The 141,022-nt window shown below is 32.9% G+C and overlaps 17 protein-coding genes across 53 annotated transcripts in view; 10 read left to right on the plus strand and 7 right to left on the minus strand.

The window, feature by feature from the left end:
- Window positions 1–18,674: 18,674 nt before the first annotated feature.
- Window positions 18,675–19,872, minus strand: LOC102612696 (uncharacterized). Its single transcript, XM_006486453.4, has one exon. It carries the CDS (start codon window positions 19,681–19,683, stop codon window positions 18,988–18,990), a length of 696 nt encoding a protein of 231 aa, XP_006486516.1. The 5' UTR covers window positions 19,684–19,872; the 3' UTR covers window positions 18,675–18,987.
- A 6,805-nt stretch (window positions 19,873–26,677) lies between these two features.
- On the plus strand, window positions 26,678–29,296 carry LOC102625195 (WEB family protein At2g40480). Its single transcript, XM_006486149.4, has 2 exons — window positions 26,678–27,046; window positions 27,694–29,296. The coding sequence occupies exons 1-2, from the start codon at window positions 26,795–26,797 to the stop codon at window positions 29,122–29,124; spliced, it is 1,683 nt and encodes a 560-aa protein (XP_006486212.1). The 5' UTR covers window positions 26,678–26,794; the 3' UTR covers window positions 29,125–29,296.
- Window positions 29,297–32,400: 3,104 nt separating this feature from the next.
- LOC102612396 (high mobility group B protein 7) lies at window positions 32,401–34,728 on the plus strand. 2 transcript variants are annotated; one of them, XM_025101383.2, is made up of 7 exons: window positions 32,401–32,571; window positions 32,685–32,849; window positions 33,234–33,321; window positions 33,414–33,500; window positions 33,988–34,035; window positions 34,148–34,202; window positions 34,292–34,385. In XM_025101383.2, exons 1-6 carry the CDS (start codon window positions 32,495–32,497, stop codon window positions 34,154–34,156), a joined length of 474 nt encoding a protein of 157 aa, XP_024957151.1. In that variant the 5' UTR covers window positions 32,401–32,494; the 3' UTR covers window positions 34,157–34,202; window positions 34,292–34,385. The 2 variants fall into 2 exon arrangements, with proteins under 2 accessions (XP_024957151.1, XP_006486515.2); XM_006486452.4 differs by having other exon boundaries at window positions 32,402–32,571; window positions 34,123–34,202; window positions 34,292–34,728.
- A 1,937-nt stretch (window positions 34,729–36,665) lies between these two features.
- Window positions 36,666–40,409, plus strand: LOC102624916 (uncharacterized). Its single transcript, XM_006486148.4, has 11 exons — window positions 36,666–36,854; window positions 36,947–37,045; window positions 37,224–37,292; window positions 37,416–37,517; window positions 37,656–37,710; window positions 38,111–38,184; window positions 38,900–38,983; window positions 39,074–39,214; window positions 39,595–39,660; window positions 39,832–39,941; window positions 40,033–40,409. The coding sequence occupies exons 1-11, from the start codon at window positions 36,687–36,689 to the stop codon at window positions 40,199–40,201; spliced, it is 1,137 nt and encodes a 378-aa protein (XP_006486211.1). The 5' UTR covers window positions 36,666–36,686; the 3' UTR covers window positions 40,202–40,409.
- A 14,315-nt stretch (window positions 40,410–54,724) lies between these two features.
- LOC102624636 (uroporphyrinogen decarboxylase) lies at window positions 54,725–57,819 on the plus strand. The gene is made up of 6 exons (XM_006486147.3): window positions 54,725–54,911; window positions 55,261–55,382; window positions 55,871–55,981; window positions 56,189–56,377; window positions 56,963–57,088; window positions 57,232–57,819. Exons 1-6 carry the CDS (start codon window positions 54,815–54,817, stop codon window positions 57,745–57,747), a joined length of 1,161 nt encoding a protein of 386 aa, XP_006486210.1. The 5' UTR covers window positions 54,725–54,814; the 3' UTR covers window positions 57,748–57,819.
- Window positions 57,820–60,113: 2,294 nt separating this feature from the next.
- On the plus strand, window positions 60,114–62,851 carry LOC102624151 (CBL-interacting protein kinase 2). 2 transcript variants are annotated; one of them, XM_006486145.4, is made up of 2 exons: window positions 60,114–60,278; window positions 60,989–62,851. In XM_006486145.4, the coding sequence occupies exon 2, from the start codon at window positions 61,305–61,307 to the stop codon at window positions 62,655–62,657; it is 1,353 nt and encodes a 450-aa protein (XP_006486208.1). In that variant the 5' UTR covers window positions 60,114–60,278; window positions 60,989–61,304; the 3' UTR covers window positions 62,658–62,851. The 2 variants fall into 2 exon arrangements, with proteins under 2 accessions (XP_006486208.1, XP_006486209.1); XM_006486146.4 differs by having other exon boundaries at window positions 60,126–60,278; window positions 60,986–62,851.
- A 7,427-nt stretch (window positions 62,852–70,278) lies between these two features.
- LOC102623866 (adenine/guanine permease AZG1) lies at window positions 70,279–72,734 on the plus strand. The gene has a single exon (XM_006486144.4). The coding sequence runs from the start codon at window positions 70,857–70,859 to the stop codon at window positions 72,600–72,602; it is 1,746 nt and encodes a 581-aa protein (XP_006486207.1). The 5' UTR covers window positions 70,279–70,856; the 3' UTR covers window positions 72,603–72,734.
- Window positions 72,735–76,789: 4,055 nt separating this feature from the next.
- On the plus strand, window positions 76,790–79,666 carry LOC102622989 (phosphoglucan phosphatase LSF2, chloroplastic). 3 transcript variants are annotated; one of them, XM_006486143.4, is made up of 5 exons: window positions 76,790–77,162; window positions 77,950–78,155; window positions 78,319–78,489; window positions 78,653–78,864; window positions 79,537–79,666. In XM_006486143.4, the coding sequence occupies exons 1-4, from the start codon at window positions 76,871–76,873 to the stop codon at window positions 78,854–78,856; spliced, it is 873 nt and encodes a 290-aa protein (XP_006486206.1). In that variant the 5' UTR covers window positions 76,790–76,870; the 3' UTR covers window positions 78,857–78,864; window positions 79,537–79,666. The 3 variants fall into 3 exon arrangements, with proteins under 3 accessions (XP_006486206.1, XP_006486205.1, XP_006486203.1); XM_006486142.4 differs by lacking the exon at window positions 79,537–79,666 and adding an exon at window positions 79,153–79,445; XM_006486140.4 differs by lacking the exon at window positions 79,537–79,666 and having other exon boundaries at window positions 76,791–77,162; window positions 78,653–79,100.
- Window positions 79,667–86,275: 6,609 nt separating this feature from the next.
- LOC102612091 (uncharacterized) lies at window positions 86,276–87,673 on the plus strand. The gene is made up of 5 exons (XM_052439322.1): window positions 86,276–86,324; window positions 86,436–86,562; window positions 87,111–87,225; window positions 87,315–87,497; window positions 87,578–87,673. Exons 1-5 carry the CDS (start codon window positions 86,276–86,278, stop codon window positions 87,671–87,673), a joined length of 570 nt encoding a protein of 189 aa, XP_052295282.1.
- Window positions 87,674–89,265: 1,592 nt separating this feature from the next.
- LOC102622486 (uncharacterized) lies at window positions 89,266–93,025 on the minus strand. 9 transcript variants are annotated; one of them, XM_052440257.1, is made up of 10 exons: window positions 92,830–93,023; window positions 92,630–92,713; window positions 92,443–92,517; window positions 92,248–92,343; window positions 92,021–92,131; window positions 91,835–91,909; window positions 91,640–91,735; window positions 91,182–91,427; window positions 90,379–90,546; window positions 89,266–89,977 (listed from the first exon to the last, which is right to left on the minus strand). In XM_052440257.1, exons 1-10 carry the CDS (start codon window positions 92,917–92,919, stop codon window positions 89,543–89,545), a joined length of 1,476 nt encoding a protein of 491 aa, XP_052296217.1. In that variant the 5' UTR covers window positions 92,920–93,023; the 3' UTR covers window positions 89,266–89,542. The 9 variants fall into 9 exon arrangements, with proteins under 9 accessions (XP_052296217.1, XP_052296218.1, XP_052296219.1 ...); XM_052440258.1 differs by having other exon boundaries at window positions 91,182–91,406; window positions 92,830–93,019; XM_052440259.1 differs by lacking the exon at window positions 91,640–91,735 and having other exon boundaries at window positions 91,182–91,406; window positions 92,830–93,021.
- Window positions 93,026–94,058: 1,033 nt separating this feature from the next.
- On the minus strand, window positions 94,059–98,304 carry LOC102622187 (uncharacterized). 4 transcript variants are annotated; one of them, XM_052440254.1, is made up of 13 exons: window positions 97,969–98,303; window positions 97,727–97,891; window positions 97,369–97,464; window positions 97,131–97,265; window positions 96,952–97,020; window positions 96,787–96,883; window positions 96,593–96,695; window positions 96,227–96,437; window positions 96,008–96,121; window positions 95,107–95,238; window positions 94,841–94,921; window positions 94,460–94,576; window positions 94,059–94,286 (listed from the first exon to the last, which is right to left on the minus strand). In XM_052440254.1, the coding sequence occupies exons 1-13, from the start codon at window positions 98,083–98,085 to the stop codon at window positions 94,200–94,202; spliced, it is 1,524 nt and encodes a 507-aa protein (XP_052296214.1). In that variant the 5' UTR covers window positions 98,086–98,303; the 3' UTR covers window positions 94,059–94,199. The 4 variants fall into 4 exon arrangements, with proteins under 4 accessions (XP_052296214.1, XP_006486200.1, XP_052296216.1 ...); XM_006486137.4 differs by having other exon boundaries at window positions 97,131–97,283; window positions 97,969–98,302; XM_052440256.1 differs by lacking the exon at window positions 96,008–96,121 and having other exon boundaries at window positions 97,131–97,283; window positions 97,969–98,304.
- Window positions 98,305–98,554: 250 nt separating this feature from the next.
- On the minus strand, window positions 98,555–103,590 carry LOC102621896 (mini-chromosome maintenance complex-binding protein). The gene is made up of 14 exons (XM_006486136.3): window positions 102,796–103,590; window positions 102,418–102,531; window positions 102,222–102,329; window positions 101,991–102,107; window positions 101,579–101,623; window positions 101,087–101,203; window positions 100,800–100,958; window positions 100,398–100,472; window positions 100,131–100,244; window positions 99,749–99,951; window positions 99,512–99,647; window positions 99,187–99,414; window positions 99,025–99,092; window positions 98,555–98,935 (listed from the first exon to the last, which is right to left on the minus strand). Exons 1-14 carry the CDS (start codon window positions 103,060–103,062, stop codon window positions 98,821–98,823), a joined length of 1,866 nt encoding a protein of 621 aa, XP_006486199.1. The 5' UTR covers window positions 103,063–103,590; the 3' UTR covers window positions 98,555–98,820.
- Window positions 103,591–103,922: 332 nt separating this feature from the next.
- Window positions 103,923–105,016, minus strand: LOC102620937 (uncharacterized). The gene is made up of 3 exons (XM_006486132.4): window positions 104,527–105,016; window positions 104,350–104,413; window positions 103,923–104,250 (listed from the first exon to the last, which is right to left on the minus strand). The coding sequence occupies exons 1-3, from the start codon at window positions 104,803–104,805 to the stop codon at window positions 104,081–104,083; spliced, it is 513 nt and encodes a 170-aa protein (XP_006486195.1). The 5' UTR covers window positions 104,806–105,016; the 3' UTR covers window positions 103,923–104,080.
- Window positions 105,017–105,423: 407 nt separating this feature from the next.
- On the minus strand, window positions 105,424–110,908 carry LOC102621219 (potassium transporter 2). 9 transcript variants are annotated; one of them, XM_052440249.1, is made up of 10 exons: window positions 110,893–110,908; window positions 110,109–110,216; window positions 109,778–110,012; window positions 109,455–109,697; window positions 109,319–109,372; window positions 107,986–108,246; window positions 107,783–107,835; window positions 107,535–107,652; window positions 107,111–107,365; window positions 105,424–106,744 (listed from the first exon to the last, which is right to left on the minus strand). In XM_052440249.1, exons 2-10 carry the CDS (start codon window positions 110,145–110,147, stop codon window positions 105,621–105,623), a joined length of 2,382 nt encoding a protein of 793 aa, XP_052296209.1. In that variant the 5' UTR covers window positions 110,148–110,216; window positions 110,893–110,908; the 3' UTR covers window positions 105,424–105,620. The 9 variants fall into 9 exon arrangements, with proteins under 9 accessions (XP_052296209.1, XP_052296213.1, XP_052296212.1 ...); XM_052440253.1 differs by lacking the exon at window positions 110,893–110,908 and adding an exon at window positions 110,405–110,698 and having other exon boundaries at window positions 109,778–110,009; window positions 110,109–110,211; XM_052440252.1 differs by lacking the exon at window positions 110,893–110,908 and adding an exon at window positions 110,344–110,698 and having other exon boundaries at window positions 109,778–110,009.
- Window positions 110,909–123,969: 13,061 nt separating this feature from the next.
- LOC102620658 (uncharacterized) lies at window positions 123,970–124,612 on the plus strand. Its single transcript, XM_006486131.4, has one exon. The coding sequence runs from the start codon at window positions 124,059–124,061 to the stop codon at window positions 124,410–124,412; it is 354 nt and encodes a 117-aa protein (XP_006486194.1). The 5' UTR covers window positions 123,970–124,058; the 3' UTR covers window positions 124,413–124,612.
- A 5,699-nt stretch (window positions 124,613–130,311) lies between these two features.
- On the plus strand, window positions 130,312–135,487 carry LOC102620382 (alpha-galactosidase 3). Of its 2 annotated transcripts, none has more exons than XM_025100619.2 (15): window positions 130,312–130,652; window positions 130,958–131,016; window positions 131,685–131,741; window positions 131,822–131,856; window positions 132,210–132,313; window positions 132,449–132,521; window positions 132,729–132,787; window positions 132,873–132,938; window positions 133,031–133,114; window positions 133,274–133,338; window positions 133,444–133,526; window positions 133,838–133,928; window positions 134,102–134,129; window positions 134,561–134,701; window positions 135,148–135,487. In XM_025100619.2, exons 1-14 carry the CDS (start codon window positions 130,372–130,374, stop codon window positions 134,655–134,657), a joined length of 1,182 nt encoding a protein of 393 aa, XP_024956387.1. In that variant the 5' UTR covers window positions 130,312–130,371; the 3' UTR covers window positions 134,658–134,701; window positions 135,148–135,487. The 2 variants fall into 2 exon arrangements, with proteins under 2 accessions (XP_024956387.1, XP_006486193.1); XM_006486130.4 differs by having other exon boundaries at window positions 130,325–130,652; window positions 134,102–134,160.
- Window positions 135,488–135,724: 237 nt separating this feature from the next.
- The window catches only part of LOC102618267 (uncharacterized), a 7,787-nt gene continuing 2,489 nt past the window's right edge, over window positions 135,725–141,022 (minus strand). The window contains exons 3-12 of one of the 13 annotated variants that reach the window (XM_006486127.4): window positions 140,859–140,938; window positions 139,767–140,115; window positions 138,866–139,045; window positions 138,684–138,776; window positions 138,163–138,345; window positions 137,985–138,087; window positions 137,719–137,904; window positions 136,950–137,458; window positions 136,294–136,805; window positions 135,725–136,180 (exon numbers count right to left, since the gene is read on the minus strand). In XM_006486127.4, coding sequence (XP_006486190.1) covers window positions 136,120–136,180; window positions 136,294–136,805; window positions 136,950–137,458; window positions 137,719–137,904; window positions 137,985–138,087; window positions 138,163–138,345; window positions 138,684–138,776; window positions 138,866–139,045; window positions 139,767–140,030 — 2,091 coding nt within the window. In that variant the 5' untranslated portion in view covers window positions 140,031–140,115; window positions 140,859–140,938 and the 3' untranslated portion in view covers window positions 135,725–136,119. Of the gene's footprint in view, window positions 136,181–136,293; window positions 136,806–136,949; window positions 137,459–137,718; window positions 137,905–137,984; window positions 138,346–138,683; window positions 138,777–138,865; window positions 139,046–139,766; window positions 140,116–140,858; window positions 140,939–141,022 lie in introns of all 13 variants that reach the window. The other 12 variants (XM_025100614.2, XM_052439445.1, XM_025100613.2 and 9 more) reach the window with 12 other exon arrangements.

Genomic DNA, 141,022 nt, shown 5'->3' on the forward strand with positions numbered 1-141,022 from the left:
TGAAGGAGGAATTTGATGCCCTTCAACGAAATCAAACCTGGACTTTGGTACCCTCTGAAAGTGCTGCTAAAGTAGTTGGCAACAAATGGGTATATAGGGTTAAATATAATCCTGATGGGAGCATTTCTAAGTACAAAGCCAGGCTGGTTGCCAAGGGTTACCATCAAACTCAAGGGGTGGATTTCTTTGAAACCTTCAGCCCAGTTGTGAAGCCTTGCACAGTCAGGGTTGTTTTAAGTCTAGCAGTAATGCATCATTGGCAGATTCGGCAGCTGGATGTCAATAATGCTTTTCTAAATGGTGTGCTAGAAGAAGATGTGTTCATGCATCAGCCACAAGGTTTTATAGACTCTGCACATCCATCTTATGTTTGCAAATTAAACAAAGCATTATATGGACTCAAACAAGCTCCTAGAGCTTGGTATGAGAGGTTAAAAAGTTCCTTACTCCATAAGGGATTTCAATCTTCAAAGTCTGACACCTCTCTATTCCTTCAACATTTTGGGCATGATATTGTGCTCATTCTTATATATGTTGATGATATTTTAGTCACTGGTTCTCATTCTCACCATATTGGGGCTGTCATTCAATATCTTCATTCTGAATTTGCTCTTAAGGATTTGGGAGAGTTTAACTATTTTCTTGGCATTGAAGTGACACCTTCAGTTCAAGGGTTGCATCTATCTCAAACCAAATACATTGGTGATATCCTTAGCAAAGCTAATATGCTTGATAGCAAAGGTTTTAACACTCCTATGAGTCCAGGTGATAAGCTTAAAAAGAACAGTGGTGCAGCTCTTGATAATCCTTCATTGTACAGAAGTATTGTGGGTTCTCTTCAATATGTGTTGCTGACAAGGCCTGACATAGCTTATCCTGTCAACAAGCTCAGTCAATTTCTAGCTCATCCAACCATTTCTCACTGGCAAGCTTGTAAAAGGGTTCTTCGATATCTACAATCCACTTCACACTTTGGCATTCAGTTTTTCAATTCAGGTTCTGTGACCTTGACAGCATTTTCTGATGCTGATTGGGCAGCTGATCCAGATGATCGTAAGTCCACTGGAGGGTATTGTGTATTCTTCGGCTCCAACATTATTTCTTGGTCCTCTAAGAAACAAACAATTGTTTCCCGTTCCTCAGCTGAGTCTGAATATCGAGCTCTTGCTTCAGCAACCTCTGAAATTCTTTGGCTCACTTATTTGCTTCAAGAACTGAGGATTCAACTAGATCACAGTCCTGTTCTGTATTGTGATAATCAAAGTGCTGAGGCCTTAGCTAGCAATCCCAAGTATCACTCTCGTACAAAGCACATTGAGTTGGATCTTCATTTCATCAGAGAGCACGTTGCAAAGAAACAACTTACTGTCAGTCATGTTTCCAGCTCAGAACAAGTTGCAGACATTCTCACCAAGCCCCTCTCTTTTGATCAGTTTGCTTATCTTCGTACCAAGCTTAATGTTCTTCCCAGAACTTAAGCTTGAGGGGGGATGATAAGAATATGTGTTGATGATGACAGTTTGAATTAGTTAAGTTAGTTATAGTGACGTGGCAGTCCAGTCAGCAAATCATTTGTTAGCTTGTTTAAGTTTGTTATTCTGTTTCTTAGCAAGTTAACAAACACGTGAAAATGATGTAGGTGTTAAGAAGATTCTGAGAAGCAGTATATAAACTTGTAATCTCATTCTGTTAGTAAGTCAATAAAAACAAATTCTCTTTAATGAATTTTCTCTCACTTTCACTTGAATTTTCTCTGTAAACAAACACTCCAAAGCAGCTGATCAATTTCTAATTATTCTTTTGGCAAAGAACGGCAAACATTGCTCCGTGGATAAACTTTTGCATTTTAGGCTTTGCTGGTTTTGGAATTGATTTGCCGTAAATGGAATGATTTGCAAGGTTGATTTCATTAGAATCTTTAATAACCACATCAAAGCAGTAATTTATCCGGGCAGAGAAACCCCGGATCAAAAACCCGTGCTCGGGAGGTGCTAGGCCTGACCCGGACCGGATGTGAAAAAACCAGGCACAATCCGGGTCCGGGCAGCTGTTTTATTGATCCGATCCGGTCCCGGGTTTTTGCCAACCCTACACACAAGCAATTATAAGTCAAGTAGAAAATAATTCTTTTCCTTTTTGTATAATTACAACAAGATAAGTACCATAAATAAATAAGTAGAAACTAAACCAACACAATTTAATGTAATAGACATAAATTTTTATGTGGAAAATCCAAAAAAAATAAAAAATTCATGGGACCATATTATGATAAAACATTCCATTATATAATTAATGGAATTACAACATAATACCTCCCTAGATAACACTAGAGGTTCTTGGCTCAATACAACAACATATAACCAAATCCTTTTACAAATGGTAACCATAAGTATCTACTAAAGAAATGTTATTTCACATATCAATAACACTAACAATGTAGAGCAGAATGTCCAGAACTACCCTCTAAATATAAAAGAAAACGAAGTTAAAATCATTTTTTATCATTCATTTGAAGATTCAAATCTTAGCCCCCAAACTGAGGTCACGACACTGTCTTCTGCTTCTCCTTTCTTTTTCTTCTTTTTCCTCTTCCGCCTTTTCATCCTCTTTTGCCTTCTCATCCTCTTTCGCCCTCTCCTCCTCTTCCGCCTTCTCATCTTCTTCCCCCATCTCCTCCTCCTCCCCCACATTTTCTTCCACATTCTCCTTATAATGCCATGCCATGACAAATATCATCGAAGTCCAATTAACAAATATTTTGGACTTTAGGCATTGGGACATCCATTTTAAGTTTCATTAGTTACTCAATTAGACATGCAAATTTTGGATTTAAGCCCCCCATGTGAGGTGGATCCTAATAAATCTCTCCTTCTAGATCATGTGAGGGCTGTATCAAACCTGCTTTCTACTTACAACTATTCAGTTTTCTCGTTGGGCAATGACTTCATCATCATATCTTACTCATTTTTCGTATATTGAATCTTCTCAAACTACAATTGTTTCTTATCAAGCACATCTAGTATCTAATGATATCTCACACCAATACGCTTAGATTTCAAATGGTATGTAAAATTCTTTACCAAGTAAATGACACTCTGACTATTGTAGTACATAACATAGTTGTTTTGTTTCACATCCAACTCTTATGGAAAATTCTTTATTCATAAGGTTTTTTTTCCAACTCTTTATAATTGTAATATAAATTGTTTTTATGGTAACGACACACTACTGAGTCTAAATTGCATGAAGTTGCTCCCAATGTAAAAGTAAGTAAATATTCTAATATATATTTTTTAGAATCAATATTTTCCACTATATTTTCATCTATTTACACTTAAAACATAGTTTTGCCACCATCAAAACATAAACATACCCTGAAAGTGCCTATAAATTAGAGAAAATCCAACTGACTATACAAACTGCAAGAGCAATATCTAATCTTCTACAAACTATAGCATACATTAAGTTGCTAACCACTGAAGTATAAAGAGCTTCTCTCATCTCTTACTTCTCTTTCTCAATTGTATGACAATGCTTAAAACTAAGCTTGAAATGACATGCAATTAAAGAATAAACAGATTTGCCTTGCCTATGTTAAATCTTTCAAGAATTTTTTCAACATTTGTTTATTGAGATATTTATAACTTCTCAAATTTTAAAAAAGCTTCATGCTAAGAATTTATTTCGTCGATCTGAAGTCCTTCATTGCAAGATATTTGCTAATCTCTTTCTTCAAATTGTCAATCTTGTTATCATCATAACCAACACTTAACATATTATTTACATAGAGCAAAATTTGATTAAATCATTATCATCAAATTTCTTCAAAAAAAAACATAAAGTTTAAATATAGTATTGTTGAAACCATGATTTTCTAATATTTTCATGCCTATTTTAGCCTATAAAACTTTTCTTCAACTTGCTTATAAGGTTTTCTTTGCCTTTGACATTGAACTCTTCAAGTTGTTCTACATATATTTATTCCTCCAAGTAATCATATAGGAAAGCTGCTTTTACATCAACTTGTTCAATTTTCTAATTCAAACAAGCTACAAATCCTAGAACAAGTCAGATAAAAGACATATTCACCATAGTTCTTTAAAATCAACATTTTTCTTCTGATCGAAATCATTTACAACTAATCTAACCTTGTACCATTGTTGAGAACTATTATCTTCAATCATCAACCTATAAATACATTTGTTTTTTAGTGCCATTTCTCCTTTGGAAGCTTACTAAGTCATAAATATGGTTCTCATTTTCATTTTTTGTTGCATGCTTTAACTATTCACTTTTCTAGTGGTGAAATATAACATATTCAAAACATCATGACTCTCCTCCATCTGTAAGCATTACATACTCATATGGAAGAAATCTTGTAGAAGGTCAGTGCTCTCTAGTGGATCTTCTCAATTATAGCTTAACTGATGGTGCAATTACTTTAGGAGGTACTTGCTCAACTAGTTCTATTAAAATGTTAGTATTATCCTCATTAACTCCTATGATCATCATGATTTACAATTGGAGAAACTGAAGTCGAAATATATGAAAATGATTGAGGCTCATCAACCTTCTCTTCACAACTAATTATTTAATCATCAAGAAATACAATATATATGCTTCTTATTACCTTTTCTGCTATTGGATCCCATAATTTGTGTCCAAATTCTTCATGCTCATAACCTAAGGAAATGTACTTCTTGACTTTATTGTTAAGCTTCGATCTCTTATCTTTGGGGATGTGAACATAAGCTCTGCAATTAAACACTCAAAATGGGTATAAAAAATATTTTTCTCAATCTAAACTCTCTCAGGTACATCATCATCCAATAGAACTGAAGAAGAAAGGCTAATCAAAATAGATACAATATACACAGCATCTGCGTAAAATGATTTAAGAAGGTTGACATCTAAAAGTAAACACCTTATCTTTTTTTCAATAGTTATACACATCCTTTACAACACCATTATGCTTAGGGATATTTAGTATAGTCTTGTTGAATATGATTCTATGGGATCTATAATTTTAATTAAATTTCCCTCTACAGTCACCATTATTATCTATCCTGAGACATTTCAACTTTCTTCTTGTCTCTTTCTCAACATAAATGAAATAAAGCAACACAAATAGGAACTCCAATACCACTCTGTCGTAAAAAGAGTCCACACAAGTAGTTGCAATTGAAGTGAAAACTAACTCTTTCCATTAAAACTAGATATCTATTACAAATAAATAAGCAAAAATTAAACTAACACAATTGAAGCCAATAAGAGACCCCATATTTTTATATTAAAACCTTAAATTAAGAAAAACCACAGAACAATAGTACGATATAACCTTTCACTATATAATAAATATGATTACAACACAATGCCTCCCTAGATAACACTAGAGGCTCATTACATCAAGAAATACATCATTCTTGGCTTAATACAACAACATATAATCAAATTCTTATACAAATAGATATCATAAATATCTACTAAAAAATAGGCTATTTTGCAAATCAACACCACTAAGAATGTAGAGAATGATGTCCAAAACTTATCCTTCAAATATAAGAGAAAACGAAGTTAAAATTACCTTCCAATCATCCATCTAAAAATTCAAACGCTAGCTCATAAAATAAGCTCATGGTACTATCTTTTTCTTTTTCTCTTTTCATTTTTGTTATAGCCCTAAACTTAATCTTGTCATGGTCAATATCATTTGAGTCCAAATCTTTAGAGTAATTGTACAATAAGCAAATATTTTAGACTTTAAGCATCTGGACACCTATTTTAAGTTTCATTAATCACTCAATTACCTAAAACACTTAAGAATTTTAGATTTAGGCCCTAACATGCGGTGGAACCCAACAAGTGGCCATGGGGATTTTAGAATGTCTTAATGTTCTTGAAATTTTTTTAAGATATGTGTATATAACTTATAGCAACAATAGAGATAAGTTGGACGGTCCTTATGAATATTTACTTTGTATATGAACATGAAATATATTTCGGAATATTTTATAAATGAATACACTAGCTTTTAGAGATTTTACCAATAAAACTGACACACACCTCTAATTCTTATTTCTTTAAAATATTTGAATATATCAGTTACAATGATAAAGGATATTAAATTAATATAAGTCTAGTTTACCAACATCTCACTCTTTTAGTGAAAAGAGTATATATCAACCACTAAGAGAGACTCTTATATTATTAAACAAATCTATAAATTGCTTAATATCTGGATGTGGCTCTGTAAATGTAAAGAGAGATTTCTAATCATATAAAAATACTATTAACTAAGCATCTATCAACAGATCTTACGTATGATATCCAAGCATATTGTAATCATGGTATTCATTCACCACTAAGGGACTAGGGAACATACTAAAGATGAGCCTAAAAGGCTTGGGAACTAAAAAAAAAATGGTGATATTTTCTTCGATGTACCCTAAAGCATATATATATATATATATATATAATATATCCGGATACCTAAATGAATATTTTTCAAAATAGAATACATCGAAACATTCCCTTTACTTGATGAATTTCAAACCCGTAGTTTATAACATTGCCGACAAAATTCATAAGCCCATTGTGTAAAATTAGTCACAAGACAAATTTCTATTTTCCTTGTTCTATAAATTTTTCTATGGCTTTAGCACTGTATGGGGATATGGGTTTAGTCAGCTAATGTTGTGGATTTAATCAATATTCTAGTCGTCTCAATTCAAATCCCAACACTATGTATCACAAATATATTGGATGATGAGTTTCATAAGTTGAAAAATTTAGTGAACAATGATCTATAAATCTATCCTGTAACTAATTTTACATAACTGACCTATGAATTTTGATGGTAAAGTTGTAAATTGTGGGTTTGAAATTCATCAATTAAAGAGAGTAGTTAGATGTATTCTATTTTAACAAATATTCATGTAAAAATTCAACATCTCTTTGAGGGTCTGAATAAATCACATTAATGGAACTGAATTAGGAGTCAAATATTGGGATTAGGGGTGGCAAAAATACCCACCCGGGCGTTGTGGGTCGGGTAATTGAAGCCGGGTAGGTCTTGGGCATTACTTGATAAACCCGGAACCCGTATTTTATTTAAAAAAATATAAAATATATATTATGTTAAATATTTATATTTATTTGACTCATTTATTACACATATATAAAGTTTTAAGCACTTAAAGTTTATATTTTCATGTCAAATTTTATTGAAATAAATTTAAAACTTTTAAATTTCCAAAACATTAAAAAAAATACATATATAATATTAAAAAAATTTAAAATCCGGGTACCCGGATTTAAACCCGGCCCGGTGCTGGGCTTAAAAAACCTGGCCCGGGCATATAAAAATTGCATCTAGGCCGGGTCCGGGCATTGCAATACCTGGACCCGGCCCGGGGTTTTGCCAACCCTAATTAGGATCCCCAGCATTTAGAGAATATTTTCTCAATTATGATGAAATTAATAAAGCCTTTCACTATAGAAGTTAATAAAAGTATAAAAGGTTGTGATTAAAGTTTTTGGTTTTGAAACTTATGACACTTTCAGAAGTATAATTTACCAAACACCTAACTAATTTTTAGCCCGACTAATTATTTCATTAGTATACTAGAAATGAAATATTTTAGGAAAATTATCAGTCATATACCCTTATATGATACCCGTATCAAACGTGTTACAACACTTTTAACATGTATCACTCGTATACCCTAAGTTGACAAAATGTGTCTACCGTCCACTAAACCGTTAGCTGTCGTTTGCAAGCAATGACATCATAAGGGTAATCTAGTCTTTTAAGATAGAAGAAGCTTTGATTAAGAAAAATGACACGTCGTCTGATATATTTGATAAAAAATGACATGTCATTCTATTTATCTATGTGAAACAACGTTGTTTCATAGGGATTAAAAAAAAATTACTGATCCATGACAGAATCTTCTCCTCTAAAATTTAATCTAAATTTTTGAAGATCTACTACAAGCTTCAACTCAAATTTTTTATGGTATAATATGTATTGTTAATAATTTTTTATGTTATAATATGGATAATGTTTTACGGATAATTGTTAATAATATGTACCATTAATAATTTATAATTTTTTATGAAAAAAATGTATTGTCAATAATAAAATCAAAAAATTGTGTATTGAAAATTTATTTCAATTTTTGGGGCAAATATGTCTTTTTACTTTAATTTGAGTTTCAAGGGTAAAATAGTTAATTTGTCACAATTCTGTTAACTTTCTGACTGCAGCTAACGATTTAGTGGATGGCAGACGTCTTTTGTCAATTTATGATATACGAGTGATACACTTTAAAAATATTGTAGCACGTTTGATGCGGGTGTCATTTAAGAGTACATGGCTGATAATTTCTCAATATTTTATAAGCACCAGCAATGCCAAATGGTTCCTTTTGGCCCCATTTTAGATTGAGATTGAAATATCATAACCTGCATATTTCATAAGTTTTGACAAAAATAGTATTTGGTAAAATTTTTAAAAGTTGCTTATTTTATAAATTTTACTATTTTAGCAAAGTTTTTAAAAGTAGGTAGGTGTTGTTTTTAATAAGTATCTTATTTGATAAGTCACCACACTTTTTTAAAATTCTTACTATAAGCTGAAAATTTTAATAAAAATATAATTATGTCTTTTATTTTAATAAACCCCAATATATAAATATATCAAAATTAAAACCATAATGTAATGATTTGGGTTGGGAAAATCGTGAAAATGGATTAGATGTGGGTTTTATATAAAAACCATTTCATTATGGGTTGGGTATGGTTTACCCATGGACCATGGACAAAACCCCAACACTCAAACTTGTCAAATCAAATAAATGAAAACAAATAAGCGAAAGCCTGCTATTAAATTGTTCACAGCGTGATCAATTGTCAACGGTTAGAAAAGAAAAGCAACATGTAAAAACAAATTTGAATTAAATAAATGGATCATTTGCCGATTTGAATTCAAAATAACTATCTTTCAACCTGCAACTTCTCCTTTATAAAACCATGACGTGAAAATTCTCAAATGGTGTTTGATCATTCATTGTCCTCAGTTAATCGTGGAATCTCTTGATTAAAGTACTAGGGATGAGAATGATTATAACGGATTGCTTTGACCCTTGAGTTGGGATGTTTTATCTTATTTTGATTCGTATAGACATTGTTAGAGTTTGTGTTGTAATAGGGTTAATACTTAATACTACTAATTTTTTTATTTTCCTTTTTTAAATGTACTTATTGACGTCATGTTTGTGGAAGTTTATTATTATAGTTTAAGTTCTCATTTATTGAGAAATAATGATTTTCGTCATTAAAATTTATTTTAATTTTCTAGTATTCTTTAATTTAAGGATGAAGTTATTGTAAAATTTATTATAGTTATTGTAATTTTTATCCACCATATTTTTTCATATTTTAATATCAATTTAATAATTAATAAAAATTAATAATTATTATAATTTTGATATAATCAAATTTATCAAAATAAAAAATAGTTTGATAATAAAATTCAAACCAAACCCAAACCAATCAATTTGGGTTGAAAATATTTGGATTAGTTTGGGTTGGACCCAATCTTTTATAGTTTGATTTGGGTTGACTTAAAACTCAACCCACACCAACCCATGCCCACTCCTATTAACAACATTGTTTATTAAATACTAAACTATTTTTTTAATTAACAATTTATTTTATCCGTACAATACAAACAACTCATTTCATCAGTCACTACAATTTCAAACTGTCTCTTAACCTCTTTTAATTAAGTACCTTAGAGAATTGTTGAATGATCTTCCATCTTTTTAAATTCCAAAAGTTATCTCAAGAAATAATGTTGTGACTCACATTTATCAAGTGACACGAACCCCTACAATAATCACTCATTAGTTTATGGTAGATCACTTCATTTCCCACATATGCGGGTTGGTGTTCAAGTGATCCCCTTGTACTTTTTGAGGGAAGCTTTTCTGTCAATTAAAAATTCGTCCATTCTGGGCCTAGATATTTGGTTATGCCATTATCCCATAACAAAACTATCTAAGCAAGATCTTAATAGATTTTTTATTATAAAGTATTAAAAAAAAGTCAATTTAATAAAAAATAGATAGACCACTAGATTAGTCGATCCCACATAATAAATTTTTAAAAATGAAGTCCTTGCTAAAACGAATTCAAGTGATTTACAGTTTTCTACTAATGGAGTAATAACTAATAACATACGAGTTTATGAGAAATTTTGTACTTAAAAGATTAGAAATAATTAACCATTTTTAACAATTGGGTGCTTGATCCTCATTTAAAAGCCCGAATATATAGTTTTAACTGTAAGTACGTACTACATAATGCACATGTTGTAATGGTCATTTACTCATCTCCAACGCAAAGTGTAATTTGGTCAATTTGTAAAGAATGAAGAGCTAATTGGTATAAATGGGAAAACTATATCCTTATTTGTGAAAATGTAAAATATTAAGCACCTAAATCACTTTATCTTCTATTAATTGATGGGAAATTATCAGCCATATACCCTTAAATGATATCAGTATCAAACGTGCTACAACACTTTTTAAGTGTATCACTCGTATACCCTAAGTTGACAAAACACTTCTGCCGTCCACCAATTTGTTAACTGCCGTTTGCGAGCACTGACATTATAAGGGTAATGTAGTTTTTTTAAAAAAACCACATGTCATCCCATTTACCTAGTAAAAAACGACATGTCATATGATATATTTTGATAAAAATGACATGTTATCTCATTTATCAGATAATTGTTAATAATTGCTAAAAAAAAAAGTTACTTTACAACTGAATCTACTCCTTCAAAATTTAACCTAAATTATTGAAGGTCTACTCCTCCAAGTTCCAACTTAAATTTTTTATGGCATAATATGTATAATTGTAAATAATATGTTGTTAATAATTTTTTACGGTATAAGATGGATATTTTTTATGGATTTTTTATAGATAATTGTTAATAATATGTCCCATTAATAATTCATATTTTTTTAATAAAAAATGTATTGTTAATAACAAAATAAAAAAATTATATATTGAAATTTTACATTAATTTTCAAGGTAAATTTATTTTTTTTACCTCATTTTGAGTTTAAAGGGTAAAATAGTTATTTTGCTCAAATTCTGTTAAGTTCTTAACGGTAGTAAACGAAAAGGTGGATGCCATAACTCTTTTGTCAACTTAGGGTATACGAGTAATATAAGCGAAAAGTGTTGTAACACGTTTGATAATGGTGTCATTTAAGGGTATATGACTGATAATTTCCCTTAATTAATTAAGAACAATGAATTCAAATACAGGCCAGGAACTTAATTCATTTATTTTTTATTTTGTAATTATTATAGTAAATGAAGGCATTTAATGTACTTTAGCATAAACGTAAATCACAGTTTGTAGGAAAATTCTATGATGCCGTAATTAAAATTATGACATCGATGCCGTAATTATTATGAACCGTTTGATTAAATCAACGATTCACAATAATTATGAAATAATAAAATTTTTAATTAAATTAAATCTAACCGGTTAAGTACTTTTTAAAGATAAAATTCGACCGGTGTAAGTTTAAAGGGAAAAAAAAAGAGGATTTACCTTTTAAAGAAATAAAAAATTAGAAAGGGAAACTTCCGTTCATATTTTTCATTAAACCCTAATTAACGAATTCCTAAAGAAACCTCTCATACGTCTACAGATTGCAGCCATTCTTGAGTTGATTTTCTATCTTGATTTTCTATGTTGTTCGAATTCCTGAGTCTCTGCTGTTGCTGCCTCTATCTTGGTTTGGCCGTCGTCACCTGTGCAAGGTAAATTTAATCCTCTGTCTCGTTCGAATTGCTAAGCATTTTAGTTTTCTTTCATGGTCATAATTTGTTCACGGCATTGAATCTAAGAATTAAGAAGTCGCTGCAAGTGTTTGGGTTTGCATAGTTTTATTTCATAGTCATAATTTCCGCATTTGTTCACGGAATTAAGAAGTTCCAGTGCACTCCTGCCTTTGCCTCTTGAGAAAATTAGAAGCTTTGCCAATAGCAGTAGCAGTGGCATTAGCAGAAGCTTTCCATATTCAATGCTCTGTTCAGATGCCTCTCCAGTTGCTCATCTAAGCTTTTCAGATCAATCTGATCTGCTCTCACGAACCCATCACTGCTTTCTTTCATTCTTTCTTTCAAGGGTGCTTCTGTTCAAATCACTCCCTCCTCCTCTTTCTTCTTCTTCTTCCTGTTGATGATATTCAGTTGTTATAACTTGTTGCTGTTGTTGGAGTTATTATTTCTCTACGAGAATTTGCTTGTCAAAATTTCTCAATAGGAAGGAAGCGAAGAGTATGCAAACATTTTTTTATTATTATTTTTCTTTTCTATTGCAACATGTGGGCACATGGCATTGCCTGAACACAGCATGTGTTTGTGACCCACTTTCCTCTTCACAATTATTATTATTATTATTGTTTTGTTTTTTCTTTTTTTTTTCTTCGATTTTGATTGGCCATCAATTTTTTTTTGGGTGAACGATATAGAGTGCTATATGAGTTATGCTAACTGTTGTGACATTGATTTTGTATTATTGTTTGCATTGATTTTGGTTGATAAACAAATGTGTGGTGGATCATGGATGGATGTATGGATGAGGATAATAAATAAATGAAATATACATCAGACACAAGCAGATAAATTAAAGGTAATGAATCATAATTCTGAAACTGGAAGTGGGTTTTTGTCTCAAATATAATTGAAGTGATAGAGAATTATGTGAAGTTGCAGAAAAATTTTGGGTTTGAAATGCTTTTGTTTCTAGGCAAATTTTTTACTGTATTTTGGATGATTTGCTGCTGTTTTTTATTAAATTTTTTTGGTGTTTTGGGCTTCATTTGGTGCTGTTTTTAGGTTAAATTTTCTGCTATTTTTAGGTTAATTAGCTGCTGTTTTCAGTTTATTTTTCTATTATTTTTAGATAAATTTACTGCTATTTTTTTGTTATATTTTTTGCTATTTGCAGATAAATTTTTCTGGTGTTTTGGGCTTCATTTGCTGTTGGTTCTGGGTTAAATATTTTGTTGTTTCTGGGTAAATATACTGCTGTTTTTCAGTTAAATTTTTTTGGTGTTTTGGGCTTCATTTTGTGCTGTTTTAGGGTTAAAATTTCTGCTGCTTCTGGGTAAATTGACTGCTATTTTTCAGTTTATTTTTCTGCTGTTTTTAGAGAAATTTAATGCTGTTCTTGGGTTATATTTTTTGCTATTTCCAGGTAAATTTTTCTGGTGTTTTGGGCTTCATTTGCTGCTGGTTCTGAATGAAATATTTTGTTGTTTTTGGTAAATATACTGATGTTGTTTAGTTAAATTTTCTACTGATTTTGGATAAATTTTTTGCTGTATTTGGGATGATTTGCTGCTTTTTTGGTTAAATTTTTCTGGTGTTTTGAGCTTCATTTGGTGCTATTTTTAGGTTAAATTTTCTACTATTTTTGGGTTAATTGGCTGCTGTTTCTCAGTTTATTTTTTTACTGTTTTTAAATAAATTTACTGCTGTTTTTTAGTTATATTTTTTGCTATTTGCAGGTAAATTTTTCTGGTGTTTTAGGCATCATTTGCTGCTGGTTCTGGGTTAAATATTTTGCTGTTTCTGGGTAAATATACTGTTGTTTTCAGTTAAATTTTTTGCTGTGTTTTGGATAAAATTTTTGCTGTATTTGGGATGATTTGCTGCCCTTTTTGGTTAAATTTTTTTGGTGTTTTGGGCTTCATTTGGTGCTGTTTTTAGGTTAAATTTTTTGTTATTTTTGGGTTAATTGGCTGCTGTTTCTCAGTTTATTTTTTTACTGTTTTTAAATAAATTTACTGCTGTTTTTTAGTTATATTTTTTGCTATTTGCAGGTAAATTTTTTTGGTATTTTGGGCATCATTTGCTGCTGGTTCTGGGTTAAATATTTTGCTGTTTCTGGGTAAATATACTGCTGTTTTTCAGTTAAATTTTTTGTTGTGTTTTGGATAAAGTTTTTGCTGTATTTGGGATGATTTGCTGCCCTTTTTGGTTAAATTTTTTTGGTATTTTGGGCTTCATTTTGTGCTGTTTTTAGGTTAAATTTTCTGCTATTTTTTGGTTAATTGGTTGTTGTGTCTCAGTTTATTTTTTTGCTGTTTTTAGATAAATTTACTGCTGTTTTTGGGTTAATTGGCTGCTGTGTCTCAGTTTATTTTTTTGCTGTTTTTAGATAAATTTACTGCTGTTTTTTAGTTATATTTTTTGCTATTTGCAGGTAAATTTTTCTGGTGTTTTGGGCATCATTTGCTGCTGGTTTTGGGTTAAATATTTTGCTATTTCTGGGTAAATATACTGCTATTTTTTAGTTAAATTTTTTGCTGTGTTTTGGATAAAGTTTCTGCTGTATTTGGGATGATTTGCTGCCCTTTTTGTTTAAATTTTTTTGGTGTTTTGGGCTTCATTTGGTGCTGTTTTTAGGTTAAATTTTCTGCTATTTTTGGGTTAATTGGTTGCTGTTTCTCAGTTTATTTTTCTGCTGTTTTTAGATCAATTGGGTTAAATAGTACTTTCACCAGTTAATTCTTTATTTATTTGTTTGTTTATTTATTTATTTATCTTGTACAAACTTTCTTGACCATTAATGTTGAAAATTACAACTACTTTGAGATAAGGAAAAATAAAAATCACTGACAAGCCAAAAATTGTCCAAGTGCTGTTCTAAAATCTAATGCAACACAAGCCTAAAATTATTTCTTTCTTGATAATAAGAATTTCATGGAGTTCATATCAATCTAGATAAATAAAAACTCGTCTAGTCTCTTACTTGCAAGCGGCTGTGGACATTCAACATGAAGTCATGAAAATGGATCCTCTTCTTTCTCCAATTGCAGGGCCTGAAGATATAAACATCAGCTATCAGGAAGCCCAAAGTAACAATGATGAGAGTAAAACTACCAAGAATTTCAATAATTCCATATTTAAAGTTTATAGAATTTGTTACTAGAATACTCTGAATGGCTACCAACACATCATGTACTAATTATAAAACATGTAGAACTACTGTATTTTACCAGTCACAAAACCTTTTTTTCTTTAGAGGTAATGTCCCATGGCAACTATAAATATGGGGAAAAAAAATTACCACAAAGTAGAACAGTCCCATTTTTTTCTCCAAACAAATACAACCATTTCAGTTCATATCTAAGCTGAGAACCATTCTACTTTTAGGTTTCGACCAACGAAATAACCATAGTATAAAAATAATTATACTCTAATCCGAACATGGCTTCAGAATTTACGATTCATACCAGACTCAATTGGCCAAACCTATGGAATTGGAATGATGCATTTATTTAGCTCAAAAGGTAAATATTAGGCTTAAGGTTCTTACACATTAAAACAATAATAATTCATTCATTTTGAACATGAGATGCAACTTGGACTATTTCAAGTTATTCCAAAAGAAAGCATTAAAAGGAATTTGTTCATCCTACGTGGTAAAAGTAGTATACTTCAGTTAGTATTATACATCATCAGTTAAATCATTTGGACTATTAACATTGATAACAACAATAATAAAATAAACATATGTAGTTATAAAATAAATAGATAAATTCAACTTCGGATAAATTTGGGTTGTTACAGTAACCCTCCAAGCTACCACTGTATTATAACCAATAGACATTTGAATTATAACAGATAGACAAGAATAAAATAAAATAAAATGAGTTAAAAAAGCTGATATAATGAACCTTGCAGTCAAATGACAGATCTGACTACTTCGAACGAACTAAAGGCCAACAATGAAAATGAATCTCATTCCAACTTCAATTTCTACAGCTCAAATAAATAACTTATTCTTATTCAAAATGAAATAAAACAAAAAATGTGTAAATCACACATAAAACTCGTAAATTAATGAAAAAAATGGTAAATTAATGTTGGAATTGTAATTTGCACGGAGAACTTGTAAACAAAACAAAAACTTATAACAATGACATAGAACTAGTAAATTCACATTAATTGTGGAATAAAACAAAAAATGTGTAAATCACACATAAAACTCGTAAATTAATGAAAAAAATGGTAAATTAATGTTGGAATTGTAATTTACACGAAGAACTTGTAAACAAAACAAAAACTTATAACAATGACATAGAACTAGTAAATTCACATTAATTGTGAAATAAAACAAAAAATGTGTAAATCACACATAAAACTCGTAAATTAATGAAAAAAGGGTAAATTAATGTTGGAATTGTAATTTGCACGAAGAACTTGTAAACAAAACAAAAACTTATAACAATGACATAGAACTAGTAAATTCACATTAATTGTGAAATAAAATAAAAAATGTGTAAATCACACATAAAACTCGTAAATTAATGAAAAAAAGGTAAATTAATGTTGGAATTGTAATTTGCACGAAGAACTTGTAAACAAAACAAAAACTTATAAAAATGACATAGAACTAGTAAATTGACATTAATTGTGAAATAAAACAAAAAATGTGTAAATCACACATAAAACTCGTAAATTAATGAAAAAAAGGTAAATTAATGTTGGAATTGTAATTTGCACGAAGAACTTGTAAACAAAACAAAAACTTATAAAAATGACATAGAACTAGTAAATTGACATTAATTGTGAAATAAAACAAAAAATGTGTAAATCACACATAAAACTAGTAAATTGATGGAAAAATGAGTAAATTAATGTTGGAGTTGTAATTTGTACGAAGAACTTGTAAACAAAATAAAAACTTATAAAAATGACATAGAACTAGTAAATTGATATTAATTGTTAAATAAAATAAAAATGTGTAAATCACACATAAAACTAGTAAATTAATGAAAAAATGTAGTAAAATTAGAAAAATTAATGTAGTAAATTAATGTTCCAGTTGTAAATTGTAAGAAAAACTTGTAAACAATACAAAAACTTAGAAAAATGACATAGAACTTATAAATTCACATTAAGTGTGAAATAAAATAAAAATATGTAAATTACACATAAAACTAGTAAATTAATGAAAAAAATGATAAATTAATATTGGAATTGTAATTTGCACGAAGAACTTGTAAACAAAACAAAAACTTATAAAAATGACATCGAACTAGTAAATTAACATTAATTTTGAAATAAAATAAAAAATGTGTAAATCACATATAAAACTAGTAAATTGATGGAAAAATGAGTAAATTAATGTTGGAGTTGTAATTTGTACGAAAAACTTGTAAACAAGACAAAAACTTAAAAAAATGACATAGAATTAGTAAATTCACATTAAGTGTGAAATAAAACAAAAAATATGTAAATCACAGATAAAACTAGTAAATTAATGAAAAAAATGGTAAATTAATGTTGGAATTGTAATTTGCACGAAGAACTTGTAAACAAAACAAAAACTTATAAAAATGACATAGAACTAGTAAATTGACATTAATTGTGAAATAAAACAAAAAATGTGTAAATCACACATAAAACTAGTAAATTGATGAAAAAATGAGTAAATTAATGTTGGAGTTGTAATTTGTACGAAAAACTTGTAAACAAAACAAAAACTTAAAACAATGACCTAGAACTAGTAAATTCACATTAAGTGTGAAATAAAATAAAAAATATGCAAACCACACATAAAACTAGTAAATGTATGGAAAAAATGGTAAATTAATGTTCGAGTTGTAAATTGTAAGAAAAACTTGTAAACAAGACAAAAACTTAGAAAAATGACATAGAACTAGTAAATTCACATTAAGTGTGAAATAAAACAAAAAATATGTAAATCACACATAAAACTAGTAAATTAATGAAAAAAATGGTAAATTAATGTTGGAATTGTAATTTGCACGAAGAACTTGTAAACAAAACAAAAACTTAGAAAAATGACATAGAACTAGTAAATTGACATTAATTGTGAAATAAAATAAAAAATGTGTAAATCACACATAAAACTAGTAAATTGATAAAAAATGAGTAAATTAATGCCGGAGTTGTAATTTGTACGAAGAATTTGTAAACAAAACAAAAACTTAGAAAAATAACATAGAACTAGTAAATTCACATTAAGTGTGAAATAAAACATAAAATATGTAAACCACACATAAAAGTAATAAATTAATAGAAAAATAGGTAAATTAATGTTACAGTTGTAAATTGTAAGAAGAACTTGTAAATGTTGCATAAAACTTGTAAATCAACATTAATTTGTAAAAGTTTCGTAAAACTTGTAAATTATACATAAAATTGGTAAATGTAACCTGGAACTTGAACAAAAAAAAATAATTACCTGCTACTTAGGTAACAGGTTACCTATTTATTTAGAATTAATGGTAGAAATTTTTTATTCAAATCTAATGGTCCACGTCTATTACGGCATCAATGCCGTAAATTTAGTTACGGCATTATAGAATGACCTAAGTTTGTAATTTAATTTCTTAAGCAGCATAGCTATTAGCCAGCCTTGCTAACGTGGAACTAAACAGTAAACTCATCACAATCGACAAATAAGTGTGTAAATTAATGGCCTGCACATGACTTTATTAATGACAATAGAAGATTCCCAGGTCGCCAGGGCTCACTAAAGAGATGCCCTAATTAATGGAACTGCAAATCTTTTTGTATGTATTCATCGAAGCACTTAAAATTTATTTATTGAAAACACTATTTAACAAAAATCCAAAAAACATATTTGGTAACACTCAAAAGTGCAAAAAGAATCTTATTTTCTTCCCCTTCTAGTGAAATTGTTCGCATGCATTTCCTTTAATCGGCATGTTGCTAGAACTGATCACAATTAATCTCATGATACATAAACTAGCATGAAATCGAGCAAATTGTTCAACAAGTTAATACACTTACAAAAGATTCTACATGAACCGAAAATACAAAACGAAAAGAGAGAAAAATAGAGATTAATTAATTAATTAACAACATAATTAATTTTTATGTAATAATTAATCTCTAAGCTGCAGTACCTTGACCTGATCCATGTCCAACGACAATGGCAACCAATGCCTTCTTCATCTTCATCATTGAGTAGCACCCTCCATTTTTACTCAAACTCCTGCGTTTATTATGACCAATAAAGCACAATGTTGAAGTAGGCGATCCAAGATCATCCTCATCATCAGCATCTTCACCGTCCATGCCAAAATGCATGTTCATTGGCAATCTTGTCAAAGTAAAATTGCGTCTGTAAAATTTCGACTTCTTTGACGTACTCGAATGCGAGGATGATGAGAATGAGGACGAAGAAGAAGAAGTACAAGACCAAGAAGATGATGATGAAGGTGAGCCATGAATATGATTCTTCTTAGACCTAATCAGCCTGGGGAAAATGTTGCTTAAGAGACTATTAGTATTATTAGGTTTATCACTTTTCTGAAGGGTATTGGACTTGGAAATGGATTGATACGACGGCGGCGGGGTTAACGGAGGGAGGGTACAATTGTCATTGAACAATGTATGCTTCGGGGTTCCAGGTTGAGACTCCCACGTGAATGGAACTGAACCTGAAGCTCCACCATAGTAGACTCTTGAAGAAGAATTGGCCTTGGAGCTTTCTTTTGACATGAGCCTGGAGAAGAACTTGTCGTCTTGCTTGATTTGGAGTGATTGATCCTGAGGAATATTTTGATCATTGCTTCCACTTACCATTTTTGGATTGATGAGCAAATGGGATTTTTTATTTTTTATTTTTTATTTTTTATTTTATGAGCCTGCAAAAGCTTCAGGTTTCAAGATCTGAAGATTGTTAAGATCCAAATATGAAGCTCGAATAAGGAATAGAATAGTCGCTAGTTTAAGGTCCTAGTACATATTTAATTATTTAATAGAGTGGTATCAGGTTCCAACTTCCAAGGCCAACTTAAAATAAATGAAGCAGGGCTTACTAGTGCTAGCTATAAATTAACTCTAGGTGTTATTTTTTATTTGGGATAACGACCCTCAAACCACTAACATTTACCCCGATTATCAGTTAAATCCCATCGTTTTAGAAATTGACAGCTAAATTTTATTATTTTAAAAATGGACATTTCAACCTTCTTTTGTTCCAAATTTTCGTCTATTTAGATGAATACAAGGGTATTAATGTTCTGTAATTTTCTTAGATTAATAACCGGTAATGCCCTTATCTCCATCCAATTATAGACATATTTACAAACAATTAAGATATACATGTCCGACATGTCCATTTCTGAAACAATAGAGATGAAAATTATTCATTTATCAAGGTCTAAATATCCATTAAGTCAAATCTCGAGTATATGAAATGTCTTCTTTGCTCATCTTATTTCAATCAAAAGCGGGTGTAGTTTTTGAAATGTGGTGACTATGATAGATAGAAATTAATATGGTAGCTGAATATTAATTATGATATAAATTTAATTGCTATGATAGAAGGAAGAAACAGTTGACGAGTGAAGAAATATCAAATATGGTTAGAGAGGTTGGATGAATAAAAAGCACATAATAAATGAAAACTGGTCGTGGTCCATGACTCTTCAATGAAAAAGCATGCAATTTTAACGTGGGGCTGCAGAGAAAGCATAAACTAAAATGATCAGCTCTTTGTTTTGTGTGTTAATTTCTTCGCCAGATTCTTGCTGATTTATACAAACAGTTGGGTCCCTTGATTGATACATGGATTATAGTATTATTTTGGAGTTAGGACCACAATTTGCACCATATAGCATATGGATTGGACCATCTATTTCTTTTCAGTTTTTTTGATTAAATATGTAATATGATCCCGCGAGAAATCGGACATTGATGCCGCAAATTCAGGCTCATTACAGTGAAAAATGAGTTGTATTAGGGAAAAAAAGAAAAAAAAAAGTTAAAAATGAAGTTCTTTCTTTGATTTGTATATATTGAAACTTTTTCTTTTTCTTTTCTCATGCTTGTAAATGGTTTTTCTCTCGAACGCATATTCGCACTCCAATAACAACATCCAAATTAGAGCAATATTTTGCAGCAAATTATTGTTTAAAAAAACTGCTGCAGTATTGCTTCTCAAATTTTGCAAATACAAACATGCTTATTCAAGAATTTTTAATTTCCGACTAAATCAATGATTGTTCTTTTCTCTCTCTCTTTCATTCCAATAACTAATTTATGCTACAAATTCAGGCTCAATGAAGTTAAGAAAAAGAAATTCATGCTATGGTCGAAAGATATTCAAAACATTATTGTGTATTTGATGATATTATTTGTCTAAGAGAACTTCTTTTTTTCCCTATTATGAGAAACTCTATTTGGAGCCATGCAATAATGTTTTCGATTTCCATATCCCAACTACAACAGAGCAACTTGTTCAAACTCTAAAATTTTAGATATTAATTCGCCAGCCATAACTGTTGGCATCAAACAATATTCCAAAAGCAGAGCCTGGATGAAATGTTAGAGTGTTCCTATTTTGGAATTAAATTTACAATATTAATTATTGGGATAAAATGTTAAATTATTAAAGTATAAATAATAAAAATTATTATTTTGAGGACTAATATAAATATTAGTAATTATTTTAAAAATTATAGTATTACCAAACTAGTCCTTAGACCCTTATGATGAAACTCAACCCCTCACAATTTAATTATACATATGAATTAAAAGTGTTTAATTTTGTTTCCCTCTAAGTTATTTATCAATGTCATTTGACACATTTGTGTCAAAACGTTATAAGGACAGTATTATTCCTATGTAAATATAATGCGGCACCTTCAGGGATTCATTGATTCCAGGGTTGTGTTAACTAATTCAGGGAGCACTTGCGTATGAAATAATTCACCGACCATGTTTCCTTGCGGATTCATTGATTCCAATGTAGCTGCTACCTGAAATCACGTGCAAACTCCTTGAATCGCATGCTTTCTCACCATAATTTTCTTTCTTTCTTTTTCCTACTTCCACAGTTGAAGTCCCTTTCCCTCTAACCTCTAACGAGGGTAAGTGCTTTTTTTTGGGGGGGGGCTCTTGATAGATTGATTGCACCAAATAATTTATCTTTTATTATTAGAAGCCTACATGATGAGGAAGAATTTTATTTATAAAAAGAATATACTTAATTAGAGAATAATAATGAACTTTACCGTTTATAAAATTGGTATTTCTAAAAAGATAACGTAATATTAAAGAAGAGACTCACCACACAAATTAGGTGAGTCGAAGTTCGTCAAAAAATTAATGATAAATATTCGTTTATTCCTTGTATTGTAGCTTAAGTGCTCATTTAGTCCTTATATTTTGGGGGGGGGGAACTCAATATACCATTGTTATTAAATGTGTTACATTTTTGTCCTTACTTTTACAATAATACCTACCAACAATATTATTGACATTAATTAATTTATCTATAAAAAAACATAATATTAGCAAATTAACAGATAATTATTTATAAATTAATTAATATAATTAACAAATAATTATTTATAAATAAATTAACTGTAGCCAACTTATAGTAATGTTTAATATCCTCACAACAATCTTACTAATAATTGTACATAAAAATTTAATTTACCAAATTAATCCTAAAAGTAAAATAATAACATAAAATTCACACTAATTTTTTTTTCAGGCTAATTTGATGAGTTAATATTTTTTCATTAATATCCCCAAGAATATTGTTGTAAGGGCATTATTGTAAAATAAAATTAGGGGCAAGAACGTAATATATAAAATAGTAGATGGTTTCTTAAGGTAATTTTTAAAATATAAGAACTAAATGGACTTTTAATTTAAAATAAAAGGAATAAGCAAGTAATTACCAAAATATTTGCTACACCATTGACTTTCGTTATAGACATAGAAAATTTTGTAAATATTAAATAGAAGAGCTACAAAATTATTCCATCTAATATATGAAGGAGTTGTTAAAGACAAATAACTTATCATAATTTTGAAACATTTCTAGTAAAAGTGAGGCTATTTGAACCCTCCAAAACACTCTTTCGACTCATTCTTTAGTTAAATTTTTTATTACTAAAACAACCCTAGCACAAATTACTATTACAATCTAAATAAAATAATTAAATAAAAAACTACTTCCTACTGTTCCATCTTTTACCCATATCTGTTTTGACGGTGAATTAATATTATATAATGTGGTTATATATTTCAATTTAGCCAAAAATTTCTTATTGGTCAAGGCTTGAATTCAGCCAATAATTTTTTCTTATCAGATTTTTTGGGATTCGCTAAAATTATCTCTCCTAATCAAGCTTTCGTTGTGTATAAAAGAAATTAGCCATGAATGAAAGCAAATGCTGCTACAAATATTATTTAAGTTATAATTGTTGTTTTCTCTAGTATAATATTTCATGGTCTGGTGATTTCATATAATCAATGGCGGATCTAGAAAAATAATTTACCGGGGGCTAAATTAGATAATAGTAAAATATAAAAAATTAAAATTTTGAATATATAAAATATTTATAATTAGTCTCTACGCATTTTTATATTTTAAAAATATTATGCAATATGCTCATTATCAATATTATTAAATTTATTATTTCTTATATAAACAATCAAACTATCACGTATCTCATCTGATTCCAAAGATGATTCTTCATGAGTTTTATTACTGAAACTGTTCGTTCTACTATTATTATATAAACTGGAAGAATTAACCATATTTTTTAGAATAGAAAATTTTTGAGTAGTAGGCTATCATTATTTTTAATTAAAATATATATTTTTATATTTTTTAAAAATCAAAGTTTAAATTTTATAAAGTTTAAATTTTATGGGGTTTATATTTTATAGTGACTATTTTAATAAATTTAATGAGGCTAATTACAAAATTAAAAAAATTCTTTTATTTTTAAATTTTTTTTTGGCCAGTGGGGGCTTGAGCCCCCACTGGTCATGTGCTACATCCGCCTCTGCATATAATATCTCTACAATTTTAAGGGAAGATGTGCTTATGAAATTGCGAAAACTAAAAAGTTAGAGAGAGACAAGGAGAAATAGCAGAAACCGTATTAATTTAATATAGGGTATAATGAGTATTAAAATGGTTTTGTAAAATAAAAGTGAGTTTATTAAGTAAATGGGTTTAATAAGTATTTTAGTAGATTTAAATAACTCTACCCTTCTAATGAGAGTATCTCAATATTTTTCTTAAAATCATTATAATAATCATTTTTTGAGGTGAATAAGTAAAGAAATCATACCTTTATAAAAGATAAAATATGCTTTATTAATTAGCACATGTATTTTCATTAATACATACTAGCACGTGGGTAGTCTATACCCATACAGTATATCATTCTCCATCCACACGTGCGAAGCCATTTTTAGGGCAACAAAGATATTGAATGGATAAGCAAAATTGGAAGATGATTCATTGTTTGAAAATATGTGTAAATGGTCCCCCTACATGTGAGATACTCTCTCTCTTTTTCTTTTTTTGGGAAAAAAAATAGACCCGATTAATTATTAATTGTTGGAATAGTGAAAATAACCAAACGATCCGTGTCTCCTATATATAATTAGAACACATGTTGGTTGGATATCATCATGAGTCATTATAGTTTAAGAATTACCCAATTTTCATGTGAAGAGACATCGATTGGTTAGAATTGATGATAATTTGTGATTGTTGTGTTAAATTATTTGAACATCTATTAAATATACACATATAAAAGTACTAATGAAACGTATTACATAAGTAGACAGTACTATACTAATAATTAATGGGGGATTGCTACTTTCCCCCCTACAGTAATTGATATATACCATTTACCCCCCTACTGTTTTTATAATGGCCAAAAACTTCCCTGACAATATAAGTTTATAATATTACCCTTATTTTTAATTACTCTTTTATTTATATTTATTTTAAATTAAATAAATTACATGAATAGAAACTAAATAAAAAAATTAAGTATTAAAAACAAGAAATATATGTTTTGATATGAGTAAAAAAATTAATAATAATTTTTTTCTTGTAATTATTTATTTTGTGAACATTTTCTTATAATAAACATTTTGTAATATTTTAAAATTAAATGTAAAAAGTATAGGTAAAATATTTTATTATCTATCTTATAATAAATTTTTATTTGTCATTCAAATTTTCTTATAATAATTTTTTTTATCATTTTATAATAACTTTCTTATATATTTATTATAAGAAAATTTTCACAAAATAAATAAGTACAAGAAAAAAATTTATTATTAATTTTTTTTCTCATATCAAAACATATATTTCTTGTTTTTAATGTTTAATTTTTTATTTAGTTTCTATTCATGTGATTTATTTAATTTATAATAAATGAAAATAAAAGAGTAGTTGAAAATAAGGGTAATATTGTAAACTTATACTGTCAGGGGGTTTTTAGCCATTATAAAAATAGCAGGGGGAGAAATAGTATATGTTGATTACTGTAGGGGGGAAATTGGCAATCTCCCATAATTAATTTATAAGCTAGCTTATTATCATAAATTTCACGTTAAAACTGGATTAAAAAATTAAAACCGTTTGTGATGGTGTAAATGAGCTTGTCAATTTCTTATGCTTGCAAATAATGCAGGTTTGTACATTATATTCGTGCTTAAAATGATGCTAATTAACTGGTCTTTTAAATTAAGAGCTTAGATACACTTCTTAATTTACAGGAAAGGTAATTGGGATAATGAACGAACCAATTTTCTTTCTATCGACGGCAATAAGTCAGAACTCATAAACTGTACTAAAAGAAGTTTACCTAAAATGAACAAAATTAGCTAGCATTCACTTTTGAAGAAGATGAATTAGCTTATAATTATGGCAAGAAATTATGGAGAAGTAAGTGATTATGAATCCATGGCCTATAATGACCATCATCTTTTTGGTTTTGGTGCACATGTAATTCTTTGATTAAAGTATCCATTGGCCATTTTTACCTTCTCTATATATATATATCATCGAAATTTACCTTAGCAGTACAATCTTTTATTTTTCCTTACTACTTTCCGATATGGTAACAAATAATGTTACACTTCTCTCTTCTCATAATTCATCCCTATTCTCATAATTAAACCCTGAAAATGTGGGAGTACTGTAAAGATTTGGATGACAATTTTTCAAATTTGTCTATGACATTGATATTAATTTGAGAAAATTGTCAATTCTAGGGTTAGGAATGAGGTGAAATCAAAGCTATTTAAAAATTAAAAAATAAAAAATAAATCATATTTAAATAGTGAATTCTAAACTAATTAATTTGTTCTCATCACTATTCACTTGTCCCAAAAACGAGGTCGTTCGAGTGCATGATTACACCTTTAACCTTTATATAAAGTCAAGCACAACCGCAACTGCCATTCCCAACACCTTTCTTGAAACCGCAATCAACGGCCAAAATCAAGGGACCAGTCAAACCATATATCAAACTCCCAATCTCAGACTAGTTCCCCACGTGTCATCGCACCATTAACCAAAATCCTTTACAATTTTGACTTCCTTCCCCTCCAACCAATAAAAATCTGCCATGTCACCTAAATTTCCTACACCCTTCCTCACACTCACATCCAATAGCGAAAAAAAAAAAAGCTCGCCCCGCCACCTTTTCTCTCTCCTCCGTGTGCCCCAACAACATCATAGCACAAAACATACACAAAGTCTAGAGCTTCACTTTATAATCATGTCGCTTCTTTTACAAAGCAAAAAAGATAAAAATAAAATTATAAAATAAAACTACAAACAGTAAAAAAAAATTCTCTTTTAAAAGCCTTGAGTTTAAACATTCACATTGACATTCAGTTCCTCTTGGCAATTGTTAGCATGGAAGATGCTTCAATTGGCTCAGCTGCTGGCCAAGAACCGGTTCCGGGTACGCCCGGGATTCGGGAAGTGAGATCCGAGACTAATGAATCAGGGATTTTCGGGTTCAGTGAAGCGGGTGGTGGTGGGATTAGGAAGGTGGGATTGAGAGCTGAGATCGATACTTCGCCGCCATTCGGGTCTGTTAAAGAGGCTGTGACCCGGTTCGGTGGAAGCGAGTCTTGGCCGCCACTTTACAAGCTCGCTGAATATGTAAGTGCTGTATTTTTTTTTTCTTTCCCTATATTCGAAATTTGCAGTGTGTAACGGTACGACGTTTCGTGCACTCCACAAAAATGTGGATGACCTGTCGTTTATCTTGCTGAAACAACAGCTCATTCATATAGCTTTATAAACGACTTGTCTTCCGTGTCTTATGACATTAGACTATGAAATGGAAAAAATTGCTTTATATATTATTATGTGTGTATGCAGAATGGAAATTTGATAGAGGTATGGGGATCTTGGCCCCTAGACCAAATTAAATTCTTAAAAGACAAGGTTTTTAATTGAAATTCAGCTAATTTTTTTGTGTAATTTACGTTTTCTCCTCTCCAAATTAGTCTTTATGTTGTTTCTCCATGATGACCCTGTTGAGCCAAAATCTAAAGTTGGGCACAGTGTATATTCCTTTTGTCTCATGATTCGAAATTGTCGTATTTGTATTATGACTTGTTTGAATTTGCATATTCTAAAATTCCGTGCATTGATTAATGCATGTTACCTAATGCTACTTATTCAGAATCTCAATAAAACTGTTGACGTTGTACATAATGTTTCCTAATTCTCAAAATTATTTTTCACCCACTTAAGATTTCGGAAATCCCCTGCATGATTGCCATTTTATTTGTTATAAGCAGCATGGTGTTGGGGAGTTTGATATAAAGAAAGTGGAAGAACAGGCAGCAGAATTGGAGAAGGATTTGATTGTGAAAGAATTGGAGACTCTTGATGTCTTGGAAGAACTGGGAACAACAAAGAAGATTGTTGAAGAACTGAAGCTGCAGCTGCAAAAAGAAGCCTTGAAGTGCATGACTACTCCAGAAATCAAAGAAATGAACAAGGAACATCAGAGAAATTTTGTTAGCAACAACAATGATCAGCAGCAGATCATGGTGGGGTGTTCAAGCCCTTGCCCTGCATCATCTCCTGACTTGATTCTTATGGAACTGAAGCAAGCAAAATTAAACCTTGGAAGAACTATTAATGATCTTGGAGTGATTCAAACTTCTGTGGAATCGTTGAATAAGAGAATGAAGAAGGAGAAGAGAATGCTTGAAACGACACGCGAGAGGCTAACATCAAAGTTTGCCTCAGCTGGGGTGCCAACTTTGGGAGAGGAGCTAAAGCAAGTGAGAGAGAAGCAACAGATTGATGGAAGCGGTTTCAAGAATTGTAGCAATTTTTCACAGGGAGAGCAGTTGAAGAAATTGGCCGATGCTTCGAAAGCAATGCTGGTGAATGAACAGAGCAATAAGGCTTGTATAAAGACAGCTGAAATGAGGTGGGTTGCTGCTAAAAAGATGGAGGAAGCAGCAAAGGCAGCAGAAGCCCTTGCTCTTGCTGAAATTAAGGGTCTATCATCAAGCAGTCATGAGAAGCCCTCAGGATTTCTGCTGCCGGAACCTGAAGGGCAATTCTCTCCTCTGTCTTTCAAAAGTCAGAAGGCTGAGGAAGTAAGTATCTCTAAATTGGTTATTCTGAGGATGATGGAGGAAGCAGTGGCTGAAGTTAAGCACAGCAAACAAGCATTAGAAGAAGCACTTAATAGAGTTGAAAATGCAAACAGAAAGCAACTCGCTGCTGGAGAAGCACTCATCAGATGGACACCAGATTATGATACTATCAAAAGGACTCAGCCACAGCCAATGTACAGTCCAAACAGGTTCAAAATTATCCACCCAACTGATCATTATCATCCACAAAAATCCCCATTAAATAAAACAAGCAATCCAGAGCTTGTGACTGATGATCAGCCAAAGCCAGTTTTGAGGCCAACAGTTTCAATGAGAGATATACTCAGTAGAAAGCAAGTTCAGCCAGAGGAATGTGTTGTGAGGAGGCAAGCTGAAAAGCATCCTGCAGAAAGACAAAAGGTGGCTTTGAGTCAAATGCTTCAGGAATTGAGGGAAGATTTATCATTTCCCAAAAAAACTGAGAATATCGAATGTGATGATGATCATCAACAAAAGCAATTCTTTGCACAAAGGAGGAAGTTTGGGTTTATTCACATTTCACTTCCCTTGACAAAGCAAAGTAAGAAGAAAATGCAAGCTTTGAACCCTATGTGAGTGCTTATGGTTATCATTTTTTATAAGTTATTTTGTAGTTGTGATGTGATCTTGCTTGATCATAATTGGTTTGAAATGATGGGTTTGTTTGTAGTTTGATGTGTGGAATTGTTGGGGGAGGTAAGACATAAGCCTTCCTTTTTTTTATTAAAAAGCTAGATATATATGATTACATGTGGATTGGTGTTCTTTCTATGCATAGCAAAATACATTATGAAACCGTTTAATTAGGATTACTGAAACAATAACTGGTCTAATTGGCACTTAAGTGAAATTAGCAGCTATAATTAAAGAAATGCAATGACAGTTCATTATAGTAAATGAACTTCTGTCATCTATGCGAAACATGTAACATTTATGGTGGGTAAATGTGGTGTGAAATGCGTCTGGGCCAATTCATGTGGCCAATTCCTGGTGGGTCTCGAGCCTCAAGCTCTGGGCTTCATTCGCCGTTATGATGAATGCATAGTTAAAAGAGAGAATAAATCATCAAGGTTGACAACAATTCATCACTCACAAAACTTAGAAAGAATGAACAATACTAATGATTACCATTTACCAAGATCAAACGTAGTATGTAGTTACGTATATTACTGACATAATTTCTTAATCATATAGGTACAACTTAACAAGATATAGATTAATTATTCTGTACAATTCTATACATATAAGATATTTTCTTTTTAGGAAAATTTAATGATATGATATTCATACGTGTTAAACGGATACTTTCAAAATTATAATTTTAAATTCATTGAAATTAAATAAATTATATCTAAATACTACATTTTTATTATTAATTTACTTGTTATAACTTATTTTTGTTCATGAATTTAACTAACACGTTCGATATTACAATTAGGTTATGTTTAAATATACGCTCCTATAGAAGAAAAATTTTACTTTACGTCGCTACCAATGAGAGTTCAACCTCCTCTCACCACTCTAATATCAGGTAACTAGTGAATTAATATTTTTAACTCGGACCTATTAATGACTAAAGTTCAAATATTCTCACTAGCATAAAGCGGTTCAATAAAAAAAATCTCCTTTTGATAAATAAGGTTTAGATATGGTTGTTTTATGAGAATAACTCATGCTTAGATACCATGAGTTCATGCTCGCATAAACAATTTTCCTCTTATATATATATATATAACAAATACATGGATTTAAACTCTCACATAATTTTCAAATAATAATTTTTGTGTATATGTAACGAGGGTCATGCTACAGTGCACTACAGTTTTATCCATGTAACGATTAGGGATGGCAATTGTACCCGCAAACCCGCAAACCCGCCCAAATCCACCCGTCAAAACCCGCCCATTGCGGGTGGGTTTAGTATTATAAATGAAAATCCACACATGGATGCGGGTGGGTTTGGTATTAACCTTATATCCGGTGGATACCCGCATGAATATCCACTAAATCCGCATTATTTTTTTCTAAATATTTTTAATTTAATTTAAATCTAAAAATGTATAAAGAAAATAATGTCATTAATCAAATTACCAAATAGCCAAAGGCTCAAAGTTGTGTATGTGTGTATGTGGCCCATCTCTTATTCTAAAGTCATAACCTAAAGAAAACTAAAGGCATTTCCCTTCGAATTAGTATTTGAAAATATTAATTTTAATTATTATTATAGGCATTGTGTTGGATGGGTGCTTATGATGGTGAATGAAATGAATATCTTCTCTTGGAGCTTATTTTAAATGATAATATGAAATGTAATTATTATTTTTAGATACTAGTTTGTGTTTTTTAAATAGATTTGTGTAATTTATACTTAAATTTGAGAATTTGTGTTGAATTGATGTGAAAATTTTAATTTTTCATTTACATTGTTTAAATATAAAATTGAGTATGTTATATGGAATTTGAGGTTATTATTATAAATTTATATATTAAACATTTGTGATTTTAAATACAGAAATCCGCAAAAAATCCGCTGAATACCATTGCGGGTTTGGTAATTGTTAAAACCAACTGCGAGTGGATTTTTTTAAAAAAATTAAAATTTACTGCAGGTTACAGGTGGATTTAATAATTTAAATTTTATGCGGATTTAAATTTAATAATAAAAAATCCGCTGCGAGCGGTGTTCATTGTCATCCCTAATGACGATGAAACAATTAAAAAATATACTAATAAAAGTATTATCTACCTCTGCGATTGTATCACACACCTCACCACTAGATGTCCACACTATAGCACTACCCAGCAGCTAGTTCTGATATCATATGTTCCATCTGATTGGACCAAAAGCAAAATCCCCAACAAATCAATGTCACCAACATCATTTCAATCAATCACACTCTTTTCAAATCTCAAAAACACCCTCAATAACCCCAAATATTACAGCTAATAACCAAATAAAACGACACTCTTCACGTGCGTTTCAGCAATTTCGTGCTCTTACGAGCAATCATACGATATTACGATTCTTTATCATACTGTACGAGGAATGAACAAATCAACTTTTTAACCAATACCTGTTCGTATCAGCAAATTACATCATGGCGCGTCATCAACTCGAGCCGCACAACTTTGACGTGTCACACTCTGACTCGTCTGTCACTGACCCATTATTTAAAATCATTTTGTGCGCCATTAACTTCACCCACTTTTGGGATGCCGCCAGAAAATTTTATACTAGCAACTTGACCCGCGCAAAACTGTAGAAAACGTGCACGTTAGCATCAAGGCTTTTTAATTAAAAATAAAAGTTTTAAAGCTCTGGCAAACATGTTCCGAATAATAAATTGGCACACGTACTAAAATTGATGAACAATTTTCCTTTTCATTCCTTTTCTATTAAAAAAAATTTATATGGTACACTTTCATCAAATTTGGTCAATAAAAAAAATTAATATTTAATTTTAACTAAATTAATTTTCGTCTCGAATAAGTCATACTTCAACAAATTCATGAAAAATTATATTGGATCTAACTTAAAGATTGTAAGGAGATTAAAAATTGTTATAGGCAAACCCAATTTAAAAATAATAATAATAGTTATGAAGAAATTTCAATTAAAATCGTAAAATAAGTTTGAATTTAAGCCCAAACAAGACACTTAACCCAATAAAAAATTATGCCAATTGCTATTCCCGCCACACGTTTCACATTATAATTTGGAGATAAGTTTATAAAACATAATCACATAATTAATTTTTAATCTCATAAGTTTTGTTTTTAAATGACAAAATTCATAATTAAAGATTTGATATAAATTCTCAAGCGCAAGTTAGCAATACCCACCAAATGGAAAATTAAAAGGAATAAAAGGAATAAGCAACTTCTTCCTACGCTTTTTATTTGTAATGAAGTTTAAAAAAATTGCAGAGCTCCGAAAGGGCCATTAATGGCGAATCAACCAAGAACCCGCAAAAGGGTTCATGCAATACGTCGAGCTCCAGATGGTAGCGCTTTTGAAAAGTGGTACACAGTTGCAAAATGCTTATTATGGCATCGTTCTTTTTTCTTTTCTTTTTTTTTTCTTGCTTTAAAGTGTAATTTTTGTTTTTATATTTTTGTTTTTGGGTATGTTGCAGCGATCGTTGTGAAGCTATGGTGCCGATTGCATTGGTTGACATGCACGAGTGTGAAGCAAAAGTTAAGAACAAAGTGAAGAGATTCAAAGGTGTTTGTGAAAAACCAAAACTTGTGAAACAGGACTCTTACAGTGACCAAATTAGATCGCCTTTTCGAATCTTTATGTAAGTTCTTAACTTTCATTGTTTCTTTGACTAGGTTCCCATTTTATTTAATCGGGTACCATCTTAATATGTGCCATATTGTTTATTTCAATTGACTGAGTCGATATAAATGTGTAAAAGCTCTAGCTTTCTTGATCACCATGCATTTAGATTTGTTTTGTAGAGCGTTTTTAATGTCCCCTTTTTTTGGTCTCTATTGTAGCTACAAAAAGTCTTACGCTGTCTTGGGAGCGACTTCAATGTTGTTAGAAGCACTTTTAAATACTAAAAAGCGAAATTGTTTATTCATAATAGTGTCTGGTTGAATGGATAGAAGTGCATTTGGTGCTTTCTACAAAAGTATCTAACAAATGTTCGCTGAAAATCTCAAATGTGGTTTTCCAGGGAAACATTTGTGGAGACTTGTGGTAGTCGGGAATTGATTGACATTGATCAAAAAGGGTTCGAGAAATGGAAGAATATGTCGAAGGAGGTAACATTCAGAACAGAAAATTATGTGCAAATCCTTGCTAGTTGTTTTATGTTGGTATCTTAATATTATTGCATTTGCCTTGTGTTTTTCAGGAGAGGCAACCGTATGTCATTAAGGCAGAAATGCTGGATGCAGCGCACCAGAGGGCTTTGCTTGAAGAAGTTACTAGTATGCCGAGGGTAATTTACCTTTTTGGCTCTTGATGTTGTGATATTCTGAAATTGAATGGCATTTAAGCTCACCTTGTTGTATTGATAATAAGCTCTTGGAATAAATATATCGTCAGCTTAAGGCTTCAAAGTTACATTATCTAGTAATTTCCTGTTTTGTATAAAATAGTTCCGTGGGAACTAAATTGGAATTCTCAACCAATATATCATGTGCAAAATGATTGTTGGCTTATCCTTCAATTGGACTTCTGGTAGTAGTTTCCTTCAATGAAGAGAAATTGAAGGGAGTCGCGTATCTTGATATATTTTTGTCTAATTTTAATATGTTTGTAAATGACAGAATCATAGAGATTGATTTTTGCTCTTTGTCGAATTTCATAGTTGAATGAATGTCATTTCACAATATTGTGATACTTGATTCCTTCTGACTGGTTGATTCTTTATTTACTATCATCTGTTGAAATGTAAACTTTTCCTTGTTTCCGTGAAATTGCAGTTTATGGATGATGAAGCAGATTCAGCAATGGTCTGGAAGTATGATAAGGTTAGTTACTTCAACTTTGCAAAACACACTCTTTATAACTTGGACTTATTTACCTTCAAATTCTAATTGATTGTTTCTGGCTCTTAGTCCTATGATCCTATTTATTCTACAGAGATTCTGAAGTGTTCTAATAGCTCTGGATTTGAGAGCTTAAACACATACAATCGGTATGCTTTTCATTATGAATTTAAAGCTAAATGGTCTTTTTGCAATCAACATCTGACACTACTTACTCATTGAAAACTTCATGAAACAGGGAAGTAATGGATCTGTGGACTCTTGAGCGGTCTCATAGTAGATGGCTCCCTTTCTTTGAAATTTTGTGTTGAAGGGGCACAATATGATATGCAATGGCAGAAAATCAGTATTCTTAAACAGAATTTTTGCTGTAAGCGTATCTTCTCAAAGGCAAGTCATTTTGGCTAGTGTACAGTAGCAGTAGGATGTTGGGTTTCTACAGGGTAATTAGCTATTATAATCGATATGCTTTAATGTGTTTTTTGCTATTTGGAGGAACAATTTTGTTCATATTTTTGCCGTTTAGTTGATTTGGTTCCTCCGATCCCAAAAAAAAAAAAATGATTTGGTTCCTCCTGTGAACACATTGCCCGTCTACTCTCTGATTCTCTTATAATGGATATGAATGGATTGAAGGACATTATATTGGACAAGCTTTTGTTATTGTTCATAAGCCTTGTGAAATTTGTGTCAATTTTTATTAAAGTGTTGCTTCATTCGGGATGGAGGATGAGAATTGAAAATGGAGATTTAATGAAAGTTTCTTCAAGGTAGTGAAAGCTATAAATCCAGGGTACATATAATTTAAAGAGGGATGGAATGTGGTGCATGATAATTGAAAAAGACGGTTCTATTCAAATTTTTTTTCATCAAGGGCCACCACAAGGGAAATTTGAAGTGGCGTGATGAGTTAAATTTTAGCAGACGAATTTGATTTATTTATTAATTGAACCAAGAACACTAATTGTTAATTCCATTAATTTTTTATTGTGTTAGTTTAGGTTAAGTCTGCGTTACTCCAGAAGTAAACATATCCTAATAGTGTTGAGTCGATTTGTATTTAATTATTCATAATTTGTATGCATACTACTATATGGTTCTGATTATTTTAATTTTATTTTATTATTCAGTAATTATCAACTATATTTTTTAAAAAATTAATAAAAAAGTTAGATCGACATTAAATCCAAATCCCTTTAAAATTGAATCATTTTTAAAATATTGCACATGTAGCATAGATTTATTTAGGGATGGCAATTGGGAGGGGAAGGGACCAATCTCCTCGTATCCATTTATGATATTTTGTGTATGTTTCCGTTCCCTTCCCATTCCTGTCAAAATTATTTAAGAGAATCCTCATCTTCTCTCTGAATAATAATAAGGGATCTTCGAGAGTCTCCGATCTTTGAATAATTAATATTTTTTTTTTGTTTTTGATTTTGAGTTAATCATATTAAAATAAAAAATTCAAATAAAAATAAACTTCAAAATATATCTTATATTAATATCTATTACAAAAGTCATATACATTAAATTAGTAAGTAATGCAGCATGCAAGGGATACAAATTATCATGAACAAATTAATAGCCTAATACAAAATTATTACAAATAAAATTAAATTTAGATTCAAAATTAACTTTTCAATGGTGGTGTGGACACTTTATAAATGTGGATTATTTTATTTACAATACAATAGTTAAGTCGAAGCAAATTAAGAGCAAATATTATATTAGATTAGATATTAAAATTGTGATTTGCTGTGGGTAATTATAACATCTAAAAATAAATAAAAAATAGATTTAAGTTTAAAATATTTAATGAATATTAAAATTAAAACAAAAGTTTTGGGCTAATAGAATCTGTTCGGTCTTTTTAATGTCTTAAATAAAAATTTTGGACTTTAATTAGTTAATTAAGCTTAAAAGTTTAATAATATAAATATTTTGATATTTTTTATTTTTATCAATACTTATAATTTTATAATTCAAATTTTATTATTTATTTACTAGTAATTTTAAAAATTAAAAATTAAAATGGAGAAATGGGTAGGGGATGAGGATTCTACCTCATTTCCGTCCCCTCTCCGAATAAGAAATTAGGTATGAAATTATTCTCATACCCTTCTCGAATGAGAAAAATCCCTAAAGATACCCCGTTCTCGTGAAAATTTTTGTCATCCCTAGTTTTATTTAAAAAATAAAAATAAGTTAACACAATATAATTCTGCGGCCATAAGGAAATTTTACATGTGGAAAACTCAAATCCAACATGAGTAGTATATTGGGAACTCATATTCAACTTGATTAATGATCATGTTAATTTTAATAATTTAGATTAATCAAACCTGTTCATGTAGTATTCATTCATGTCAAAGTGACGGATCAACGTCACACGGTCAGAGATTGCTCCCCTTAATTTTGCAATGTTAGAGCCGACGTCGTTTCAGCACTTTTAAATGAGGTCGCATCTACTGTTATCACACGTGGCAACATCAGATGCAGGGTTTCTTAAAAAGAAAAAAAGTTTAAGATGTCACGTAACTTAATGAATTCCACGTGAGCCTTACACGTGCTGCCCTCCGCTTATTTATTATCATTATTTTGTATTATTTGCAAAAGAAAAATAAATTAAAATGAATTGCAAAATTAGAAGTTCATATAGCTCGCCCTCCATCTTCGAAGCAATGCCTCAAATGGACTGCACATACAGCAATATCAGAAGCACTTCTTTGCTAATTCCTTCAAGACCTGCTCTCAGCTCTGCACATCAGCTTTTCTTCCCTTCAACGCTCAAACTATCGGTCTGCTGCTTGTCTTCATTTTCATTTTTTTTCAGTTACTTTCTTTTTTTAATTTAATTTAATATAACAATGCTATTTTATTATTTTTGTAGAAATTTAAACGTCTGGTGATTAAAAACGCTTGTGGCTTTGATGAAAATGGATCCTTTAATGGGTTTCCAATTACACCCAACAAGCTTTTTATGCAAGAGGTATTGTGTTATAATGGATTGTCTTTTTTTTTTAATAAATTCTGGCTGTTGGATTATTATATAGGTTTGAAAAGAGCTCGATTATGGTTTCTGGGTTTGTTTTAAATTTTCTTTAATGATTTATTTTGGTGTAAAAGATTCATTTTTAAGTTTTTTTGTGTGTTTGTTTGTATTTAAGGCTATTGGAGCTGAATATGGTGAAGGTTTTGAGACTTTTAGACAAGATGGGCCGTTAAAAGTTGATGTGGTTAGTAATTTCTGTGATTATTGATACTTATTAGTCAATTTAGCTGCCTTGTTATGGTTGAAATAAAAGAGTTTAGTTTATTTATTAAGAATTTAATTAATTTTTTCTTTTTTACGTGTACAGGATTTTTTGAATGATAGATTACAGGAAGGATTTCTTAAACGGATTCGGTATGCCATGAAGCCGGATGAAGCCTATGGGCTCATTTTCTCTTGGGATGTGGTGGTAAAGTTTTAATCTTTGCTCATGTTTTGTGAGGAGTCATGTAATGACTTAAATGTGTTAAATTATCTGAGTGTGGTGGGTTGATGGGAGATGCTTGATATGATGTAGTGGATTAACTGCATGTGGAATGTGTTTCAGGCTGATACTCGAGCTCTGAAGTTGAATGCTTGGAAGCAGCTTGCCTTTGAGGAGGGTATGTAACGATCTTTTCCTGTCAATTTTCTCACATTAGTTTGTCCTGAAATAAAAATCATTATAGTTTATAGCTCAATATATGTACCAATCACGTATTCTACTTGGTAAATAGCTCTTTGGGGAGACAAATGGGAAAATATTGCTAGTTAGGTAATGAAGTCTCGGGACTGTCAGTTTTTTCTTGATTATGGGATTGGAAGCTAGTTGAAAAAAGTCATATTTCTTTCCCATAAGCGCTTAATTTAGTGGGTTCTCTTCTTAAGTTAGATTCTATATTCTGGATTGTTTTATGCAGTTGAAAGGCTTGAATTCTTCTTGCATTCCGTCCTAAGAGGGTGAATCTGAATTGTCTTAGGCACTTTGATATTACTTAGGTGGTTACATTGATGCTCTTGCAGGAAAGGAAATTCCTCAAGAAGGTGATGTGCTCAGACAGATACTTAATGCAGGTGCTGACCATGTTCTACATAAGGTTTGAAATTCTCTGTCATGTTAGAATTTTTGTTTTTTTTTTTTTTTGGTCCTAACGTGCACATCATCCCATTATGGTGCTGAATGTTGTCTCTGATATGCACTTTATGATTGTTTCTTGTTATGACTTTTAATACTGATAAGGTGGAGCTCAAGGGTTATCCATTTGCTTAGGCCTTGGTTTTGCCAAAGAGGCATTAGCTCTTTCTGTTGTTCTTGATTTGTTTGGACTGGAATGCGTAATCCATTTCTTTGCCTTTTTGCCGATAAATCTGGTCAAGCAGTTGTGTAACATATTCACTAGCATGGAATTACCCAATGATGATTTCATTTGAGGATTCCTTAATGTAATATATTGTATGAATTTGTATTTTGTTGCTTGTTGGTTGACCCTGTTTTTTGTATGTCCCAACATTTTCCTGTCCCTGTGTGTGCGTGAATTTCTGTCTCCGTGTATATATATATATTTGGGAGAAATAAGCTTCCATACCATTTTCTATCTGCCATTACCACAAGAATGTAAATCTCATACAAGTAGATAGAAGAGAGAGAGAGAGAGAGAGAGAGAGAGTGAGAAAAATGAAGTTACAGTTACCCTAAAAATTGGTTATTTTTATCTGTATCTTGGTATAAATGTTTTTCTGCATGTGATTCTGTCATTCGTCTACTTTTTGCACCTTATATCTCTTATATCTTACCACTCTGAAAATATCCAGGTGTTGCTTTGGGGTAAAGAAGAAAGTGAACTGGATAGGTTGAAGTCAAGGCTTACGCAGTTATATTATGATAATCTCCTTTCAGTGAGAGCTCATTTTTATTCGTCCTGTCTTAGTTATTATGTTTGTTTGTTAGATGCAAAACTTAATATGTTCACAATTTCCTTCATTCAGGTTACAGAGCCCATGGAGGGGCTACAAGAATGGCTGGATGCTGTGTCCTCAGCTCGCATCCCTTGTGCTGTTGTTTCAGGTCTTGATCGAAGAAAAATGGTTGAAGCCTTAGAGCGAATGGGACTTCTAAAGTATTTTCAGGTTGGTATCTTCAAGCAATCAAATTATTTTATTGATGGAGATAATAATTGTTACTTGTTGACACATTAATCAACATGGCCCTGCAAGAGATATATCCGGTTGTGATTTCTTATATTAATTTAGCAAGTTGTACTAGTTGCCTAGTAATCGGATTGTTTATTATCATACTTCATTTCTCTGTGTCATTCTATATGCAACAGTTTCATGGTCTCCATTTGAAATCTAGGTCTCATTTTGGTCTGTTTCCCAATTGTCATGTCAACCATATTAGAGACTTGACGCAGTTTGAAGTGAAAATCTGACTGATTGAGAACAAACTTTTGGTTTGCCATAAATGCATTAAAGAAGAGAAGGTGATCAAGATTTCTTTGGATTTTCAGGCTATAGTGTCTGAGGAAGATGGCATGGAGTCAATGGCTCATAGATTTCTTTCTGCAGCTGTGAAGGTATGCTGGGGAGTAAGCTTAATTATTCATCTTAAAGTTTTATGTGCATGTCTTCCATTGTGGCTTCATCTTGAAAACATGAAATTTGGGGTATGACACAATGCATGTGTAGGAGATTGACCAGATAGGTTCTGATATTTGTATTGATCTACATGATCAATTTTTTTGCAGCTGGATCGGAAACCATCGAAGTGCGTGGTATTTGAGGATGACCCTAGAGCCATAACAGCTGCTCACAACTGTACAATGATGGCTGTAGGCTTAATTGGTGCTCATCGCGCGTGAGTATTCAAATTTCAACCACTTTATTTTTCAATTGCTGAGTGGCCAAAAATGTGTTTTGTTAATATTATTTGTAATTCTGAAATGCAGGTATGATCTAGTCCAGGCTGATTTAGCAGTCGCTAATTTTAACGAGCTTTCGGTGATCAACCTACGGAGATTGTTTGCTAACAAGGGTTCTACTTTCATGGAACGGCAAAAACAGATTGTCGAGAAAGTTCCTCCCAAAAGAAAACTTACGATCGATACCATTTTCTGATTCATTTTCATCCTGTCGCTTTCTCTTCTATTGCCACAGTTTCTTCTGTAATTAAGCAGCAGCCCATATTGCAATTTCTTGGTGTTTATCTAGAAAAAATCATATACCAATTGGTTTTTGGTATATCAATGTAGAATATTAGTTACATGTATGCAATTCTTTCAACTCATCATAGAAACCTTAAAATTTCAGAATTCGATTGTCGGCATATCCTCCCGCCAGGTTCATATCCAATGTTGATTCACTTTTATAGTTGCCTAATTAGTGAATTTTGGTGGTAGTTGGCATTGGTATCAACTTTCCAAGATCGGAGCATCATCCAAAAATTCTTCTAATTTTTCCCTTTAAAGTATTTATTTGTTTACTAACGTGCTAGATATGGTAAAGAGAAGTTTAGAAAGGTAAGTCCCTTTTCATGATTTTTCAAATAAAATAATTATATATTATTTTAATCAAAAAATTTTTCATCAAAATAATAATTACTATAATATTTTCCTCCATCCAAGAATTATAAGATAAAATATTAATATAATATAAAATTAAAGGTTGACTTTTGAAATAAAATTTTTCAAATGAGATAGTGTTTATTAAAGAAAGAGAAGCACTATCTTTTTTAAAGAATTTCATTTAAAGTGTTTTTTTAAACTTTTTTTTGTAAAATTTCATTTGAACAAACTTTTGGCGGTGATCTTAGCATGTCATTTAAGACTTATTCTTCTTATATTGTCTGACAATCTCAAAAGTTTTTGTAGAACTCCTGGATTTTGTTTTTACATAATTTGTTATTCAAGCCATGGAATTATAGACCTTGAGTTTTAGCTTAATGGATTGGAGACCGAAATTGTTTTGCTTGATTACGAGCTTATGAATTCTTGAGATTGATTTTTTATACGTGTTTAAATCTAAATATCATTTCCTTTAGTGAGTAATTCTTGTGAAAATGACTTTGTTCAAGAATTGATATGAGACCTTTGAGCATGTTTTCCTGGCCTTCTGGATAAAGGAGATGTAATGAGAATCAATATGCTAACTAGTGTATGGTTCGGAAAGTAAGGAGGGCAGGGCGCTATTAGGTAAAAAAGTGAATAATGCCGGGATGGTTTCAGCTCGATAGTGAGGAGATCTTGAACTGAAACAATTTAAATTATAAGCTGTTATTGGAACTTGATGAATGGCATAGCTTGTGAAAACTACTTTGGGATGCTATATAGTTTTCATATATTGAAAATTACTTAACTAAGCACTTGATCTTTGGTGTTCTTGAAGTGCTTTTAAATTGAAATGATCTTTTATGGTAAAGAAAAGAAAAAATCAATAGCTTTATAGTTACCCATTGGGCTTGCTTTTCTGGTGCCTTTATAAAATGGGAGGTGCAGTGGATAGACTATGAGCAGCATGATAATGTCCTGTAAATCTTAGATGATGTTGTGTAGACATATATTTGGATTTTTTGTGCCAAATTCTAATATATGTTTTACAAGTGTTATGTAGGAATGTAGTTAAATTGTAAGACCTTGGTGAAAATATACTGTTTATCATATGGTTTAGTTCTTTTGTTCACACTTCTATGGCTATAGGTCTGACACATAGCATGTGGACATTCTGCCCAATTTGACAGATACAATACTAGATATTCTACCTAATTACCTCAATCTAGTCATTTAATTAATAATATACTCGACTAGCATGTTGTGTTGGTAGAAAAAGCATAAACTGCAATTGTTGGTAGACCTGCACATTGTGCATTTTTTGTGGAAAAAATATAACCTGAAATTAATGATGGATTTGAAGTATTTTTTTTAAGGGATATTATCATCCGTATACCTTATAAATGCATTGTTATCAAAAATATTATAACACTTTGAAGGTGTATCAATCGTTCACCCTAAATTGACAAAAGTTATCTACCGACCATCAAACTGTTAGCTGCCGTTTGAAAGTTAATGGAATTATAGCAAATTGACGATTTTACCCTTGAAAAATATCACTTGTATACCCTTAAATTCTTTTATTATCACTTGTATACCCTTAAATTCTTTTATTATCACTTGTATACCTTTAAATTTTTTTATTATCACTTGTATACCCTTAAATTCTTTTATTGTCATTTGTATACCCTTAAATTCTTTTATTATCACGTGTATCATATGAAAAGATCAAATTACCCCTCTGGCGTTATCCTATTTAAACAGCAAGTAACGTTTTGGTGAACGGCAAATACATTTTGTCAACTTATGGTGGACGATTAATACACCCTCAAAGTGTTGTAGTATTTTTTATAACATAACATCTAAAGGTATAAGAATGATAATTTCCTTTTTTTTAATATAATTGATCACATATGCTTACATACAAAGAATTATTTATACTTTATTTAAAGGTCACTACAACCAAATTACTCGATTGTAGTCGTATAATGAATACTTGAGCTGGTAGATCATATAATTTGTTTGACCAGTTTGGTATATATTATTATGCAAATTTTTAGTCGTATGTCTCATATATTTAAATTATCTTTGTGTTTTAGTAGATGGAACCAAAATTCAAGGAGTCTGATTGTTTCAAAGAAAAGATTTCTGATAATCATCACTAGATGCAATTGAAGACATCAAACAAAATTAAGTTTTAAGCAATCATCATTAGAAGCAATTGAAGACATCAAACAGAACTAAGATTTTAATTGATTATCACTAGATGCAATTGAAGACATCAAATAAAACTAAGATTTTTAATTGGTCATCACTAGATGCAATTCAAGACATCAAAAAAAAATAATTTGAGGTGTAAAAGGGTGTTTTCAAGCATTCTTGCATCAGCTTTTTTTTTTTTTGTAATGTCAAAAGGTTAAAGTTTTCTACCTTTTTTTACTGGATATTATTTAGTGGAGTGATATTAAACCATAAGGCATTGTGCTTTAGGATTGAAAAAACAAATTTTTGATTCTCAATGAAGAAGTTTGCTTTAGTAATTGCATTGCAATTGCAATATAACATACGAGTCTGATACTAGAAAATTTACAATGGTTATAAAATCATTTATGTAATCTTATATGGAAATTGTGCAACCATGTTCAATAACATTGATTCAGATGATGATATGAAAATAGTTAAGCTTTCTATGTTATACATATAAATGGTAATGTATTACTTGGAAAGGACTAAGGACAACATAAACTAGTTTAATCAATATGTAAGGGAATGCTCTTCTTTCAAGATGGCAATTATGGTTGGTAACGTTTTTAGTTTGATATTTTTACTTTTTCAAAAAAAGGAAACACAAAAAACTTGTTTTGTTAGCTATTTTTTCAAAAAATGGGCCAGTAATAGGAAACAAATAATTCTCGTTCTTCATTATTTGCAAAGAAAAGCAAAGAAGGCCATATTGGTATTTCTAAATGTGTTCTCTATTTGTTCACTGAGGGACCCATTAGTTTGACTAATGCATTAGTATAATAAATTAAATGGGCCCAACCACATTTGTTCAATAACACTATAACAATTATATTTAAAAAAATAAAGAGTTATGCTATTTAGACAACACCGCGACAGAGAGAAGATAGAAACGACAACACATGCTGCTGTTTCCTGTCCTCTCTCTCTCGTCCGTTATGGGCCCACAATAAGTTTTAAAAAATGAATATATAATAGTGCACATACGTGAATAAGTAAAAATTTATTTTCTGCTATTGGATAATGGTTTTAACATAATGATTAAAGTGGAAGGTCAGAACTCTATCTGCATCTCTTTTAGTTGTTTATCACATAACTGACACCTACATTTCTAGCTCTGCATTTGCTCGATTTCAATAACATAAAAAAAAGCGGTCATAAGGAATAATGGAGAGAAGTTATATATGGATTTATTCAATAGCAGAAAAAAAAAGTGAAACAAAACCAGTGGCAATAGATATGCAAATAGAGGCTAGATTTGACTTTAAATTTTTTAAATTCTAATGATTGATTAATGATGAATTAATGGATTATAGTGCTCATGGCCCTGATGTGTTACATATCTGACCAATTGCAAACATAATGAGGTTTGTTGAAATCCAAAAACAAAAATCACTTGCCAAGCAACTACTACTTTTTACCTATTCAGACTATATATATGTATGTATACGTGATGCTTTTATTTTTCCATGAAAGCGACGTTGCCCCACAAGTGGTTTTTATTACAAATTAGCTGATGTGGGAAATGCAATTTGTTGTACTACTGAATCTATTAAATATCTATCTATAACTGGTTACAAAAATGTAAATCTTTGAACCTCAGTGGTTATAAATATAGTTGCAATTTAAATAACACACAACACAAATGACAATAGAAATAATAATAATTGGGAAATTATCATTCATATACCCTATATTTGCTTTGTTATAATAAATACTACAATACCTTGAGGGTGTATCAATCGTCCATCCTTAGTTGACAAAATGGATCAGCCGACCACCAAACCGTTAGTTGTCGTTTGAAAGTTAACAGAGTTACAGTGAATTAATGATTTTACCCTTAAAAATTATCACTTGTATACCCTTAAATTCTCTTTTTATCACTTGTATTATATAAAAAGACCAAATTACCCTTCTAACGTCATCATACTTAAACGGCAACTAATGATTTGGTGGTTAGCTGATACATTTTGTCAATTTAGGGTGGACGATTGATACACCCTCAAAGTGTTGTAGTATTTTTTATAATGAAGTAAACTAAGGGTATACAAATGATAATTTCTCATAATAATTTTATTTACATATCGCAATTCAGCATAACAAATGGTACAATCTCTTCATTTATGCAAAATATATATTGCAATCATTATTCCTAAAATACAACATACAATGGATAAAATAAGCAAAATACTACAATCATTTATGGCTATATCAAATTGTATATCTTTGTCACATGTAGGCACTTTAGTTTGCACCCCACTTTTCGCATGTTTCCACGATACATTTTGTAGTTTCTACCATATTAGATGTCTTTGGCAATTTTTCAGACATGCCCTTGTACTCATTGATAAGCATTACCTTTGAATCCATTTACCTGCTTCTGGTATTCAGGCTAGGAATCATATATGTCTTACTTTCGTCCTTTGAAAACAACATAATAAGTTTGAGTAGGCATTTTGTTTCTATATTGAAAAAAATTCAAATCAAATAATACACAACAACCCAAAATAGACATGTTAATTGATTTTTTCACAATCTAGTACATCAAATTGATATCATAAGCGCAAATTGATATTTGCATTCCTAATCATAAAGTATTGCATCAGCACAAAAATGTAACAGTCTTGAAACACTACAATATATAGTATCCACTCGAAATACAGGATCATGAACTATGTCTTAATCCTACAAGTGGGATAAATATTAGCAATTAAGACCTTAATGTGCCAAAATCGGGAACTACAGCTTAATCTTGTTGTATCTATAAATCTATTTAAGGTTCAAAAGTTATATCTAAGAATTTGATTGTAATCCTAGCACTATTCCCATCCAAATAAACACAACAGTAAGCAAAAACGGTAAAAGAATATTAAATTCAATTAACTACGAATATTAAACAAAATCAAACAAATATTAAACAAAATTAAATCTGTAAGGTTAATTGGAATTTAATATTAAACACAATTTAATTTGAGTTTTAATCAAATTTAATTAAATACAATATTAAACAAAATCAAACAAATTAACGAACAAAAACAATTCCTTTATGGAAGGAAAGTGAGAGGGAGAGAGTGTATGAGTGAGAGGTGACGACAAAAGAAATTTGCAAAAGAAAGTCTGCAAAATTCGTAGATTTGTTGGCTCTGTGCTGCATCGACGGCAAAGGAAAATCTGCAAGGTTAGTTGGCGAAGTCACGGTAGAGAAGAGATAAGGTTGGTTAGCCAGTTCTGTGATGGTAGAGAAGATATAAAAAAATCGCAAAACTGATTTTGTGAAAGATAATTAAAGATAAGGTAGAAAAGGTTGAGAAGAGATAATGTTTGTTTTGATATCCTTCTCGAGCTTCTCTTTTGTTTTTTATTAATATTTACTTTTTTAAAAGTAATTGTGGGCCCATGAAGATGAAATGATAAGTGAATAAAACGGCAGCAAGTGGTTGTCATTTCTATCTTTTCTCTGTCGTCATTGTGTTCACTTATCATTTTCCTTTTATAAATGATTTGATAAATATTCGAGTAGCAATCGTATTGGTTTACAATTTATGCACAAAATGAAATAAATAAATGTTTCTTAAAATTATAGCTTATGCATGTATTTATATATTTTGTAAATTATTTAAATGACTATAATGTAAGTATAAATGATACATCATAATATACTAATTTAATAAACATTTAATGATATAAAAACATAAAAATAATATATAATGTATATTATATTATTATTGTGTTATTTTAGTATATTCAGCCAAAAATAATACCTATAACAATAAAAGACCACTTTTTAAAAATATAATCTTATCATCAAGTCAATAACTCACAACAATAATACATATTTTTAAAATAAATATTAAACAATTCTCTTATTCTCTTACATTTTATTCATACTTTTAAACAAACAATCAAATATATTTTCATTTTTTTATTTTTAGATACTGTGAAAACAAGCTACCAACACATGTTTTTATTTTCACTAAACATTAGTCATTTCTATACTATAAAACAAAAAACAAAAATACCATTCAAAAATAACACCAAACACACCCTACGAGTTTGAAATATATGTTCAGATCGTGTAGATCAGTAGCTATTATTGTCCTAATGAAATCATCATCTAAACAAATTAATGTTCACATTTTCCAAATTCAGCTTATTCCTATCATTAGGCTGCATATCAATAACAATTTTAGACAGTAATTGATATCTAATAACAAAGTTATTTAGGCTTAAAACTTCACCTCCAACATATGGCTCTGTAGATTCTTGTGGATAACCATGTGGCCTAAAGCTAAGGTAAGTCATAAACATTAATAGGTGTCGCCAATTTCTATTTTTGCTTATAGGTAATGAAAATAGGGATCTTTAACTCAACTCTAGTACTTGTTTTTTTTTTTTAAAACAATCTACATCATCATTTGTCATAACTAGAACATGCTACATTAGATCGTATGCTTTAAGCGTGAACTCCATTTTGACATCAAATTTAGAAAGAGAAATTGGCATAACCTAAGATATTCTTTCCATCAATTGTACGTACATTGTATAACGTGACACTATAATTCCTCTTGCTTCTATATCACTAAATCTATAATGGTGGTTTTACTCAATCCATTCACCACGAAACATAATAAACACATGTACTAAAATCATTTTCTATAATAATACAACACATAATTATTATAATAAATGCAAAAAAGCAAATCACATAAGGCATATAATAGCTTGTTGGAACATTCAACCCATTTACAAGAAAACAATCACATAAATAGGCAAAAGATGTATTGCTTTTTCAAATTAAGTTAATCTAGTCTAATTTACCATATCTAATGAAAATAATATATGGAATGCATTATTGTGATGCTAAGCTATCATAACAACTAGAACATTGTACCCACTTATATGATTGAAGTTGAGTAAATTCATATATACATGTCTGTAATTGAGTAAAATGGGTGCAGTATAAAATCTTTTTCTTTCAAAATTTTGAGAATAAAATGAGATTTCAATAAATATAGTTAGAAAATTTGTTGCATGTTGTTATATGATGTAAATATGATGAAAATGTATGTTGTTTTATTGTTCAGTATAAAATAAATAAAGCCTTAAAAACAATATAATGTGAATGAGATGCAATAAAATGCATAAAATAAATGTGGAAGTTCAAAATATCTTGTTAGTTGGATGAATAATGCCTCTAGTTGTAAACCAAAATCTCAACACATTGGTGGTTCGTGAGTGATTTCAAGAGAAAGTTTTAGTGTGATTTTTGTTGAGTGAGAAAGTGAAATGATGTGAATGAGGAAAACTCTAGTATTGATCTCATTTTTCTCTTTTAAAGATATCTTAATCTATACGCAACCCAAAAATATATATGTATATAATTTTCAAGAATGGAGTATAAGTAGATAAATACCTATGTTTTCAGTTGTATTTAATTAGTATTTTTCACTTGATTTTTTTTAAAACCTTTTGTTGCAGAAGATGGGACAAAAGCATTTATCACTTTTTATTATCCAACCATTATATCTCCTAAGTTTCATAAATAACTCTGTTTTCTTCATACCTAAACATCTTGTCTAGTATGTATGGCATCCTTAAATCTAATCTGATTATTTGTAAAGTTTACAATAGCATTATGTACAATGTCGACCCAAAGAACCAAATCAATCGAGTTGGAACTACCAACTAGAAAAGTGGAAGATATTGGTCATATTTCCAAAGATAGATTTATAAGAAGGAAACGACTGCATCTTCCAACAAATAAAATTGTTGTCAAGAGAAATTTGGTTTTACAAATAATGAAATTGTTGTCTTCATGTTTATGCTCTTGTCAGTTTATATTAACTTTATGTAGTTTGTCAGGTAAACAAGACAATGCTCATATCTGAATCTCTGATTGTGTGAATACAAATTAGAACTGCGACTTTGTAAACCTATTTAATTAATGTTTAATTGCTTTTTTTAGAAGAACATTGTCATGCTTAAACTTTTATCTATCACAAACGAAGTCAATTTGACAAATCCTTGACATGTAGACCACGCGTACGCCATGTTTCCATGAGGATTAGTTGCAAAATAATAGATTTGTACTAGAAATAATAAATTAATTACATCATTTAGCAAGCCTTATTTCTTGATAAACATTGAAAGAATAAGCAAGAACATGAAATAGACCAATGGTTAAAAGACAATATCATAACAATAACACATGAAACCATTAGTGTCATTAGAGAGCAAGCTACAAATAGAATTAATCCAAGGAAAGATTGTCTTTAAATCTAAGAAAAATAACTCAATTCCACATATATTAGGAAGTACCACATTAATGTATTTTCATACACTCGATACTACATACCTGACTAAAAACCAAAGAAAATGGTGTTCAAAGAAACGTTCAAAAGATGTCTAACACAATCAAATAGACAAGAAAATCAAATATTTTCATTCACCCACTCAGATGTTGCAGCTCTAGCTTTGAACATAATAAATCTCCTACCAATAATTGGACACTTGAGATGACCAATAATCATATTGGAAAAGAAAAGTTGTCATGAACCAGCATTTCTTGTAAGTGTTTTAACACGTATTTTATTCAACTAATATGTAAACATGCATTTTCAATAGGTTCTTGAGTTTGTAGGCAAAACGGAAGCAAGTTTGAATATATATCTCAAGTCATCATCTATTTTATAGATGGGTTATTAAATGGCTGCATGCCTTGAGCTATGGACAAAGTAAAACGTTGTTTATTAATATTCCATATCATTCCATCATTTCTTAATAAAACGTTGTATAATGAGTTGTGCAAAATTTGAAAAAAATGTAATTGACATATTGTATATTAAAACTTAAAATAACTTACATGTAGGATGTTTATAAGATTACTGATAGTCGTACAATTTTTATTTTAAAGTAAGAATTGTAGGACATAAAAACAAATTATAACCAAATCGTACAAAATACTTTAATAACATCGGTATTTCATATATAGTTTTTTAGATCATTGATGATCATTAAGATTTTACTCGAGAGTGAATGTTGTATGATGTGGCGTATGATGTTTTAGTACATAACCTATAAGTCGTATACAGATTCGCATGAAGAGAATTGTTGTCTTATTGGTACTTATTGCAATGCACGTGTGAACAGAATCAAACTGAAATATACATAGAGTATATAAAGTAAGGTCATTGAGATTGTAGACGAGAAATTTTTTTCATATAGCCACTTTCAAAAACTCATTATCACAACTAGCCATAGAATAAAGATTTTTCAATATTAATCACATACACTTGATCTAAACCAAATTACCCTTTCCCAAAGCTACTCTCTCATTTCACGTCAACAACTAAACACAAACCATTTCACCTCAACAACTAAACACAAACTACACAAAACTCCTCCCATTTCACTTCTCAAACTCCCTCCAACAACTAAACAAAAAACTACTCCCATTTTATATGCATCAAACAACAATTGTTACCTAACACTGAAGACAAAATCAATCAACAAAAAAAAACTGAAGAAAGAATTAAGAATAGTGTTTTAAAAATTTATATTGTAAGATTAAGTGAATTTTATATATTGGCTTTGTAAATATTTTTAGAAACAAGTATCTTTGTTAATTTTTATTACAATGTGCATAGATATTTGCTTGTGTGAATCCAAAAATTAGGAAAAATGTGGTAAATTTTGTGCTTCTATGATATTGTAAATGAAATCTAGATCCCGGGCAATAGCTAGCATTGCCAGAAATCTGAATAACCCCCCAAGGGCGATACAACCATCACCCGCACTTCTTACAGGCGAAGTGCGAGTAAAGGATGCCATTGTCCCACACTTACTCACAGGTGATGGCAGGCGATAGTCTCCATCAATCCGATGATGACATCTATCGTCCAAATGTGAGGCACCTTATGTAATTATATTTTTAATGTTAATTGTTTGTAGTTAATTATATTTTTAAAGAAATAAAATTGTTGTTTCAGCATTCTAATTATTTTTATCTTAATTTGCTTTAGGCTTAATGGAAGCAACAATTATGCTTAAAATGTGTTATGATAAACCATGGGAAACTTATGCTAATAGTCGTAAAGAATGCAAGAATGGAAACGTTAAAACATTTTTACTTTAAAATGATGCAACTTTTGAACAATTTATTGCTACGGTATATCTAGGCTAAAGTTAAGTTTAGACAAATATTCTTTAATAATGAAAACAGTTTGGGGTATAAATTGTCATATACAACCCATTGTTTATTTACCTATGGACATACTAAATGATGAAATAGTACATGTTATTATACGTATAAACTCTAATCCAATAAATTATGGTTAGACTCTTATTTTTGCAACTGTATTGCCTAAAGTTACAATCAAAGCTCCTTTGATGCTGTCAATCCAATCGTCAGCCTTTGAGTACACAATTGGCTATGAATCAACACCAAATTATGGTAATGACTACTTCCCCAATACTGAAGAACAAAGGCTTCCAATTATAGAAAGCTACTCTCCATTTCATGATTGTGATGACATAAATTACAATCGTGTATTAGATGATATATAAGTAATGCCTCAGCTTTGGGAAGATGATGATCTACATCAAAGTCAACCCACTACCTCTAGGTCACGTAGCAGACGTCAACCCCCAGTACTAACTGTCATTAACCAGCTACAATTAGAGGTTTCAGTTATGTCATCAAATTAGGTAGCTTCATATACATTTATAGTTGGAGGTTGTAATTCAAGTAATAATTAGACCATCATTTTGCATGTTTTATCTCATCAAATCTGGTCTTGACCTCTTCAAACATCTTTCGATCTTTAACCATTTCCATCTTGATTTTAGCAACATCAACCTCAAGCTTGTTCTATTTATAGATAACGTAATCATATCGATTCTTCGACCTTGAAGAAAAAGAAATTAACTCTAATGGAAAATTTCTCAATTATTTATGACTCTAGATTGAATGTAAAGTACTAAACAAATCTAACCTCGAGGATATCCAAGTCCTCTGGTTCGTAAAAACTTTTGGATGGGTCATGTAGCCTAAAGTCATTTACAGGTGATTGATGGTGGTCATCTGAAGGCAATGTAATGTGATTACCTTTTTCCTTTTCTAAAAATTACTTAAACTCAACAAAGTAATTTATAGTTTTCAGTTTAACAAAATACATTGCAAGTAGTCAATTTATATTGTAAAATCTTCTCGTCTCATACCCAAGTCGAAATCGTAGTGCAATATCTCTTTATAGATTGGTAATATGGTTCTTTGTTCTTTTTACCAGTCTTTTTCAAAACTGCTTCGACTTTATATGTGAGAGCAGCTGAAAAAATTAAGGTTGCATAATTATAGCCAATATACATGCTTTGTCTACACTTACAATAGGTGCTCTAAATTTTTCTAATAGTTTGAGACTGTCCATTTATGGATTCAAGGACGATTCACTTTTATTAGGGTGATATACTTTAATGTGATTCCTCTAATTGCTTAAAGAATATAGGCTTACATGAAAAAAAAACATAAAACACTATATTATATTTATGTATAAATACTTGTAATTATATTTTATGCACCTACACGCCATAACAAAAGCCATAGAAATTATAAGTCTCCTGGATGTGTTTCTTATTGGTATTTTTCTTAAATTTTTCAGTTTTCCCATTCAATGAAGTATTTATTCGATCAAAAACAATATTCCACAAATATATTCCCTAAGAAACATTGTTAAAATATTCCGAATCTGCGACGACATACAATATAAATTTATGAATTGACCTCCCATTGGGTCTCATACACAAAACTTTTTCTGCAAAGTAGAACAAGCTAATTCTCAATACTTCATTATCATTGATTTTAGTGAAATCAAAAGATTCAAACCTTGTACCTAAGTCTTAAACTAAAATTCATCATTGTCGTCAAAATAAACATCACGTACTCACCAACTACAGTCTATTTAAGTCCTATTGTAAGGCACCATTCTCAAATCGAGAAATGTAACAACTCATCACCAGTACGAAACCACATTTGATATTTGGCAACTTCTTGTACTACTTGTTTATGCAAGACAAACAAAAAAAAAAATCATTTGGGCCAGTGTGAGAAAATGGGCAAGTGATGGCAGCATCGCCCGCAACTTAGGCGGACGATGGTACCCATCTCCCGCACACCACCGACAACCAACATTAAAAAAAACAAAAATTTATGAATAAGTGTAAAATTCATATTAATAAGTACTTTTGCTTAAAGAGTGTACAACTAGAAATTACCTCAACAAATTTATTGAGATAATTGAAAAAAATTATTAGACATTATAACAAACACCTAATGTGTCATATTTTGCAAACATTAATCTTAAGAAACTTTTGAATTGTTCATGCCAATACATATCCTAATGTACTTTTCTATCAATAATAACCCACCAATCAATTAAAAATTATTGTGAATAATGTAAGAGGGTTGTACCTTTGAGTCAAAGTCAATCGTCACATTGTCAACAATGCATAACGTTTTGATGATGGAGGCTGTGATAATAAGGACTAAGATGGTGAGATTGTGATGATGGGGTTGTGTAAAGAAGTTTATGAGATGACGGATGATGATGGGCAATGATAGAATTTAGGTGATTTGGGCGATTTGGACAAGAGTTAGATTATTGGCACCCCTTCAAGATCCTATTAAAACCCCTACTTCAATTATACTTCAGTTATTATAAAAAATACTCTTTTTAAAAAAAAGAACCCCTCTTTGCACTTAAAAATCTTTCAATTTACAATCATTTTCTCCCACTTAAAATTCAATGGTTTCCCTCAAAAGAAAATTAGCCCAAGCCTAAGTATAGATGCTGCCGTAAATGGAACAGAAGGTTTAATGGAAATTGGAGTTGTAGTCACTGATCAAGGAGAGTTTAAATTTATGGCGGCATTAGTTTACAGGAAATTTTGTACTAGTAATGTGGAATTTGTAGAATTAAAATCGATTTTAGAAAGAGTCAAAGAGGGTAAAGATGTTGGATTGTAGATGAGTTTAACAACTTCAACTGAAAAAAAAAAAAAAGAAGTTATTATTAAGCATATGCCTAGAGTACTCAGCCAAGCTTGTAATTTCCCTTCTTGAATGCCTGGACTAGCTAAAAGAAGCTTCTGCAGATATGCTTAATATGTCGTAGCTTCCTTGCTTTGTTTAATATAAAATACTCCTTTTACCTTTTTTTTAATAATCTCTTTTATTCCAAAAAAAAAAAAAATCTGTAGTTTTGATATCTCTAATCTTCTCAAACTTTCTCTCTCTACAAACAAAAAAAAAACTTTAGCATCCCAAAAATTAAAAATAATTCATATATATATATATAAAGGGATTGTTGTTTTAAGATTGTGCAAACCAATTGTAGAGGTGAGACTAAGAAGAGAAAAAGGGGAGAGAGAAAAATATAAATAGTTAATTCTTTTTATATTTATTCTTAAATGTAATTACAATATAATAGGTATTTTATAAGATCAATTAAAGTGTGCCAATAGTCAAACTCTTCGGACAATAATCTTATGTTAATGGTAATTAATTTTTAACAAGCGTGCGAAGTTACTATTTTAAGAAATTTTATTTTTTGGCTTTTGATAATGAGTTTTTGAAAATTGCTATTTGGAAAATTTCCGGATTGTAAAACCCAAGTATCGAAGTTCTACTAATATTAACGAGTCATCAAATATTAGATGTTGATGTAAATTGTCCATATAAAATTTGATCAAAGTATTACTGCATTTCGCAAAGTCAAAAAGTCAAAACGATGCTGACATGTGCAAAACGACAGAGCCAGCACAAAATCAAGATTACATTTTTCCTTATCTATCTGATCTTCTTCCAGGAGGAACAGTGACATTGTTCGTAAAAATAATGAGCGAATAAGTAAGAAGAAAGTTTCTAAGATCGAATCAAAGGCCCAACACAATGTCCTGCTCTTCAATTTCGGCTATTTCAAATTTTCCACTGTATTCCTCTTCTCACTCCAATTCAAACTCCCGATATGTCCGCTGCGCCGTCGGAGGTAATTGTTTTTCCCTTCTTTCAATCTACAATATTTTTATTTATTTATAAGTTATCTGTCTGGTTGCCGAGAAAACGCGGGAAACTTAGTGGGAAGTTTGAGTTTGTAAAATTTGGGAAATGGGTTGTTTTTGTTTAGCTTAATTGAATTGGTCTGAACCAAAAGTTTGAATTTTCCTGATTTTTCTATCGGTGGAAAATGAAATCGTTGGAAGTGAACGATACGGAAAATCTTTGTCATTGATAAATGTGAATCTCATTGTGGGATTATGTTTTTGAATTGGGCTTGTGTTTCTTAGTGTAGATTAATTATGTTTTTAAACTTGTAATGACTGAAATTAGCGACCCAGGGACTGTAGCGGAACCGAAAAATGTTTCTGTTGCCGAACCCATGTTGCTGAAAGCTGTTCGAGGAGAAGATGTTGAAAGACCTCCAGTTTGGCTTATGAGGCAAGCAGGGAGGTACATGAAGGCAGGTTTATACTTTGAATTCTTGGAATCCGCCAATTTGTTGTAACAGAATTTTTACCCTTGAACTTCCAGGTTCTTGTTGAGTGTTTTCTCAACCCTGCTTTGAAACTTACGTTTATTGGCTTTTTCTTTTTTCCTCTCGATTTTAACATTTAGTAAAGTAATCTAAAAAGGCATTCCCTCTGTTGCTGGATGAGTATGGTATCCCTGTGTGGAAGTGGAACTAGGAGAATAGAAATTTTGGCTCTTTCTTTCATATTAGGTGCTCTGTGATCCTTGTTGGTTGAAATCAGATATTTGCAATTGCTGTTGTATCTACTTTTATATCCTAAATGTCTCAGTTTTATTGTTTTGTTTCCTCGATCAGCTTTATGTCTGCTTCGATTTTTAACATGCTATTTCTTTTTTTTTCTGAATTTGTACTCCATGCGACGTGGATCTCATGTATTTTGTATTTTCTTTCTTTCTCCTTTTCCTTCTTTATGACAGAGTTATCAAATCATCTGCGAGAAGTATCCTTCATTTCGTGAAAGATCAGAAAATGTTGATCTTGTTGTGGAAATTTCTCTTCAGCCGTGGCATGTTTTTAAGCCAGATGGTGTATGTGGATTCTCTACCACTTGTATAACTTGTTGTCTGTGTCATTTCAGATTTTGAAATATTACCTATTGAAGCACTACTCTTTGCACAGTTTGGTACTGCCAAAAATTTAACCTGTTATCTCTTCTGACATCTTTTCCTATTAATTGTAAACTTGGATTGCCTATTATCCCTTCTTGAATCATTTCCTATTAATTGTTTTGACAGGTCATTTTATTCTCAGACATTTTAACTCCTCTTTCTGGGATGAATATACCTTTTGACATTATCAAGGGTAAGGGTCCTGTCATATTTGATCCTATAAACACAGATGCAGAAGTTGACCAAGTGAGAGAATTTGATCCTGAGGAGTCAGTTCCATATGTTGGGAAAGCATTGACAATCTTGCGAGAAGAGGTCTGACTGTCTAAATGTCCTTTGAGTTTTTGGTCTAAATGTCTTTGCATGTTCACTTCATCAATATTTATTTTTGTGCATTAGCTTGTGCTCATTTTGGTCAATTCTTTCTTTATGACCATAGCCTTTAAGCTTTTGTCATACATGAGAAGTTAAGGTATTGCTTATCTTCAATGATCTTTAGTTTTAACTGCTAGTGCCATAGCAGTAAGCAGATGCAAAGTGTCAGCTAGAAGGTTTAGTTTTTCCATTTGTTTTGGTTAACAGTCTTTTCATTTGTTTAGTTAACATGTTGTTTCTCCAAAGTTCACTTTGGTCTCAATTTAGTTTTTTCCATCAGTAATAATTGACAGTGTTTGCGAACATGGCAGTACTAGTCACTTTCATATATCTTAAGTTTCTACTGACATGGTGATTTCTGCTGGCGTGGCATTATCACATCTCCGATAAACATAGATGCTATGCAAGTAAATTTGTCCGCATCCGCATTTTTTTTTTGTTTTTCCTATGGAAGGAAAATGTCTTAATGCTAAATTTATCCAATTTTAAGCTTTGATGAAGTAACTGGTTCATTTTGTTTGTCAGGTAAACAATGAAGCAGCAGTTCTGGGTTTTGTTGGGGCTCCTTTCACCCTGGCGTCATATGTGGTTGAGGGTGGTTCATCGAAGCACTTCAGCAAAATAAAGCGACTAGCTTTCTCTCAACCCAAGGTGATTTCTTCACTCTCTTATTTACTTGGAACTTAACAAGATACAGTGCAATAGCATGTTAGTTCTGGTACAGTACATTCACTTACTGATGTTTCAGACCTTGCAGTAAAATCAGAATTTCCCGTAACCTTTTTCCTCTGCAGGTCCTCCATGCATTGCTTCGGAAATTTACAACCTCTATGGCAAAGTATGTACAATACCAAGCTGACAATGGAGCTCAAGCAGTTCAAATCTTCGATTCATGGGCCACGGAGCTCAGTCCTGTTGATTTTGAAGAGTTTAGTCTGCCTTACTTGAAGCAAATTGTAGACACTGTGAAACAAACACATCCTGATCTCTCATTAATCCTTTATGCCAGTGGATCTGGTGGCTTGCTTGAGAGGCTAGCTTTGACAGGTGTGGATGTTGTTAGCTTGGACTGGACAGTTGACATGGCTGAAGGTAGACGGCGACTTGGGCCCGACGTTGCAGTTCAAGGAAATGTCGATCCTGGTGCCCTTTTCGGTTCCAAGGACTTCATCACCAACCGGATAAATGATACCGTGAGGAAAGCAGGTAGATGGAAACATATTTTAAATCTTGGTCACGGCATTAAAGTAGGTACACCTGAGGAAAATGTTGCTCATTTCTTCGAAGTTGCTAAAGCAATTAGATACTAGAAACATCTGTCAAGTTAATTGTATTTCTACTTATTGAGTTTTTCTAATGTATCGCTGCCCTTGATTCTTTAACTTGATTGCATCGTATCTCTTTCCATTCTTTTTAAAACAAAACCAAAACTAGTAGCAGCAGCATTATATTTATGAAGTATAATGAAAATTTTGTTTCATATAGTGGAGATGATGTGCATACAGAATGAAGTTAATAATATCATATTGCTCGTGAAGAAAATGTACGTCTGTGCCCTAATTGCTTTCCAGTTGTGCGATATTATGTTTCAGCAAATTCGTACATGATTGCCATTGATGTTAGCAATACTTATATTTTACTCATCCATGCATAACATAGGGACGTGTAGTTATGTGCTCCACATTATCTTACGGTTCAACAATCTTGCACCAACATTGATGATATATTGATGACCTTGAGCTCATCTATCCATCACATACAAATAATACAATGATAGTTTTGATGAATGAATACGTAATATGTCATTCATGGTAATAATAGTTGAATCACTAGAGTAATCATAACATATATGCGACAACCTGAATGAATATCGAAATGGGTGGGACTACTTGCACTCTAAAGAAATATTTTGAATATTCTTACTCATAACACTCAGTTGCTAAATTTCTTTTTTTTAAAAAAAAAAAAAAAGTTTTGCTCAATAAATTCATGAAAAATGCCAAAACAACTGTCAATTTGTTCATCACTCCAAATTAGAAAATTAAATTCCATACCAAGAATTTATTCATTAGTGCTCTTCCTCGTAACTCTTACACAATGGCATTGACCTCCGTTTAGTTGCTCCAAATGAATGGACGATGATAAGGGTGTAAAATAACACAAATGCTTAATAGTAAGATGTTTGAACCTACAAAAATGAAATACAAACTTGGGATAAATTGGAACCTTGAGATATCACAAGTATGATTTTTTATGGTGGTAGAATTGGGAGTAAAAGTTGATTCAAACATATTATTTGATCACAAAATTATTAAATTCGGTAGTTTCAGGAATATCATCAGCTAGGAAGCCTATGTGTAAAGATGGCTAATATGGATGTATCGAAACCAAACTTTTCATTCCAAATTTTATTTAAGTGGCATGATACTTTGAAATTGATTGCAATGTGGACTTCAAGAAGCATATCAAAGAAATTAGAAAAATAAAAATTAGGGCTTGTAATGAAAGGGTCCGGAGTAATGTATTTTATTTAATCAAACAACATCATCAAAAATTAAACTATGGGTATTTTTATAATATAAAATTAAAAAAAAAAGGAATATTCAAAGTGATTTTTAGAGTGTAAATAGCCACACCCTATCCGAATATGTATGGATGAACATTTTATCATGAAATTCGTGCTTTATTTAATTGGGTTCAATTATGGTACTTATTTGTGTTATAAGCACCATCAGATGATTAGAAAGTCAACAAAAAATTAATAAAATCATAGCAATGTCGAGATTGTGGGTTGTGGTACTTATGAAATACTATAATCACAACTTATTTAACATATGTGACACTCAACATCAGCCAATCTTGTGTTAAGACTTCTCCTTCTTCTCCCAATTATATAATAATTAGTTATTTAATTGATGGAAATATATTTTTCTCCCACTAGTTTGTGGGTAGAGTAAATATATCTTCTAAATTACGAAAGATGTTAGGTAAAATTTTAGATTGTGCTTTAATAGAATTAACCTAAATGAGTTCCACTAAAATTCTGATAGTAAATATATTAGGTAAAATTGTAATATATTAAAAAATACTGTTAAGTTAGAGAAAATTAAAAGGAGAGAAAATCACAAAAATCATAGTGTAGTCCCCGTTGCAAAATCCATCATTTTCTGGTTGTGCCTTATTTTTGTTTCCAACGAACAAGTCCTCAACTTGACCGTCACTAACCATTGGATGAAAAGGACAAATTTTGCCCATAAAATACCAAATCAGTTTCGACTGTGGATCGAATTATTGTTTAATTTTTTAACGAATCTCAGCTTTAAAATAGAGGTTTGAACATTTAAAAAAAAAATTAACCAATCATAATCACAATATATATATATATATATATATATATATATATATATATAAAAAATAAATATTATGGTTTTATTTAGCAAAGGGAACGCACCAAGAAATTGTTGTGATTTAGAACAGCAAACTGAACCTACTACATGCTGCGGGATGTAGGCTCACAAACGAATATTCAATATTTTATTACATCACCGAACAACACAACAAGAACCCTATTCGAAAATGACCAAAATACCCCTGCTCAATTCGGCCCAACAAATGACACGTCAGAAAAATTCCATTGACCCAAGCTGATTGCAGAGAGAAACCTCGAAAATAAAAAGCTGACAGAACAGGTTCTATTAATAGGCAAAAGTGTTCATGTCTTAACAAACTCTCGCTCTATCTCCATTGTTTCTACTTTTGTCTCCTTTTTAGCTCTGCCTTAAAAGCCGCTCTGTCGCTTTCCTCTCTTAATTCTCTCTCATTTCCTGCCTTCTCTTGTGAGGTAACTTTTCTCTCCTTTTCTCTTTTTTCTTTTTAAATAAAATTTTAAATTTTCTATATTTCTCAAAATTTGATCTTGTTGGTTCTGATATTTTTACGTACGAATTTATGCATGCATTGATTTATCATATTCTCGATGTGGATTCAATGGTTTGGTTACGTTTTAATCTGTTGAAAGTTGCCATGTTTGAGTTTTGGTTGAATTTGTTGATTCAATGCGTCTTGTTCAATATCAAAATTTCGTTTCTGGGTTTTTGTTATTGATTCACCAGGTGAATGTCAATATCTGATTAATGCGGATTAGAAGCAAATTAGTTATACAGTTATGAAACAAGTTTTAGGAAACTGGATGTCTTAATTATGTCACTGGTTTGTTTGTGTCAATATCATTGTTCTAGTGTCCTAGAAATTTTTAAGATTTAATCTTTCTCTGAATCTCTTTTAGATTAATTATGTGGATCGGTATTTGTTATTTAGCCTTGCATCCATACTGGCAGAAGCAAATTGGTATGTTTATTTGGGTAAAAATGCAGCACATTGCTGCTTGCCAGTGCACAAATTTGGATCTGGGCATTCAGTGAATATTGATTACAATAGTTTATTTAAGCATGAAAATCTTTAAGATTCCGTTAAGATATTGCTGGTGCTTCAGTATTCATTGGCTGATATTGTCCCTTTCTTGCTTGGTTCCTCGTCATTTTCATATAGCAGTGAAGGCAAACCACCAGGGAATGCAGAAAGATGTGCTTGGATGCCAACCAATTCTTCCCAGAGGGCTCTGAGGTGCTATGTTTTGGGCCATCCCTACTGCTTTTTGATGGCGCTATATGCTCAACGCAGAGAACATATGAGCTCCGGGACTATATGTACAATAAAAACTCCAAAAGAAATCCGGTTGTGCTGAAGCACAACCTTTCTGAGGACGGTTGAGTTCTAAGTCCTCAGATTCCTGCACATTGTACTATAGTGGATATCATTTACGCAGGAGAGAAATAACTAATATAGTATATTAGGACTCAAGTTAAACATGGAGACTAAGGGGAAGGTGTTGATGCAAAAGTATGAGTTAGGGAGATTGTTAGGCCAAGGAAACTTTGCTAAGGTTTATTATGCCAGGCATCTCGGCACCGGCCAAAGTGTGGCCATTAAGGCAATTGACAAGGACAAGATTCTGAAAGTAGGATTGGTTGATCAGACTAAGCGGGAAATATCTGTTATGAGACTGATTCAACATCCAAACGTCATGCAGATTTACGAGGTCATGGCCAGCAAAACGAAGATTTACTTTGTCATGGAATATGCAAAAGGTGGTGAGCTCTTCAAAAAGGTATCAAAGGGAAAGCTTAAGGAAGATACGGCAAGGAAGTATTTTCAACAATTGATCAGTGCTATCGATTTTTGCCACAGCAGAGGTGTATACCACCGTGATTTGAAGCCAGAAAACTTATTATTGGATGAAAATGGAATGCTAAAGGTTACAGATTTTGGGTTGAGTGCTCTAGCCAAATGTAAGCATCAAGATGGATTACTTCACACAACTTGTGGAACCCCTGCTTATGTAGCTCCTGAAGTCATTTCCAGACGAGGCTATGATGGGGACAAAGCTGATATCTGGTCTTGTGGCGTGATCTTATATGTCTTATTAGCTGGTTATCTCCCATTCCATGACTCAAATCTAATGGCCATGTACAGGAAAATAGCTAAGGCTGACTATAAGTTTCCTACTTGGTTTTCAGCTGATGTGCGCAAGTTGCTGTCAAGAATCCTCGACCCTAACCCAAGTACTAGGATTTCCATTGCAAAAATAATGGAAAATCCTTGGTTTAGAAAAGGATTGAACTCAAAATCTGCTAAAAGCAAAACAGCAATTAAGGAATCGTCTCTTGTGGATGTTGATGCAGCTTTTGGTCCAATTGAAAACAGTGCTTCTACCGAAGCACCAAGACCAATGACCAAACCTGATAATTTGAATGCCTTTCATATCATATCTCTTTCAAGTGGGTTTGATTTATCTGGTTTCTTTGTTGAGCATGACCAGAAGGAAGAAGTAAAATTTACATCCAAGTACTCTGCTTCGGTAATAATATCTAAGCTAGAGGACATTGCTAGGCATCTCAAGATGAAATTAACAAAGAAGGATGGAGGATTGTTGAAATTCGAGAAATCAGATAAAGGTAGACTGGGTACATTCTCCATTGATGTCCAATTATTCGAATTCAATCCATCTATCCATTTGGTAGAGTTGACGAAATCTTCTGGTGACAATTTGGAATATCAAAAGATGTTGAAACAAGAAATAAGACCTGCTCTCAAGGACATTGTTTGGGCTTGGCAAGGTGATCAGCACCAGGTACAACTGCAGCAAGTGCATTCCATATAATTGTATTCACTTTGTAAGTTTTCATTTTTCTATTTGTTCTAGTACCTTAATTTTTATTTTTGAAACAATTGTAGTTGGATATTTGTTGGTTTCTTTGGGTACGTGCTCAAAGGCTACAACTTCCACTGCAAACAGTTGAATGTGTGGCATATTGTTAATTTTTAACAAATCTTATTTACCTTTTTACTTCATAACTAGCATGCTTGGTATCCTACTTTGCTAGAGTGAGTAGCAATATTAATATTTAGTATACTGGAAGTGGGATAAGTAGAAACGTGCTGCTGTCAATTTTCTCCTAGATTACTTCAGTTGGAGTATCTAACCAGCACAAAATTTTCAATGGGAAGAATTTGAAAAGATTGGAAATGCTGTATGAATGCTACAGACAAAATAAATTCAAGGTCAGAGATTAGTTGGTTATGGTTGTACCCATCTATAATAGACTCCTGGCAAGTTAAAATGGCATGTCCCATATATTTAGTAGGTGGGTTATGTTTTGAAAAGCAAAGTCTTGAAAATATGCACTCTTACGTTTGCTGCTTTTTTATTCAAATATGAGGAGGATTTAGCTAGAAGTGGACTGTTAATGAACCTTTTTATTCAAATATGAGGAGGATTTGGCTAGAAGTGGACTGTTAATGAATAATTTCGTGTTTTAGATCTGGGATCAGTTTATTGGAGTTGTTGAAATTTTGTGCCAGTACCCAACAATAAACTATATGAACCAGAATCACTTTATTCATTTTATGCATGCTCAGGACAAGATCTGCAGGCCTTTGAGAATACTTGTAGCTTACTGGCTGTTTTACATACATTTATAGGAGACACAATTTCAACAAGGCCCATAGTCAGAACTTAACAAAGTAATGTGATACTAGAGTCATGAAATAAATATGCATGAAGTTATCAGGATCCGTTGAATGTGTCTGAGCCTATCCCAAAATCGGTATCAGCTCTCAGGGCCTCGATGGATACTTGTCTTCTGCATTTATATATGCGAGTGTCGTGTATGATGTGAATTCTAATCTGTTAACGTCGGTTTCAGCTCTTGATGTGAGCCTTGAGATTACTTGAAAACCCTTCTAAATAACACTGACCAAAGACTGATTGTACGTGATTTAAAATCAATACTGGCTCCATATTTCTTATCAAATAGCTGGCATGGCATCCAATGAGAGTATATTGATTAATTCACCTACATGAATGACATTACACATGTCAAAGCGCAGGGGAACACATTGTGAAGCAAGTCTTTGTTTTAAGACCATTCTCTTGTCATATCTGAAAGCAGCAGTTGCGTGTGGTTTCTTTGTGAAAAGGTGCAAGACCATTAATGGGGGTGGATTAGATGATCTTAGCAGTATCTCTATTTGGATTTCTTTCATTTTCAGTCTCATTATTCTATCATCTTGATTGTTTGTCGCTGTTATTAGTATTATTTGCAGAGTATGATTCGACTGGGGATCAATTTTTTGGTTGAAACGTTGCAAGCAATGATGAGCCCACATGTCGAAATAATGTTAAAATAATAATTGGTGAGTTTTTGTAGCATCGGATGTAATTAATGTATGTTGTACAGCTGCGTCATCCATTATTGATACCAACTTTTTCGTTATATTCACAACTGGATTATGTATTACCGTGAGATGTTTTATACAATATTTGACAGTGCAACGACAAAGTTGTAAATAATATCCAAATAAAATATGAATCAGCATAATTTTTTTTTTTTAAAAAAGATCTAATCCTGGATGGCCTCCAACCCAGAAGTGGTTCCACTTGGTAAAGCATCATTCATTGTCATGGAAGGCACTCTCTAACTCTTTATTTGATTTTTTTTTTTAACTCTTAAGTTTTAAAATGATAGAATTGACATGCCCTATTCTCATAGTCAGAAAATAATAATTATGCTAAAGGTATCTCATCAATCATCATTCTTTAAGTTTCATTTCTGAAACTCATATACCACTCTTATTTCTTACACTTTCTGCAACAATACATGCTCAAAATTAATAAGCTACCATGAAAGTTGGCCACCTGGCTTAGAGCAAACTGCACCCTCCCTGTGGGACATTGCCTCTATTTAGGGCCTTTTTTTCCCCCCTGAGAGTACCAATGAGTTTCCATTCTATTGCTATAATATCCATTTGCTGCCTTTACAGCAATACAGATTCCTACATTGTCAGGAATCATGCTGGTTGTTCATAATTTATGTGGGAATCTTTCACTAACTCCAATATTTTCATTAGTAAATCTTGAAGATTCGTACACCTTACAACGGTTGTATTATATAATTAATTATGCATGAGTCAAGATTGTAAGTTGCAATATCTGAATTCTTAACTTATAATTTACTTCATATTTAATCATTGATAAGCACTTGAATTTGGTTTTTCATTTTTTGTATAAAAAACAACATTTGAAGATGGCTTTAGAACGGAAAAGGAGGACTAGAAAGAGAGGTAAAATTCACATGATACCTGTCAAGCTATAAAGAAAAGTGGTAAAATTCACAAGAAATGCACACGAAAAAAAGAAGAAAAAAAGAAAAGAAAGAAAAACAAGATAAGGTTGGAAATTGGAATTGGATCTTTTGATGCCCTAATGCTGAAACCAAACAAATGAGAAAATAAGAGACAGATAGAAGCAACTTGTACTTTTCACCACAAATCATCTTCCACTAATGAAAGGGAATTTTGCTTTCTTTCCTAACACATACTGCACAGAAACAAAAGAAAAAAAAAAAATTCCCTTCATTGCTTCATGTCCATTCGAAATTCTACAAGATGAGAATGTGGACCCAAAATTTCACAATTAAAAAATAATTTAATGTAAATGTGTCATCATTTGAACTGCATTTGCTTTATCTTTTTGTCTAAAGTTAGTCAGGATTCAGTGAGACCCTTATGATTAAGGAATAAGAATTTGTTTTAAGAATCGAATCCAAATATTGCCCACTTAATAATAATGCTTATGAGGGGGAAAAACAAAAGTCGATGAAAGCAAATCAAATTGATAATGTGTTTAAGGAATTTTATCATCAAATTTAAAGCTAACGATGCAAGTGTCATTAAATGATATGATTGAGCAAATGGCCAAATGCCCATCAATAACAAAATTGACCGAATTGAAACTTTTAATAAATTGATACCATTATACATGCTCTGCTGCAAATTCTATCGATATAAATTTTATGTGTCATGTCATATTTGGCATTATATTACAACTTGAGAATTTGCACTTAGGTCTAATAATGGGTTGTGTTTGAATGGTCTCGTATTTTGTTTTTATCGTATCATGTTAAATTGTACATATCACTCTATTAACTTGTTTGGTTCAAAAAATACAAGCTCAAACCGACCCATTTAACCTGCTCTTTTTGATAGATTTAAAATAGTTATTGAAAATAATTGTTATGTATTTTTAGCTTAAAACACATAACAATTTACAAAATATGCTTTCTGAAAATATAAGATCAAATGAAAAAATTCTCAATATTCTTCGTGTTTAACATGATATAATAATATAGCCCATAAATAATGAATAATTTCAATATAAACACCAATATCAGTGATTAAAATTTTAATTAAGAAATAAAAAATATCATAGAAAGAAATTTGTATTACTAGCAAATATCGTACAATGAGTAAATGACAACTCCAAATTTTACCATAAGTATTTAGTGATTTTAAGGTTCATGATAACTTCAAAATATTATTTGATTTAAAATTCAAATTATTTTTTTGCATAAAATATTAAAAAAATCAATTTACATAATTTAAGTTATTAAAATTATTAAACTATTAATATTAAGCGTTAATGAATAGAGTGAAATGGGTTTTTGATGCTTCAACCCAAATCCAACTTTTTTATCAAATGAGTTTTCATTAACGATCAAACAATTATTTTTGTCATATGAATTCGTATCATATTAGTAAATCATCTGAAATTTTTACCAAGTTTATTTATACCTAGCGAAGCATGCTCCTAGTAATTTGAAAAAAAAGGCTCCTCTCATACAAAAATGGGACATTCAAACTCATTCCTTTAATTTGGGTTGGCCGGTGTAACATGTTTTAAAATACAAGATTTTTAAAATGAATTTATAATTACGCACCAATTAACTTGTTCCGTTATTGTTATACAAAAATGTTGACTGAATGTGAATACTTAGACGCACCGTTCCAAAAAAAAAATGATGAATGAATGTGAATACTTAGAAGTTGTTAGCCGACCATTGCAATTAAAAATTACTAAAACCACTACTTTATAACCAAATCCCGTGGATTTATTACTTCGTGCCTGTCTTAATCACTCAAAGCAAAATTTGAAAATTATGCACCCTCATAAAATCTCACAAATGTCGTTCAATATTACTATAATTTTTCATTTGAAAAGATGATAGTGGCTTATGGTTAGTGCTAACCTGCCAAATCACGTTCGGTATTTTCTTGCCTAGCCGGAACAAAATAAAATTATGTTCTTTACTTTGCTTAGTGGACTCTCTTTTCTGGCCGGGTATTCACTATTCAGGCCATGAGATTTCAGTGAGTGGCTAGATTTGCTTTCATTTAAAAGAAAAACAACGTTCATTCAAATTAAATAAGGTTCAGAAAGATAGCTACTACTCAATGAAAACATAGCAGCAGCAATGTCACTTCGCCATGTCCATCCTGTCTATAGAAGTAGATGAAGCATTCAATATTAAAAGTAGTACAATGTCTGCCCAGTGATAAAATAGCCACCCCAATAACGTCGCTGGATCACTAAATGATATGGCAAGCAATTACATATATACATAATTGATGTAATTTCTTAATATTTTGTGAATAGTTCTGAAGTTCTAGATTAACCAAATAATGTCTAATTATATATATATATATATATCTAATTACAAATATTAGTGTAATGATCTGCTGTTATAGTTGTTGTAAATATCTATTTAATACAATAACCTGATACTCAATCAATTAAAAAAAAAAAAAAGATTAACCAAATAATGTCATGCGACAATGATGTATTACTTGGAAGGTAGAATAAAAAGAGTAGCATCACTCCCGGTATCATTATTTCAAAGTTGATTTTTTCCCCTCTTTTTGACTTCTCAGAGATAATAAAGAGGAAAGAAATTGATGTCACCGTTGTCTCAATGTGACATCAATTTCAAATTTATGGTTGACTCTTAAGAATTGGTAGATCAACTAAACAAAATACGGTTTTCAAAATAAAAATAAATAGAAATCTAAAATTGGAGGAATCTGTAGCCAGATCCATAAAATGTGGGGATTCATACTTGGCCTCACCAGTTGCAGGCTTTTCTAACTTAGAAATGAAAAGGCAAAGAACTCTCTCTCGTTAATGGATTTTAATTGGCTAGCCAGTTAGCTATTGCCAGCATGATTATGCATGCAGATGAATATCATTATTATGCACATTATTTCTCCGGCCAGTTAGATTTAAAAAAAAAAAAACAATTATGTATCGCATTGATTTTGCTTTATATATGGAAACAAAATGTCTGTTTAATTTATATAAGGGTTGGATTATCTGTATTTTGAAAAGTACTTTAAACACTTTATTACTTAAGATGCTTCATGACAATTTCTTTAAATTAGAGAATTACTCATAAATTTCGAAATAGTCTTAAATTAAGTCCTCATCATTACATGTTTTTATCTTTTTTTTCCGAAAATAATATTAGTTTTTATTTTACTTATTTTGTTCAAGTCCATTCCTAAAATGATTCTTTCTCTAGACAATCTAGTCCTCTATCTCTCCATCTTTTGATTCGAAATTCTCACTTTACCAATACCATCTTGAGCAAAATATTCATCAAAACATCACTATCTATATACCCCTTGCATAGTTGATTCTTTGAAAATTTTAACACATTTGTTATTTTTTTAATCAAATAGTAAATACAATAGCATGATCAATTTGACCAAAATGGAGAACCCAAAATCATGTCGTGACAAGTAAAAAATATAAAATAAGACCCAATCTTAATCGAAGGATGATTAGTCCACAACTTTTATACTAGACTTTATAGTATATAACTTCTCCTCGTAGCATTCACCTACATACTCACTTTGCAATTGAAATTGCAAAATCAATTGGGAAGAACAGAGAGATAGAAGAGAGACTACCCGATGAGGAGTTAAAGGAGTACTGTTAAGATTGAAAAAAGGAAAAAAAAATAGATTTATGGCGGAAGTAGTTGAATGGTGAATGAGTGTTAAGAGTAAAGTTTTTATTTAGTAATCATAATATTAAATTATGGATATTATAGTAATATAAAACTTTATTAAAATATAAATATTTAACATAATTTTCAAAATATAAATAGTACTACTTTTTTTTTATATAAGATCAGTGTTATGTTACGTTAAACGTAACATACACACACTCGTAATAACAATTTTAATAATAAAATTTATTACTGTTGTTGTGAGTGTGTGTACATTAGGTTTAACGTAATATAGAGTGATGGTTTATATAATGTTGGCGACGACAGTACAAATGTGCATGTTTATAGTCAATCATAATATCGTGAGTGAGAGTGGTATCGACATCGGGACTGTGAAACCAAAGCCAGCGGTTTTGAGAAAAATGGGAGTCAGATTTTGATTAGATGCAATAAAATATGAATTTTCAAGGAAATGATCTGCAGTCGTCGCATATAAATGTGTCCTAAGAAGTCAACTCTAGGCATTACTCATTTACTCTGATTTGTCGATTTCAGTTTTGTTTTCTCATTTGGCCACTAGCAGCAAGTTGCCGCCTGTCCCACCTCCACTACCAGTCATGCATGCAGCCAACTAATGAATATGTTTCATTGTCTTATTATATAATTAATATATATTAGCCGGCGACTCATAGGCAGTGACTTGATTAAGGGAACCCACACAAGTCGTAGCGAAAGCGAGTTATGGCAAAAGAAAAATCATACCCCTGCGCACACACACACACGTATATATATATTTAATTTTCTAGTCCGGCATCATAAAATATAGAAAACGTTTGAGAAAATTTTAAAACTGTAAAATTTTAAAAGCTTAAAACTTAAAACGTTTAAACCGTACGGTTTATGTGTTTTTACAGATGTTTCCGCACTTTAAAATTTTGAATTAAACATTTCTCTCTCTCTCTATATGTATGTTTGTGTGGCAAATGTAAATTCATACACCTATATACGTTTTCCAATATATACACACACACTTTATACTCTCAAAATTTGGCTCAAAAATGGTTCAAAATTTTTTTTTCTTTACTCTTACAAAATGATTACCAATCTCTTCTAACGTAAAATATAAAAATAATTCCGGCAACATATATTTTTTTTATTTGTCTATTTTATTTATGAGTAGTGTTTGATATAAAGAAAGACGAGAGAAAAATAAGAGAAATTTACATTCTCTCTCTACCCACCCACTCTCTCCCTTCTCTTTTTTTTTTTTTATTTCTCTTATTTTTCTCTCATCTTTCTTTACATCAAGAATCTTCCTTTATCTATTTGAGGCTTTGTCATACTATAGCTTTTGAGATCTATATAATAATAGCATCGACTTTGGCCCCAAACTTGAAAGGTACGTGCCTGCCTCCGGTCCCTAAAACGTCAGACGTGGACTAGTGCATATTAGACTTTAGAACAAACAAGCCCAAGGGATCAACTACTCTGCTTTTTCCAAAAATAATGAATTAACAAAATTCAAAGAAGTCCCAGTTTCTAGAATAAGAAAAGAAAAATGTTTGTTAAAAATATCAGAAAAAGCGGCCGGTCATCTTGTAATTGAAATTTCTTCACGTTTTCCTTTGACCGATTTGTATGATTTATTTATTTAGTTATTGCATCACCTAACCGTAACATATCTGCAAACACAAAATCAATAAAAGCACTCCTCCTATCATTTCACTTCATAACTCCTCGAAGTTGAGTTTTGTCAGAACGATGAAACTCAAACTCTTGAGTTGTCTGAAAATGGACGGAATTATATCCTACTTGTAAAAACCCAGATACCTTTCCTTAAAAAAACCCTAGAATCTTTCTTCTTTTAACCTCAAATCAAATCTTGCCACCGTTACTTCCCCCACTCTCTCTGTGTGTGTTTACACACACACACGCACATATATATACAGATACTGTGATACACGTACCTAGCTAGTTTCGTAAACTAGAGCTTCAATTTGTTTCTTTCTTTCATGGAGGTGGAAGCTAACTCTAACTCTAACTCTAACCCGAAGCCTTTAACGAGGCTAAATGCTCTTGTAGCCAGCAGCAGAGTTGGCAAGCGATTCAAGCTCAAAGAGAGGAACACAACATTCACCACCGAGTTACGTGCCGGCACGGCCACCTTCCTCACCATGGCTTACATCTTAGCCGTCAATGCTTCCATCATCGCCGACTCCGGCGGCACTTGCACCGTCTCAGATTGTGTTGCCCTCTGTTCAAACCCTTCAGTCCCTCTTGCCAATTGCACTACTTCTGATCCAGCTTACCGAGTCGTCCAACCCGATGAGTCATGCAAGTTCAACCCAGTCAACCCGGGCTACCAATCGTGTCTAGAGAAGCTACGTAAGGATCTTATAGTAGCCACCGTCGCTTCTTCTCTCATTGGTTGCGTAATAATGGGTGCTTTTGCAAATTTGCCCCTGGCTTTGGCTCCGGGCATGGGTACTAATGCTTACTTTGCATATACGGTCGTCGGGTTTCACGGGTCGGGTAATGTTTCTTACCGAAGTGCATTGACAGCTGTTTTTATGGAAGGGTTAATCTTTCTATTCATTTCAGCAATTGGTTTTAGATCTAAATTAGCTAAACTTGTTCCTAAACCGGTTCGGATCAGCTCGTCGGCGGGTATCGGGTTATTTCTCGCCTTCATCGGGTTACAGAACAACCAAGGAATCGGGTTAATCGGGTATAGTTCGTCCACTCTGGTGACTCTCGGAGCCTGCCCCAGATCCGCTAGAGCCGCGCTTGCTCCGGTCGTAACGGCAGCTAACGGCACAGCTAGTTTAATCCCCGGCGGTACGGTTTCCGGGGATATCCTTTGCCTCCGGGATAGGATGGAGAGCCCCACATTTTGGCTGGGTGTTGTTGGCTTTGTCATAATTGCTTATTGCTTAGTGAAAAATATTAAGGGTGCTATGATTTATGGGGTAGTTTTTGTAACGGTGGTTTCTTGGTTCCGTAACACTAAAGTAACGGCGTTCCCGGATACTGACGCGGGTAATTCAGCTCACAAATATTTCAAGAAAGTAGTTGACGTACATGTAATCGAAAGTACAGCTGGGGCTCTAAGCTTTAAAAGCATGGGCAAAGGCTATTTTTGGGAGGCTGTGGTCACGTTCTTGTACGTGGACATATTGGACACAACGGGTACGCTATATTCAATGGCCAGATTTGCTGGCTTCACTGACCAAAACGGTGATTTTGAGGGCCAATACTTTGCTTTCATGTCGGATGCCATGTCGATTGTTGTGGGGGCACTTCTCGGGACATCGCCGGTGACTACCTTTATCGAGTCGTCGACGGGGATCCGGGAGGGTGGTAGGACGGGGCTGACGGCGTTGACTGTGGCCGGATACTTCTTCCTGGCGCTCTTCTTCACGCCGTTGTTGGCGTCGATACCGGCGTGGGCGGTTGGCCCACCGTTGATCTTGGTTGGGGTGTTGATGATGAGATCAGTGGTGGAGGTTGAATGGGATGATATGAGGCAAGCTATCCCAGCGTTTTTAACATTGATTTTGATGCCTCTAACATATTCTATTGCTTATGGGCTGATTGGCGGCATTTGCACTTATATTGTGCTGCATATTTGGGACTGGGGACATAAGTCATTGGTGAAGATTGGTGTGGTGAAGAAGAAGAGTAGTGGAGTTAGTGGAGCTCCTCAGCAAATTAGAGAAGGAGATGGAAATGGAAAGGCAAACGAAATTGAAGTGTAGATGTGTGTGGCTACCACTTCATCAGAAGTATATGTAATATTTGATTAATTATTATTAGTTTCAAGCATATGATGGATATTCATAATTCATAAAGAGATGTAAAATATTTATTTAATGACATTGTATTGTGCATCTGATGGTATTTTACCAAATCTTACCCTTTTCTTGTTTTGTTCAAGAACAAAAAAATGCTATAGGATATGACAAATTAAAAAACCAATTTCGGTCAAATGGGTGACAATTGATTTGATTGATTTTTTAACTTTTAACAAAACAAAATGGGATTTGGAATTGGATTATCTCATTCGAGTGTGAAAGTTATTAATGCTGTTAGGTCATTTTCTCATTGATTTTTTAAGCTATAACCTAAGTTGAAAAATATGGATACGTATCTACAACCTCTTTTTAGACTCTATCATGCATACTAAAAATCGAGAGACGTGTTTGGCAATCATTTTAATTTAATTTGGAGGAAAAGAAAATATAGAGATGATAAGACAGATCACAGAAAAGTCAAAAAAGAAAATAGTGACAGATTTATAGATAGGGCAAACACTACCTTATAATTAATGTATAGTACATCCATCACTCATAAACAGTGTATGAGTGGGATCCACTCACTGTTTATGTGAGGGACGTACCATACATTGATTGTAAGGTAGTGGGATCTTTATATATAGTGATGGAGTTGGAAACAATAAGAATCATCGAAGACAGATATGAATGGTCATTATTTTACAGAAGATAAAGATTCTTTTGAAGGTTCCATTAAACTAGAATCCGGTCTATTTGTCACAAGGAGGAGATAAGGCATCTAAAAGTAAGATGATAACAAGGCAACTTTCCACAGATACTGGTGATACATAACGGTCTGAATAAATGTTCATAAAAAAAACTCCCCCATTATCTTTGAAAAATAAAATTCAGCAAATGAGAAGCCCAAGGTACCCAACCATATTGTTGCTATTAAGATTTATTTCAATCAAGCGCTCGTCGCTTTCCTTATTCAAATAATGATCCCATTCCATGGAATGCATGTAGGGCCACCCTTTGTCTTTTTATTAGGTATTTTTGGTCCACAAGCAATAATACAATAATAAATTGTTACCCTATAGTTTCTTTTTCAATATTTTATTGTTTATGGCTAGATTTAGTATTTGGGTTCTTCCAGTTTCATGTAGAATTAAATTATGTAAAACGACACTATGATCTTGAAATTTTTGATTTAATTAATAAACAGTTAAATTCTATGTTTCAGGAGTAGATACACAAACTCTCTTCTAATTTTAGTTATTACAAACAATGTCATGTGTGCGGTTACACTATTGCATCTTTTATGAAACTATTCTCACCATCACATAGATCTTGGCATAGAGAGTCTCATAGTGTCATCAAATAAATTTTTTTTAAAAAAAAAAAACATAAAATATGATACATGTATTCATTTTTTTTTCAAATTAGGGTGTATTATTCTTAAAACTTAAGAGTTCTACTTATAAATATCTTGAAGGTGTGAGTGTTTTCTTTTCGTAAACAACCCGTAAAAGAAAAAGAGAAACAATAATTTTTTACTTATCCTTAGAGATAAGATTCAATCGTGATGTGAGTAAGTGTTTTTCTTTTTTTATTATGCTAAATTATCGAGTCACAAAGCATATTGATTCAAAAGTATAACTTTAGTACTTGATTACTTGAGATTTTTTATCAACTCAAGGCTGCGCGAGCAATAGATTTTGGACAGATGATCATTATTCAAAGTTGCAGCAGGCAAATTCTAGTGGGAGAATTAAGACACATATATCATCTGCAAACCACAAATTTGTACCTGGTGTTTTGTTCTGGTCGCGGGGTTTCAGCTCTCAAGTACATAAAACTTGAAAATGACACATGCATTAAACAGAATGATTCCCCGTAAGAATGGATAACTTCGCCAGATGATTTGCCAAATTCCTCAGTTATGCTCCATTTATTTTGTGGGCAATCAAATGATTAATCGACTGTTCATTATTATTCTGTGGCCAATTGATGGGGTATTGCTTTACATGATAAGAACAAATCTTTTGATTGCCCATTACATATTCACATTCTTTGCCCAACGGTTGATCTGACATAGTAACATATATACGTTGAAAACGTGGCAGCTTAAAAGGTCAAATTTGGAGCTTTCACCCATCAACGTTGCCATCTCAGTGTTGATCGTTGTAACAGAGACACGTATGAAGATTATTCTATGTGACAGATGGCACTGAGAAAATTTATGACTGAAATTATTCCAAACTGTTGACAGAAAAAGCCCACTCTTATAAGATCAGGCCACTCCACGGCTTTTAGTTATTGATTCTAAAGACGCCCGTTTAATTTTCTAAGAGACCCACGCTCATTTAAATTATCTTTGAAAAGAGTGTGCTTAGGATGTGGTTGGGTGTCCATAGCAACTCTTCCGATTCCACACAAACATCTTCTGCGGTTCTGCCCTTTGTATAAAGCCGAAAACAATTTTTGTCTGCACGTGTCCTCACTCACGTGGCATTAGCAATCTCAAAATTTGAGGACATTTCGGCCACATTATTCATGAACTACAGGTTTGAAATATTTCTCGTCATTTTTTTTTTTTGGTATCATTTTATCATAATTTGAAACAAATATGGCTTGTCGTCGAGATAAATGCTTATATAACGAGTTCTCGTTCTCGTGGTAAACGATCGCGAACGACTTGTCGTTTATTAGATGACTACATACGCCTTGGAGGCTTGAAGTCTTGAACATTGGCTCGTCAATTTCAGTTCTGGAGTGCACATGGTGTTATAATTTTCAATCACTTCTGTGCTCTTGTTTGGTTGAGATTATCCTTTCACTTTTTATCCATTTTAGTGTTTTCATATTTTCTTCCAAATTCAATAATTGTTTTTATTCATTTGGTTTTTTTTTTATTATTATTTCTAGCGTACTGCTTTAATCATTGAAAAATTCAATGTTTAAAAAATAAAAAAATAAAATAAAATAGTTGCTGCTTTATCAGGGTTAGTAAAACTTGTTTCGATGATACCAACTGTTTGCGGACCGAATAATATTTGAACAGAAAAGTTCAAATAACGTAAAATTTTTTAAATTTTCGGAAAAAAAATGGGAAATTTACGAAAATAACCATAAAATTTTTACTATTTTTCGAATTAACCCTCTCAACTTTTTTCTATCAACATTAGCCAAACACACGCTTTTCTCCCCAAATTACCCTTCTTTACAAACGAAAAGAAACTTGGTGCGACAGGCCCAAGTCTTGGTGCGACAGGCACCTGTCGCACTAAGCTTTGGTGCGACAGGCACCTGTCGCACCATGCCTTGGTGCGACAGGCACCTGTCGCACCAAACTTTGGTGCGACAGGCAACCTGTCGCACCATGCCTTGGTGCGACAGGCACCTGTCGCACCATGCCTTGGTGCGACAGGCACCTGTCGCACCATGCCTTGGTGCGACAGGCACCTGTCGCACCAAGCTTCGTGCGACAGGTTGCCTTCTTCTACCTCAGTATTTGTTTGTTTTCGCCAGTCCTTTCGTCTTTGTTCGTCTCTTCTTATTCGTATGTAATATCTTCTTCTACCTCAGATCGAATCTCATCCGACAACCCAAACAACAAAACAAAATCAGCTTTTTAATTCTCTAAAATCCAATTTCGGAATTCAAATTCCCCGGGATTTTCCATCAAAAGCCACGTTGCGAAATGCTAGGCGGGCTGTACGGATACCTACCTCCACCCTCCGATGAGGACAAACCCACCAACACGACCACCACTGTCTGGTCAATTTTCGCGCCACCACAAACCATCCTCAAGCCCCAATCCAAACCCAAAACCACCCAAAATTCTCTCCCGACTAGACCCCATTCCTCACCTGCAATCGCACCTTCCCCCGACGACGTGGTAGCGCTGCCGCAACCGGCATTGGTCGACGTGACTTCGACCGTAATCGAGGAGCACGACCCCGCTAGACCGAACGATTACGAGGATTATAGGAGAGAGAAGAAGAAGAAAGAGGTGGATGTTGAAATTAATAGAGAACTGGAGAGAAGAAGGCAAGAGGAAGAGGAAAGGGAGATGAGAGAGAAGGGTAATTTGGTCTCAACGGTTCTTTTATGGCTAATGTTGATAGAAATTTGTTTGAGGGGTTAAGATGAAAAAAACTAAAATTTTTATGGTTATTAGTGTAAATTTCCCAAAAAAAATATTGTTATTTATAGTAAACAATTAACAGAACAGTTTTGTCAGATAGGAAATGAGTTCTATGACTTCAGTTGAAGCTAGAAGTTGCGCGTCTTCAGTATTCAGACTCCCTCTTGAAAATGAAGCAGTGTCGTTTTTGGAGAAAAAGAAATCCAAATGCCATCTCACGGTCTTCAAGAATCCCTTCAAGATGGGTAAAATTTATTGCCAGGTATCAGAGAATGGAATTGAAGGAAAGCCCACAAGCAGCAAAGTGTCATTCAAAAGCAAGAACAGAATGGAGGAGTACAATACAGCCATGAAGAGAATGATGAGGAACCCTTATGAGTATCACCACGATCTTGGTTGGTCTCACTAACTTTCATTTCTTTGATATCTAGAAATTGTGGTCTTTTGTAATAATTGTGCAGATTTATGTTATGGGCATCATGTTAGATTCATTGCTTTAGCGAACTAGCTATGATATAATATGTCATTTGGATGAGATTTTGTTTTGGAAGTTGATAGTTGGGTTAGCTAGAGATGATGGATAAAATGTTATCACACTACTTGTGAATCTGGATCTGTAAAGTGTACTTTTTGACCTTGGATTGCATCATGTGACTTACTTAACTTTATGATGAAGGGTGTTAAATTAATATTTTTAGTTAACCTTTTCAAATGATTCTACTTTATTGTCCCCCCTTTTTTTTGTGATAATGCTGCATGGGGAGCTTATAATAAAACCTCTTGTGATGGTGTAAAAGATCTTGGGTTCAAACCCACTCACATAGGTGCAACCGTAATTGGTGATTCCATCTTTATCGGTAATGACTGTCATTTTTCTTTTTTTTAAATCATAAGTCATACTTATAGAAGCAGCAAGCATTGCCATTTTGTTCTTTTCAAATTGAGGAACAATTCAAAAAATATATGATAAAAATATCCTCTTCTCTCATAGTAAATGCTTAAACCCTTCCAGAATTTGATATTAGCGGTACTGGGTTTTGCATATATTTTACATATACTTCAGGTACCTCCAGGGCACCTTTTCATGCTAGAGTACTTCCATTATAATTTTCTAGAGGGAAAATTAGAGATGTGAGATTTTTGGTTGCTTAAGTAATCTCATCTATTGTTTCATATTTTCAGGAATGAACTACACTCAGATAACTGATAATTTGATCGTGGGCTCCCAACCTCAGAAACCCGAAGATATAGATCATCTGAAGCAGGAAGAGAGTGTGGCCTACATTCTTAACTTGCAACAGGACAAGGACATTGAGTATTGGGGAATTGACCTAAAACCTATTGTGGAAAGATGTCAAGTGCTTGGAATTCGTCATATGAGAAGGCCTGTAAGCAAATTTTCTTCAATGCTTTATGGTTTTGATCAACAGTGGTAACTTTCAGGATCAACAACTAGTGTATTCTTTTAACATGTCAGGGCAATATAGGATATCAGGGCAATTTGGTGTTTTTGGTTATCTGTCTTAACATGTCTATGATTTATATTTGTAGGCAGCTGATTTTGATCCAGATTCCTTGAGAAGTCAATTGCCTAAAGCTGTTTCTTTGTTGGAATGGGCCATTTCCGAAGGGAAAGGAAAGGTGTATGTGCATTGTACTGCTGGATTGGGAAGAGCTCCTGCTGTTGCCATCGCTTACATGTTCTGGTTCTGTGGGATGAAGGTGAGTTCTAACTCCTTTACCTAATCATGCATATTGTTAGACAATGATTGTTCCATAGTTCTCTAAGTTTTACCGCTCAAAACCTGTGAGGCTACAACTGTTCTTTCCATTTTTCTCTTGTTTGTCCCCTCATCTTTGGCCATGGTAATTGTTATGTGGACAGTTGGATGCAGCATATGATATGCTAACTTCAAGGAGACCTTGTGGGCCTAACAAAACAGCAATCCGTGGAGCTACTTACGATCTGGCTAAGGATGATCCGTGGAAAGAGCCCTTTGAAAATCTTCCAGAACATGCATTTGGGAATGTAGCAGATTGGGAGAGGAAATTGATTCAAGAGCGTGTCCGTTCCCTTCGTGGAACTTGAGCATTTAGGTGAGCTTCTTTTGATCAGTCTGATAATTAAAATTTTCACATTAGCAAGAATTCTGGTGGGTCACCACTCACCATAGCCTCAATGGGGAGTTCAATGCTAGCAGAACAATCCTTCTATTGTTGGGGCTAACACACATGTACTAAATGAAGTGTTTCAGATCTTGTTATCTCTGAAGTAATGTTGATACTAGCAGTTATGCTACTGGTTTCATAGTTAAATGAAGCAACTTTCTATAGCTAGCATTCATTTGTTTATTAGCATTTTGAAGCCATAGGCATGATTTACAGAAATTTCATCAAGATGAAGTCAATAGATAGACCATCAAAGTGAAACCCAGGGCAAAGCAATGCCATGGCAGCGATCAAAGATAGAGATCAGATTCCCTACAGTCCCTCCCAACTGAAAAGTTGTACTAATACAACTGTGTAGATAAAAGTATATAAGAGAATATAAAATACATGATGTTTTTGTAAGTACTCGAATGGGATTTTAAGAATCTGACTGGTGGTCTTCTGTACCTGAGCTGTTTATACAACTCTCATAATCTTCTTAAAATTAATTTCTTGGCAATTTCAATTTCTACGGCTGTTTCTTCTTTTTTTTTTTTTTTTTTCCCACCTCATTGGTATTCTCCAAGTAATTTCAGCTCTTTTTTGTACATTGTATGACAGATGAGGAAGTGTAAGTTAGCAGTACTCCTGATACTCTGTAACCCTTTTGATGTCAAAAACTTTCATCAAGAAGACAACTCATTCTTGTCACAAAACAAATATTATTATTTGTTATTTAAGATTTCACATTGGGGCTAATGAATTATCTTAAAATATAAATAATTATATTTATTTTAACAATATATTTGTACTTATTATAAAAATTTTAAATAAATCTTCATGTTAAATAGATTTTATAATTATAATTAATAAAATGTATCTCATGCATTAATAATATTAAAATTATTGTGTATGATATTGAAATAACTTAAAACTTTTATATATTTATTTTAATATTATGTTTCTATTTACTACAAAATTTAGTTTAATAATATAGGATTGTATAGTATTAAAATATATTTTTAACTATTGAAATTATTTTAAAATGTATATATTATTTACATTTATTTTGATATTATATTTTTATTTATTATAAAACATTGGAGTCATTTTTTTAGTTAATAAAGTGAAAGGGTATTATAGTTGAAAGGAGTCTGGGTATTTCTTAGTAAAAATTTAGAAGTTTACATGACCATTTTCTCAAACTACTTTTTCTCTTAAAAGTAAAAAAATGTAAAGAAAGAAGGACAAACATATTCAAACATACTTATTTAAATTTCAGATAAAAAAAAATGCTACTCTTACAATATTAAGATACAAAATTGGTATTTGAATTGACGTGATACGTTATGTGATTATACAAACATACGCTTTATCAATATATAATAATACTAATCATAGATTTGAAAACTAGCATTCAACGCTTTATCAATATCCTGTTGGATTAATTAAATAATCATCTCTTTTAGGTCAAATCTTAAACAAACCATGAATTTTAGCTTCGATTTTACTTGATTTAATAGAACTTTGCTTGATGTCGATTTCACTTTCGTGTTCATAGTCTGTACATCGTATTTACTGCTAGAAAAATCAACAAATTTTCATTTTTAGTAGGATAACAAGAACTTTGAAATTAATAGGAAAATGAAAACAATTAATACATCTCTAAATGTGAAAAAACCTCAAATTATCAAAATGAGAACAACGAAACCAACGCTTCTAAAGAGCTCTCTTTCTTTGATAGTGTACTAACAGCACATCTCCTGTTGCCTGAACCTTGGAATTTATCTCGTGTCTATCCAACTCCAAAATGCCATTTGCAGTCAGCATTCTGTTTTCCTTGTTCCTCTTTCACCGATATAAATCGACATATGGGTATACAAGGAGTCTAGGGGTGATTCATATTTCAGTTCGGTTTAGGTTAACCCGAGCTGAACACCCACCCCTAATTACGAGGGGTCTAGAGGTGGGTAAATTTGGGTTCGGATTAGATTCAGATCAACCAGATCGGATTTCAGGTTAATCAAGTTGGAAAAATATATAACCCAAATTCAACCCAAACATGTGATCCGATCCAAATATATTCAGATTAGATTAGATCAAAAATTTATGCTTGTTTTGTTTTTTATTTTTTCTGATTTTCGGATCGGATTTGATCTAATCGGATTAGCCAAAATCCAACCCGATCGAGTTAGAGCTTTCATCCAACACCAATCCAAACCTAAATTTTTTAGATTGGATCGGGTTGGGTTATTTGCCTACCCAAGGACCCAGGACACACTCAAAAACGTTAAAGCCCAATGTTAACATATGTCTTTCAGTTTAATTAATTGTGTCAATGTGTTGTGCAAGATAAACAAACTAATTATAAAGAGAAAAAAATTGCGTCAAAAGTAAAATTGATAACAATAATAATATTAATAACAAAAAGAAGCGGATAGTTTAGCATTAATTTTAATGGACTCTAAACCAATTCAAAGGAGTTGTCAAATTGGTGAATGGTGATGATAGCCGTTCAAATTGCTCCATCTCAATATTATAGACACCTATATCGGCATGCTTACTCCTATATTAATCCCAAAGGAGTATCATCAATGAAATATGGGCAAACTAACATATGTTAAAGGCAATTTCACAGAAGCACTAGAATTTTGGTCCGTGTTTGAAATTAATAGAAAAAGAGGTAAAATAATTTTGTTTGGAGTTACAAATGGTAAACTAGGGGCAATTTGGGATTACAGTGGCTAATGCTGTCACTATAAGAAAATCGATTATTACCGAGGGAAATTATCCATTGGTATTAGTATAAATCTCTTGGTAATATTGATTACCGAGGGATACTTTTATCTTTTCCAACAAATGTTTCCCTGGGTAATTAAATATATATATAATTTATACTTGCAAAAACTTATTTCCGAGGGAATACGGATTCGTTGCTTCTAAATTTGGCGCTTTCAACTCCTGCGCTAAATTATTCACTCTACCGAGGGATTTTATACTCTTTAGCGACTAATTATTTTCCCTCGGTAATATCATGTGGATTTTTCTATTTTTACCTACAAACGATTAACATCTCTCACAAATACATTTTTTTCCTAGGGAATTTTAGTTCCCTCGGAAATAAATGGTGGAAAATACCCAATTTTATTGTAGTGTGTGTAGATGAAATAAGCTGCTAATTAAAAATGTTGCTTGATACCTGGTAAAATGTGTTGTCACGGTTGCTGGGAATTTCAAAAAAATAGAGTATATGCGTATAGTAAATGTTATTACAGAAGTGCTATTTTATTATATAATGATAAAAATAAATATAAGTTTAAATTAGCTTTATTTTTAGGGTATGTTTAATAAATTATTTAAGACATGCCTTTTTTTTTAATATGTAAAATTACATAAAATAAAATAAAAACTCAATTAAATAAAATCTAATGAACTTCATAATCTGTTATAGAAAATATGATAAAAATTCATACTTATACATAATCCAAATAAAATCAAAAGTAATATGTATTATGTTTGAATTAAATTGATGCAATAATTTGATTATGACGGTAATATGATATCTAATGATTTATATAGTAGGGTTCATGAAAAAATAATTTATTATTTTTTTGGTTAAAATACTAAGATTATAATAGGAACTTTAAAAAAGTGTGGTGACTTATTTAATAAGTTGCTTATAAAAAGTAACCCCCAACTGCTTTTAAAAGCTGTTGTCAAAATGGAGAAAACTATGAAATAAGACACTTTTATAAAATTTACCAAATACTATTTCTGTCAAAAGTTATAAAATAAGCAACTTATTGAGTTTTAACGTTAATCACAAATAGGAACTAAGTGTATGTTTGGAATTGGTTTAGATTGTTAAATAATCAATTATTGTGAGAGCATTAGAGTCATCACAATATTATCATCAATTTTGACGCAAAATTTGAATAAATGCATAGACCTAAAAAAAGTATATAAACTTGAAAAAAGTACACCAATAACTTTGCATGCACTCTTAAAAAATTAAAAAAAAAAAGAAAAAAAGTTTATTGGGATTTTTTTCTTAGGCACAGTATGCCATGGCCCATGGCACGACACATGTAAGCACGCCACGTGTTCTGGACCAGGCCTAAGGAAAAAAAAAATTAGGCAAAACGCAACACAATACAAAACACATAGTAAGCACAAAACGGCACGACACGGGACAAGCACACATGGACCTTACTTTGTCGACTTGGCCATCAGCCATCTCTATGTATGCTGTTAAAATAAAATGATATTAAGAGATGGTTAAGATATGTATTAAAGCAAATATTCTACAAATAGTGGTAAACTGGTAATAATTAGAGCAACACCTTCAAATTATATCGTGTAGGCTCTCACTACTATTATTATTATTTTTTATTGAGTGAGGAAAAACATAATGATAAATAAAAAAGTATTATCTAGCATTTTAATGAAGTCTAAACCAATTGACATGACATGACTCGTCCAAGTGAGTAAAAGCTGAATAAACCATTCAAATTGCTTTCTTTATTCACAGAGACCTATAAATATGAAGACTCTAGTATCATCAATGAAATAATTGCAATTGTGCCTGAGGATGCTTAAGTACATCATGTTTTTCATGTTTCATTTCTCAAGAAGAAGATCGGCGATACGGTTAGCACCAGCTGCGAATTACCTATAATTTCAAATGACGGGGCAACTATGCTAGAACCTAAGGCCATATTAGAGTCACGTTGGGTCAAGTATGGAAAAAAATTTATTAAGGAGATTTTGGTTAAGTGGCAGAATCTACCATCTGAGGAGGCAATGTGGGAGAGCACTAAGATGTTAAAAAATCAGTTTCCGTTTGTGGACCTTAAAGACAAGTGTCCGCTGAAAGGGGGAAGTAATGATAAGTCCCCACGTAGGTCTTCATGTGTCAGCAGAAGAAATCGCAAGTGCATGGGTGAAGTATGAGTGGGATGCTACATGCAAGGCATAAATATCATTGGTAAGGAATTGACTTAGTCTCTCATTAGGGGCTTGGTCAATGGGTGATAACTCTATGAAATGAGAGTTATCATAATATTTTTAAACTTAAATCAATAATATTTTGAGAGTAAATGACATATTTTTATTGCATTTTAGTTTTATTTTGCATGAATAATTATTTTAGTTTATTTTTTATAAATTGCATTGTTTTAATAATTTGTGTGCTTAAATCATATGTATAATTATAGGTGTCCGGAAGATCAAATTTCAAGGAAGGAATGCTGATGCAATAAGCTTGCAAAAGATGAAAAATAACTTGGCTACAAAAGAATTGAAACAAATCTGGAACAGTGCAGTTGCTGTAGCCGTTACTGTAGCAACCATTGCTGTAGCAATCCTGGAACAATGACAGAGAAAATTCTGCGCGAGATATTTACAGAATTGCGAGCTACAGTTTCCTAATCTGATTTAGGCGCGCCCTAGGTTTCCGTTTACCCTAATTTTTAGCTATAAATGAAGCACACATCATAAGGAATAAAAGGGGCCGTCACCCAAGGAGAAAAAACACAAAGAAACAAACGAAAAACAAGATTCAAGAGAGAGATTAAGGGCTGCATAAGAGGAAAAATTGTAGAGATCAATTGGGAGCTCAATCCTTCTTATCCTTCTCTTGTTTTTGTGTTTTCTATTTATTCATGGGGATGTGTTTCATGGCCAAAACTTTATTATTTATTTTTCTTTTGCAAATCACGAACTAAATTTATTTGTAGTTGAGTGATAAACAATCTTGATGGTTTATTGACTGAAAATATGTGTTGCTGCACGTTTACTGTAGCATTTTGTTTTGATAACATTTATTTTTATTCATTATTTCGGCTGATCACCCATTTAATGATACAAGTTAGGAGAGAGCCGCAAAAGAGTCTATTTTAGTGGAACATATCAGACAAATACTTGGTTTTAGATTGGGTTTCCTAGATTGAGTTTAACTTATCCCAAAAGGGTCATGCTTAATCTAAAATTATTGATGAACTAAACATAGAGATTTACCTTGTAGGGTAAATAGAACCTAAGCATGTAATGATATATCTTATGTTGGCATAACAATTGATCACTGTTAGGTTGCATATAGATATAAGATATCCAACATGCGACGACTGAGGATACATAAGGATTCTACCTAGTGCTGTAACAGATGCTGCAGCAATTGAGCCAAATATTAAAAAAATAGTCAAAACCATTAAGAGAGTTTATTCACTCAACTACTCTATATTCCCATTGGTTTTATCCTTAAGTTTGACATGATAATTTACTTTGCTGCATTTTATTTATTGTTTTTTTTAATTAGTATATTAGTTTCATTAATTATTTTATTTTAATTTAGAATAAAATCTACACTGTTAATATTGCTGTAGCAAGTCTAATAACATCAATTCATGTGAAGATGATCTTGAATACTCATCACTTTATTACTTATTGTGTACACTTGCATATTGACACTAATAGCATTTGTATTTATACCCAACAATGGGCACGTAATCAGCTTTGCATTTTTGCTTGAAGAATAAGTCAAGCTAGCTGCTGGACAATATTATTTTGTTTTGTTTGTTGTTAATGCTCCTCTATTTAAGAACACTATTATGATATTGTTAGTAGTGTCCTTAGTTTGTGGAAGGGCTGTTAGTAATATGTCTATATAGAGTTTAGTGCTTAGGTTGTAAGTAAAAGAAATTATCTAAACAAATGTGGTTTTACTCTCACCCTAAGAGAATGTTTAAATCAAATAGCATTTCATTATTCCTAGGTGATCACAAAGTCATTCTAATTAGCTTAAGCATAAGCAGATACTTGTTTGCAAAGTCTATAAATTCCTTATAGCATATCCGCTCTTGTGCCTCTTCAACAATCAACTTTAATGATTGCTATGACTCCTAATCCAAACATGCTCAGTTTAAAATATGCCTCTTCAAAAATGCTCAGTTTAAAATATATTTGAGCAAAGTTATTATTGTTGTTTTAATCTAAGTGACAAGGGTTATTCGGAGAATGTCCAAGAAAATTTTTTATTTGACACTGAAAGTACTCATTTTAACAATGTAATGTTAATAAATTGTTTCATATGCTCTATGAAGAACAATTTAGTCATTCTGTAACGTACAAATTAATTAAAAAATAATAGTCTTTGGTACTAAATTTTGAAGAAAAAAATTTACAGTTAGTATTTTAACATCTGGTGAGTTTTAAAACATGTGAGGAAAAATGGATAATCTTGCGCCAAACAAGAGGGAGGGTGTTAGTCATTTTCTCGTGCTGTTATTATTAATTACTGCCACCAAATTCCATGCAATTTAATAGAGAAATAAACCTGAAGGGTAATCTTGTAAGTTGAGATATGAATAATGTTTATTATTTATTCGTTGTGGAGAAACTGAGGCAGTCAGGTGCGAAGCAAACCGGAGGATCATATAGATTTGAGAGTTCATATCCCTTCTATAAACAACAGCCTCATCCGAGCTTGCTGTGTTGATAGAGGTAGAGAGAAAGCTGAGCAGATTACGTACGTACACATACACATAAACTAACCACCGTGGTTTCTAGGGAGCACAAGAAAGCAGCAGCACTGCATGAGAAGCTGCAACTTCTTCGTTCAATTACTAACTCTCATGCTGTAAATTCCCTGTCCTTCTCTGAAGCCTTTACTTTATTGGCTTAGTCTCTTCTTAGTATTCATTACCCTATAGAATCTTTATATATACACGTACTCAATCGAATACAATTTTTCTTCTTCTCTTTCTTATTTCTTCGCTGGCCATTTTTGTGTCACGATTGCAAATCCTTAGTCAATTACTGGCCGTTCTTTTTCCAATTTGTTCTTCGCTGATTTTATTGTTGAATTCTTCAAGATGAGATTGAATTTGACAAGCAGTACTACTTAATACAAAAAGTGCTCATAGAATTTAGAGATAGACAAGTCCTTTTTGTTGAGAGAAAATTTTCTATTATCACTTCGGTACTTTATTGACTTAAAAAAGAAAAAAATATTATCAGTTCTTTTTGCTTGTTGAATGTTTGTTTTATTACTATAAATAAATAAATGTCAACAACACTGGTTAGATAAACAGAGAGAGACTGTAAAGGTACAATTTTTGGGTTCTAAATAATATCGAACTTGATTAATATTGAATTTGATTATGTTACTTATTCAATTTGTTCTACTGGCGGCTGAGCAAAACATCAATCATAGTGGACGCTTCAAATTACATTGAAGAGCTAAAACAGAAAGTAGAAAGATTGAATCGAGACATGGAAAATGCTCAAACTTCGAGTGACCAAAATGCATTGCCCATCGTGAGCTCAATTCTTAATTTTTCTCAGATTGCAAATTTTATTTGGCAAAAGTTGTGTTAACGAAAGTGATTTTGTCGATATTTTTACCGCAAGTGACCGTAAAAACCCTACAAAAGGGCTTTATGATAAACGTATTTTCAAAGAAAAGTTGTCCGGGCCTGCTTGTATCAATACTTGGAAGCGCCTTTGAGGAGCTGGCGCTTAATGTGCTGGAAGCTAGGGTTTCTTGTACGGACACATTCAGTTTACAAGCAATTGGAGGAAAAGTAAGAGAGTGCATATCGGTGATGACATATTTGATGTTTTATCTTTCATTGAATAATTTAAAACTTTTTGCATTTTTCAGAATGAAGAACAAGGTGAGACCATTGATGCACATGTGGTGAAACAAGCTTTGTTGCAGGTTATTAGGAACTGGAGCGAGAGTAATGAACAAGTGTAATCAAATTCCTTCTGTTATAAATATAGTTTGCCGCTTAATAATTTCTTTTGGTTTACATTGTACCTTGTAGAGGTTGGCAATATTGTTAATTACCAAAAGGAATTGCTCTTACGTTAATTAAAAAAGTGGGTTGAATTTCTGATATCCAAATCAAATGTAAGTTTCAGAAAGTACTTATAACAACTCCTATGTTTGCCCAAGAAAAGGATGGAGGGGTGAAAAATCATAAGGTACGCTTGTGATCCATATTTGCTTCCATGCATGAATATGAATCATAAGATATACACTTACTATATAATGTCATATATCATTGTCACTTCTTCGAGCGACAAACAATTTAATTATGACTGTCCAAACTATTTGAAATTAATTCTAAATCCATATACATGGTTAACTAATTTTGTAGTAGTTGTAGTATTATTAAGGTCCATTTGGGGTTATAGGTTAACTAATTAATGAAAGTCAAGATCATGCTTGATTATTGAGATTAAAAAGAGTAATTGTAGAGAGCCCATTTCAACACCGAATAAGAGTAAATAAAAGCTAAACTAATTATAAACTTACTTCAAATTTTAAATTAGTTACAAACTTACCTATAAAATTTAGCTTGGAGGGGGTGAGATGGGGTTGATTGGTGCCGTGATATATCATTTTTCGATTTCGAAGTATCTCTCCTTCAGCAAATTTGGTGCTCCTATGTCATATGAGAGACAGAGAGTCATGTGAAAAAAAAAAAATATGTATGAAATGAAACGTGAAAAGAATATTTCTGGTGCCCCAATGAATGCAGTTGTAACTTAAATAGTTCATTTTTTTTTTTTTTGTTTTCTCGAGCCAAGTCTTCTTTATCATTTATCTTACGTACAGCTGATTAATCTCAACTTCAATTATGAATATAGGGTCGACATATGAACGGTATGACAAAATTAACTTTTGTTTTCTCTTTGATTTAAATCTATCAGAAGATAAAATAATATGAAGATTATGAGCTGAACTTTTATAATTACTGAAGTTGGGAAGCAATTCCAAGGAACATGCATGGGACGTTGTCACAATAGATTAAAAGGCAATATTTATGCCCACTAAAATAACCTTTTAATGTTAATAGTAATAAACTACTTATTGATTGATTTGTTTATTAACTAATGTGTTTAATGATAGTTATTTATTAATTTTATCCTACTACTATATTTATATTTGTTGAAGTTATTTTAATAAAAAAATATAATAGTCATTTATAAAATTAAAGGGTTCAAGTGACCATTAATAAAACTAAAAGAATTTAAGAAAATTTAAAGGCATGGGCAGCTATTCCCCCAATTAATATTAATTTAAAATTTAAAATTAATATTTACCAATTACCTGCTATATTTTAATTAATTATTTAATTATCTATGATATTAAATGAATGATTCCAATTCGAACTCTTAAATTCAAAGGTCTACACTCCACTATTAATACTGTAAAAAGCACATATATAGCATCATGAAAAAATCCCTAAAAACGAACTACGTCTTCGTCTTTCTTACTAGTGCCGAACAGATCTAGTGCAACTATTGATCTATACATTCTTAAACTTTGCAACAACAGTCTGAAACAAAAGTATTTATTAACACGAGAATGAAAAACGGAACAACTATTGATCTATACAACCACCACAAATTAAGATTTCAACGGAACAACTATCCCCACAACTAAAGAAGGAAAAACGACCATTCCGAGTCAAGAGATGGATGGAAACATAACATAACAGTCTGAAACATAAATATTTGTTAAATATGACCAAATCAAAAATAAAAGATAACTTCATCGATCAGGTAATAACCCAAAATCTTACATTCTCCCAATTGATCAGACTCTGGAAACTCTTCAGGTTTCGCGACACATAACCATTGCCATTCTAACCAGCTTAAGCATAAGCGGATACTTGTTTGCAAAGTTTATAAATTTCACACAGCATATCCGCTCCTCCCCCTCTTCAACAATTAACTTCAATGCAGCCTCCAACAATGCTTGGTGTCTACAACAATATGCTAAATATAAAACCTCAAGATCATTTGATGAGATCAAAGACGAAAGGCTATGGCGCGCGCACAACTCCCCCAAGTACTGGATATCATACTTGTAGGCTGCCTTAGATAATGTCATAATATGTTTCTGCATCTTTTCCTCAGGCAAGCTCCCAACATAAAGAAACTCTAGAAGAGGCTCAAGCTCTTCACGACTCTCAGGCAATTCGACTATCCCACCACGTCCATACGATCCATCTAAATTTGGCATGCCCAAGATTTTTGATCTTGCAGCCTACATAACACAACAAAAATATCATTTAGCAAATACATATTTATTATTAAAAAAAAGTTTGCGTCATTCTCTCCTGCAGGCGTCTGCAATCTATAGAATCTCAAACAATATGCAAAAATTTGCTAATATGCATATGCACTAGAGTTCATGACTCCAGAGTCTAGATCAACACAGACAAGGACAATGCAATTCACTTTATGATGAGTGATACTGCCAAGTGGCGTTGACTAGTCGGGTTCGGTTAGAAAATGTGATTAGACGTATTCCATAACTTCAACATTAGTTAGAAAATTGAGCTACAAGCTCAATTGCTCATCATATAGTGACCGAAGTTGCCAAGTAGCTACGAATACATAAATGAGAAATATTAAACAGAATAAGAGAAGAAGAGAAATAATTACAAGTACGCTTTTGTGTGCAGGCATGAGAGTCTCGTCATTGCGAGGTTTGAGTTGTATGTCAGGGGGAGTTTGTTCTCTGAACGAAGCATCATATCTGAGGAATGCAGTTTTCATACGCTCCAAATCTTCTTGGCTTTTCATACCACTCCCCCATTCTGTTGGTGCACGCTGACAAAAGAATAAACAAGTATCAATATCTCGGCTTTAATTTGAACTGTAAATCAGTGTAAAAATCAATTATGATTTTCATTGTCTTATGATAGTGAAATTGTAGTATTATAATCATGTTCAAGCAATATATATAAAACAGAAGTTACAGAAGAAAAATATCTCAAACAATGCGTAATTTAGGATCGTTGTAGTCCTCAAATTTATAGCCGGTATCATGTTCATTTGTTTATGGCTCAATCTATTGCAGGCAACTAAATTAACTAGGAAGCAAATAAATAATATTACCAAATACCAATTGAAAAAAGAAAAAAAAAAAAGAAAAAAACAACTCAAGGACATCTTATGTCAGCCTCTGTATGAACAACCCAACTCTTGTAATGTAGTGCAGAAAAACATGAGGTAGCAGATCACCTTATCAGCGTACAGATATTGAACTAATGAAATATATACCCCAAGGTTACTCATTTTCAAAGCTTTGTAAATTCTATAAAAGTCCAATAATATCCTAACAGTGACAAGACTAATGGCATGCAAAACCAACAATTGAAAGAGTCCAGGCTCAGAATATACCGTGAAACTTGAAAATAATAATATGAATTAACAAATCAACTAGATTGATTAGAAAATAATACCTCCAAAATTGAATCTATAAGAGGAGACGCATCGGGGGATGGTGGTGGCGATTTGGGGAATGGTGGTAGGCCTGGACCTTTTGGCTTACAGTGGACCCAGCAAAAGAGCTGCGGCGAGTCGGCAGATGTATGGGTTGGGGTGTGCGTGATTTTGGTGGCCTTCCGGGAAGTCGCAGTCCTCATATATTTAGAACAGTTATCATGTGCATCTGGTTCTGGTGCAAGCTGTTGCAGGCAATTAATTAACTAGGAAGCAAATAAATAATATTACTAATTGAGAAACAAACAAAAATAAAAAAGAAAACCAACATCTGTCGTGAAATAAATATACCGTGAAATTTAAAAATAATAATGAAATTTGAATAAACAAATTAATAAATAATATTACCAATTCAAAAGCAGAAAAAAAAAATTCTGCCGTGAAATTAGAATTAACAAAATAGATCAGAAAATTACACCTGTATCTCCTTCAACTTGGATGGCGGCGAATCAGGGCTGTCGTCCATGGTTTGACCGCAGCCGCGTTGGTGTATTTGATTTGAGAATGGGAAAATCTAGGTTTTATGGATTTCACTTTTATTTTCTTTTATACATAAGTTGATTTGAAAATAATAATGAAATTTGAATAAACAAATTAAATTAGAAAATAATACCTCGTTTAGAGGCCAATGAAGTTCATTCACTGCAATGGAGTCAAAGCCCTTGGGAAAACCTGGATATGGCACATGCTGTTGCAGGCAATTAATTAACAAGGAGACAAATAAATATATTCAGAAAAAAAAACTCAAAGGACGTCTGTCGTGAAATTTGAATTAACGAAATATATTAGAAAATAATACCTCTAACTTATCAACCAATAAGGGATCGGGGCAGTAATTGATGGGGAGGGGTTTGGGACATGAGCAGAGAGTTGGATCGAAGACGTAGTCCTCAGGATAACTTGGCGGCATCTGTTGCAGGCAATTAATTAACGAGGAAGCAAATAAATAATATTACCAATTCAAAAGCAGAAAAAAAGAATTCTGCCGAGAAGTTAGAATTAACAAAATAGGTCAGAAAATTACACCTGTATCTCCTTCAACTTGGATGGCGGCGAATCAGGGCTGTCGTCCATGGTTTGAGCGCAGCGGCGTTGGTGTATTTGATTTGAGAATGGGAAAATCTAGGTTTTATGGATTTCACTTTTATTGTCTTTTATACATAAGTTGATTTGAAAATAATAATGAAATTTGAATAAACAAATTAAATTAGAAAATAATACCTCGTTTAGAGGCCAATGAAGTTCATTCACTGCAACGGAGTCAAAGCCCTCGAGAAAACCTGGATATGGCACATGCTGTTGCAGGCAATTAATTAACAAGGAGGCAAATAAATATATTCAGAAAAAAAAAACTCAAAGGACGTCGGTCGTGAAATTTGAATTAACGAAATATATTAGAAAATAATACCTCTAACTCCTCATCTATGGGGGGTTTGGGACCCGAGCAGCGAGTTGGATCGAAGACGTAGTCCTCAGGTGAACTTGGCGGCATCTGTTGGAGGCAATTAATTGACGAGGAAGCAAATAAATAATATTACCAATTCAAAAGCAGAAAAAAAGAATTCTGCCGTGAAGTTAGAATTAACAAAGTAGATCAGAAAATTACACCTGTATCTCCTTCAACTTGGATGCCGGCGAATCAGGGCTGTCGTCCATGGTTTGGGCGTTGGATGGCGGCGAATCAGGGCTGTCGGCCATGGTTTGGGCGTAGCGGCGTTGGTGTATTTGATTTGAGAATCGGGGAATTTATAGGTTTCGCAGATTTCACTTCAGTTGTCTTTCATACATTTTTTGATTTTTTTTCAACCCCGCACATTTTTTGTAATCCCTTTTAACCCAGAAAGTTTGGTTTTATCACGTTTAGCCCCGTCGCTTGTTACGCTGTTGGGTTCGTCGATGGTCACCGCTTGACTGAAATTTTTGTCAATTGGTTATATTTACGGTTTTTCAAATCTTTACACTGTTTTTTTTTTTTTTTTTTTTCTCTGAAGCCTTTTTTTTCCCCATCTTATTTCTAGTAATTTGTAGTGTTATTATTGTTTCATTGCTATATGTTTAGATTTCAAATTTGTGTAGCAGAGCAAGTTGCAAGGATTCGAGTCATCACGATACTATCATCAATTTTGCTGCAAACTTTAACACAAATTGCATATACATATTTTATTATTTCAAACTATTGCTGCGCCCCAAGCATTCGTTGGAAAATGTATCTCATCTTCAGTTTGAGAGTTCGAGTACACGTATACTGCACAAGTTTTTTTTTTTTTTTTCAAAGAAAGAAAAAACTTATATCGTGTAGGCTCTCACTACAATTATTATTTATTTTTTATTGAGTGAGGAAAAAAATAATGATAAATAAAAAAAGTATTCTCTAGAACTTTAACGAAGTCTAAACCAATTAACATGACTCGTCCAAGTAGGTAGAAGCTGAGTAAACCATTCAAATTGCTCTCTCTCAAAGCACAGAGACCTATAACTATGAAGACTCTAGTACCATCAATGAAGTAGTTGCAATTTGGAGCTACATTTCGATGCAATCAGTTTCAATTGCTTATATCCGTGAAACACATACCAGTTTGAGAATACATACCACATGTCATCCTTGAGTTTTTCAAAGATTTCGCATATACAGATAAGCTTTTGTTTATATTCCATTGGAAGGGGAGGGGAAAAAAAAAAAAAAAGGCTTCTGGAGTACTTGTCTAGGGATAGTATATACAATACTTGTTTTGGTATTATTCTGTATTAAAGCCTAATTAGTCTTTTTGTTATGGAAATAGAACCAAATGAGGATTCCACCTAATTTTGGGTGTCTGGGGGACTAATTCAAGTCATGGTAGATACATGGAAAAAAAACAAATTATTACTGCTGTTGAACTGGAAAATATACATTTTGCAGCCTACATTTCACAGCTAATGTACTCAAAACAAAAAACAAAGCAAAACAAAACAAAAATTAATCCTCTGAATTTTTATTTTCAAGAAGTGGGGTTGATCGAAAGCTTTGCCAGTTGCGCCTGGCGGCGTCCTAAATGAAACGCTGTAGCTATCCATAATAAACAGACCTGAAACCAAAAGAGAAAATGCAGACTTTGATTACACCGGTTGAAAAAAATTAAACCAAAGAAAAAGAATTGCATTATGAAATTCAATGAGTTCAGGAACCAAAAAAGCTTGAAGTAGTAACAATTCGAGAGGTTCTATAACATAAATCACCAAGGAGTTGGTTTATACGTACAGGAAGGGCATACAGGGACACAGTTGATGTTCTCCCATGAAGAGTGCTGAAAAGTAGTTTGTACAGTCCAGCTGCGGATGCATCTCCAAGTCGCTGGACAATTACATCTATGCACACCTGCAGCAGCATATCTTTAGAGAAACCTATGTTTTGATGCTTATTGACATTTTAACTACTAGTGCACATAACAGATGTAGCGAAGCACAAGAACCCAAGGAAATATGAAATAAATCTTAATTGTGAATATCCTATGAGGTCAAAAAAATGGTCAAATGATCAACATACGAGATGACCATGTGCTTCTGTACATAAAGTACCAAATGAATATCACATTGCCCCGTTTCTAAGAATAAAATTCAGTAATAGAGAAAATTAGCATACCTTAGCTTTGTATTTTTCCTCTTGGGAAACAACAGTAAATAGTAGTTCTCTTCCAGGCCTGGTTACAACATAAGTAACCACCTGCAAGGAATGGAAGTCTCCCAACTGTGAGGTTTACTCAACTTTAGAATTTTAGAATAACTTACTTCATAAGCACACTGAATATAGCTCTGTAATACTGGAAATTGAGTTTATAACTAATAGACGAGTCCAACAGTATTGGAGGGTAACAAAAAGAAAATAAAAAATAGTAGCTCGTGACAAACCTTTCGTATGGTCTCTGAAATAGCTACAGTCACCCAAGTTGGCCAAATTGCAATAGCAATCATATTTGAGAAGGCAATAAACGGAGCAGAGCATATGGCTACAGTAATCCCAGCAACAGAAAGGATGTGCCCCTGTACATAATTAGATAAGCGAAAATGGAAAACAAAGAAAAAGGCTAGGATCACCATATCATGATAATTCTAAGAAAACCTATGACATAGTTCACAGAAGCTCAAGTGCAGGAAATTCAATTTGAATGATCCAGTACAACTTCAAGAGGTTACGGGTTACATGGAGAGGAAACAAGGAGCGGAACCAGAGATCCAGTTCAGATAATTTAAATAACACATCTCCAGAGCCAAAATAGGAATACAGCAAGTTATCAAAAACTTGCACAGTTACTAATGGCATCTAATGTGGGTGTTGGGAGTTTTCCCTCTGAAATATTCTCATGATTATACCTTTTTCTATGGCATGATCATTATAATACATATGATTCTACTAAATATGTACAGTTTGACCATCATTGTCTATTCACAGACTTAGAAACAACCTAATCAAGCAGCATTCCACACTAGTGTTTACTCCCAACTGCACGTTAATAGGGAGAGAAATGTGACACTTATTTAATTCATAGACTCTACATTGAAAAACTTAACACTAAAAACCCAGAAAACCAGGTATTCAAGAGGAAAGTCATAGTAACAAGCAAGTAAAACATCAAATAAAAAAACATTGCAAAACCTAATCTACAGGCAGCATAACGTTAAAGTGAGTTGTCCAGCGAGAATAAAAACAGCAATAAAGCTAAACCAGGTATTCAAGAGGAAAGTCATAGTAACAAGCAAGTAAAACATCAAATAAAAAAACATTGCAAAACCTAATCTACAGGCAGCATACTGTTAAAGTGAGTTGTCCAGCGAGAATAAAAACAGCAATAAAGCAATTTATCTCAGCAAGCAATCTTCTTCTTCCAAGAGAGCTTGAAACAGTCATGGCAATAACAGTGACTTTCTGCAATTGAGGAAAGGGGTGCGCTCCAGTAAGTTTTAAATATAGTATAAAATCAATACATGCAAGAGGTTGGTAAAACATGTTAAGGGATAGAGGCTGCTTTACCTGAAAATAAAAAAATGACGAGACAACTGCACTCAGCCAAAGGAATAAAGACACGGACAACAGATAATTTGAGGAGAATATAAGCCGAAGTCCGTCTAGGATAGCCCATAGGTGAGGCTTCACTATTGAAGTAGATGACCTAGGAGAAGGTACTTTGGCTGCAGGTGCAGTCTGCCCATCAGCCCCACTTCGTGGATCAGAATCAGCTTTTCTAAGGGCAAAAGTAACCAAGTTCAGAGAGTCAGTACTCACGACCAATTCACAAGCCAGTATCAAAGTTGTAAGGCACATCAGCACGTATATCATGCAACTCATGAAACCAAAAAGATTATAAGTGATGCAATGAAATGTAAATTTATAGCAGACCTTAATGGAGGTAACTCTTCAGGACGACGAGGTATCTCTTTGTAGATCCCTTTCGACGATTGTGCAGCAAGTTCCATCAAACAAGCCGCAAAGAGGAGAAGATCTACATAGAACCAGTCCATGTCCATGGTTTAAAACCAAGTTAAAGAACGGTTAAAATTTACAAAACTTGATAACTGAATAGGAAAACATACATGGACCCAAAAAAGCCATCCCAGCGGCAAACAAAGAACCAAATAGCTGGCCAAGTGTAGCACCAGCACCAATGAACCCAAACAATCTTGAGCCTGACTGAATACAAAGTAAAGTTAATTGTGCTCAAGAACCAAAAATTTCAATCAATGCCGAAACATACAAACCTCGCTGTCCATCACATCAATCACTCTAGCCCAAGTTGAAGAAATAGTAATCAAATTAAGCAGAGCCACCTGCAAAATAGCAAATATCACCGTGATAAACTAAAGCATAAAAATGAAAATACTCAACAGAGAGTTAATTGCCCCAACCAAAGTACAAATAGCTCAACCATTGTCATTACCCAGAGGAAGAATCCCATTCTCACTGAAACATAAAACCAGCCGTGGTCACCCCAATCGGCAGAATTAGCTGTACTGCCTTGGTCAACAGCAGCCTTTGGATCCTCCTTTGCATTAGATGACACCGCATCCAAACTCTCCAAGTGTGAAACACTCTAGTAAGTATACAAGAGAAAAGACTCAAATTACTAATTTGAAAGAGAACAGCACACTATGATGTTCACACAATCCTTATCTTACCTCCAATTTCGATAAATATCCTATTGACGAAGACTGCCATAGAAGGAAGAATACAAGCAGCGATACACTAAAAAACCTGTGTATCAAAACCAAAGCCTGGAATTTCAAAAAGCACCACCTATTACAAAACAATATGTAGTGTAACACTTTCACAAACAAAGTTTCTATCTCAACTGATGTAGCATCGCATCAATTATTTTATTAACATGATAATTGTATTGTATCTATTAATGCGTGTCTACTTCATATGCTACATCATACAAAATCTGTATACATAACATAATTACAAAGCTTTGAAAAATAATTCAGCAATCAGCTCAAGCATAACAAAATGAGAAAAGAGAAATTAAAGAGTCACCTTGGCTTTGGAGAGATTAGGCAAAGAAAATATCAGAGTGGAAACAGGCGCAGCAATCAAAGTTAGAATTAATGATCCGACAAATAGACCAGGCAGTTTTGATAAACCAAGCGAGATTGCTCCTTCGTCGCGTAAAGGAAGCACAACGAAATACGCACTCAAAATCTACGCATCAAGAACATATAAACAAATAAATAATCATATAAATTAATTGAAAGAACGAGTGAAAATCGGAAACTCACGAAGAAGAAGCACGAGGAGGAGTGGAGAAGAGCAGAGGTTTCGTGGGGGTGCAGGGTAACGAACACGGAGGCGAACGCATCTAAGCGCGACTTGCTTATTATGCGCTGCATCGTCATTGTCTTCGTTTTTGTTTAATGGAAATTTTTTAAGTTTAATTTCAATTCATTGATGGATTGAGGAAATTGATTGATGATGATCGGAGAAACCAAGCTCCCACGTTCTCGTCGTCGTCGCCGCCGGGACCAAGGTCAACCGACAATTACTACAGCAAAAAGAAAATGAGTTGTTCGGACTTTGGACCTTTGGAAGAAGAACCCACTTCCAATAAAGCCAACGAAAAGCAACGCGTAGAATATTGTTTTGAAATCTATCATTAAACGAAACGAAAATGCGAATATACCCCTATGATAAATTCCTCCGTAGGAAAGGCGGTTGAAAAATCGATGCTTCAGGTATAAATGCTCGAAAAAAATGATTAAGAAACCAACTTTTATATATTGAGACTAAGACGAATTTTGAGCCATTTATGTAAATTTCTCAATACAGTTTCATCCAGGAAGACATAAACCGGTGCACCATACAAGGGAAGTCAACGTTGCTCTCTTTTCATTAAATAAAAAACTGAAAACAGATCAATGAAACAACAAATACAAGTGAACTTTAGATTTGATACGGTGGAGTGCAAGAACTCAATTCCGTTGCTACTAATTGTCCAAATCGAACACAAAAGAAGATGAACTTTCTTTGTACATCAGTAATAATTTTTAAATTACAGAGACCATAAAACAATGGTTTGAAAAATCACGTTGAGACATTCCCTGTTCATTGCGGGAATTAGGTGATTGCTTGGTTCACTTGAGCCTCTCCCTTCTCAGCCTTTCCAATTCCTTTACCATCTGCCAGTGTTCCAATGACAAGCTGGTTTCGCCAAAGCTTGCAGACATCAGGCGCCCCATCGTCAACAATCTGTTCACAGAACAATTCCAGATGTTTAACAAAACACAACGTTATAGACCATAGTGATAACATCAGATAGCAGCTCATAAGTTTCTGACCTGCTAAGATCTTGGCCACCTAAGCTCCTATCCGCTTGTCTTGCTGCAACCAGATCACTTTCTACCACCTGTTAAGTATCACCGGCCATGCGTGAATTTTCAGAAAATATCTCCCGACTATTTTGAACACAAGTACTAATTCCCAAATTGTACTTCACATACCTTCTGCATGTCTGACTCAATAGAATGTGGCAATGATCTAACACTAGCCAAGTACCATCTCCAAGCTTCTAAAGTTTCGGCAGGCACAACTTCAAAGGAAGCCGCTGAAGAAGGCTGGAAAGGTATAACTAGGTCAGCTGGGACAATATTTGATTTCCCCTCCGAAAGTATAAGCATCTGGACATCAGCAATCATTTCCATCTTATAGTACTCAAAGTTGTACTCGACCTGAGGCAAAGAAATTCATATTATAAGTCATTTCAATTGCAGGGCTAAAAAAATCCAAAAGAATCTGCATGCATCAGCAGTACAAGGAGCAAATCACCTTCTGGAACTCCATTAGATTCTTCAGCAACCTTGCATTTTCAACCCCAGTGGAGTTGAGGGTTCCTGTTTCCAATTGGGTTTCATCAATGATCAAGTGTGAGCCATCAGCTAGCTGTAGAACTCCAGGTATCAATCTGGACCAATAACCATGTTAAGTGACCAAGAAAATATAAAAACATCTTTTGTTGTAAATTTGAAGTTACTGACTGAAGGCAAGTATTTCCTAATCTGATACCTATTTGTTTGATAATCCTTTTTTGGGGCAAGTGAGGCAGTGTTAAGGTAATTCACTGTAAGGGGTATGCATTGTGTAAATGGTAGGAGATTCTGCACAGAAAGTCTAATTTGATTGCCAAACACAGACACACTTTCTTTGCTTAAACAGGTGAGATTTAGCGAAAGCTTCCCCACAGCAACATTGTCGATTCTAGCATGTACCTGCTTAACAAAAACCATTGCATTACAACCATAGATAGGTGCTACAGAGAAGGAAATGGTAAAGAAACATTAAAAATTGAGATAAAACATGTTGAAAAAACATAGACCGGCAGCCATGACAAATTGGATTAATTGGCATGACCTAGAAGTAAAACCAAGATCATGAATGAAAAATATACCCTTGAAAGAAGATGCAACAACATAAGATGAGCTGCTATCCCATCATTGCCAAGAATGGATGTGAGATGCCTCAACAGGGACTCCCTTGTCTCTTTTACCAGCTGGGGCTTCGGCTGCAGGATCAAAGATTAGATAAAGTCCCAAAAACAAGGCTAGAAAGCAAAGGAGAATATGAACTTATGGATCCTAGAATGCTGTAAGAACAATGCAGATTAACAATCGATTAATCAAATGGATAACAAAACTAAATCAGGTACACAAATCACCTCCATCATAGGGGAACTATGCAAGAAGTCATTAACATCTAGCTTCCTGTGAATAAGACAATGGAGACGTGGTACCTGCACCAAAAAGAAAAGAACAGGCTATGTAACACCAGAAATCAAGAAGACAAATGTGCAATTTATTAAAAACGGCATTTTATGAGTTCATATGGCATCCTCATGACATACAATTTGAAACCTTTCAAGAACGCCAAACGCACGTGATAGAAAATGTAAGTAGTGCACATCCTATGCATCAGTTGTCACTAGAATTTATTGTGACAAAATTACAGGGCAAAAAAAAAAACTTCTATAAGCTGGTATTTTGTGCTTTGGTGACTGCTAAAAGAAATTTAAGAAAGATATATAGAGACAACACCTTGCAGCTTCAAATGGAACTGCTACCTTTTCAGGAGGCAAATGGACCAACTCATCTTCAATGAAACCATATGAGGACTCATCTTGATCATTTTTATCAGCCATAACATCAGAATCCAAAGTGAGGACCCCAACAAACTCGAAAACTTCATTAAGCTTCAACTCAGACTCAGGACAGTCATAAATCTGCATAATAGATTAGAACTTTCGTCAGTTCTAGAGAAAACGCACCAGATGCAGTAACCATAGTTTGCGTTTCTAGGAATATACGTGCTTAGAACAACAAGGAAAAAAAGAAAAGGTAAATCATTTACCTTTACAAGACATGGAAGAGAATTTCTTTCAGCATTAGTCACAAAATTCGTATTAGAAGTGCCCTCAATTACAGAATCCTTGGACTGCGAAGATGGAGAAGCATGTCCATTCTCTCTCTAGCAACAGAAAAGGTGTAACTAGCATTAGAACAAGTCTGCACTAATAATCTAAAGAAGTAGAAATATATTTTGCGTTAAATTTTTCTATCAATTTCCTATTCCAATACTTAATGGCCAGATCTGAAATATCCTTGAGATTAATTTTAGTTATTTCCAAGAGTTTCATGAGCTAAAGCTAATGGCATCCCACTTCTGTTTCTCATTAAAGTTTGTAATTGAACTTGGCACGGGTAGGAAAGACAATGGACCATTACCTATGAACATCATTTATTTTCCCCCAATTAACTTAAGAACTCATCAAATCAATTTTTTCCTCTTAATCCAGCTAGCGCAGAAAAGAAAGGAAGCTATTGACAGAAAGTCGCTTCTTACCATCTTCTTGACACTAGGAGAACTTTCAAACTCATCAACCAAAACCTGTCATTCAACAATCAAGCCGGTCAGCATAAAACAAGAATCATACAAGTAACAAACAAATAGTGCCATTCACTTTCAACAAGCAGGAATCAATCATTAACATTAGGGTTCTATTAGCAATCCATGTATTTTCCAAAGCAATGGTCTGATTTATATGCAACCAATCTAAAAGCTCTTATGCTTCTTATCATACAACCACATCAGAAAGTTAGCTAGCTGAAAATTTTCCTCAGATAAGAACCAACTCATTGCTGCAACAAACATCTTTGTATTTACCTAAATAATGAAAGAATGAAAAGTCAAAGCAAACTAAATAATGAAAGAATGAAAAATCAAAGCAAACATGTTAGAGAGCAAAAAGTCTCACCAAATCCATGTGGTTGGAAGCATCATCCTCCATCCTCTGTCGCTTCTCTCTTTGCTGGGATGTCTTATTCATTGCTACTTCAGACAAGGATTCAGTCCAGGAATTCTGCCCTGGCACCTGAATGCAAGACAAAACTCAATAAGCCAAGTACAATCCCATCATCAAAGCAAGCCACATTTATCCTGTTTCAGAATAGATTCCATTTAGAATTGCCTGAAAACTAAAACTCACAGGAACGCAATATAACAAACGACGCTCCCAGATTCGCATATCAGGCGAAGAGCCCATCGGATACTGACAGACATCCATAAACTTGTTTGTCCTCCATACCGACCCATCCTTTAAAATAAAAACGATAAAATTTCAATGCCACAAAACAGAACAAAATGGTTACAATGATACACAAAAGGCAGAAAAACGCTTATACCTTATAAGCACCGGCATAGAATTCATTTCCCAACATATCCTGTATCATTCCCCGAAATCGAACAAGTGTGTTGGGTTGTACCCATTTGATAGTCGTCGGATTAAGAATGGGAACCTACATTAACGAATCAGTTTCATTAGATTTAACAACCCATCTACTTATTTTTCCCAAATAATAACAACCCCATCTACTTAACCAGCAAAAATTCAAGATTTACCAGGAGAATGAAATAACTAATTCATTTTTTTTCAAAATTTTGGCAATTTAAAATGTTATTTTCCTGAAACTCTTAATTTAATGGGCAATTAAATTCAGTAAAGCGAAAAGAAATTGATTAAAAATAGATCTAGGGTTTTTCAATGAGCAAGTGTTAAGTACATGAGAGAGGGCGCCATCTTCGAATAGAAATTGACGGAAGAGATCGACAGCTCCCCAGTCCTTGCCATCAAACGACGCCGGATCGGCGCCCGACGCAATCGCCTTCTCGAAAGTTAATCGAACGGCGCCAAGTGGGTTCGCTAGACAATCGTACTTCGGACCAACCATTTCTGATTCTCGCTCTTTTCTCTCTGACTGCGAATTGAGAGAAGCAGAAGCTGTGGCGGCAAGTTTAATATGTAAGAGGAGATTTTCCCGCCAAATCATAGTGGGCCTTTGGGCTCCCGCCCTTTGATTGGTCGGGATTGTTAACTATTGTCTCCTTTTTTGGGCTTAACGGCCCATTTATTGACAAATTTAAATTTTTCCATGTTTTTGGATTCGATTCGTAAATTGGACACAAAACAAAAATCTTTAAACTAATATTGTTTTATATCAAAATTTTAAAAAAAAATCCTTAATTATCTAGACTACTCATTCCTCCAACCATTAAAATCTCTTGTGATGTTACAAATTGTAATCTATATATTCCTTAGTACGATAGGGTTGGACTCTATTAATTATAAAGAAATAAAATTAGAGAGAAATTATTTAAATTAGCTCAAATTAAGGTAAATTTACAAAAATAGATATTCGCAACATAAATGCTCCTAAGTCAACGATCGACAAGTGATTTATGTTTGAAATGCTCATTTTTAACTATTAAAAATTAAGGAAACAAAAACGGTAAATGAGCTACTTTTGTATATTAACCTTAATTTTTAAGTTTTTTTTATACTTTGTCCTCGAACATTAAAAAGAAAAAAAATGCTAATCCACAAGTATTACAAACAAACGTGAAAGCAGAAAGAAATATCACTTCTGCATAACTTACTAACAAGAACGGTGAGTCGTATAAATTAGAAAATAACATTATCGCACAGATTCTTAGGTTTGTACAACACAATATTTTATGATTCTATTTAAAATTAAGGTGTTGTAATTTAAAAATTACAGCTGTTGTAAAAAAAATTGTAATTATAAAATATAAATTAATAATATATTATAAATATAAATTTTAAATAAAAATTTTAACAAAATTATTAAAAATATAATAAATTTTTTATTATATAAAATAAAAAATTATATCAATAAAACTTCTAAATTTCGGCAACTATAATTTTTAAGCTTAATTATCCAACATTAATCTCAAACGCACCCTATCTATATAACACATACATCAATAGCTAAGAAGCAAGTCAATCGAGACAACAAAAGCAACAGCAGCCATCCATTTCCATCCAATTCATCTAGAAAAAAGCCTGGTGAAAAAGTTTCCAGAATTGGCCTTCTCCAAACAAGCAACATGAACATATCTTCCCAACTTGTCGACTTGCCTTGGTTCGCCTCTGGTATCTTTCTTGCAAACCTTGCATGTCTTGTCCACCCACCCTTCTTCAACGTACCCTCCATCCACTATTTCCAGCATCAGAAACAAGAAAACAAATCAATGATTTTCAAAAACGACTAGTGATTGTTTTCACTTGCGACTCAAGCTCAAAGTAATTTAATTACCATCTATATAGGATTTGAAGAAGTCCTTGTACGTCCCTCCAATCTTTCTTCTAAGAGCCCCATACTGCGCATATTCAGTAACCCAGTTGAGATTTTTTATGACCGTGCGCAGAGCAATAAACAAAAAAGAAGATTTGTTTTTTTTTTTTTTTCTTGTTGCCATATATTATTAATTACCTGCTCTCTGCTCATTTGGCTACCCGACCTGGTGGCTTTTCTAGCGTCCTCAAGAAGCTGAGCATCTTCTCTAGACCTTACTTGAGAGAAATCGAGAGCTTCGGTTATGTTGCTGAATAAGGATTGCGTGCTCTTCTTGGGGTCTTGCTCTTCCTTCTTGGCATGAACTCTGAGCGTGGAGACTCTGTTGAGCCTGTAACTAGACAAGTTCTGAGCAAATCCCACATTTGAGGCGAAACCACTAGGTGAAGGTGACAAATGAAGAGCCCCAAATCCCATTGTAATTCGCTGTTCCCTCCCTTCGCACGAGAAGGCAGCTATTGAAAGTTCCAGGTATTTATATTAACGTGCATGTGTGTATGTCTTGTGCCTATTTGGACCACAAAATCACAGCTTAAAGAATCGTTGCCACTCATAAAACCTGGTGGTTAGTGTAAGACTACGTGGCCTTTTGAAGGACTATCGTATTTGAGAGAACATTTTGATTTTGCGACTGCTTCTAAATTCGTAAGGGGGAAAGAACACCAGAACCTGTGGTTTGCTCCAATAAACAGTTCGACCCTCATTGTTTCGGGAATGACTAACTTTAAAAAGGGAAATTTCGTCTATATTCACAGATATAAGGATATTTTAGTAAATTAGTAATACTCTTAATTTTATTCAAATAAATAAATGAAATTAGATAATTACTTAAAAAGTGACGGGGTCTACTTGTCGTGCATGGGTCTTTTTCCCATTCATAAACTGGAATATCTTCATAAATTCTTGGTTAGCAACAAACTCGAGATTCTCAGAAAACATTGCCACATTTTCTGCAGATCAGAGGGAAGAGGTGAAGGAATTTTTAGTACACATAAGATGCGATGCCAACGAAAAACCAGATTTTACATCTCAAGATTCGAGAAAGCCATTGGTTTCATGTAGGATTTTCACATTTCTTTTACCATTAATGGATGATTACAAGTACATCATTATGGGAAGAAGTTGCTATTTTCTTTTCTACAAAACCCTGTTAATCTAAGGAACTTCATTACCACGCTCACTTAAGCAGTTCTCTATAGATGAGACGACAAAACTACTCTTACATAATAAATCTACACAACATAGACCATGCCGACTTCTAGGAGAGACACCGGTGGCACCTTGAGTGCTACATCTGGCCCCCGGCAGTTCCTTCGCAAGAAATTATATCCAAAGTTAATGGCCAATCTCTTGAGGAGAGATGATCCTTGTTTTGCTCGGACATGAGAGTGTCCAAGTATAAATGCAGTACCAGCCTGTTGAGCCGCAAATAAGTCTTCTAGTTCTTGTTGTGATTGTAGATTAATCTCAGACTGCGCATCAGTATCGGACTGGTCATCGATGGCAAATCTCACCCTTCTCTGGACTGCCCTGACGGGTTCCATTTCGATGACATCTGTGACACTCTCTACTGAGGTAAACCCACCTGATACATTAGCTGGCTGTAATGTCTCCTCAATCTCATAAGCTGGAGCACCGGATAGCGACACTGTTCCAATCACAGCCAATCTGCCATCACTTGTTGATTCATTAGATCGGGATGTTACGGCATCATCAGTATACAAATTAGTCCTATCAGTTTTGTACCAATCATAGCAGATGAAATCTGCCAGTCTATCGACTAGTTCAGATTCAAAAGAGTCAACATCCTGATGAACGTCGCGGTATCCATAGCGGACAATGCACCTGTAGGATCGATGAGCTGCAGGACCCACACGGCCTACAAGATACCGCTCAGCAGGGGGCACATGGGGAACAGGTACTGATTTTACACATACAAAGACAAGGATGCGGTGGAAAGCAGGGAGGTTGGTGACAAAGCGGGAGAAGTTAGCAGGGATGCCGGAAGTGAGATCAGTAAAAACTAAGCCAATGCCAGGAACTCGAGCAATTCCCAAGCTTGGACCCAAAGCTAGAAGCCATTCTAGCGATACTTTGTTGTGCAGGTCAAATTCATACTTCTTAATGGTGGCATAGTGCCAAACAAACATGATGGTGGTTAGGAAAAGAGCAAGTAGGATAGGAAGCCATGCACCTTCTCGGAATTTGGTCAGTGAAGCTGAGAAGTAAAGCAATTCAATGGAGCCAAAAAATAGCAAAAAACAAAGAGCTAGAATTGGCGGTTTGTGCCAGCAGAGAATGATAACCAGGGCAGTGAGGCACGTGGTCACAAGCATTACAGTCATTACAGCTAACCCTGCAACAAATTACAGCAATGTCATAATGTTTCAACTTCATGAATTCACTTCAATTACTCTCTCCTTAATATCATTAATTTTTTTTTGTGGGGTGGGGGATGGAGTCTCATCAATTTTTATTCAGATAAGCAAAGGGCAAGCCAATTATTCTTTTGAAAAGATAATTATCATTGTCGGGGAAATGGAGATAGGCATCCATGGATATATAGGCAAAAATTTATCAAAGCAGACAGAAGAACAATTTTCAAATATTTCACTCAATGAAATAAGGATAAAAAACTATCAATTAATAAATGAAGATAGAGGTTTAAATAGAGAGATCTAGTATCTGAAAATAGATAATCAATTCGAAAGTTGTAACTTACCAGATGCATTCCCTATGTGCTTAGTGTCTCTAAATCCAATGGTCACAGCAATGCAGAGAATCATGAGAACCCAATTAATCTCAGGAATATATATCTGCCCATGAATCTTGTCAGAGGTGTGAACAACCTTGACTCTTGGGAAGCAGCCAAGAGATTGGCTCTGGTTAATAATAGAGAATGTTCCACTTATAATTGCTTGGCTTCCCACAATAGAAGCAAGAATCGCGACTACAAGCACTGGCCACCTCACACTTTCTGCACCCAAAAACTTGAAGCAATTATTTTCATTCCAAAAGATGCAAATATCCTAGTAAATTGAACAAGCATCAGTTGACATGCAGCTGTGTACTAGTTACTTGCACATCAAGGGTCACTTTTGCTTTTATTAAAATTAAAAGGAAAAATAAAACTGACAAATGAATACCTGGAACTGAGACAAAAAAACTGATCTGGTAATTGGTTTCGTGATGCTTCGATAAGTAAGCAGCTTGCCCCATATAAGCCAATATAAGTGCCGGATAAACCAGAAAGGTAAAAGCAATCTGTCTCAGGTAAAGCATAAAGAATTAGAATTCTTTTTACTAGGCAGCTTAGACTCAACCAGACAACACACAGATAGAAAACAAAATTTATATACCAAAAGTTCTAATAGAAAACATTTTTCAAATGTACCTGAATTGCAGCATAAGAGAAGTGGCCAAGATCAGCAAACATTGCCTCCGACCCTGCATAGAGCAACATTCCATTGTCATTCCTTGTTCATTGAATTATATTTACATAACATAACAATGAAGAATACACAGATTTCAGTTTTGTATCAGTGTTTAACTCTTTGACTGATATGTTTATCGTATGTGCATATATTCCAAACTGACCTGTTATGCACAACAATATACCACCCAAAGACATCCACCCCCGCTTCCTTGTCTTCTTCAGGAACTTGAACATGTAATATGGAGAAAGGGCTTGATAGACATGAGAGTTCCAGTGGATTATATTGTATAGGCCAAGGGCACTTATGCAGAGTAGCCATATCAAAACAACTGGTGCAAACAAAAACCCAACCCGATGGGTGCCATAGTGTTGGAGTGCAAAAAGACACACTATGATGAAGCAAGTAATTGGAATCACCGCGTCTGCAAATAAAGGCAGAAAGTATAGGTGAAGAACATAATGAATTATCACAACAAAACTAAAAATTAACTTAAAGCTTCAGCAGTTTAAATAACCCTTGCTGAAAAGAAAACTTTTACCCGATTTTCTTTTATGGAGGCTTCAATAAATTTATAATAAGTTTGGTAAAGCCAAATTCCCACAAGTGGCATCAAAATGTTTTACAATTACTGGTACATTGATGTCCACAACTTGTCCATAACTACCATATAATTGTTCCATGAAAAATGTATTTTCTCTGTATGTGTGGAACTTAGCAACTTATTCTGGTAGCTAATTAGTTTCATCTATTTTCTGCTACATTACTGGTCAGCAAATACGGACAACAGCAGAAACTGTGTAGTGGTCAATGTATTGTAGCACAAAACTAGCATATGTTTCCACAAATTTAATAGATCTCAACTATATGATGGTGCTTAATCAAATACTAGATAGCTACACTATTCATTTTCAACCAGACTATATTTTCTGACTAGCAAATTATATCACAAATATACATCACTTTTTATTGCCACAGTGTTGTATTGTTTACTATGTAATAGTCAACTCATAATATTTCCTAGAACAATGTAGTAGATAGGATCAACTTTGACTCCAGACCACAACTTAAGCAACTTGAGTGGTCCCTGCTTCAGTCAATGACAAGATCGATGACAAGATGGAGCATCTATCCTGAATGACCAGAAAGAGACTCCACCTTACTCCTTTAAAATCTATATCAATTTTTAAAGTTTGCCACTTCACCTATGACAAAGTGAAGTAAATCTACTACTGGAACAATCTGTACATGCCGAATAGAGACGCGGTCACTGTCTTCTCGGTTCTCCTGAATGATCAAAATAAATATAGATCCTGTTCAATCTTAAATTTCACTAGGAAATAGTCAGGTAACTAATTCTAAGCTTCAGCTTTCCTGTTGTGCTTATGCCCAATTCTTAGAGCTCAATAGAGAAAGCATTTTATCTCATTTACTGTCTTGAATATGATTTAATTAATACTTTTAAGATATTAAAGACTAAAAGCTAAGAAGCTTACACTGGTGATGCTCCTTAGACATGAAAAACTCAAGACCAGACACTGCCGAGAAAACTACATTTTAGAACAAAATTTGTTAGTTAGCGAACAGAGAGAAAACAGTTGCCAATTGAAGTGTTACTGGGAAGGTCTTTACCGGAAATGGCCGGAGTAAGAAGTCCATCTCCAATTACCATACAAGTGCCAAGTAGAACCAAGATAAGCAAAGCAGTATGCAAGAACTTGTGCTTCTCAAGATACATTTTGACTCTTGAACTGTTCTTCTCCGGGGGCTGCTCCAGTTTATAAGTAGAGAGCGCTTCATCAGCAGCCTGCCTATTGGGCAAAAGGCTTACCTTAGCATGCCGGCATATTGATGAGTACAGGGCGAAAGTACCACCTGAAAAATATGCACAAAAGGTTTCGATTCAGCATCAAGCTTAGCCGAAATCTGCCATGCTCAATAATTTGGGTACTTACCCTCTCCATTGTCATCAGCTCGAAGGACTATAAAGACATACTTGAACAAGGGAACTAAAGTCAGAGTCCAGAAGACAAAAGATAAAGCTCCAAAAATTTCTTCATTCGTGTTTGAATGTTGAATGTCTTCTGCAAATGTACTCTTGTAAACATACAGTGGGGAAATGCCCAGGTCACCATATACAACCCCAAGGCTTTGGTAAGCTAGAATCAATATTGTCTTCCAAGAATCCTTCTGAAAATGCAATTACACATAACGACCATAACTAATTATGCTGAACCAAATAGAAGGGGGAAAGAAAGAAAAAAGAAAACTGCAGTTAGCTCATACCTTTGAAGAATCCCAACACTTGCCATGTTCAAGATCCATGGTTACCAGTACTCCTCAATCTCTAACAATAAGTTTCTGGTTTTTAACTCACTTATGAGCAGATCTGCACTGAAAAAGTAGAAGAAGCGTTGATAAAGTAACTAAAAAGAAGCGAGAATTTTTTAAAATAACTGATAAGAGCATTAAGGAATTTCAAAGCGAAGCCCATCACTACACCCGCAAATAGAGAAGATACATTCATAAAAGCAAGTCACATTCCCCAACTTTTCAAGACACCCACATGCCATCATCCATACCTCTAAAAGTCTAAATTCCAATCACATCCCCACCAAACTCATTATAACATCTAAGAAAAAAATCCCTTTTGTGAAATTTATTTAGGTAAAGAAGAACACTCAAAAACTTCAAATTTCAATTCAATCCCACAAGCATTGAGGCTCAACCACTCTAGAATCTTCCGGTTAAAGCTCATAAATGAAAAGGGTCCCTCATTTTTCATCTACAGTAGTCTCATTTTCACCCTTTTCTTACACTAGAATCAGACAAACAGTAAACTCATGGGCACAAAATTCACCTAGAAAAGACAAAAGCAAATACTACAAAAAAAGAGCACTGCACTGTGCATACGTAATGTAATGCAAGTCCAAAAATGAAAAAGGGGTCACATCTTTTTCAGAGGGGAAATACGAAACGAAATAGGAGAACGAGAATCTTTGCGTGATAGCAGCCAAAAGGCAGAATCACGTGAATTCAACGACAGTTAACATTTCTTAAAAACTGTTACCTTTCTTAAAGCCATATAAATGACACACACACACACACACGTATTATCACCGCCACCACCTCCAGCAGCCCACCATCTTCAAAAACTGCTGCCCACTCATTTAAAGCTGAATTTCAGGACTCTTTTTTCGTTTTTATAAAATAACCCACTCTCTCTCTTATCTCACACACGCATCGCCAAGATTACATTCACTTTAACTAGTCACTTCTTGGTTTTCCAAATTCCCACCTACCTGAAGCCACCCTTTCACCCTCTTTTTGCATCGTGGAAAACATTGAAAGCGCTTTTGGAAGTAAAAAAATGGTGAAGGGCTCCATCGGGTTTGCACTTTTGCTGAGTAACTCAACTACTCAAGAAACTCAAAACAAAATCGAAACTTCCAATCAAAATATTACAATTAGTCACTTGCTAAATACGCCATGAGAGCTTAACATGCTCTTGAACTAAAAATGAACAAAGCAGCCAACTTTTCCCCTCAAACCCCAATACCCCACATTATCAAAATTTTCATTTTTCTGAAAGCCACTGGCCTACTCTTTGTGACCCACTTTGTGTTTTTTATTCGTCTTCAGGTTTACATCATTACCCATCAATTATCATGCTTTTTTAGCTTCACAGATAGTGACCTCCATTAACGAAAAAATGAAAATAAAAAGTAAAAACATCCACCAAACTCAGAACTAAGGCTGAAACCAAAAATGAGTAACTGGAACTTTCCATAGCATTGAGATTTGTGCTTCTGTTATCTTCTTGATCTAATCTTTTAACTTTATTGTAATGTAAGTGCCCTCGTTTAAATATACGCACCGCCTTAGTGAGCTATGAAGTAGCAAATCAACACTTGGGATATAGTTTTGAGTTAAAAATAGTTAAATGGAAATCGGAAACTTAACTCCACGTGCAAAGATATTGCAAAGACAGCGAAGAATGGCAAATTTTGTCTGGTTTTGAAGGTTAAATTAAATGAACAAGATGTTCGGGTTATTACAGCAACCGACAACGGTGGCGAATGTTGCTCAGTAACTATTAATTACAAATTAATAAAAAAAACTAAACTAAAGAGATCAAAGAAAAATGTTTAGCAAATTAACATTTTTATTCGTCATATGGAATGTTTTATTACCATTGTATTCATTTATCATCTAATTATCAATCAACAATCATCTTTGCACTTGCTTGCATGATTTTTATTTTTTATACTACATTATTTTATTGTTGGATTAAATCTTTGAGAAAGTGAAGTTGCATGTGATGTTAACATGTGTTATGTGGTTTCATTTGTATAAAAATTGATAAGTGTAGAGAAATGCATGCACCCAAATCTTTATGCATAATCCCCCCATCCCCCCAAAAAAAAACAAAAAAAAAACAAACAAACAAGAATAAACAGATTCGGCAAATTGCAGAGAATATGCAGCTTCTGGCGGGTTACACTAGGCCGTCTGAACTGTACTGCACCACCCAGTAATGCTTTTTTGAATTAATTAATTACATGTTTTGTTTTCCCATTTTTTTTTGGCTTATTTATAGTGAACCTGACCGGCCAACTAAATCACTACTTCCTATCTATATATTATTTATTTGATGTTGCATAGCCATTGGCCATGCTGCATTTGCATGGGACATGTATCAGAAAACAAAGCAATATCGATTTGTTCACCAAGTTTACCGGCGCCAGCAGCCATGTGGTTCAAATTCAATAGGGTTGGGTTATAGCAATGTTGGTAGGTCCAAGTAGATCACAGAAAGTTTGTTTCTTTAGAAATAAAAAAAAATGAAAAAAAAAATGTTCTGCAATTCCTAGCTAGAAGAGTTGCATTAAAGGTGATTAAAGATGTTAATTAACTGATTTAGGTGCTCGTTGCACGCATCTGCTTTTTCTGAAAAGGCAAGTCAAATGGGTATGAGTCCTTTAATTTTATTGTTTTAGTGTTGGACACCATTACCAATTTCAAAAGGATGTTTTTCTTGAAGATGGAGATTACTTGTCCTGTATTAATTATATAGATAGATGGATAAACACGAACCATTAAAAAAATGTTTATCAAAAGTACGCATTCTCGTGCAGCAAATAAAGATATAAAGCTGTTTGATATAAACCTGTTTGATATTGTCATTGAGATAAGAATTCTCAAAAGATGCCCTATAAAACAAATAAAGATATCACTTTGAAGTATCTAATGCAGGCTTCGTCCTGCCGACTGAATTTTTTATTCAATCGTGTTTTAGTTAATTAACAAGCGATCAAAATTTGTATCTACACTCGAGCAAAAGTTTAGATCAAAAGAGAACCTATATATGCTGTTTGATTGGGGGGCTACTAATGCGTAAGGGCAATAGAACTGTGATCTTCCAATCAAATTATTAGTGATGGAGTTGCTTCTGAGTGGGAGACATAACAAAATCCCATAAATAAAGTAGGGTGTAAATCCAACTGGAGAATTGGAGCTATATTTTCATGAGCAAGAAGGGCCCATCCCTGCCCGTAATTGACAGCTCTCAAGTCTCAAGTCCACCCCGCCTGCCTCTTTGTCCTTATTATTTGTATTTTCACTAGTCTGTATTTGAATAATGCAATAAAGGAAACTCAATAGTGACTGCAAGTAGTACAATAGTCTTATTAAGCCAGTTGGCTGGTAGCCCAATGGTGGGTTAGAGTTCTCAACATTTTGTTATCTTTTCTCCACAAAGAATGTAGAATAATTGAAGATATCTCCTCAAAACTTTTGTAAGATTAGAGATTTCCCCACCAGTTATGTAGATTTTCGAGTTATCTATTCTGTTGAAGTTTTATTTTCAATATATCTGTAGATTATAACAATTAAAAAAAATGCAATATCCTTAAATAAATAGTAAGTTTAGGGATTGATAACTTTAGTAGGTAAAACAAAGACTCTTATTACCTTAATTAATAACGTAAGATACATAACTGTCTCACAACAGTTTGATGAAAATCTAACGACTGTGAAAAAAATAGGATTTTGATATCTTATATTTCTACAGCCGTTAGATTTTTATCAAACGGTTGTAAGATAATTATGTATCTTACATTGTTATGTCAAATAACAAGTGTAGGTAAAAATTTGTTACCTTGTATATAGTCCATATATGTTTTAGGAAAAAGCTATTTATCTCGAATTCTGGCCCTGAATTTACGCCCCGAAAGCCAAAACGCACCGTTTGGTTTTGTTTCATTTGCTTTCCATTTTCCCTTACCAAACCAAACGGCGCATTTTAACTTTCAGAGCGCAAATTCAGGACTAGAATTTGGGGTAAATAGCAGCACTCTATGTTTTATCACTATGCTATAAAAAGTCTGATGGGCTCCAATACGAAGGCTCAATGAATGAAGTCTATGTGTCAAAATTTTGCGAGCCAAAAATGATTTCTTCAATCAAATTAACCCAACGTTAGCCATTTGTTTGTGAACGAAGCAAAGCCCCTAGACTCGGCCCAAATGCACAGAGGAACGAAGCCATATTTATGACTTCTGATTGTGTTTGTGATTGTCTACCCTCTCAGTGAATCAATTCTAAATTAGATTTCATAATAATTGCCTTTCCAAATAAATTCATAACATGTTTAGTCAACCTAGATTATGAAATAATTACTTTTCAATAAATTTAGTATACATGTTTGGTAAATTGATCCTGAATATATGGTGTCTATGTACAATAACTAAAATGTCCACATTTTCTTTTTTAAAAAAACAATTCAAGTTTTTATTCAAAATTTAAATAATAACTAAAAAATTTTATTACAAATTTAGAACTTGTTTAATCAAAAATAATATATTTGTTAAATAAGTATTATTATTGAATAATTAAAAAAAGTAAATTTCTGCCATCGGCATTATCATCGTTATCATCGACCGTTGATGGTAATTATTGATGTAAGTTTGTAAAAATAGGTATCATTGGATAAGAGTATTTTGAATCTGAACATATGAGTGTTGTCACATTTATAGCATTTCGCCATAAGCCAATGACGATGGCTTATTGATTTTAGTTAAAAATTTTAAATAGAAATAAACTAACTTTTTTTTTTTTTGTTAGAGTATATTTGGAAATGTATCTTAGTACGATATTCAGATTCTAAAAAAAAATGACTTCCAAATGCTGCTCCCACCATGACTTTTAATGTTTAGTACAAAAATAGATTGTATGAGAATCAAATTTTAAACAATCTTAGAAAGTGTTTGCCAAAAATGTTTTGAGTGTTAGATTATAAAAAAGTAATTACTTGACAATCTAAAGCAATCCCAAAACATCTAGAGGAGGTGGCAAAATAAGTTACAACTTGATTGCATGGCACAAATATTAACACGATTAATAAATTGATTGATATGGCTTGACACCATATATAACTGTGTCAAATCGTGTTGAGCCATCTCAATATGATTACACATTTATAGCACGAAATATATGGTAATATTTTTTTAAAAAAATTAACTAATACATGTACTGAACACTAAATTAGTTATTCATGTCATATTCATATTGTATTGTAAACTTGCTCATGTCATATTTATATCATGTTAACTTATTTATGACTATTTTAAGAATAATGTTGACATGTTGGTTTTTAAAAATATATTAAATAGGTCAACATAACTAACATAATTCATAAATGAGTCGTATCTATATTTTGATGTTTCGACACGATTAATAAATAAGCCGTATTCATATTTATTTAAATTTGACACTAACACATTACACGAACTAGCACCCTATCTTCTCCAACTTTATGAGATTGATAACGGATAGCTACGAGTTGCAAATCTGAGCCCAACAGCACAAACCATTAGCCTATTAAGTTCATTCAATTGATCAGAGGTGGACCATAATATGTGACATTAATAAAAGTGGTGATATTTGATGGCTTCAATTTCTCTCGCCATTTTCACTATTCAGTTAATCTCATTTATTTTTGAAATTATCCTTATTAAAAATAAAAATATAATTAAAACAAAAATAATTCCATAAACCTAGCCATCTTCCACTACCATTCTCGTTGTCTTAAGCTACCAGACTGCCACTAGTCCTTCATTGCCAATTGACCACGAATTTCCCAGCAAACCCTCTTCTAAAAACTCTATCGAATTAAAATCAAATCAAATCAAATAAACGAGCAATTTTGTTGGAATTGCAGTACATAAAAGACATGAATTCTAGAAAATGGACGTAAAGAATGTTTTTAGGATGATGAAAAAATGTAATCAACCTACTATGTACTTACACATTGTCAAATTATGGCATCACAATAGCTGCTAACGCAAGCACAGAAGATAATTGCAGTCTCCCTCCTTCTCTAAACAAGCATCTTTAGCATATATGCTCATCGTCTCGATAAGAAATGAAAATGAAACCCACCAAAATTATAACCAGTAGAAGTAATTTGCTTAATTTGTGCGGACGATTACAGCAGCAAATGGGGGGTTTGGCGGCTGCTGGGGAATTTGCTGGTTGGGGTCAATCAGCCACGAAGAGCTAGTGGTGGTGGTGGGGTGCCTTGACACGGTGACAATAGCAGTGAAAGGTGGTTATGGTTTTTTGAATTATTTTATTTTTTATTATTATATATTTTTTAATAAGGGTAATATCAAAAATAAATTAGATTAGTTGAAAAGTGGGGGTTGATGAGAGAAATTGAGGGAGTCAAATATCACCACTCTATTAATTAGGATATTACACAATATGCACTCATATTTAGTTTTTTAAAAATACCACATTCATATATATAGCTATAAAATATAATTTTTACCTCTTGCAATTTGTCACTTGTTACTAATTTTCATATGTAAGATATTAATAATTTCATTATTCATTATTAACGTGTTAATCTTATAACTCTATCAATGAGTAATGCGTCATAAGCCATGTGAAATTACTCATTATACGCCATGTGAATTGTGATATAAAGTAAATATCTCAAAATTATGTGCATATTATCCCTTCTAAATCGTCTATCTCATAAAAATAACTATGTGAGGAATTAAAGATTGCATGCATTTTCTCTACCATATAAATTAACCAGAACAATTCACTATCTCGAAAAGTTGTAGTTATCAAAATAATAATTAGTTTTTATAATTTAGACCCACAAAATAAAGTTTATAGGAAACTTTTATCTTATGAGTCAAATCTCACCAAACAATATGTTTTCTCATGTAAGTCACATGTAATTTAAGAATGTCAATCATCTCCTGATTTGAACGAAGTACTTGATTTTTTTATTTGAAAATAAATTTAACCTTAAAAAAATCTCCCACATGAGCATTTTTACTGCATGTATAATACTTTTTACTTATTAATTATTTTATTATATAGCAATCAAACTTGTGCATTTAATAAACTTAAAAGCTTAGATCAAACGATTATTCTAGTTCGTAAATTAATCCGAATGTAAATACTGATAGTATGTATGTTTCTTCTGCGATATGGCTTGATCTTTACTTGGAATTTTGGGGGGAAAAATATAATAATAATTACATCAAGCATGAATAAATTAAAAGCATCCCAATATCATTAAGCGTGTGCTGTAAAGACGAGCTATAGATAAGAAGTGTAGCTGTAATTTCTTTGTCGATAAGAAAAATAGATATGAGCGTAAATTATACTCGTATATGATGCCACTTTTTGATAAATATACACACACACACACACACACACACACCATATTACCCAATTGCCCACTATTGATGCTGCCTCATTATGTTTTCAAAACCACATGTGTATATCACTTTCTGTCATTTACATCATACAAGCATTTATTTATTTAATTACAAATGGAATTTCATTATACAGACTAAACAAAACATATGAGCATTAACGAGCCGAAAAAGAAATTAAACAGATGCATGAAGATTACCAACGAAGGACTTTATGCATATATAAGAAGGAATTAAGAGAAATATGCAATATATATTAACATTGTTATTACACATATATGTATATAAAACAACCACCTTCAGATGACTTCATGATCAGTGCCCGACTCCAGGGCTTGGAACATCTCCTTGCCTTCTGTAGAAGTCATAATCATTTGGAGGAGGCAGAGCTTGATCACCGAAATTGTAGTCATCGTTTCCGGCCACGTCGAGAAGCTTTTGGGTTCTGGCAGCTTCTCCCAAATGGTAATAAGCCGCAGGGAATCTGGTAGCCGCTTTGCATTGGAACATCAAAGAGAAAAGAACAAATGCAATTATCAAAAGGTTTTGTTTCAAGTTCTTTCTAGCCATTTCATGGGATGAAAAGAAACAACAAAGTTTTGAAGGAGATAAAGGCACACCCATTTTGCATTATTTATAGGGCATAATAACTCTTTAAGTGTGGCATTGGTGGCATCATTTTTTTGACAAGATAAAACAGTATCATTAGCTTTATAAATGGAGGGCCATACAATATTGAATTGACAAAATATATATGATGATAACATTAGCATGAACTTAAACTAATCTGCTTTTTTAGTTTGGTAATGAGCAATAAAAACTGTTACTTATTCATATTCAATGTGAAAGAAAATCTCTTTTATGACTTTTAGTTACTTTCTTTGACCTCACTAGACTTGAAAACCCAAAACAAATCCACCATTGATGAAAGGAAATTAAAAGTGCAATTCTTTAGCCTTATTAAAATGTTGCATCCAGTGAAGAGGGGCTGTAGTTCATTAGTGTGTTCAATTAGTGGCACCTATTCCCAACGAAGTATAACTGTTCTCTCACTTGATAAATTTCATGGTACATGGGGATCAAGTTGATTAAGGGACGAGAAATTTACAACTATAGAATAAAATTAATTACTGAAATGGGTTATTAAATTCTAATCCAACGTTATACATTACTATTTGTCACTGTATTTAGTACTAAATTATACTATACAATGTTGATAACTACTCCTAAAGTACATGTTTATTCTAAAACACTGATGCAAGTTCCTTTAGGCCAAGTGGACCCTCTTTGACAGCTGATAATAATAATAATGGTGGTCGGTTTCTGAATATCAGTATGTATAATATCAAAAAAATTTAAATAGCTAGACGAAATAAACCAATAACAATGAATTTTAAATGTTTTGTGCATATAAAGAAAGCATCAAGCAATCACAATTCACACATAACAAGCAAGTCGAGAGAAGAAAAATGGGTAGTGTCTCTACCGACAAGAAATCAAATATGTCTAGTTTCCCGTAAAATGGATAAAGACTGGAGAAACATTCGAGGAAATTAGTGAAGGGATTGATGAATTGGGTCACCATGTTCATGTCTGGTCTCCTTTTTAATTAGTTATATTTAATTTCCTCGTCTAAAAGGAGCTTTTCAAGTTTCATCACCATAATAATAATAATACTCGTAATCCCATGCTAATGCAGTAATGCGCTTTCGGTCAGAAAAATGAGAGGGGAAAAAAAGATGGAAAAAAAAGGAAAGAATTAAGGTTCAGCTGATAAATTAATTAGGGTTTAGTGGGGATTAAAAATGTTGAAAAAGCTACAAACTTTTAATTTTGTCATGCTTTGTCATGTTAACATCAGGAAGATTTGAAACTCGGTTGGCATTTTGCGAATTTTCCAGTCAAATTTAAGGGTTATGTCAAGAACTTTCCGGAAAAATGTTTGAGGCAGCTGACAAGTGGCAAATGAATTGCTTTTATTCATTTTTATGGTTTGATTAATAGCAATAATTGGAAAAAGAAAAAAAAAAATCAAGTGCTTGACCAATATGGTCACACACCCACTCATCTAAAGTAGCTTTTTACTACTAACTTTTTACTACCGATATTTAAAACTCTCCTAAAGTCCTAAGCTATGGACGGTCTTCAACTATGCTTACATGTTTTAAAACATAAGGTTTACAATTAAATGGTTTTGTTAATTATTATTTAATATTTGTTGTCAAATAATATTGTCTGGTCTCAAATCCAATATTTTAAGAGCGGATATTGCAATGAAAACTTCTGAGATAGAAACATTTAAAATCGAGACAAACGAAAAAAAAAAATATCAAAGGACATCATATAGGATTAGTTATACAGTTGGTTAATTTATACATAGACTTTTTATGAATATTTAAAATATAATGAATCAAAACGAACGATGTCACCGTATTATCAATATCGTCTCGATTAATTAATTAAGATGTTATGAAACGACCTCAAAATTAATAGCACCAAATTTTCTATACAGATAAAACTATTAACTGGTCGCACAAAATATTATCATAATTTCGAGGATTAATTAGTACATACTACACGTAGCTCGTTTGTCACATCTGTGGCTACATTATGACATTTAGAATATGGCACTTTTTGCAGCAACACCATGCATATATCAAATCAAATATACATAAAAATATAATAATAATAATAAGATAAAATAAAGCAAATCCAATTCTTCTGCAATTAATTGGACCGGCTTGATGATGGATTTGATTTTTCTTTTCTTTTCTTTTTCCTTTTCCTGCTCTTTAGATTCCACCAACGTTACATGTGATGTTAGAAAGAAGGTTTTCCTTCCCCTCCCCCCCCCCCGAACAAACATGTTATTGGATATTTATAAAAATTAAAAAAAAAAGAAGAAGCATAAATAGCGATATAAACTATTTGTCAATTTACTTGACGAACAAGAAGCTATTGAGTTGGTATCATCGATCAACGCGTTTTGGTTTCTGTCTTCGGTCGTGTCAACAAATGGTCCAATGCACCATTTATTGTGGTTGGTGACCAGCGAGCTCACCTCTTCTTCAATTCATCCTTTATTATTATTATTATTAGTGATTTGATCAGTGACGTATATTCTTGTGCATCAAGATTTACTTATTTTTTAAGATACACTTAATTTTTTTAACAGGGCAAAAAATATCAGATGACGCGGTGGGCGTTGCTGGTTTCCACTTTCTTGGCGGGAATTTACGAGGGCAATCAAACAAACAGTAAACACGAGGGGACAATTTATTTATAATTAATTAAACTAATTATAGATAAATAATAAAAATAAAATCACCAAGTGAGAAGTTTACCTTAGAAAATGAAAAAGTCCTGCCGGCCCTATCACGTCCATAGGGGGTAGAAGATAATGCTTTAATAACTGATCATAGAAGAAGGGGGGGTTGAGGGGTTGGGAGAGGAAAAAGAAGAAAATATTTTTCTACTTTGACACCTCCACTCTGGAGGCCGGAGAAAATTACTTCGACACCTATAGATGAAATATTTAATATACTGATATGGACTTCAATTACTCACTGATCTAGAGATTAATATTTTCTCGCTTCACTCTTCATATTAAGGGGCCATTTTTTATTTTTTATTTTTAACTTAATGTCTTAATTGACTTAATTTTAATCAATTAAGTCATTAAATTATTAAACTATTTTTAAAATTTTTTTCTTTAATCTAAAAAATTTGAATGATATCAATAAAAAAAATATTCTCCAAAATATCTCTATCTAATTAATTAATTTTCATCCTTACCTAAATAAAATTTAATAATTAGCATTATTACTCATCTCTATATAACTTGTGATAATATATAGTGATAGACTATTATTATTTTTATCTTTTTATTCTCTTCAAATTAGCATTATTTATCTTCATAATCTTTTATGAATACTTTTCATACAATAACGTCATAAACTATAATAAAATTGATTAACATATATATTATAGAATATTAAATATTTGTATTCAACTTAATATGATTTATGTTATGATAATATATTATCTTATTTATATTCTTTAAGATTTTAATTATTATTTGTTTAACATTTATAATTCGTAAGGGTATAAATGTAAAAATTTTAGTTTTCAAATTCTTAAATTAAAAAAAACTTAATATTTATTTTTAGCGATTCAAACAAAAAAAAATCATTTAAATTCATACATTCATCTCTATTCAGAATTCATACTAGTTCAAATTTATTTAAATTTCAAAAAAAAAAAACGCTGCCTAAAAATTAGATCTTCTTAGGTGATTGTAAAGTAAGCCTAGTACTCCTGCAAGTAAGTTCTTAGACTAAACTTTCAGATGAACCTTATTAAGGGTGCGTTTGGGATTGAGGTTGGGCAGCTGTAGCTTAAAAGCTACAGTACTAAAGTATTTGGTAAACACTAACTGCTGTAGCTTTTAAGCTATGTTGATATGATTTTTCACTTGTATAATATAAAATTTATTATATCTTTAATAATTTTATCAAAATTATTATTTAAAATTTATATTTACTATATATTATTAACTTTTGTTTCATAATTACAGCTTTTTTTCACAGCAGCTGTAGCTTAAAAGCTACAGCACTTCAATCCCAAACGCACCCTAACACAGATTCCAGCAGATGTTATGTAATACCATTAGAATTATATCTGCATGTTGGAGGCCCAACAACCATCTAACTTTAGCTAGAAAAAGAAGAGTGAAAGGAGAAATAGACAATAGTAATTTTGAAAGATTAAAAAAATTGTAAACATAGAGAAACTAATTAAATGCCCTTAATTAGTTACAATCCCCTTGTTGTAATTACTGAATAATTTTGATTTAATTTTTGTCGGTGGGTTCCAAGAATCAGCCGATTGGCATGCAAGTGGCCAGCTTGTGTATCGCGTACGCCTTCTTCTTCTTCTTCATTTCCATGTGTAATTCGTTTATTACAAAGACACGATCGCGCACCGCGTGTTTGGCTACCGCCTGGCATTGCATTTGCGAAGTTGTTTCCACTGGAATACACAGCAGTCAAAACGCTGACGTTTATTGTGGACCCTTATTCCCCACGCTCCATTTCTCCGCGTACTTCCCACTTCTCCGACTAACCGTTATATTTTCTTAATTAAATACTGTCCAGATTCCAGATCCCTGTATTTCTAAATATATTTCCATTTGGAACATATTTTTCGCGTTTGATTCAAATAGGCCCCCTAACGATATTATCTAGAAACTAAACTAATAATAATAATAATAATAATTAAGTAAAGCACATGTGGATAGGGAAATTATATCAATGATATCATCAAGGAACTTTAGATTCTTTTTTTTTTCTTTTTTGTGTATCTCAAAATTATAATTATTGTGCTATTTATAATATGTAAGGACTGTTTAGAATTTGGCACTTGAAAATCTAAAAATAATTTCTCGTATTCTAATATTTAATATACAAAATACAAATGGAAATGGTGGCTTCATATTTCCACGTCACAACAAATATAAAAGCATACGAAAATTAATACTAAATAATATTGTTGGCCGTTTTGATACAAAATGTTACGCACGTCCTTTTTGTGAAAATATAATTATTGTGCTATTTATAACATGTAAGGACTATTTAGAATTTGGCACTTGAAAATCTAAAAATAATTTCTCTTATTCTAATATTTAATATACAAAATACAAATGGAAATGGTGGCTTCATATTTTCACGTCACAACGAATATAAAAGTATACAAAAATTAATACTAAATAGTATTGTTGGCTGTTTTGATACAAGATGTTAAACAAGTCCTTTTTTGTGAAAATATATAAACTTAAGGATTCAGATGTTATTGTCCCTCGTTTATTTTAAGTAAATATTAAAATCTTAGCTATTCAATATGAATAGTACTAAAATTATTGCTGTGTCTGTAATCCAAAATATTTTCTCGCTATATTTTTCATTGAATCTCAAATAAATTAGAGAATTTTTGTTAATTGGGTGGTAATATACTTCCGTTTTCACCGATATTAAAGTTGAATCTCTGCGTACATAATAGTCTAGAAATAATTTACAGTTATTCTAGGCTCAATTATTCATATTGCAGTGGACGGTGGACCTAACTCTTAAGCTAATCTAATGTCTAACGTTTTTCTTTAAATTCCATTAAATTAATACCTACAATTAATGCAGTAACCAAATTGCCTTATCTTAGCATCAACTCCCAAATCCATCTAAAAAGTGGTTAATAATTGAAATCTCATAAATTTTCTACAAGATTTCATTGCTTCCAGTTCCATGGTGAGGCCTGCGCGTGGGTCATCCCCATCATGCCCCCTTTGACAATCAAACCCACGACTTTGTCAAACTCGAAACCCCTTAGTTTCATTTCTTCCTTCTCTATCTAGTAACTTCCCATATAAAGGAAAAGCTCGCCCCGTCACCCCCAACACACAAGACACAAGTTTCTTCTTTCACAAATTTCATCAAATCTTCCAATGGCAAAGACACAGAAACCCCATCAGCTCGGAGCATCAATAATCCTCTTCTTTTTGATAATATCATCCCTCTCTTCTCTATCATCAGCTAGGGTTTTACGTGATGACTATATCCCGCAAAGGTTAGCAATAACCGAACCCGAAGCAGCCTTCAGCATAGCACTTCCTAGTGACAACGTTGAGGCCTTGAAGAATACAGCTGAAGATGGTAATGAGCACCATCCATGTCACGACACGTCGTCGCCACCGAAACTTGCCGCAAAATTACACCGGCCGTTGGTTCTGAATGTGCTTCCCAAAGGGACGACGCCGCCGTCGGGGCCGAGCAAGGGAATCAATGATGTCAACAACTAGAAGCTTCAGGCTAGCTTGGATCATATCATATATATCATTAATTTCCCACAACTTGTGTCTGTCTATATGATTCTATCAATTTGTTATTCTTTTTCCAATTTTCTATTGGTAATTTAGTTTCAATATTTGGTCGGTGGTCATGACGTGTAAATAATCATTACACAATTATATGTAGTTACAAAGGTTTTTCTTTGATTTTATTCGGTGCTTAAATTTCTATAAATTTTATTTGTCCAAAACTGACGTAATAAATTCTATTTGTGATTGGCACATGACTGCATCTCATATTATCGATCTCTATTTTCTTTTGTATGCTTGCGAGTGTAACATTATTATGATAGTAATAGCTATCACAATCCACAATCTTTTTAAGTGCTTGTCATTAATTTCCGTGAAGTTAGTAATTAACATATATATATATATATATATTAATTATACAGTTTTCAAACTTCCTATTTTATTCTATTTTAATGCTAAGCTTCATACTCGCTATGAAAAAGAAAAAGAGAAAGAAATGATGCTGAATTTTTCACAGAAGCTACCTCATGAAGAGTAATTAATTAAGTTGGAATCATGAGAGAATTATTAAAATTGGTGTTAAAAGAATGTTGAATCGTAACGTAAAACATATTAAACTTGTAATATAACCTTTTTTAATTTTTATTTTTTTTTGGGAATTTGGAATAAAATAAAATAAACCCCATTTGAAAGTCAACTTGAGACTATATATGCGAACATAATGTACATTGCTTAAGTGAAACGTTAAAATCTTAATTACAAATATTTCCACAAAATGATATTGACAAAGGGGAAAAGGGCAAGAGTGTGAAATGAAACCAGCGAAATAAATGCATAACTTAATTAACAACCTTTATAGGTGTTTTATTTAGACCATGTATCTACAAGTTTAGACCAATTTTTGGTCTATTCAAAGGCAGTTGATTTTTGGACTTTGTAGAAGACCGGGTTCAAAAAATTACAAAGCTAGTAAACGGAGAGAGAGAGAGAGAGAGAGAGATCCTTGGTGAAGCGGTCAATATTATTGAACCCAATTAATTAGCCTTTTCAAAAGGCAGCATGAATTGCTCGTGAACTCGAGCCTCTTACGGCTTGAAAAATTTTATGGCTCCCAGAAAGTTTTGATGCAAAAATTAATGGAGCTTAATTTAATTAAAGGATACATCCTCGAAGTTTAAGAGTTTTTGTATGTTCTCCATTACTTTTGTAAATAAGTCCTAATTAAATTAAGTTCTAGAGAACACAGCTTTGCGCTTATGAATCGATTTTTTTTTTTAGTCCCGTATTTTTCGTAATCATTTAATAAAGAGCTTTGACGTGTATCATTGCTTTTGGATTGAGCTGACATATGTTAAGATTGTCAATTTTTTTGAATATAAGATTTTACGGGTATGCTGATTTTGCGGTAAAAATTAATCAATCAAGACTTCACACCCTCGTATAAAGCAGCTGGATAAGGAGAAATTTTAGCATACCTCAGATGTGTTATAACCAATTGATGCATGCATGACATGTATAGTTGAATTTAATACAACCACCACTTACATGATGATTTATAAAATAAATACATACATGTCATGACATTATTTATTTATTGTATGATTGATATGATACATTATATGTATTCTAGAATTTCTCCTGAGTAAGGGCCTAATCTAATATAATATGGGGAAAGAAAAAAAGTCCTCCATTTCTTTTCCCAAACTAGGATTTCGAATTCCTTCTTACAAATGTGAAAATCACTATTTCTTTAGTCAAGGCCCGGTTCGGCCGGAAAGAGCAAGAAAATAAATTGGGCCCTTGAGAGTGGCAATGAGTTGGGCTTTTCTCTTTTCTTACTGCATTACATCTTTTAACACTCCTCCAAAATCGTTATAACACCCCTCTTGGACGTCACTTCCTAACACACCCTCAGTTTAAATGATAAAATACGAATCCACGTATTAATTAACCGTATTCCTCCTATAAAAATTTTATCAGAAAAATAAAAATATAGTTCTTTCAAGTCGCCATTGTTAGATGGTAAATAAGTAATTTTATAAATTATCAAATTTATCATCTAATAGATGAGTTGCTCATAATAGTTATGTGTGTTTTCATGACTAATATTGAAACTTATATGTTGTAATCATTTTTTAGTTATGTGTATTTTCTTTCTTATAATTACCACTGTAATGATTAGTATTTCATGTAGCAGTTAAAAAACAACTAATCTCTTACTTTTGTTAAAATAATTTGGAATTCAACCATTCATATGACTCGTCATTTGTCAAGAAAAATAAAAGATGCCTCGTCATCTATACTATAATAAGGAAAATGATGTTTGCCCCGGGTTAAACCCCAAAACTAAACAAAACGGCGTCGTTTTGTTTAGTTTTTTTTTTCTTCTCCAAAACGTTGCCGTTTCTGATGGACTATTTCACTCACTCTTCCTCTTCGTTTCTTCGTTTCACCTGAGACAGATAGAACAGCCATTCGCAAAACTATAAGGTAAATTTTTTCACCAAGTTAAAGACATGGGGAAGAGAAACAAGGCAAACTCCATCCAATATGACGTTTCATACTCGAAGAATCGAAGAGGAAACTGAATTAGTGATTAGCTTCTCCACGACTTTGAACTTGTAAAGCTTCTTCCACTTCATCGTAGTTCCAGGCAAAAGCAAATTGAGTTCAGAAGCTCACTTACTGGAAAAAAAACCACAGCCCACTCGACTTCATTGTGTCTGTTCTGGCTATTGACAGATTTTCTAATTCATTTTATATTCTTCTTTCCTCAAGTATTTATCCCTGGAACTTGAGGAACAGCTGGCTTCGGCTGCTTTATTTTATTTGCCAATACAGCTTCAGTTGTCAAGACTACCGCAGCAATGGAGACTGCATTTTGAAGTGCACACCTTGCTACCCGACAAGGATCAGCCACTTCGACACTCAGGAGATCTTCATATCTTCATGTCATTGCATTGTACCCAAATCGCCAATCAAAAGTTCGACCAGGAGACAAATTTTGTTTTGTATCAAAAAATCTTAAACTAGTTTAGAAACGGCAACGTTTTGGAGAAGCAAAAGAGAAAAAAAAAACTAAACAAAACAACGTCGTTTTGTTTAGTTTCGGTGTTTGACCCGGGGCAAATATCAGAACTCCTATAATAATAAGATCATGACGCATTGGATTATTTAAAAAAGAAACGACTAGTTGTATGAAAATAAACGACTTGTCATTTCTATGCCTTCCCCATTGATGACAAGTCGTTTATTAACACAGTAATAAATGGCGTATCATCTATAACCCATGTGCTGATTAAAATATTTATCTTATTTTATTATTATTATTATGATAACTATTGTAATTGTCATTATTATTAGTTTTAGTACAACGTTACTCTTATTATTGTTATAATTGTCATTATTATTGTTACTATTACAATAGATCATAATAATAATAATAATGGTAGTAGTAGTAGTAATAATAATAATAATAATAAGGATAATAATTAATTGACGACATTTCGGAAACTTGTAATAATCCATTGTGATTTATAGACAAAGTAACACACCATTAGGAATATTTTTATGCCCAGTCCTGATGTTAATCGTATCCTTTTTTTTTTTTTAAGTATTTGGCTCCCAAAGGGATTTCACACTTCTTTTTTTCTCTCTCTTTTTATTTCGCGACCAACACTATACCCAATTAATTGATAAGCATGTTTTTTGTAATAAATTTCAGAAAGAGTACTTGACATGACTCAGGTTTCTCTTAGATCTTGATTATTCTTGAAGAATTTCAGATGCAACAAATGTGAGAAAAAATATAATAATAATAACAAAGCTTGTGCATTTCATGTCCACAATATAATGGTACAATGGTTTATTTATAAAGCCGAAGTTTATTATCTTTTTATTTTACTGTGATAAGATTTATAGTTTTAATTATAATTAATAGTTGTAATTGTAATTAGAATTGTTATTATGATTATTATTAAAATTGAGTGACCCACAGTAGTTGGGATTAAAATTAGAACTTAAATGTTGTGATCACTCATATTTTTGTGTTTTATTTCTTACAATTACCATTGTAACAGTTAGTGTTTAACTTAACTATTAAAAAACAACCATTATTTACTTTTACTAAAATCATTTGAAATTCGACATATAGATGATTTGTCATTTGTCCAAAAAAAAAAAAAAAAGACAAGACACCCCGTCGTTGATATTCATTAATAAAAATAACAATGCATCCGATCCCTTCCCTAAAAAAACGACGACTCGCATGTAGTATGCGCCGACACATACTATTCACTATGTCAGTTGCGTGTATAACATAACTGACGTGTTGTTTCGTCACCTGCCCCGTGGATGACATGTCGTGTATTGACACAACAATAAACGACGGATCATGTACACCTCCCTGTGTGCCGATTAAAATATTTTTAATATTTTATTATTATTATAATTATTGTAATTGAGGTTATTATTATTTTTATAACTAACATTACTCTTATTGTTGTTATTATTGTCATTGTAATTGTTGCTATTAGAATAGATGATAATAATGATGATGATGCTGATACTGTGGACTTTTAATAACTTGTAATAGTTCATACTATTCATAGATAACAGTAAACATACCATTGGGAGTATTTTCTGGCAGCCCTAATGCTATATACATATTAGTATTTGGTTCTAAAAGAGACTTGATATATATTTTTTTCATTTCGTGCCCAAAACTTACCCCAGTTTATTGATAATCCTATTTTTTATAATATTTTTTAGAAAGAATATATCATATGACTTAGTTTCCTCTTAAATCTTGAGTATTCTTGAAGAATTTCATATACAACAAATCTGGAAAATAATAATAATAATAATAATAATAATAATGAAGCTCGTGAATTTCAAGTCTGCAATCTTATGGTAATATATTTATATGGTTGAAGTTTCTTATCTTGTTATTTTACTACTATAATACTAATAATAATAATAATTACATTCTTAATTGTAATTAACAATTGATGTTGTAACTAGAATTGTTATTATGTTTACTATTAAAATAGAGTAACTCATTAATTAGATGATAAATAAATAAATTCATAAATTATAAAATTTACTATTTAATAAAGAAATAATCCACAATAATTAAATCTAAAATTATAACTCAAATATTATGATCACGCGGTACGAGTGGTAATAATATTTATTAATATGGGTCACACAACCGGGCTTGTGTTTGGACGGCCGTCACTTTCAGCCGTTTCAAAAGTCGACATTGCTGATCTGCTAATGACACAAGTGGATGGGGCAACATGATTTCAGTTCATGTTGCCTTTACCTGTCAAAACTGGTTGATGTTATTGATAACAAATCTCACTATTACAACTTTAAAGGTTGGATTGGGACACTATCACAAGCAAAAGGTAAAACCGAAATTCAAGCATTTGCTTTTAATTATCATTTATGTTCACTTATAATTAATTTTTTTTTCTATTTTGTGTTTTCTTTTAAATAATCTAACAAAAAAAATAAACGCTGAATTTCTCGCGATAATCTAAATTAATGATATTCTGTAACAAAAATTATAGATTGTGATCAATGTTTTGTCCATTATTCTCCACCAAAAGTTACATGTTACTAAAAAAAAAGAAATTAAAAGAAAAACAATAATCAGCACAAATTTAGAAAATTGGAAAGATTTCGAAAAAAATCATTTTGACAAAATAAAACTAAAATAATAATGATACTGTCTTAACGGATACATATAAGAACTCGCGGAATTAATTAATAAAACATTATCCTATCCACGGTCGTAATTGGATTTACAAAATCCTAACCAACCCATTAATCAAGCCAGTTAAAAAAAAAAAAAATTAATGCTGACCTGTCACATTAAAATCGAGACAGAAAGTCAACAACACAGCAAGATTATATTTCCGAGCTTCGGTTGTCTATGGGTTTCAAGGAACAAGAAAAGAAAAGTGGTGTAAGAGAGAAAATGAGAGTGGGAGTGGCAATGTCGTCAATGAAGAAGAAACGTTTCGTTTTTGCTTTGGTTCTGTCTCTTATTATCGATGTGGGGTTTGCGGGGAGAGTGGTGGTGCCTTTGTTGCAGAGTTATGAGAAAGCAAGTTACAGTCGTGGTTTCAGCAGAAACTTTGGCAAGATTTTTGATACTTCTAATTATGGGATTCTTCAACTCAATAACGGCTTGGCTTCTACTCCTCAAATGGGGTATGGGTTCTTCCACTTTTTTTTTTTTTTAAAAAAAAAATTGTCATGCTCCAATTTTCAAGGATTTTACTTAATAGCTACAAAAGGATAAACTTGAATATCATGTGACCTTGGTGGTATAATGATTTTGGTATTACTGCGATTTTGGTTTATTCTGGAGTTTTGGTGTACTTTTTGGGAGGCACTTTTGCTAACGCACGCGTACCGTGTGTCACAAAATTTCCATTTTTGTGCATGTCTAGGAGAAAATGTTGACTTGTTTGATTTTTTTTTTTTCTTTTTGGTTTTCTGTTTGTGTCTTGCAGGTGGAATAGCTGGAATTTTTTTGCCTGCAATATCAGTGAAACCATCATCAAAGAAACTGGTATCTGTTTGCTAACTCATATGATTCCTTTGTTTTATTATACCATGCTAGGGAGTAGTTATGAACTTTGTTAACATGTTGGCAATGACAATTTGGAAAATCTAGTTATCAAGAATAAAAGATAAGCAGATTAATTCACTTGGGTTGTAGAGAATTTGGGTGAATGAGGGATGATGATTCTGAAAAATAGTGCAGTGGCCGATAAATAGCTGAAAGTTGAAATCGAGTCGGCAGGGGATAGAAAGATTGGCTTCTGTCAAATAGGCTTGACCAAACAGCTTGGTCCTACTAGTGCATTGAAATATATGTGAATTTTATACATGATTTGGGGATGATGAATACTTCATTAAATATTTTCAATACTTCACAAATATGCCTTCCCATTTCAGACGATGCTTGCATGTGCATACTCTATTTAACTGCATTTTTGTCCACAGCATGATCATTTATCTGTGCACATTGAGAGACCGGGATTGCGTTTACCATATTCAATCCCAGTTTTAAATGACGTGAAAAAAGTTCTGATTTTTCAATTTTTCCCCAAGCTCGGGTTTTGTCATGACAGAGTTAGTAGTTGACATTTTTGTGACTGTTGTATAACTACTAATATTTCTTTTCTTCCTTGGACGACGTCCATCAGTACTGACTTTTGATCTCATTGTTGACAGCCGATGCACTTGTTTCAACTGGCTTGGCTGAATTAGGCTATGACCATGTGAATATAGGTATACTTCTAGCATGTTTCAAGTGTGTTGTACTTCTATTTTGGTTATGCTTTCTACTTATTTATGAAAATTGAATGTAGATGACTGCTGGTCTTCTCCACTACGAGATTTTAAGGTAAGTTGGTTCTTACAACTTTACCGCGTAACAGTTATCGCAACCTTTATGATTTGTATTAGCAATAGTAGATCTTGTTGTTTCTATCACTGGGACATCTAAGTTTATTCTATGTTCAATGCCTGTAATCTCTTGTGTTGTACTATCTAATTATTTCCTAGGACCTTTTTGTGTGTTTGTGTGTGGGTGTGTCCGTGGATACAATAGTTGTTTCAGTTTCAAACGACTTCATTTTGCTAGCAAAGCATTCTGAGACATAAACACATTTATACACACACTATGCTTTCTTTATGAAATTGTTTGTGGAAAAAAGTGGAAACCATTTCTAAATCATTGGTTCTTTGCTGGTGCAGGGTCAGTTGGTCCCCGATACTAAAACTTTCCCATCAGGAATTAAAGCTCTTGCTGATTATGTTCATGGGAAGGGCCTCAAGCTTGGTATCTATTCAGATGCTGGGTAGGACAAGATTTTGCACTGCTAGTCAAAGCCTTTCACGTTGTAAAATGATGAGACTACCATTTCTCATTTAACAATCCCTAGCTTTTCAATCTCCTCCTCACTCTTATTGACACACACAATTGGATCTTTTAGGGTGTTTACATGTCAAGTTCGACCAGGATCTCTTTTCCACGAAAAAGATGATGCACCATTGTTTGCTTCTTGGGTTAGTTTCTGTATCTCATGCTGTTTATTGTTGAAAATGTTGAAATTACTTTTATTTGTGCTTCATATCATTTTATCCAAAAATTGAGAATGGAATTCGTTTCAAGCCAAGATTTGGAATATATGTTCACATGAGAATTCCTGTTAAATGAGAGTTCCTGTTAACCTTTACTGACCATTTTTTCAATGCTGTATGTTTTATTATCAGGGTGTGGATTATTTGAAGTATGATAACTGTTTCAATCTGGGAATCGAACCAAAAAAAAGGTTCATCTCATCTTAGATTCCTTTATGTTGTCAAACATCAGTATTGAGTCTTTAAAATTGACTTGGTGTGGTTCTATATTTCCAGATACCCACCAATGGGTGATGCTTTAAACGAAACTGGACGCTCAATTTTCTATTCTATTTGTGAATGGTAATATGCTTTCTTGATCATTGTGCAAGAGTGTTGAGTTAAATCTTTGTTATCCGGAGATGAGTTTTCACCATATTATTTTGCTTCTCCAGGGGTGTTGATGACCCTGCCTTATGGGCTGGAAAAGTTGGAAATAGTTGGCGTACAACAGGCGATATCAATGATACATGGGCTAGGTAATAGTTCTGAACTCTTTGCCCTTTAAAAATGTGAAAAATACTTTCACTCATTAGAGCTTTGGCATATGATCCTCGGGTGTTGGTTGAAGCAGGGGACCATGGGCAAAAATTTAATGTTTCCGTGAACAATAATTGGCTTGTCTTTTTGTTCTGAAGCATGACTAGTATTGCGGATATAAATGACAAATGGGCATCGTATGCCGGACCTGGTGGATGGAATGGTAAAAATGAGAATTTTTTTTAAAAAACTTTGTCTGGAGGTGCAAGTATTATTTCCCTGAACGAAAATAGTTTTTCTTATTTGCCGTCTTATTCTTTTTGGGCAGATCCTGACATGTTAGAAGTTGGCAATGGAGGCATGTCTTACCAAGAGTATCGTGCTCATTTTAGTATCTGGGCTCTAATGAAGGTCTGTCTTCAATTTCCATTTCATTCTCACTCATTTAGCTTGCAACATATGCTTGATTAGGCTTTTAACTTAGTTGTGGTGTTGTATGAAGAAAACAATCTTATATGGCTGAGCTTATAAGTTATCTGTCTTTGTTTATCCATTTTTCTCACATTTAGCCAGCAATGTCCCAATCTTTGGTCAGCCTCTATTATTAGATCAGCTGCATCTTGTATGATTTAGTAGAACTCCTTATCTACAGTTGTCAACTGTGGCCTATAAGCTGCATATGAAGTTTCACCTAAAATCTGAATTTTGTCCTTCGTTTACAGGCACCCCTTCTGATCGGTTGTGATGTAAGAAACTTGACTGCAGAAACGTTTGAGATTCTAAGCAATAAAGAAGTCATTGCTGTAAATCAAGGTGAAACCATTAGTTGATAAATCTTTTTCCTTTTTGATGTGACCTTTTTACTGTGAAATTTGCCATAAGTCTTCATTGCTTCGAACAAAGATGTCTTTTCACATAATTTTTATTTCTCCCCTCTTATCATATCTAGAAAAATTAATATATAAGAATTTTGATTCCCTTTGCAGATCCACTTGGGGTTCAAGGACGGAAAGTGTATGTTTCTGGCACAGATAATTGTCTTCAGGTCTTTCTCATTTCCTCATACCGGATATTGGGTCTATGTTGTTGCCCAAAATTTGGGATCATATTCGAATCATTCCAGTTCAAATGTGAATTTGCTCAAAATGTTGACTGATTGAAATTGGAAGAAGTGACTCACCTTCCTAGCTTTATGCTTGTAAAGCCTTTCTCTTTCACAACTGAATGTGTGTATAGTTTTGCCTGCTTCTGCTGCCTAAAGAAATGCTACCAACTGTTCAGTGCAAAGAGAAATAAAAACCGAAAATATGCGCAGGTTTATTAGGTAACGGAAGGATAAAAGAATCTCAAATGGAGTTTTAATGAGAAGGGGAACATGTCAAAGCAAACAAAAAATCTCTCTGCTTGATAAAATTGGTTCATGTATTAGTGATTCTGTCCTGCAGGTTTGGGTGGGTCCTTTGTCTGGACATCGCTTGGTGGTTGCTCTCTGGAATCGATGTCCAAAAGCTGAAACTATCACAGCACAATGGGATGCATTAGGGCTTGAATCCAGCACAAAAGTCTCAGTAAGAGATCTGTGGCAGGTAAGAAACTGATCTGCTGAGTGGTATTTAAGGCATTGCTCTGCAGATTAATTCTATAATCATGCATTATTATTATTGTTGTCCGCTGCATAAGACTGGCTTAAAATTTTTCTCAATGTGATCGTCTGTAGTATATCTTTCTTATATCAGCTGCTAAAGTTTCTTTCTTTTGATTTGAACTGACTTGAGATTTTTGGAATGCTGTGGAGGTGTAAAAGCTCCGCTTCTCAGCCTCGAAGTAAAAACTCACATTTTTATCGCACATTGGCCTTATCTCTGGCTTTCTGCTTTCCTCAGTGTTTCATTAGTATCGAACTCTGATTGTTTAAGCTCTGTTCGCCAATTTTAACTTCCTAATTATGGCATATGATCAAGTCCCCCTTTTTTTTAACTTAAATTTTCTGGAACTTCATTTAATCCTTGCATGGTTTACTCAATGCTTACAGCACAAACAAGTTACTGGAGATGCCGTCTCATCATTTGGTGCTCAAGTTGATGCCCATGATTGTCAGATGTACATTTTCACTCCTCGGACAGTCACTCGCTCTGTAATTTAGTTAAATTTCCACAGTATCTTTGGAGTTCATTGGATTATGCTACTCTTTTACGTGTCAGTATCCAGGAAGTTCATTGTATCCCTTATGTTGTCCTAGCAATGTCTTACTCCATTTATCTGAGTTGCTTGTAAAAATTTTTTTTGGACAAATCAGATTGATATCAAGTGTATCTTGCCTGGAATATGATTTTCGTCAAATTTCTGGAATTTGATAATAAGCATCATTTCAAGGCCGGGTTTTGTGGGTATTCCAAAATCATGGAAACTGGTAAAAAGAGTTCGTTTGATCTTCTTGAGAGAAGAGGATTTAGATTTCATGCTGTATTGATAATGTGTTGAGCAAAATATAGGATTGTGATTAGTGATTATTATGTAAGCGAATATAAACTTAATTAATTTATATCGTATATTGTTTTAAACGCATATTTGCACCCGATATCAAAAGCTCAGCATAGCATAGAAGAAGATGAGATCAAAATTTGAGAAAAGAATGCATCTTTTCCTTCTTTTAAGAATGATCTTCATCATTTCCTTACATAGATGGAATAGCAGTCAATGAAAGCTCTAACAAACACAAGAACATTTATATTGGCAACAGAGAAACCTTGTAGGCAAAGCAAGGTTTTCATTTGTCTCTCATCTATATGAACATTTTTCTTCACCCAAAGGAAAGGGAGAGAGGATGACAATGGCAAGGTTATCAAAATCTCTCTTTGTTCCATAGAAACTAGAAAAATAAAAAAGGGTAAAACAACTTTTGTTGTTGATCTAAAGCCTGTCTAAGCTGGTATAAACTCCTGCATTTTCTGAATAGGGGCATCAACTTGTATGTTGTGATTGATGATTCCATCCTGTAAAGCTTTTACTGGGACAGTGGTGGAAAGTCATTGACATCCCTCAGATGGTATGGTTTCATGGGAATCCTGCAGTAAAAATCCAGCAATGGAAAAGTTTAGATGATAAAACCAGCAGTGGAAAAGTCTAGATGATAATCTCTCATATTCTTAACAGTAGAATGACTTAGAAAATGCCATACAATTCATCACGACTTCCGGATGGTTCTTGTTGCTTCTGCCTTCCCATTATTGTGCGGCCTGGTTCTGTGTCCAAAGTGGTTGAAGCACCAGAGACTTTCATCCTAGCTGGTGGCGAAGGCAACACTGATGGTTTCAGTGAATGCTCGTAAGTTCCAAACATAATGGTTGTTACTACAGGGGAAGAGACATCATCAACCTGCATAGACTTATCGGTAGACTGATCAAACTGCTGGTTGGGAGCTGATGGTGGGAGGTTCTTTGTGACTGGAAGAAGGGGGAATTCTTCCAGTGAAAGATTGAGAGAACAGCTATTTTCCATGTTTAGAGAACAACCATTTTCAACATTGAGAGAACAGCCACTTTCAAGGTTATCTCTTGATGGTAAACGTTCAGCCTTGTCAATCTTTCTTCTTAATTTGGACACTGGAACATGATTTAGAGATTCTGGATTCCTTGCCCTCACTGGTCTATTTATCTCTATAGGCGGAGGACGGGTCTGCAATATCGACGCCTTATCTTTTAGGTAAACAAAGTTCAACCACTTTGATATTAGGTTGACTAGGCAAATCGCTCACATTTAAAAAGGAATAGGAATATATGAAAGACATCATCTTTTCAAAAACTCGACAAAATGAAAGTCTTAAAATGAACATACCCTCTCAGGAATGTATGTGCCAGTTCCTCGTGACTTCTCTCCTTCATCAGTACTGAAAGTGGACGCTCGTACTTGAGAAGCATAAGGATGGCAGAATGGCAGTCTTGGGACAAAAACCTCTGTTCCCCATTGATAAACAAGATTCCCCTTGCCCTGCACATATTGACACAGGACATCCCATGCACTTCTGCTCGGGATTTGAGAAGGAGGTGATGGTGGACTGAACTGGGCGGTAACAGGCAAGGTATAATCATGATAGCACTGGCCATACAGTAGACCATTATAATAACTGTCATAGTCTCCACTCAGATCAGCTGCTTCAGATTTTCCACAGCCAAATGCATGGATAGGAACTTGTACATCCGGCCTTAGTCCCTTTCCGTTCCTCTCCAAAGTGTTTATAAAGAACTTTTCGAGTCCCATACCTAGGCAATGACCCGGTAGCGTAAGGATCTCCCCGAGCCTTTGGGCCCCATATGAAAGTGCACATCTTATTCGGTGAAAATTTCCTAACGGAGAATAGGTATAATGTAAATACCATCAGCAAATGAAAGAATAAAATAGTATCAACTGTGTTATAAAAAATATAAAACACAACTCCAATTTCTCCTATTAAGTATTCAGATATAAGTTGCAATTGAAGAAACACCTAGTATTTGAACATCTGCACGTTTCCAAGAAACAACTGGAATTTGAATGACATTTGTTTTGCGGAGCTCATTAAAAATCCAGGCAATGGCCTAGGACTACATTAGTCAAAGAAAAGAACCTTTGCTGACGCTACGGCCTAGGTTGTTGTTGTCTTTCAGAGGATCCACTATGTTAAGATGCTTAATGGCAAATTCATGGCCTGTAGTTTCCAGTGCCGTGATTGGAACTGAATATATTTCTCTGCATTTCTTCAAAAATTCCGGACTGAGCAATAACTCGTCCCCATCATTTTCCACAGTCTCAGCTGCAATAAACATGCAGAGAGATTTGAAGTTAAAATGTATATCGTTCAGTAGAATTCTGTAAGTTATTAAAGCAACCTACCAACAATCTCTGGAAGTGAAGATATGGCAACGGGACCATTTATACTGATACAGTAATTGTCCCAATCAAATGTGTTGTAGTAATCCAAAAATCTATGCAGGACCTGTAAACAGAACAATACGACTTGTATAAGTGATGCATTAAGCACATGAAAATTCTGAACAAAAGAAATACTAACCGCCAAAGGACCACATAAAGATGAATGAAAGAGATTTATGATATGTAAGACCATCATTTCTAATGCATATGTCGAAATTAAACCATAGTGGGCACCAAGAATTCGGCTCTCATAATAGCACCAGGCTTTAATCAAGATGACACTTCGTTTGAAAAGATGGTCTTTCCCTATAAGCTGGTCAACCTGTGTAAAATGCAGGAAGAAATTGCAGTTTATTTTTTGCTTCTATGAGAAATAAAAGCTGAACTCATATCCACCAATCAACCATGTTAGACTAGCTGAAAATTAGTAAAAAACTGTTGAAGGTTATCATGAAAAGCCAAAAAAAAAAACATCCACTTTTTTCTTTTATACCAAATGATCTCTATTATACACATATTTCATAATGAAGGGGACTTTCAAAAATGATTTCATTATTATATGTTCATTCCAACCCTTTTGTGCATGTGAATGGAATGACCTGATCACTGGAAGCCTAAGTTAATGTGCTAACTACACATGCCTTGAGTGCCAGATTGTACCTTCTCAAGAAAGCACAGTGCAGAAAGTCCTGCCATTTGATTGAAAGATATATCAACCGGTATATTTTGCACACTGCATTTTACTATCTTCACCTGCCAGAAAAATTACCAATTTGAAAGAATTAATACTGGAAAAATTGGGATACTGCTCAGAGTAGCAAAAGATCAATCAAGAGCTAAACCTGTGCAGGAACATATTGGACATCCTTTATTTCAAAAACTGAGTCCTGGTCTTCATTTTCAAGGATTTTGCAGACAAATCTAGCCAAATCCTCTTCCACATTTTGATGGCCAAGCACAGTCAAATCAATATCACCATCTGGAAGATAGGTTTTCAATGGTACCGAGCCAAATGGGAACACCTATTAGAAAGTGCATGGCAACGTGAAAGAAATCCAGATTAATTAAAGCCTAAAGGCAACAAAATAGTCTTGTATATACATACAGGAAAAAAATATTCATCATCCTTTCCAGTAAACTTTTGTGTTTCAACAAACTGCAGGCAGAAGAAATCCATAAAATGTAGTTTCAAAGAATCTTGCATATCAGATATGTTGGTGACCAAAATTTCGATCCCTTCACAGGATCATCATCATGTCCCAGAGGAGTGACTACTGAATCCTAGAGACAATGGCCGATATATAAATGTCTGAGAAAGATATGATTTTACAGTAAATCTAATATCCTATATCTTGGAAGTTGGACTAAAAATGATCTGATAACATCTCAGATGCCTATAACTGTAACATTTTAAACAACTCATCTCAGATCGTCATGATCATTTATAGGAAACCCCAAAACACAAAAAAGAAGAACAAGGGTCATATCAAGTTTAATGTTAATTTAGCTTTGCCATGGAAGTGCAATAAAGGACAATGGATGGGGCAAGCCTCAATCATAAACTTCATAAAATGATCACATGTGCTGCCGTGAAGATCTACCACTTGAAAACCATTAAAAGCAGGAAGCACAAATTTATAAACTAACCTAGTTTTAACATAGAATGAGACAAAGCTACATCAAAAAGGATGCATTAGCAACATTGACAATAAAGAATCTAGATAAGTTGGTGGTGGTACCCACCTCAATCCCGTAATAACCATTAATTAGCCTCTGAATGTAATTGATGACCTCCTTCCTCTTTTTCTCAGAAACTATAGCAGGTTGAATGGTACATAATATCTCTTGGATCCTTTCCTCAGCCAGCAGCCAGAGTTCAGCATCAATTGAGAATGGGTACAAATTAGGTGGAGAAGAGTAAGATGAAGAAGATGATGTATGAGAGGGTGAGGTTAATAATTCTTCTTGAAGATCTTCCATCTCTAAGAAAGCTGACATTTCCGGCATTGGACAAGGAAATCTATGAAAGATCACCAACAAAAAGTCCCATTGTTGATATTCAATTGATCACATCGAGACCACAACTGGAAACCTTTGAAAGTAAAAATTCAGAAATATAAAACAACATTTGGCAAAGAAAAGGAATCAGTGGTTAAAGAAACAATAAGGAGATAAAAGGATGCAATAATCTAGGGAAATTTTAAATTGATTCCTAGAAATAGAGACTCTAATAAATCAGAGGAACTGAATCCTTTATCCAGGAAGCTAGCACAGAGTTTAGAAGAAAAACTAGCCACTGGGTCTAATAAATCAGAGGAACTTAATCCTTTATCCAGGAAGCTAGCACAGAGTTTAGAAGAAAAACTAGCCACTGGGTGGATATCAATAAATGTCCATGAACTTCCGTCTGTTCCAGCCTCTGACACGGTTTTTTATGAGCCTTCGAATACAACAAAATACACTAAATCTTTAAAACATAAAATTGAAGCCAATATTCAACAGAAATTATTAAGACATTTTGACAGTTGGGATGTTTTTTTTTCTTGCGGGGAGGGAAAGGATGGTGAGATATATGTCAATAGATGTAGATCTTGAGGAGTGACTCTAGAGGCAAGAGTCTGTGATCATGGAAATGAATAAAGACAAGTACAGAGGTGATATGAACAAGGGGAAAGGGAGAAAACTTTTCCTTTCTCCCTTTTTTCTTTATGTTGTTTTCCTTAAAATTGAAATAGTATTTACTTCAAAAAAGCATAACAGATGTGAACAGATAAAGGCATGCATATGTCATAAGAAAATGATGTGAATACATGTTACAGGTGCAAAGAGTCTTACTACCTACTGGAGAGGTCTTTCCCTGAATCTCACAGCTTCACTTGGAGAAGCTTCTTGCTTTTCTCAGTTTTGCAGACCTTCTATTCAACAAGTTAATTTCTTCATTAATCAGCCAAAGCAGAGGAAGACACTAAATGTAACGAGAGTATAATAGTAAAATTTTC

The sequence above is a fragment of the Citrus sinensis genome, chromosome 4, assembly GCF_022201045.2.
Source record: "Citrus sinensis cultivar Valencia sweet orange chromosome 4, DVS_A1.0, whole genome shotgun sequence".
Lineage (NCBI taxonomy): Eukaryota > Viridiplantae > Streptophyta > Magnoliopsida > Sapindales > Rutaceae > Citrus > Citrus sinensis.

Coding starts and splice junctions, on each gene's coding strand:
- LOC102623866 (XM_006486144.4), top strand. CDS start 70,857: ATGGAGGTGGAAGCTAACTCTAACTCTAACTCTAACCCGAAGCCTTTA.
- LOC102621896 (XM_006486136.3), bottom strand. CDS start 103,062: ATGATTTGGCGGGAAAATCTCCTCTTACATATTAAACTTGCCGCCACA. Junction 101,624..101,990: donor CTTCCAACCACATGGATTTG/GTGAGACTTTTT, acceptor GTTGAATGACAG/GTTTTGGTTGATGAGTTTGA. Junction 100,959..101,086: donor CTCTTCCATGTCTTGTAAAG/GTAAATGATTTA, acceptor TCTATTATGCAG/ATTTATGACTGTCCTGAGTC.
- LOC102622187 (XM_006486137.4), bottom strand. CDS start 98,085: ATGACGATGCAGCGCATAATAAGCAAGTCGCGCTTAGATGCGTTCGCC. Junction 96,884..96,951: donor TTGATGTGATGGACAGCGAG/GTTTGTATGTTT, acceptor CTTTGTATTCAG/TCAGGCTCAAGATTGTTTGG. Junction 94,922..95,106: donor TTTCAGAGACCATACGAAAG/GTTTGTCACGAG, acceptor CATTCCTTGCAG/GTGGTTACTTATGTTGTAAC.
- LOC102612396 (XM_006486452.4), top strand. CDS start 32,495: ATGGCGAATCAACCAAGAACCCGCAAAAGGGTTCATGCAATACGTCGA. Junction 33,322..33,413: donor GGAAGAATATGTCGAAGGAG/GTAACATTCAGA, acceptor TGTGTTTTTCAG/GAGAGGCAACCGTATGTCAT. Junction 34,203..34,291: donor AGCTTAAACACATACAATCG/GTATGCTTTTCA, acceptor TTCATGAAACAG/GGAAGTAATGGATCTGTGGA.
- LOC102624636 (XM_006486147.3), top strand. CDS start 54,815: ATGTCCTGCTCTTCAATTTCGGCTATTTCAAATTTTCCACTGTATTCC. Junction 54,912..55,260: donor TGTCCGCTGCGCCGTCGGAG/GTAATTGTTTTT, acceptor TTAGCGACCCAG/GGACTGTAGCGGAACCGAAA. Junction 57,089..57,231: donor TAGCTTTCTCTCAACCCAAG/GTGATTTCTTCA, acceptor TTTCCTCTGCAG/GTCCTCCATGCATTGCTTCG.
- LOC102624151 (XM_006486145.4), top strand. CDS start 61,305: ATGGAGACTAAGGGGAAGGTGTTGATGCAAAAGTATGAGTTAGGGAGA.
- LOC102622989 (XM_006486143.4), top strand. CDS start 76,871: ATGAGTTCTATGACTTCAGTTGAAGCTAGAAGTTGCGCGTCTTCAGTA. Junction 78,156..78,318: donor TTCGTCATATGAGAAGGCCT/GTAAGCAAATTT, acceptor TTATATTTGTAG/GCAGCTGATTTTGATCCAGA. Junction 78,490..78,652: donor TCTGGTTCTGTGGGATGAAG/GTGAGTTCTAAC, acceptor TTATGTGGACAG/TTGGATGCAGCATATGATAT.
- LOC102621219 (XM_052440249.1), bottom strand. CDS start 110,147: ATGGATCTTGAACATGGCAAGTGTTGGGATTCTTCAAAG. Junction 109,373..109,454: donor TCTTACTCCGGCCATTTCCG/GTAAAGACCTTC, acceptor TCTAAAATGTAG/TTTTCTCGGCAGTGTCTGGT. Junction 106,745..107,110: donor GCACATAGGGAATGCATCTG/GTAAGTTACAAC, acceptor AATTTGTTGCAG/GGTTAGCTGTAATGACTGTA.
- LOC102624916 (XM_006486148.4), top strand. CDS start 36,687: ATGAATTGCAAAATTAGAAGTTCATATAGCTCGCCCTCCATCTTCGAA. Junction 36,855..36,946: donor CTTCAACGCTCAAACTATCG/GTCTGCTGCTTG, acceptor TTATTTTTGTAG/AAATTTAAACGTCTGGTGAT. Junction 39,661..39,831: donor TTCTTTCTGCAGCTGTGAAG/GTATGCTGGGGA, acceptor ATTTTTTTGCAG/CTGGATCGGAAACCATCGAA.
- LOC102612091 (XM_052439322.1), top strand. CDS start 86,276: ATGAATAATGTTTATTATTTATTCGTTGTGGAGAAACTGAGGCAGTCA. Junction 86,563..87,110: donor TCTCATGCTGTAAATTCCCT/GTCCTTCTCTGA, acceptor CTGGCGGCTGAG/CAAAACATCAATCATAGTGG. Junction 87,498..87,577: donor TACAAGCAATTGGAGGAAAA/GTAAGAGAGTGC, acceptor TGCATTTTTCAG/AATGAAGAACAAGGTGAGAC.
- LOC102612696 (XM_006486453.4), bottom strand. CDS start 19,683: ATGGTAAGTGGAAGCAATGATCAAAATATTCCTCAGGATCAATCACTC.
- LOC102620382 (XM_006486130.4), top strand. CDS start 130,372: ATGGGTTTCAAGGAACAAGAAAAGAAAAGTGGTGTAAGAGAGAAAATG. Junction 133,115..133,273: donor ATCAATGATACATGGGCTAG/GTAATAGTTCTG, acceptor TTTGTTCTGAAG/CATGACTAGTATTGCGGATA. Junction 133,929..134,101: donor AGTCATTGCTGTAAATCAAG/GTGAAACCATTA, acceptor TTCCCTTTGCAG/ATCCACTTGGGGTTCAAGGA.
- LOC102620658 (XM_006486131.4), top strand. CDS start 124,059: ATGGCAAAGACACAGAAACCCCATCAGCTCGGAGCATCAATAATCCTC.
- LOC102620937 (XM_006486132.4), bottom strand. CDS start 104,805: ATGGGATTTGGGGCTCTTCATTTGTCACCTTCACCTAGTGGTTTCGCC. Junction 104,414..104,526: donor GCCAAATGAGCAGAGAGCAG/GTAATTAATAAT, acceptor GAATATGCGCAG/TATGGGGCTCTTAGAAGAAA. Junction 104,251..104,349: donor CTTCAAATCCTATATAGATG/GTAATTAAATTA, acceptor TGCTGGAAATAG/TGGATGGAGGGTACGTTGAA.
- LOC102625195 (XM_006486149.4), top strand. CDS start 26,795: ATGGAAGATGCTTCAATTGGCTCAGCTGCTGGCCAAGAACCGGTTCCG. Junction 27,047..27,693: donor TTTACAAGCTCGCTGAATAT/GTAAGTGCTGTA, acceptor TGTTATAAGCAG/CATGGTGTTGGGGAGTTTGA.
- LOC102622486 (XM_052440257.1), bottom strand. CDS start 92,919: ATGGCCGACAGCCCTGATTCGCCGCCATCCAACGCCCAAACCATGGAC. Junction 91,736..91,834: donor TTCATTGGCCTCTAAACGAG/GTATTATTTTCT, acceptor CATAAAACCTAG/ATTTTCCCATTCTCAAATCA. Junction 89,978..90,378: donor CTGCACACAAAAGCGTACTT/GTAATTATTTCT, acceptor TGTGTTATGTAG/GCTGCAAGATCAAAAATCTT.